The sequence below is a fragment of the Physella acuta genome, unplaced genomic scaffold (assembly GCF_028476545.2).
Source record: "Physella acuta isolate Inbredline_101_S28 unplaced genomic scaffold, ASM2847654v3 ptg001284l, whole genome shotgun sequence".
NCBI lineage: Eukaryota > Metazoa > Mollusca > Gastropoda > Physidae > Physella > Physella acuta.
The window spans coordinates 436,541-569,335 of record NW_026732799.1 but is presented as its reverse complement, the minus strand read 5'-3'; the positions used below and the strand labels follow the sequence as shown (position 1 = coordinate 569,335).

Below are 132,795 nucleotides of genomic sequence, written 5' to 3'. Positions count from 1 at the left end.
TTTTTAATCACTTCATTATTATCTCACAATTACTCCCATTGGTAGATAACCTTCGATGTTTCCATACATGTTGGTGATTACAGAGATTTTATCTGTCAAAAATAATTTTTGATCTGATGTTTAAAGTTTTGTTCTAGAGATCTATAGTCAAGTTCTAACACAAAATGTGGGGGGTGCAGGCGGCGATAATAATGACGTCATTATTTGTGTCGGGTAAGACTTATATCACACAAAAATTAATGATCGAATCTATGCAAAATATTTTTTAATCGTGTACACCATTGTAACAGAAACCAGATTTAGAAATGTCACACAGGTAAACACAGTGTGATATTGAAGAAAATAAATTGTTGGATGCTGGGCAGGGTGGTTGGGTGAACGTCTGCACTAAGGTATTTATTTGGGGGGGGGGGGAGTATCACCCAAATATCAGAAAATTGAAAAACAAATTTGCAAAAAAAAAAAAAACATTATTAAACATCCAAATGATATTTTTATCATAATATATTATCATCGCATAGCTATATAACATATAATTAAAGTTCAATGTATGAAACAAAACAAAATATTTAAAAAATTTCTTTAAAATTTTAATGTTGTTTAAATAAAATACGACAGTGGAAAAGAATTTACTTTTTATTACTTTGTTTTGGCGTTGGAAAAAAATAATTACATAATTAGCGGGGATTGATCAATTGCAAATGTTGTAGGTATTTTACGAATAAGCTTGGAGTATTATAATTGTTCATTTGGTTTGGTTTGGCACCTACGTTCGTTTAAGTGAGTGCAAAAAGTCTATGAATAAGTTGGGGTACTATAGTCGATTATTAAGCTGAAACAGGCGATTCTGCCCCGGGCTAGACTGTGAGCACTTTGCGTTTATGTTCGCGTTAGTGTTTTCTTTGTGTTTAGGTTGGGTTTGCGTTAGTGGTTGCGTTTTGATTTGGTTCGTTTTTGTTCTTTCTTTTTTCGTTTTTGTTTGTGTTTTTTTCTTTGGGTTTGTGTTTGTATTTGTGTTTGTGGTTGGTTTTGCGTTTGGATTTGGTTTGTTTTCGTTTGCTTTATCGTTTGTGTTTTTTTTCTTTGGGTTTGTGTTTGTGGTTGGTTTTGCGTTTGGATTTGGTTTGTTTTCGTTTGCTTTATCGTTTGTGTTTTTTTTCTTTGTGTTCGTATTGGTGTTTGTGGTTGTGGTTGGGTTTGTTGTTAGGTTTTTGTTTTCGTTTGCTTTTTTGTTTGTTTTTTCTTTGTGTTTGTATTGGTGGTTGTGGTTGGGTTTGTTGTTAGGTTTTTGTTTTCGTTTGTGTTTGTAATTGTGTTAGCGTTATGTTTGCGTTTTGTTGTTTTAGTTTTGGTTGGTTGTGGTTTGGGTGGGCAATGCCGGGTTTATGATGATTACTAAACACACAGGTAATGGTCTTTAACAGAAAGGTTTTTCACAGAAGACAGAGCAGGGCCTGGCTGGGACGGCTAGTATATATCTAATATATAAAGCTTAATTCTGTATGTAACCTGTAATAAGTTTGTTTGTCGTTGACATATTTCTATGGATTTAAGTGTTGGACTATTATCGTGCTCATAGTCTAAATTTATGAGTTAAAAAATTACTATTGAAAGTGTTGGGAAATAATTTTCATTTTTCAAATTGATAGTAATAATTGCCGGCATGTTCATTAAACATAATTTTTAAAAAATAACAAAAATTCTAATTATGTCTGAAAATTATTTATATTTAGTCCTTTAGCACTTACTTCCCTTTGATAAATTAGGAAAGCACAATTACTTCCCTTTATAAAACATTGCATTAGTGGAAAAGAATTTACTTTTTATTACTTTGTTTTGGTGTTGGGAAAAACATAATTACATAATTAGCGGGGATTGATCAAGTGCAAATGTTGTAGGTATTTAACGAATAAGCTTGGAGTATTATAATTGTTCATTTGGTTTGGTTTGGCACCTACGTTCGTTTAAGTGAGTGCAAAAGACTATGAATAAGTTGGGGTACTGTAGTCGATTATTAAGCTGAAACAGGAGATTCTGCCCTGGGCTAGACTGTGAGCACTTTGCGTTTATGTTCGCGTTAGTGTTTTCTTTGTGTTTAGATTGGGTTTGCGTTAGTGGTTGCGTTTTGATTTGGTTCGTTTTTGTTCTTTCTTTTTTCGTTTTCATTTGTGTTTTTTTCTTTGGGTTTGTGTTTGTATTTGTGTTTATGGTTGGTTTTGCGTTTGGATTTGGTTTGTTTTCGTTTGCTTTTGCTTTTGCTTTTTCGTTTTTGTTTTTTTCTTTGGGTTTGTGTTGGTGTTTGTGGTTGTGGTTGGGTTTGTTGTTAGGTTTTTGTTTTCGTTTGCTTTTTTGTTTGTTTTTTCTTTGTGTTTGTATTGGTGTTTGTGATTGTGGTTGGGTTTGTTGTTAGGTTTTTGTCTTCGTTTGTATTTGTAATTGTGTTAACGTTATGTTTGCGTTTTGTTGTTTTGGTTGGTTGTGGTTTGGTTGGGTAATGCCGGGTTTATGATGATTACTAAACACACAGGTAATGGTCTTTAACAGAAAGGTTTTTCACAGAAGCCAGAGCAGGGCCTGGCCGGGACGGCTAGTATATATATATATATATATATATATATATATATATATATATATATATATATGTGTGTGTGTGTGTTTATGCTTTCGTGTTTAAGTTGGTCTGTGTGCGCACATTGCTGTATGCGCTTTTTTCAGTTGCGCATCTTTCTGGTCACCTCTATCTCCATTTCTGAACGTTAACCCCCCCTCCCCTCCCCCACCTCCCTCACACACTTCCTTTCTTGGTATTTCCCTCTCGACCGGTGATCATTTGCATACATTCAGCGTAGTAAGCACCTCTTCATTTGACACTAGATTTGCAAGATAAATAAAACGTTCCTCCAACTGTCTAACTCATTACCAGGTTTGTTTTCTATGTAGGCCAAGTAATTGTCATGTATTTAACATACAAAAGAGAGATTCTGGTCAATCCGAGGTAGAGTTACCGTCAGTCCATCTCCTTGTGTAAGGTAGGGGCGGAGCTACATGGGTTAAATAAATAAGATCACGTGTCATACTCATTAAATGGGTGGTTTGAAGCCATTTTTTTATATTGTGTGTAGATTGTAATTCTAAAAAATTCCCTAAACATGACCCCCATACGCTGAGTGATATATTCCTTGTATTGTAGGATCTGACTAGTAAGTCTGCTGCAGTAGACGTACATGAGTTAGCATACATGTACAGGTTCTGAAAGTTTACAATTACAGCCTTTATTTGTTTAAACCGGCAACTTAAACCAGTTCAGAGTTGCCTTTGTTCTATGTACGTGTGTAGAGATTTGATGCCTTTGTTCTCTGTACGTGTGTGGTAGGTTTGATATATTAAATGACGTTTTACATGACCCAGAATGGGTAGCTTATCTATGCAAAAGCACTAGTGCACGTGTCTATACGTGATTTTCATTAAAATAATTTAGTTAATTAGGCCTACCCCCCCCCCCCACCCCCACGATATTTGAAATTTTTTAAAGCAATTTGTTTTTAAGCACTAACGTCCGGTTTTTAAAAAAAAAGTATATTTTAATAAAAACAATTAACATGTCAATATTATATTTGTATACATTTTATTGGTCATTTCTTACATATTATGTACATCATCAATTGGTACTGCTGTATTTCCGTTATGTTATATTACATTTTACATAATCAATCAAATATCGACCAAGGTGACCGTTGTTGTGTTGTTGACGTAACAGTTGGTCACGTGACGAGCGGTGCACGTGCAGCTTGACCCCAGCCTGGCGCGGATCTTCTGCAGGTACACCACGCTGCCCTGTGACGTCACCGTGACGGTGCCACACCGGACCGTGACGCTGGACACCGCGGGCAGAACGCCAGTGACGGAGCACGTCACCGTCACCATGCTGACGGCGGTGACATGCGCAGTGCCGCTAGAGTTGAACTTCTGGTCGTTCACATAAAGCTCTGGCGCCGACGTGGGGGGTTCTGGAACAGGATGTGAGAACCATTGGAATACTCAGACAGATAAGATGTTTGAAGCATTGGAACACTCAGACAAGACGTGAGAACCGTTGGAATACTCAGCCGAGAACGACACAGTTACACCTTAAGCAAGTAGTAACCAGCTCTATAGAAGTAAACAATGCATTACGGATAAATTACGTACCTTTCACTATAAATTATTCTTGGAGGCAAACAGTTTCAAGTTCACCCCTTCCCCACCCCATCCCATAAACTTACCTCTATACACTGAGCTTAAGATAGCTGTGTATGACATTAAACTTACCTCGAACATTGAGCTTAAGATAGCTTTGTATAACATTAAACTTACCTCGAACATTGAGCTTAAGATAGCTGTGTATAACATTAAACTTTAAACTTACCTCGGAAAATGAGCTTAATATAGCTGTGTATGATGTTAAACTTAACTCGAACATTGAGCTTAAGATAGCTGTGTATAACATTAAACTTACCTCGAACATTGAGCTTAAGATAGCTGTGTATAACATTAAACTTACCTCGGACATTGAGCTTAAGATAGCTTTGTATGACATTAAACTTTAAACTTACCTCGGAAAATGAGCTTAATATAGCTGTGTATGATGTTAAACTTAACTCGAACATTGAGCTTAAGATAGCTGTGTATAACATTAAACTTACCTCGAACATTGAGCTTAAGATAGCTGTGTATAACATTAAACTTACCTCGAACATTGAGCTTAAGATAGCTTTGTATAACATTAAACTTACCTCGAACATTGAGCTTAAGATAGCTGTGTATAACATTAAACTTTAAACTTACCTCGGAAAATGAGCTTAATATAGCTGTGTATGATGTTAAACTTAACTCGAACATTGAGCTTAAGATAGCTGTGTATAACATTAAACTTACCTCGGACATTAAGCTTAAGATAGCTGTGTATAACATTAAACTTTAAACTTACCTCGGAAAATGAGCTTAATATAGCTGTGTATGATGTTAAACTTAACTCGAACATTGAGCTTAAGATAGCTGTGTATAACATTAAACTTACCTCGAACATTGAGCTTAAGAGAGCTGTGTATGACATTAAACTTACCTCGGACATTGAGCTTAAGATAGCTGTGTATAACATTAAACTTACCTCGGACATTGAGCTTAAGATAGCTGTGTATAACATTAAACTTACCTCGAACATTGAGCTTAAGAAAGCTGTGTATAACATTAAACTTACCTCGGACATTGAGCTTAAGATAGCTGTGTATGAGATTAAACTTACCTCGGACATTGAGCTTAAGAAAGCTGTGTATAACATTAAACTTACCTCGGACATTGAGCTTAAGATAGCTGTGTATGAGATTAAACTTACCTCGGACATTGAGCTTAAGAAAGCTGTGTATAACATTAAACTTACCTCGGACATTGAGCTTAAGATAGCTGTGTATGAGATTAAACTTACCTCGGACATTGAGCTTAAGATAGCTTTGTATGACGTTAATCTTGTGGCAGCTGTTGAAAGCCATGCAGCTAAGACTGAGCTCCCCGGGGGTGGTGAGCCTAGCCTGGTGGGTCACCCTGTACGTGCCGTCACTCAGGTTGCCCAGGAACAGGTCGTAGTTGAAGAGCCGGCTCCCGTTACTCGACATGTGGAACCACGGCTCGGGGTAGATGGAGGACGCTGGGACCTCACAGTAGACCGTTGCTTCCCTCGGCTTGCCTGGGCAAAGGTCGACGTTGTTTGAAGTGGCGTTGGCCAGTCTTAAGGAGATGGAACCTGGGCCATCTGGTGACAGAGATGGCCAGTCTTTTATTGCAGTTCCAACCTAGTATCTGATATTTGAGAGCTACCCACTGGTCGATTTGGGCTACCTACTGGTCAAAAAGTGCCACCAAATGGTCAATGTGTGCTACCTACTGGTATAAACGTGCTACCTACTGGTCATTGTAGGCTATCTTTTGGTCAATGTGTGCTACCAACTGGTCAATGTGTGCTACCTACTGGTCAATGTGTGCTACCCACTGGTCAAAAAGTGCTACCTACCAGAATACTGTGTCTTGAAGACCAACTGCTCGGGCTGTCCAGTGGAGATGGCCTTACACACAAACGTCTCATTACGAACTGGGGAGAGGAAGTGTTGGTTGAATTATAGGCATGTGAGACGTCATACTAATAGGCATGTGAGACGTCATACTAATAGGCGTGTGAGACGTCATACTAATAGGCGTGTGAGACGTCATACTAATAGGCATGTGAGACGTCATACTAATAGGCATGTGAGACGTCATACTAATAGGCATGTGAGACGTCATACTAATAGGCGTGTGAGACGTCATACTTATTGCAGTGGTTTATGTAAGTAAAGTTCCCTTTCAAACGTGACGGTCTATAGGGCAAGTGAAGTAGAGTTCACTTGTTTCTGTGACCTCGGCATATGAAGAGATAGTGTAGTCAGCACTATGCCCAGCCGCCTTTACTTTCCCTAACGTGAGTTAGGTACCCATCAGAGTTGGGTGGACTCAGGGACGGTCTACTGATTTGAACCCGGATTTAAACTCGAGACTTACAGGTTAGCAGTCCAGCTCTCTACCGCTAGACCACTCCGTCCCCCTAGTGGTTAATGTGGTTTGGACAAATATGTGGAAATAGCAAATTCATAATTAGGTAATTAAAATTAACGAGCCGGCCCGCGGCAGAACATACGCCGCTATTTAGTTGTTGTTTTTTCTATTTTTCAGTAATTCATAATTTGTTAATTCGAAAGTACCAACGCTGACACTGACATTATTTCTTTAAAACACTATAAGTAGCTCGTTAAAGACCATAACCCCCCCCCTCCCCCCTCCTCCCCCCCAACGTTTAAAATCGTTTCAAACTAAATTATCTGCCCCTAATAGCCGTCACTAAACCCGACTCCACGAAGGTAAACATAGCGTGAACCATAGCTCACTAAGACCATGTAGGGGTGGGGATGGTAGGGAGCGCTTTTACAGCTTGTTTTCTGGCGTCTCCCAGAAGAGAATTATATATATAGATATACAATTGAACTAAAGAATATTAGGGCTACACAACTAGATGAATTTTTACACAACTTGATGAACTTGTTCATAACTTGATGAACATGCACATCATTAGATATGAATTTAGACCTCCTCACCTGACTTAGACGCCGGAAACTGTACAATGAGCTTGGACGTGGTCTGATTGGTCGCCATCTCCTGATTGGCCAGTTTTCCTTTGGAGGTGTACCACGTGACAGTTCCGGTAGAATTGACCAGGTGACAGGTGCAGTAGCCGTAGGCTTGTATCAGACAGGAGGAGCCTTTTTCCCAATACTGCCAGTCGAAACAGTTAAAGTCCAGTACTAGGCTCGCCTGCACTGGAGGGTGAGACAAACTTAATGATAGACAATACGGATAAAAATATTTGTTTTATTTAACACAGTTATGGGTGTCTAATAAATTCAAATAGCAGCACTGGCTGCCATGGAAACCACGAAAACACGAAAAGGCGTGAAAACTAACACCTTTTCAAACCACTATAATTTTGTTACCATAAGAGATTTTTTAAATTTGATGAAAGATTTAGATTTCTCAAACCAAACTATACATTTCTACGTTTATTCATTGCGATAGCTCGTACTTATTTTTTAATACAAATTTTTACGTACATTTATGTACACAAATTAGGGGAGGTGCTACATAAATATCAATATTTCCTAAAGTATTGTAGTAAACTTAATGTACAATCGTAGTTTGGTAGGTGGTATAGTGCTGAATGCACGTGGAATGTTTCAGTCTTGTATAACAAAGTGGTCCAAAGCGTTAGCGATTTGAATGTTGAATTTTGAGTAAAAACAAAGTTGAGAAAACGTGAAAAGAAGGGCAGAAAAAGGCACTGTGCGTTTCCTCTTATAGAACACAGAAAAAAAGTCTTGTTATGTGTGGAAGAACCATTTGACTAATTAAATACGTAGGGATTTATGTTGTAAGTTTGAGACAGATTTTTCTATGTAAGAAGAAAATATGTATACAACAGGTAATGAATTTATGACTATTAAGTATTACACATCCTATCCATCGAGTGTTATTCTCAGAACAGCTATCACCAAACCAGATTAAGTTTTGTTTGTTAGACGGTCTTCTCACTTCAATAAAATGTCTGTCCCTACTTAACAGATTGTAGCTTACACAAGTTTATTGCCTTTTAATAATAGCCTACTACACAATCCTGGGTATTGCGCTTGATGCTAGACACGCCCCCATCCCACACCTCCCCACCGCTGGATAGTGCGTTAATATCCAATTAGACATAGATTACGGATGTTTATTGAACCGTGAATAACACTTCCCTATAGATAGCACTATGTTTCCGTATAAGGCCTAAGTGAAAGCTTATCAGCTAACCCATCTAGTATTTTACATTAGTTGCTAGCAAACCCTATACAGAGCGAAGGGCATACACATTAACACGTGTCGTTTTAAGTTCCGATTTAAAGTCTGATGAACGCGTTCAAGCCTATCACAGCATGCCGTAACAAGATTATAAACTGGTCGTTGGTTGAATAGCGAAAAGGGGATGAGGGGAATGAAGAGGATTGTAGAAAAAAAAGTCACAGGAAAAAAACACAGGAAAAAAAAACACAGAAAAAAAGTTACAGGAAAAAAAAGTCACAGGAAAAAAGTCAAAGGAAAAAAAGTCACTAATATATATTTGCATGATATTTGTTAATACTTGTATGTATTAAATATTTAGAGAGTGCAAATTAACTTAGGATTAATTAAATGTAATGTAATGTGTGTAGGCTGTATACGCATAGGAATTTTTATAATTCATCTAAAAATATTTAGTATGAAGTATGTAGATTGTAAATAGCCGCAGGCTATTTTCTGGTCGGCCTCTCCTCAGTAGGCATTGTCCCAACATATTTTGTGTTGTTGACGTTATGCGTCAATGACAGCCTTTGAACCTTATCGGCTTTCTGTTTGTTATGCTTTGTTATGTAATGAGCGTGATAAATGTGGGCAGTAAAGGTGGTTGAACTAAGCATAACTATTGTTGCCATGAGTTGAGGGCAGCAAGTCAGATGAACTTACTATTTCACGGTAATTTAATGTAGGTATTTAAAAAAAACACGTTGAAAACAGTGGACTTTGGAGCATTCTATTAAGTGCTACTAATCTTAAGTTTAACATAATTACAATCTACATACTTCATACTAAATATTTTTAGATGAATTATAAAAATTACTATTCGTATACCGCCTACACACATTACATTACATTTAATTAATTCTAAGTTAATTTGCACTCTCTAAATATTTAATACACAAAAGTATTAACAAATATCATGCAAATATATATTTGTGGCTTTTTTCCTGTGACTTTTTTTCCTGTGACTTTTTTGTGGTTTTTTTCCTGTGTTTTTTTTCCTGTGACTTTTTTTCCTACCATCGGGAGGGGTACCATGTTTCACATCGCAATAGAAGGATAACCTTAGGCTGCAGAAGTCCGAAATGTTCGGGTTAGATAGGTAAAGGGTATTAGTACAGAATTAAGAAATAAAAACTTTGAAGAGCAAATTTTTCTAAAAATCGAAAACATGTGTATCTTGTATCCTTAAAACTTGTTTGTGATACAATCTTTAAAACATGTTTGTGATTCAATCTTTAAACATGTTGCGTTATTAAATGCAATCACACGGAAGGCACCTAAGTAACGTTGTACAGATCATAGCCAGTGCGGCGCCTGGCTAGGACGGCGAGTGGAATACTTAAGAAAATACAAACTTTTAAAAACGTTTATAAATCTACCATTAGCTATACACTATTTTAAATTTAAAGATCTACTATCAACTTTAGAACGTGGTGAATTTACTAGCGAGGAATTTTAATTTTGTTTCGTTTCCTGCGAAAAACTGGCGTTGATTTCAATCTGCTTTTGATTACATTAAAAAATCGTACGTTTATATGGACATGAATCCAGGAACTAGAATATTTCTATTTATAGCGGCTTTATTTAACATTTGTGTTTATACTTTTTGTTCTAGTTCTGGTTGTTTTTAAACACTACTTCTTCTTCTTTTTAATTGTAATGTGGAAGGGATTTCTAACAACACAGTTACGTATTACACGTCATCGTGTTATGCGCCATATAGGTCATTGACTCTGATTTCAGCCTGCTTTTTCTTTCAAAATAGTACTGATACATACTTTAAAAATCGAGGTGTAAAATTAAGTATAAAATATCGCGCGAATAATTCTTACCTGAAACAAACAATGACGTCATTAAGACGGCCGCTTGGAGTCTGCTCATGGTGGCAGTCTGAAGTGTGTAACACCACTGGATCTTGTAACACCAGTCAACCGTGTAACACCAGTCACCACATTGAAAGTTAAATCAAAGTTTAAAACAGGCCACCGAAGTTGGATGATTTTATAGACCCGGATCTGGCTAGGGAGTGGGTGACGTCACAGCTTGCCATAAGGCTGGTTTGTTTGCCGTGGATCCACTTCGTTCCTCCGTCATTTCCATATCTCGACAGCTACCTGTGGATGTTGACTGTAGCCCCCTCACCTGCAGGTAGACTCCGTGTTTGTCAAGGTATGACGTCAGTGGTGTGAGACGTTGTCACCATGTGACGTCACATCTCACGAGCTCAATGTATCAATAGTCACCTGACATGACCTTGACTTGGTATTCATTGACTGATTCAGTCATGATGGTGTTTTGGCCACTGGTTATGTTGGCCATTAGGTTTGTAGGCCATTGAGTTTGATGGCCACTGGGTAAGTTGGCCACCGTGGTATACCATTATAATAAATGAGTACTGATGTATCTTGCAACAATAACAAAGCAGCACTTAAAGATCATAAAAAAAACGACAACAAATCGTTATAAATATTTTATTGAACTGAGAGATCTTGCATGCAGTCTGCAAGTAGAGCATAAAGTTATCTAAAAATTTAAATGTTCGCTATCCAATCACAGACTAGCTAGTAACTATATAACCAATCACATCGTTATATGAATGTAAACAATAATGGCGGTGAATATGACGTAAGAAGTGAACATGTATGCAACAATACCAAATTGAAATGAAACTATACAGTATTTTAAACAATGAGGAACTGTATCATAAAACACACGTTTAAAAAATGGAGAATTCTATTTATAGAACGATGAAAACTTTAGATAGAGCTTTTAAATTTGTTTTGAAACTTGCGCTAATTAGAAAACTTTGAATTATATAGCAGGGCTCTAGCACGTATATTTAGCTTGAAGTAAATATGCTCTATACATAAATGATAGTATGGCGGTCGGTTGTAGCGTTGTACCATTTTAGTGATGACATGGGTACCATTTTAGTGATGACATGGGTACCCTTTCTTGTTGATGTATGTACCCAAATACTGGCGATGTGGTTACTTCTATAGTACTAGAGTGGGTACTAACTAGTGGTGGTCGAAGCCGTATCTGACCATTAAATCTTGATATACTATGTTTGTCTTCAACACATTTAATTCTGTTGTTGAAGTAAGTTTAGAAATTAGTTGTTTAAGTAACAATTTACAGTTTTTAAAAGTCTAATGACGTGAGGACCAGAGCTATGGTACAATAGATGTGGCATCAAGGTGTTGTGTACACCTGTACAAGGCTACACAGGTGGACTTGGATGGGAGTGTACAAGTGCCAAATTGTACGTGTGTCAATATGTACAGTGTTGGTAGATAGACCACACATTCCACGTTATGCATAAACAAGTCTAATTCAGATTTGGATGAGGAAACCTAATTGTTCGTTGTGCTTTTGGATAATCTTTCACATGTCACAGTCAACAAGCTTTCAATGAATGATCTACCAAAGATCATTCCATGAGTGAACTATTACAGATCACACACAGTCAATAAGTGCTCAATGAATGATCTTTCAAAGATCACATAGACTGAATAAAATCACCCTGTATCTTTCTCACACCAGAAGATCTGGGTTCTAATCCACTGTGGACTGAGAGTGTTGGGATGGGTGAACGTGGTACCTATATGTGTGTCCATTTTTAGAACTATGTCCAGTCTAAGAGATTGTCTTAGGTTTCATGTAGTGAACACATAAATTGGCGAAGACCAATCTACCAAAAACAGCGAATCATGTAGTTAGTCAGACTATGCCTCCAACGACTTTGATCTTTCTAGCGTTTGTTAAAGTAAGTTAGTTACAGGGCAATACTTGTCTGACGATTGCTATTTTTAGTACACTAGGTCACGTCCATAAAGCTATTTAAAAACAGTAATCTTTCTTAAAAGCAGAATGTAACAATTTAGTTTTGACAAGTTATTTGGGAAAAGTTGACTGTCACAAATGGACTGACGAATCAAAAATGACAGGTCAAAAATTTAACATACCAAAAGATGAAAACAGCCGGAAATTACAAATGTTTGTAAAAGAAATATCACAATATTTTTTTTGTATTGCACTTCATCCCGCTTGAATCAACAGGGCAGGGGAACAACTCTTGAGAAAAATCAAAACACCGGTGCTATATATAGATATCACGTGAGAAATGTTCAAATCACAGCAGAAATAACACGACAACAACTTTTGCTTGGAATACTTTATCAGATCTATATTCAGATGAAAAAACTTTATCAGATCTATTTTTAGATCAACACTTTATCAGATCTATATTCAGATGAATACTTATTTAGATTTCTAATTATATTAATACTTAGTTAGATTCATATTCAGATGAATACTTAATTAGATTTATAATCATATGAATACGTAATTAGATTTATATTCAGAGGAATACTTTATTAGATTTATATTCAAATCAATACTTTATCAGATCTATATTTAGATCAATACTTTATACAAGATCCAAAGTCAGCTAAAAAATTATCAAAGACGAAATTGTTGATAGAACATTTTTATCCCCCCACTACACCCCCCTCTCCATTATGTCCCAAGTCTTTACAACAGTAGGAGCCGCTTGTACAGACAGCTCCTGAGTAACAGGAGCTATTGAGCTAAACTCTTAGCTCCCTAAGTTTACAACATATAATGCTGACCAACCAAAATGTCGTTGTACTTGTCTTCAACATGTCGTCTACTAGGGGTCAGAGGTCATCAAACTAGGGGTCATAACTCCAGACTAGGGGTCAGAACTCCAGCCTAGAGGTCAGAACTCCAGACTAGGGGTCAGAACTCCAGCCTAGGGGTCAGAACTCCAGCCTAGGGGTCAGAACTCCAGCCTATGGGCATAAAGCACCGGACCAGATGTGACCAAAAAAAAAAGAATAAAAAACAATATTTTTCAAGTATTAAAAAAAATCGTTTTAAATTGTGGTTTCGTAAAAAAGTTATTAGATTTCTCTCCCTTGAACGATTTTCATCAATTACAAAAATAGTTTTATGTTGTTAATATGTCACTTACAGTTCAAGTTTACTTCGGGAATTATTTTTTTTTACTGTAGACAAGTTGAATTTTGGTGTTCAAAATTGTCTTTCTAGCGGATATATTTGTCGCTCTATTTATAGAATAGTTAACACTGCCGTTTAGTGTTGCTTGTCACATAACCCGTAGGGCAATGTGACATAGATGTCACTTTGTGGAGTGTGACGGTCAGTCGTAGGGTCATTGTGACGGTCTGATGTCACATCCGTCACTGTGACGGTCTGATGTCACATCCGTCACTGTGACGGTCTGATGTCACATCCGTCACTGTGACGGTGTGATGTCACATCCGTCACTGTGACGGTATGATGTCACATTGTTAGATGACGCTGATGGTACAACGTGATAAAGTTGAAAAATGTGGAGCAATTGAAACCGTTGTCACTGAAATCTGCATAGGACTAAACAATGGCCTGATGTCAGATTATTATGGACAGCAGCATGTACAAACAGCAGACACAGACTAATCAGTCTGACAAAACGAGACTGACCAGTCTAGGTTATAGACTGACCAGTTAACAGACCAAACTTGCCATCAACAGACTGACCAATAGACTGAACAACAGACTGACCAATTAAATTACCAATAAACTGACCAACAGACTGATCAACAGACTGCCCAATAGACTGAACAACAGACTGACCAATTAAATTACCAATAAACTGACTAACAGACTGATCAATAGACATACCAATAAACTGACCAACGGACTGACCAATAGACTAATCAACAGACTTACTAATAGATTGACCAACAGACTGACCAATAGGCTAGTCAACAGACTGACCAATAGACTGACCAACAGTTTGATCAATAAACTGACCGATAAACTTACCAATAGACTGACCACTGGACTGACAATCAAACTGACCCAACCAAGCCTACACACGGCCGAACTTAACCATTCTTTCACCACACACCACACCCACACCCACACCACACACACACACACACCGCACATCCACACCACACACCCACACCACATCACACACCGCAGTATACAACTTGACGTTATTGGACATAAATCAATGAACTAACTACATGAAGATATATGTACAGCGATAAGCCAGCCATCCGTACTAGCAATGACCAGCATTATCTACGAGATTTTCAAATACATAACTCATACTGTACAACCTGCATACTATATAACCCTACCTGGTGTATAACCCTGCATGTAATACAACACTGTATGTTATACAACACTGAATGTTATACAACACTGAGTGTTATACAACACTGAATGTTATACAACACTGAATGTTATACAACACTGAATGTTATACAACACTGAATGTTATACAGCACTGAATGTTATACAACACTGCATGTTATATAACACCGGATGTTATATAACACTAAATGTTATACAATACTGCATGTTATACAACACTTGATGTTATACAACACTGAATGTTATACAAGACTGAATGTTATAGAACACTGGATGTTATACAAGACTGAATGTTATATAACACTAAATGTTATACAACCCTGCATGTTATACAACACTGGATGTTATACAACACTGGATGTTATACAACATTGGATGTTATATAACACTAAATGTTATACAACAATGCACGTTATACAACCTAGAAGCAGCACACACATGGCGATGCTAATTTTGGCAATAATAAGGACGACTGTGTCCAAGTTGTGTACAATATTCTAGCCTCAAGATCCGTGCTCTCTGAACAAACAGCAGAAACAGTTTAACTACATCAAACACTCTCCGAATGGCGAGATTTTCAGATCTTTTAACAGCTTCAAACATAAACACTGGTCACTGTGTCGCCTCCAAACAAAATGTCATGCGTCGCTATGACGCCTTGAAATTGAACATTTTAAGCGTCACACTGACGCATTGAACCTGAACATTTAAAGCGTTGCTATGAGACCTTGAAGCTGAAGATTTCAAGCGTCACACCGACGCTATGAGACCTTGAAGCTGACTCTGTGAGGAGATTTGGTGCGCCGCTTCCTGCCCTCGCTATTGAGGCTGAGACAGGAGCGTCGCAAGATGGGGCCCTCGCGGATCATGTTGTTGCCCTGCTGGTGGCCGGCCGAGCTGACGTCATTCATTGACCTTGAGGACGAGTAGGTCATGCCGCCCTGGTCTGGCAGGGACAGCAGCGAGGTGGCGGGGGGCGTCGTCTGCTTCGTGTCCGCGGATCTTTTACTGCGGGGCTCACCGCTGTGACGCCGAAAACGCGCTTTGGCGTCAGGCCGCAGGAGAGTCACGACATCCCTGTCTTCCGACTCTGACCTTGACCTTGCGTACTCCCTCCTCTTGGCCTTGAGGTCCGGCCTTCTGCGCGCGGGGACGGGGCTGCCGTAGAACGTGTGGTGGTGGGCCCCGATGGCGGAGTAGGTCAGGGAGGAGGTGACGTCGATGTGGTCAGAGGCGGAGCGGCGCATCTCAGGGCTGGCCTTCCCCGCCCGCGACAGCAGCGGCGTGTGGGGGGTGGGGGAGTCGTGGGCGTGGCTGCTGTCGTGGTTGTTGTTGTGGTTGATGTTGTTGTTGCTGCTGGTGGTGCTGTCGTCTTTCGGCGGTGCCGGCAGGAGTATGGTGCACGGCGGGACGGTCAGGAACTGGCCGAAGTTGTGGTGGAAGGACATGTTTTTGTTGGCGTCCACCACATGCTCCACCCCCGCTCCACCGTAAGCGCCCCCTAGCGCCAGGTGAGAGAGCGAGTTATCGTTGTCCTGCAGCAGGTTCTCCTGGGAGAGGTAGTCCAGCGACGTCTGGCTCCCCACGTAGAACGCCACCGTGTTGACGTTGCCGCCCTGCAGCGTGTTGGAGCTGACGGTCAAGGTCGCAGCGGGCCCCTCCTCGGGGATGGACTCCGGCGCCTCTCTCTGCCCCACCTCCGAGCTCTCCATCTCCACGTCGCAAAACGAAAAGGTGGCGTTGTCGTCGTCGCTGGCTGGGGAGGTGACGAAGATGCTGGGGCTGGGGTTGGGCAGGTCGCCGCCGATGCTCTCAATGTCGGAGATGGAATGTGTTTTGGGCGAGCAGAACGGCACAGACATGTAGTTCTTGAGCGAGGAGAGAGTGCCGTCAGCACTGGCCGCGTCCGTCATGACGCTGTCGCGCGTGGCTATGTGGCGGATGTCGTTCTCCATGGACGAGCTGCTGATGGAGTCGTTGTCGTTGTTGTTCATGGAGGCCGTGCTCATGACCAGCTTGACCAGCGTGTAGAACTTGGAATCCTTTCTGCGGCGGGGCGCGAACTTACCTGGGGAACAGTCAATTACATTTAGTGTTGTTTGTTTACAACTATAGTTTGAAATATCTTTCGAATTTTATGGCAATTTACGAGTTTTTAACACCAAATCGAAATTTGTAAACACGATCGATTGCTTTACAATTCTGAGAACTATGTTATACTGTTTGTCTGCTAGTTGTCAGCTTCCGTCTTAAGACAATCTATTCTCCGTTTATAACTAGCTACAGATAGTTTATAACTAACAACATACTTTTATAACTATCTACAAGATAGTCGTAACTAGCTGCATAATGTATTTAACTAAATTTAACTGTGTATAACTTAGAACAAATGTATAAACTAACAACAGAATGTACATAACTCACACCATTCAGTCTATAACTAACACCATCCTATCTATAACTAACACCATCTTGTATATAACTAACACCATCCTGTATATAATAACTAACGCCAGTTTGCATATAAAATAAGATTCTACGCCAAACGTTGTTAGCTCCGCTTGGAACCTAATCACATTAGAGTTCTATCTAGGCTGGGTTCCTCAGTTTTCCCAGAGATACGCTTCTAGTAATAAGTTTAGATCTTCGAGGATGTTCGCCCCATTTCCCACAGGAAATCTCCATTCAGTGCGCCACACATAACCAATGGTTTGGATGTAACTTACCCGAACTTTCCGACCAGCGAACACGGAAATTCTCAAATACCTAATTTGTGGGGCTTTAAATCGGATATTCCAGAAACTTACCCAACTTGTCTATATGTAACTCGGACATGTGTAACTCAACTCATTTTTCCGCCTGTAACTCGGACATTCGGTAACTCACCTCATTTGTCCGACTAACTCACACATTCAGTAACTCACCTAGCATACTATCGATGTGACTCAGACATTCAGTAACTCACCTAGCATACTATCGATGTGACTCACACATTCAGTAACTCACCTAGCATACTATCGATGTGACTCACACATTCAGTAACTCACCTAGCATACTATCGATGTGACTCACACATTCAGTAACTCACCTAGCATACTATCGATGTGACTCACACATTCAGTAACTCACCTAGCATACTATCGATGTGACTGGCATCAATTCCCTCCTTGATACAGAACTGACGAATGTCTTGTAACATGCCCTGCGGTGGGAGTGGGGTAGGGGTGACAACAGGAATACAAAATTAGCCGACTTAACAAAGATGCATCACTACCACATGTGGGGGATTGGGGTGGGGGTGGGGCGGGGGTGTGACGAGATTAACCGACCTAATAAGCAGAATGTATCGCTACCACATTTGTTTGTGTGATGTGGTTGTGTGTTCTGTGTGTGATGTGGTTGTGTGTTCTGTGTTAGTGTCTGATGTGGTTGTGTGTTATGTGTTGCAATACCTCTGGTCGTATGTTGGGTGTATCTGTACTAGACGGCTTGATCAGATTTTAATTTGTTTCATTAAAGTATAGTTTTATAACAAACCCCCACACTAAGCCTATATGTGGGCCTGCATCAAGGCAATTGTAATCAACTTCATTTACAATTAGCCTTGAGCTTTTCCTGCTAGTTAACCTAGCCGAGCAATTTTATCCTTGTTTGAGTCTGTGTGTGTCTGTGTCCACATGTGTCTGTATCGTTTAACGTGTGTCTGTGTGTGTGTATGTATGTGTCTGTTTCGTTTAACGTGTGTCTGTGTGTGTGTATGTATGTGTCTGTTTCGTTTATCTCTGTGTGTCGGTGTTATCTGTGTGTGTTTTGTTTAACGTATGTGTCTGATGTGTCTGTGTGTGTATGTGTCTGTTTCGTTTACTGTGTGTCTGTGTGTGTTTTGTTTACTGTGTGTCTGTGTGTGTTTTGTTTACTGTGTGTCTGTGAGTTTTGTTTACTGTGTGTCTGTGTGTGTTTTGTTTACTGTGTGTCTGTGTGTGTTTTGTTTACTGTGTGTCTGTGTGTGTTTTGTTAACTGTGTGTCTGTGTGTGTTTTGTGTACTGTGTGTCTGTGTGTGTTTTGTTTACTGTGTGTCTGTGTGTGTTTTGTTTACTGTGTGTCTGTGTGTGTTTTGTTTACTGTGTGTCTGTGTGTGTTTTGTTTACTGTGTGTCTGTGTGTGTTTTGTTTACTGTGTGTCTGTGTGTTTTGTTTACTGTGTGTCTGTGTGTGTTTTGTTTACTGTGTGTCTGTGTGTGTTTTGTTTACTGTGTGTCGGTGTGTGTTTTGTTTACTGTGTGTCTGTGTGTGTTTTGTTTACTGTGTGTCTGTGTGTGTTTTGTTTACTGTGTGTCTGTGTGTTTTGTTTACTGTGTGCCTCTGTGTGTCTGTGTTATCTGTGTGTGTATGTGTCTGTTTCGTTTAACGAATGTCTAGGTGTGTCTGTGAACGTGTCTATTTCGTTTAACGTATGTCTGTGTGTGTTTGTCTAAAGGTTTTAGAGCACGTGAACTAAGAGATAGGGTAATAAATTTAAAAATGCGAATCATTAAAAGCGTCAGGTACAATCTTTAATGTGTGATTAATGGTGGGTGTGGGAGTGTGAGTGTTTATGTAGGTGGGGGGGGGGGGGGGAGGGTTACCTTCGTGCTGGCCTAAAACATGCCAAGAGAAGAGGGTTTTACAGGCTACCTAGCACTGGCTACCTAGCACTGGCTACCTAGCACTGGGCTACCTAAGTGATGGCATGTTAAGCTAGGCACTGTTGACTTCCAGTGGATGTAGCTGTATAATTTGGTATTTTAACTATAGCTAAACCTTTCCCCCAGCCCGACTTAATCCATCTCTAACCATCCTAAACATTCTCTAAACCTTTTATAATCCCACATCTAAATCCCCTAACACAAGCTCCCCTAATCCACTTCTAATCCCACCTCTAACCGCCCTCGCCTCCTAATTTCACCTAACCAACCTCTAACCCCCCTAACTCACCTCAACCCTCCTAAACCCACATAACCAACTTCTACATCCGACCTAACCACCTCTAACCCCCAGACCCACCTGTAATCCCCTGACCCCCTCTAATCCCCCTGACTCCCTTTAATCCACCTGACCCACCTATAATCCCCCTGACCCACCTTCAATCCCCCTGACGCACCTATAATCCCCTAACCCACCTCTAATCCCCTGACCCACCTATAATCCCCCTGACCCACCTCTAATCCCCTGACCCACCTATAATCCCCCTGACCCACCTCTAATCCCCTAACCCACCTCTAACCCCCTGACCCACCTCTAACCCCCTGACGCACCTCTAATCCCCTGTCCCACCTCTAATCCCCTGACCCACCTCTAATCCCCTGACCCACCTATAATCCCCCTAACCCACCTCTAACCCCCTGACCCACCTCTAATCCCCTGACGCACCTCTAATCCCCTGACCCACCTCTAACCCCCTGACCCACCTCTAATCCCCTAACCCACCTCTAACCCCCTGACCCACCTCTAATCCCCTGACCCACCTCTAATCCCCTGACCCACCTCTAATCCCCTGACCCACCTCTAATCCCCTGACCCACCTCTAATCCCCTGACCCACCTTCAACTCATCCGTCTCGTTCCTGAGCGTGTCCACCGTCTTGTCCAGCTTCTTCTTGCGTGAGTACAGCAGCCTCAGCTTGACATGCTCGTGGTCAATCACAGCCATCACAAGACCTGCGGACATATGGGGTTTAGCTGGTTAAACCGTTACGTGGGGCATGGTTAAACCAAGACAACACACGTTTTTTTAATATATCGACCAATGCAGTCACCCTATATCGCTTTCAGTTGACCAATGACGTCCCCCACTATCCGACAAAGCAATGACGTCACACTCGACCACTTACTGTTGACCACTCGAATGACTCTCCATGGCAACAAGAAGACCAAAACAAAGATGGAGTCGTCGACGGCAAACTCGGCCAAACCTTTGATGAAGATGACGTCAACGGCGAAGGAGGCGATGATCACAAGGGCATCGAACACCTGCAAGATGTAGCAGCATTTGTCATAAATTGTGACAGCAGAATTGTCATAAATTGTGACAGCAGAATTGTCATAAATTGTGACAGCAGAATTGTCATAAATTGTGACAGCAGAATTGTCATAAATTGTGACAGCAGAATTGTCATAAATTGTGACAGCAGAATTGTCAAAAATTGTGACAGCAGAATTGTCATAAATTGTGACAACAGAATTGTCATAAATTGTGACAGCAAAATTTGTTATAAATTGTGACAGCAGAATTTGTCATAAATTGTGACAGCACATTTGTCATAAATTGTGACAGCAGAATTGTCATAAATTGTGACAGCAGAATTGTCATAAATTGTGACAGCAGAATTGTCATAAATTGTGACAGCAGAATTGTCATAAATTGTGACAACAGAATTGTCATAAATTGTGACAGCAAAATTTGTTATAAATTGTGACAGCAGAATTTGTCATAAATTGTGACCGAAGAATTTGTCATAAATTGTGACAGCAGAATTGTCATAAATTGTGACAGCAGAATTGTCATAAATTGTGACAGCAGAATTGTCATAAATTGTGACAGCAGAATTGTCATAAATTGTGACAGCAGAATTGTCATAAATTGTGACAGCAGAATTGTCATAAATTGTGACAGCAGAATTGTCATAAATTGTGACAGCAGAATTGTCATAAATTGTGACAACAGAATTGTCATAAATTGTGACAGCAGAATTGTCATAAATTGTGACAGCAGAATTGTCATAAATTGTGACAGCAGAATTGTCATAAATTATGACAACAGAATTGTCATAAATTGTGACAGCAAAATTTGTTATAAATTGTGACAGCAGAATTTGTCATAAATTGTGACCGAAGAATTTGTCATAAATTGTGACAGCAGAATTGTCATAAATTGTGACAGCAGAATTGTCATAAATTGTGACAGCAGAATTGTCATAAATTGTGACAGCAGAATTTGTCATAAATTGTGACCGAAGAATTTGTCATAAATTGTGACAGCAGAATTGTCATAAATTGTGACAGCAGAATTGTCATAAATTGTGACAGCAGAATTGTCATAAATTGTGACAGCAGAATTGTCATAAATTGTGACAGCAGAATTGTCATAAATTGTGACAGCAGAATTGTCATGAATTGTGACAGCAGAATTTGTTAGAAATTCTGACAGCAGAATTGTCATAAATTGTGACAGCAGAATTTGTTATAAATTCTGACAGCAGAATTGTCATAAATTCTGACAGCAGAATTGTCATAAATTGTGACAGCAGAATTGTCATGAATTGTGACAGCAGAATTTGTTATAAATTCTGACAGCAGAATTGTCATAAATTGTGACAGCAGAATTTGTTATAAATTCTGACAGCAGAATTGTCATAAATTGTGACAGCAGAATTGTCATAAATTGTGACAGCAGAATTTGTTATAAATTCTGACAGCAGAATTGTTATGAATTATGACAGCAGAATTGTCATGAATTGTGACAACAGAATTGTCATAAATTGTGACAGCAGAATTGTCATAAATTGTGACAGCAGAATTTGTTATAAATTGTGACAAATAGCATAATTTGTTATAAAACTGTGACAATATATTGCAGATTGTGTCATACAAATGTGACTAAACAAGTATAATCATACAAATGCTACACACAAAAAACATGAATATCATAAAAATACTAATGTTAACACCGCTTATTTTCATAAAAAAACTATAATGTTAACAAAAAGATATTTTTTTTTTAAATGAGAAAAGATATCTTTAAAGCAGACTAAATGAACAGCAAATCTTCTGCAACCAAGTGTTGAAAAAGTTCATCATCAAGATTAAATGAAGGGTAGTACCGTAGTAGACAGTAGAATCAATTTGCTGAAATACATGGACGGTATGTGCATTAAGGTCTGGGATAGTTCATTTCTGGTTTTCCCTTGTTCCCTCTATATTACTCTATGATACACATCGATACTCTGTAATACTCTATGATACACAACGATACTCTATGCTACTCTATGATACTCTGGTACTCTATGATACTCCATGAAACACCATTGATACTCTATGAGACCCTATGCTACTCTATGCTACTCTTTGTTACTCTATGATACTCCATGAAACACCATTGATACTCTATGAGACCCTATGCTACTCTGGTACTCTATGATACTCTATGAAACACCATTGATACTCTATGATACCCTATGCTACTCTGGTACTCTATGATACTCTATGAAACACCATTGATACTCTATGATACCCTATGCTACTCTGGTACTCTATGATACTCTATGAAACACCATTGATACTCTATGATACCCTATGCTACTCTGGTACTCTATGATACTCTATGAAACACCATTGATACTCTATGAGACCCTATGCTACTCTGGTACTCTATGATACTCTATGAAACACCATTGATACTCTATGATACCCTATGCTACTCTGGTACTCTATGATACTCTATGAAACACCATTGATACTCTATGATACCCTATGCTACTCTGGTACTCTATGATACTCTATGAAACACCATTGATACTCTATGATACCCTATGCTACTCTGGTACTCTATGATACTCTATGAAACACCATTGATACTCTATGAGACCCTATGCTACTCTGGTACTCTATGATACTCTATGAAACACCATTGATACTCTATGATACCCTATGCTACTCTGGTACTCTATGATACTCTATGAAACACCATTGATACTCTATGATACCCTATGCTACTCTGGTACTCTATGATACTCTATGAAACACCATTGATACTCTATGATACCCTATGCTACTCTGGTACTCTATGATACTCTATGAAACACCATTGATACTCTATGATACCCTATGCTACTCTGGTACTCTATGATACTCTATGAAACACCATTGATACTCTATGATACCCTATGCTACTCTGGTACTCTATGATACTCTATGAAACACCATTGATACTCTATGATACCCTATGCTACTCTGGTACTCTATGATACTCTATGAAACACCATTGATACTCTATGATACCCTATGCTACTCTGGTACTCTATGATACTCTATGAAACACCATTGATACTCTATGATACCCTATGCTACTCTGGTACTCTATGATACTCTATGAAACACCATTGATACTCTATGATACCCTATGCTACTCTGGTACTCTATGATACTCTATGAAACACCATTGATACTCTATGATACCCTATGCTACTCTGGTACTCTATGATACTCTATGAAACACCATTGATACTCTATGATACCCTATGCTACTCTGGTACTCTATGATACTCTATGAAACACCATTGATACTCTATGATACCCTATGCTACTCTGGTACTCTATGATACTCTATGAAACACCATTGATACTCTATGATACCCTATGCTACTCTGGTACTCTATGATACTCTATGAAACACCATTGATACTCTATGATACCCTATGCTACTCTGGTACTCTATGATACTCTATGAAACACCATTGATCAGGACAAGACTGGAGTAATTAACTTCCTGACATCTCCTCACGTGAGGGTAGCGTGAGGGGAGTGTGAGGGGGTTGTGAGGGGAGTGTGAGGGCCGTGTGAGGGAGTTGTGAGTGTCCCTAATCACACTCCACTACACACAGACCTAGCTGGACCTTGTGTTTCCAGTAAAACTCATTTAAGGAGAGTCTTTTAAGTGCTCATCTCAACATCAGCCCGGGGCTATTCATGATGGGGGTGGGGGAGGGAGGGGATGGGATGGGATGGAGGGATGAATAGAGGGGAGGGATGGAGGGAGGGAAACCTTGATAAGGAGAACCTTGTCTCTCCAATTATATCTCTAAGACTACATTGTTGTGCGTCCGGGTCATTTGACCCCGGGTCTGAATGGGTCTACTGGGTCAAGGCCACAATGGGTGATAAATCACACTTTGTTGACCTCTCAACAGAAGGGAATATCTACAGTTTTTGGTAGGGACGGGGTCAGCATGGGTCAAGGTCACACTCTGTGTACTCAAGGTGAGGAGACATCTGTATTTTCTGTTGGGTGGGGGAGGGGGAGGGTAGAACTAAGTACAACCCTTATACGCTACTTACTGTAAAACCAACAGCATGCATAAGCTTTCATCTTTAGTGATGGTTAAAACTATTTTTAGCAAACAGTTAAAATATTTTCTTTGGATATTCGTAGAAATATTTTATGGACCGTCAGCCGATGCTAGATGTGGAAATGTATCCAATGCCATCCAACATTCAGATGTATTGAAACAGCCATCCAACATTCAGGTCTATTGAAACAGCCATCCAACATTCAGTTCTATTGAAACAGCCATCCAACATTCAGACCTATTGAAACAGCCATCCAACATTCAGATTATTGAAACAGCCATCCAACATTCAGATTATTGAAACAGCCATCCAAAATTCAGGTCTATTGAAACAGCTATCCAACATTCAGGTCTATTAAAACAACCATCCAACATTCAGACCTATTGAAACAACCATCCAACATTCAGATCTATTGAAACAGCCTACAGATCTGTTTGACTGTTTTTATCAACTCTTTGTGATAATCTTTGTGAAAGAAATAAAAATGCCGGCTATCAAATAGCTGGAGAATTGAATTTAAATACAATTAGAGGTTCTTTTTACTCTCTTTTAAATTTAAAAATGGAAGAGAAAAAAATCACTGGAAAGCCAGAAATATTGATCGACAGATAGCGTATCTGCTCCGTCCAGAGCTCAAATGCAAGGGGGATAAACCAAGATGGACAGAAAAAACACGGATTATCTGCGCTTGATTTGTAAAGCTTTTTCAGATCATGCTGAGACTAGCCATGTTTGGTTAACAAAGTATACTGGCTGCAGCAAGTAGACAAAGTATACTGGCTATACTAAGTAGACAAAGTATACTGGCTACAGCAAGTAGAAAAAGTATACTGGCTGCAGCAAGTAGACAAAGTATACTGGCTACAGCAAGTAGACAAAGTACACTGGCTACAGCAAGTAGACAAAGTATACAGGCTTAAGAAAGACAAAGTATACTCGCTAAGTAGACAGAGTGTACTGGCCAAGTAGATAAAGTGTATGTGCACGCTATGTCTCTGTCTATCTTCGTAGAGACGTGAACTCTTTAGAACGTGAAGCAACAAGAGCCACATCAACCAACCTACTGAGCTGCAGTTGTCTCTCAAGAAACAGTTTTGCTGACTAGTACAATTTTCAGGCCGAATCTAAAAAAAAATCTTTTAGAAAAAAAACATCAAGCTAAAGCATTCACCGAAAAACTCGGTAAATACAGAATGCGAAAAAATCTGGCCCCAACAAAACGCTCTTTACTGCCGCTTGTACCATAATGTCAGGGTTTGCCGACCGACTTTTGAAATCGGCCGTTTGTTTCTAGGTCAGGCCAGCGGTCAGCCGAGAAATTGGAGCACCCGTCACACCCAAGCTGATGATAAACGCGCGATCTTTGACCCCCACCCCACTTCGTCTTACTGTGTGGTGTAGGTGTGTGGGTTGAAGAAAGTGTGAGGGTGTGTACGTGTAGATGTGTGGGTTGAAGAAAGTGTGAGGGTGTGTACGTGTAGGTGTGTGGGTAGGCATGTGCGAGAACTACAGTTGCTGTACGTTTGAGTTCAGAAAAAAATGCTGGCAGAAATTAAGTGACCACCTCAATGTTGATTTCCTGACCAATGAACAATAGGGCCACATATGAGCCGCACAATATTAGGGGCCACACAACGATATACTAGCACAACATTCTCAATAGATAGGTCCTTTTAAGACAAGAGTCCATCAAATCATAGGAGCCACACAATATTAGGGGCCACACAACGATATAGTAGCCCAAGGTTCTCAATAGATAGGTTTTTTTAAGACTAGAGTCCATCAAATCATAGGAGCCACAAAATAGAAAGGGCCACATACCATAAGAGCCACACCACAGAAGGGCCACAATCCATATGTGAATCACAACAAAAGGGGCCACAATCTTTGTGTCTAACAACAAAAGGGGCCACAATCATTTGATCATCACAACAAAAGGGGCCACAATCCATATGAGCTTCACAACAAAAGGGGCCTCAATCCTTATGTGTCTCAAAACAAAAGGGGCCACAATCCATATGTCCCTGAAAACAAAAGGGGCCACACAACCCTGGGGGGTAGCGTCGAGAGCCGCAGACGTTTAGGGGCCATAAAAGAAATGGAGTTGACAAAACTCAGGGGAAGACACGACAGCCTGAGACAGCCAATGAAAGACGGATTGTTCAGCCATAATGGCGGCGTCTAGGGGCGGTAACCCCCAAACTTTTGCCAGTTTGCTCCAATCTAATTTGTTACCTCCCCGCGAGTTTTTTGTTGGGTAGAAAATGTTGCTCCCTCCACTGTAGCAGGACATCATTCACTAGTCGTGTGCTCACCCGTTAATGGAAGGCACGTGACTTCGACTACACCCGACAGTTTAGTTGGAACACTCGGCTTACAGACCGGAAGTCTTGCCATTGTTCGCTTTTAAAAGCAGTCCATTTGGATGGGCGTTAGCGGCTCTTTTGGGGGCACGGAGACTTAAGTCATGGGCGGATGATGGGGGGGGGGGGGGGTACGTGGAATGGTTGGCCCGTGTTTTGTTAGAGACGTGTGGGACTTTGGCCATCACAAGAAGTTGGTCACCACAAGAGGTTGGTCACCACACGTAAGGAGGTTGGTCACCACAAGAGGTTGGTCACCACAAGAGGTTGGTCACCACACGTCAGGAGGTTGGTCACTACAAGAGGTTGGTCACCACACGCCAGGAGGTTGGTCACCACAAGAGGTTGGTCACCACAAGAGGTTGGTCACCACAAGAGGTTGGTCACCACAGGAGGTTGGTCACCACAAGAGGTTGGTCACCACAGGAGGTTGGTCAGCACAAGAGGTTGGTCACCACACGTCAGGAGGTTGGTCACCACAGGAGGTTGGTCACCACAAGAGGTTGGTCACCACAAGAGGTTGGTCACCACACGTAAGGAGGTTGGTCACCAAAGGAGGTTGGTCACCACAGGAGGTTGGTCACCACAAGAGGTTGGTCACCACACGTAAGGAGGTTGGTCACCACAAGAGGTTGGTCACCACAGGAGGTTGGTCACCACAGGAGGTTGGTCACCACAAGAGGCTGGTCACCACAAGAGGTTGGTCACCACAAGAGGTTGGTCACCACAAGAGGTTGGTCACCACAAGAGGTTGGTCACTACAGGAGGTTGGTCACTACAGGAGGTTGGTCACCACAAGAGGTTGGTCACTACAGGAGGTTGGTCACCACACGTCATAGGTTGGTCACCACAGGAGGTTGGTCACCACAAGAGGTTGGTCACCACAAGAGGTTGGTCACCACAAGAGGTTGGTCACCACAGGAGGTTGGTCACTACAGTAGGTTGGTCACCGCAAGAGGTTGGTCACCACACGTCAGGAGGTTGGTCACCACAAGAGGTTGGTCACCACAAGAGGTTGGTCACCACAGTAGGTTGGACACCACAGTAGGTTGGTCACCACAAGAGGTTGGTCACTACAGGAGGTTGGTCACCACACGTCATAGGTTGGTCACCACAGGAGGTTGGTCACCACAAGAGGTTGGTCACCACAAGAGGTTGGTCACCACAGGAGGTTGATCACCACAAGAGGTTGGTCACTACAGGAGGTTGGTCACCACAAGAGGTTGGTCACCACAAGAGGTTGGTCACCACAAGAGGTTGGTCACCACAGGAGGTTGGTCACCACAGGAGGTTGGTCACCACAAGAGGTTGGTCACCACAAGAGGTTGGTCACCACAGGAGGTTGGTCACTACAGGAGGTTGGTCACCACAAGAGGTTGGTCACCACAAGAGGTTGGTCACCACACGTAAGGAGGTTGGTCACCACACGTCATAGGTTGGTCACTACAAGAGGTTGGTCACCACAGAAGGTTGGTCACCACACGTCATAGGTTGGTCACCACAGGAGGTTGGTCACCACAAGAGGTTGGTCACCACACGTAAGGAGGTTGGTCACCACAAGAGGTTGGTCACCACAGGAGGTTGGTCACCACAAGAGGTTGGTCACCACAAGAGGTTGGTCACCACACGTAAGGAGGTTGGTCACCACACGTCATAGGTTGGTCACCACAAGAGGTTGGTCACCACAAGAGGTTGGTCACCACAAGAGGTTGGTCACCACAGGAGGTTGGTCACTACAGTAGGTTGGTCACCGCAAGAGGTTGGTCACCACACGTCAGGAGGTTGGTCACCACAAGAGGTTGGTCACCACAAGAGGTTGGTCACCACAGTAGGTTGGACACCACAGTAGGTTGGTCACCACAAGAGGTTGGTCACTACAGGAGGTTGGTCACCACACGTCATAGGTTGGTCACCACAGGAGGTTGGTCACCACAAGAGGTTGGTCACCACAAGAGGTTGGTCACCACAGGAGGTTGATCACCACAAGAGGTTGGTCACTACAGGAGGTTGGTCACCACAAGAGGTTGATCACCACAAGAGGTTGGTCACCACAAGAGGTTGGTCACCACAGGAGGTTGGTCACCACAGGAGGTTGGTCACCACAAGAGGTTGGTCACCACAAGAGGTTGGTCACCACAGGAGGTTGGTCACTACAGGAGGTTGGTCACCACAAGAGGTTGGTCACCACAAGAGGTTGGTCACCACACGTAAGGAGGTTGGTCACCACACGTCATAGGTTGGTCACTACAAGAGGTTGGTCACCACAGAAGGTTGGTCACCACACGTCATAGGTTGGTCACCACAGGAGGTTGGTCACCACAAGAGGTTGGTCACCACACGTAAGGAGGTTGGTCACCACAAGAGGTTGGTCACCACAGGAGGTTGGTCACCACAAGAGGTTGGTCACCACAAGAGGTTGGTCACCACACGTAAGGAGGTTGGTCACCACACGTCATAGGTTGGTCACCACAAGAGGTTGGTCACCACAGGAGGTTGGTCACCACAAGAGGTTGGTCACCACACGTAAGGAGGTTGGTCACCACAAGAGGTTGGTCACCAAAAGAGGTTGGTCACCACAGGAGGTTGGTCACCACACGTCATAGGTTGGTCACCACATGAGGTTGGTCACCACAAGAGGTTGGTCACCACACGTAAGGAGGTTGGTCACCACAAGAGGTTGGTCACCACAGGAGGTTGGTCACCAAAAGAGGTTGATCACCACAAGAGGTTGGTCACCACACGTAAGGAGGTTGGTCACCACACGTCATAGGTTGGTCACCACAAGAGGTTGGTCACCACAGGAGGTTGGTCACCACACGTCATAGGTTGGTCACCACAGGAGGTTGGTCACCACAAGAGGTTGGTCACCACAAGAGGTTGGTCACCACAAGAGGTTGGTCACCACACGTCAGGAGGTTGGTCACCACAGTAGGTTGGTCACCAGAGTAGGTTGGTCACCACAAGAGGTTGGTCACCACAAGAGGTTGGTCACCATAAGAGGTTGGTCACCACACGTAAGGAGGTTGGTCACTACAAGAGGTTGGTCACCACAAGAGGTTGGTCACCACAGGAGGTTGGTCACCACAAGAGGTTGGTCACCACAAGAGGTTGGTCACCACAAGAGGTTGGTCACCACACGTAAGGAGGTTGGTCACCACAAGAGGTTGGTCACCACAAGAGGTTGGTCACCACAAGAGGTTGGTCACCACAGGAGGTTGGTCACCACAGGAGGTTGGTCACCACATGTAAGGAGGTTGGTCACCACAAGAGGTTGGTCACCACAAGAGGTTGGTCACCACAAGAGGTTGGTCACCACAAGAGGTTGGTCACCACAAGAGGTTGGTCACCACAAGAGGTTGGTCACCACAAGAGGTTGGTCACCACAAGAGTTTGGTCACCACACGCCAGGAGGTTGGTCACCACAGGAGGTTGGTCACCACACGTAAGGAGGTTGGTCACCACAAGAGGTTGGTCACCACAGGAGGTTGGTCACCACACGTAAGGAGGTTGGTCACCACAGGAGGTTGGTCACCACAGGAGGTTGGTCACAACAAGAGGTTGGTCACCACACGTAAGGAGGTTGGTCACCACAGGAGGTTGGTCACCACAGGAGGTTGGTCACCACAAGAGGTTGGTCACCACACGTAAGGAGGTTGGTCACCACAGGAGGTTGGTCAGCACACGTAAGGAGGTTGGTCACCACAAGAGGTTGGTCACCACAGGAGGTTGGTCACCACACGTAAGCAGGTTGGTCACCACAGGAGGTTGGTCACCACAGGAGGTTGGTCACCACAAGAGGTTGGTCACCACACGTAAGGAGGTTGGTCACCACAAGAGGTTGGTCACCACAGGAGGTTGGTCACCACAGGAGGTTGGTCACCACATGTAAGGAGGTTGGTCACCACAAGAGGTTGGTCACCACAGGAGGTTGGTCACCACAAGAGGTTGGTCACCACAAGAGGTTGGTCACCACAGGAGGTTGGTCACCATAGGAGGTTGGTCACCACAAGAGGTTGGTCACCACAAGAGGTTGGTCACCACAGGAGGTTGGTCACTACAGGAGGTTGGTCACCACAAGAGGTTGGTCACCACAAGAGGTTGGTCACCACACGTAAGGAGGTTGGTCACCACACGTCATAGGTTGGTCACCACAAGAGGTTGGTCACCACAGGAGGTTGGTCACCACACGTCATAGGTTGGTCACCACAGGAGGTTGGTCACCACAAGAGGTTGGTCACCACACGTAAGGAGGTTGGTCACCACAAGAGGTTGGTCACCACAGGAGGTTGGTCACCACAAGAGGTTGGTCACCACAAGAGGTTGGTCACCACACGTAAGGAGGTTGGTCACCACACGTCATAGGTTGGTCACCACAAGAGGTTGGTCACCACAGGAGGTTGGTCAGCACAAGAGGTTGGTCACCACACGTAAGGAGGTTGGTCACCACAAGAGGTTGGTCACCACAAGAGGTTGGTCACCACAGGAGGTTGGTCACCACACGTCATAGGTTGGTCACCACAGGAGGTTGGTCACCACAAGAGGTTGGTCACCACACGTAAGGAGGTTGGTCACCACACGTAAGGAGGTTGGTCACCACAAGAGGTTGGTCACCACAGGAGGTTGGTCACCACAAGAGGTTGGTCACCACAAGAGGTTGGTCACCACACGTAAGGAGGTTGGTCACCACACGTCATAGGTTGGTCACCACAAGAGGTTGGTCACCACAGGAGGTTGGTCACCACACGTCATAGGTTGGTCACCACAGGAGGTTGGTCACCACAAGAGGTTGGTCACCACAAGAGGTTGGTCACCAAACGTAAGGAGGTTGGTCACTAAAAGAGGTTGGTCACCACAAGAGGTTGGTCACCACAGGAGGTTGGTCACCACAAGAGGTTGGTCACCACAGGAGGTTGGTCACCACAAGAGGTTGGTCACCACAAGAGGTTGGTCACCACACGTAAGGAGGTTGGTCACCACAAGAGGTTGGTCACCACAGGAGGTTGGTCACCACAGGAGGTTGGTCACCACATGTAAGGAGGTTGGTCACCACAAGAGGTTGGTCACCACAGGAGGTTGGTCACCACAAGAGGTTGGTCACCACACGTAAGGAGGTTGGTCACCACAAGAGGTTGGTCACCACAAGAGGTTGGTCACCACAAGAGGTTGGTCACCACAAGAGGTTGGTCACCACACGTAAGGAGGTTGGTCACCACAAGAGGTTGGTCACCACAAGAGGTTGGTCACCACAAGAGGTTGGTCACCACACGTCAGGAGGTTGGTCACCACAAGAGGTTGGTCACCACAAGAGGTTGGTCACCACAGTAGGTTGGTCACCACAGTAGGTTGGTCACCACAAGAGGTTGGTCACCACAAGAGGTTGGTCACCATAAGAGGTTGGTCACCACACGTAAGGAGGTTGGTCACTACAAGAGGTTGGTCACCACAAGAGGTTGGTCACCACAGGAGGTTGGTCACCACAAGAGGTTGGTCACCACAAGAGGTTGGTCACCACAAGAGGTTGGTCACCACACGTAAGGAGGTTGGTCACCACAAGAGGTTGGTCACCACAAGAGGTTGGTCACCACAAGAGGTTGGTCACCACACGTCAGGAGGTTGGTCACCACAAGAGGTTGGTCACCACAAGAGGTTGGTCACCACAGTAGGTTGGTCACCACAGTAGGTTGGTCACCACAAGAGGTTGGTCACCACAAGAGGTTGGTCACCATAAGAGGTTGGTCACCACACGTAAGGAGGTTGGTCACTACAAGAGGTTGGTCACCACAAGAGGTTGGTCACCACAGGAGGTTGGTCACCACAAGAGGTTGGTCACCACAGGAGGTTGGTCAACACAGGAGGTTGGTCACCACAAGAGGTTGGTCACCACAAGAGGTTGGTCACCACAAGAGGTTGGTCACCACAAGAGGTTGGTCACCACAAGAGGTTGGTCACCACAAGAGGTTGGTCACCACAGGAGGTTGGTCACCACAAGAGGTTGGTCACCACAAGAGGTTGGTCACCACACGTCAGGAGGTTGGTCACCACAAGAGGTTGGTCACCACATGTAAGGAGGTTGGTCACCACAAGAGGTTGGTCACCACAAGAGGTTGGTCACCACAAGAGGTTGGTCACCACAAGAGGTTGGTCACCACAAGAGGTTGGTCACCACAAGAGGTTGGTCACCACAGGAGGTTGGTCACCACAAGAGGTTGGTCACCACAAGAGGTTGGTCACCACACCTAAGGAGGTTGACTTTTACATAATCTTTAGCCAACACATGTAAGGGCTAAAAACGACTGATGTCTGTAATGGGGGGAAGGGGGGGATGTCATTAGTCTCTCAGAAATTAGTAGGTTGTAGGGGCTGAACTAAATAATGATAAAACAGGCGTGTTGAAATGTTGATATATCAGATATTTTGAAATGTTTATAGACACAGATATGTTGAAATGTTGATAGTTACAGATATCTTATGAAATGTTGATAACTATTCGCATGTTGAAATGTTGATAAATATACACATGTTGAAATGTTGATAGACACCGATATGTTGAAATGTTGATAGCTACAGATATCTGATGAAATGTTGATAGTTACAGATATCTGATGAAATGTTGATAGTTACAGATATCTGATGAAATGTTGATATCTATCCACAAGTTGAAATGTTGATAGACACAGATAAACAGATCGGCTGCACGCTTCCTTGCCTGATTGAATTATCTGAAAAATCTTCTTCATTTAAGCTTGAAGTAGCAAAGGTCATCCTGACACGGTAATTTAATTCAAGTGAACCGAGCTATTTTTAGACGCGTAGCACGTGATTTCATTGATGAGATTGGAATAAAAAATACAACCGGCTCTTTTAAAAGAGAAGGTTTGTCTGACGGGTGATGTGCGCTGTCTTTGGTTGGTAGTTGTGGTGTGGGGGTTGTGGTGTGGGGGTTGTGGTGTGTGGGTTGGGGTGTGGGGGTTAAGGTGTGGGGGTTGGGGTGCGTGGGTTGTGGTGAGGGGGTCATTGTGTGGGGGTTGTGGTGTGGGGGTTGTGGTGTGGGGGTTGTGGTGTGTGGGTTGGGGTTGTGGTGTGTGGGTTGGGGTGTGTGGGTTGGGGTTGTGGTGTGTGGGTTGTGGTGTGGGGGTTGTGGTGTGGGGGTTGTGGTGTGTGGGTTGTGGTGTGTGGGTTGGGGTGTGGGGGTTGGGGTGTGGGGGTTGTGGTGTGGGGGTTGTGGTGTGTGGGTTGTGGTGAGGGGGTCATTGTGTGGGGGTTGTGGTGTGGGGGTTGTGGTGTGGGGGTTGGGGTGTGGGGGTTGGGGTGTGAGGGTTGGGGTGTGGGGGTTGTGGTGTGGGGGTTGTGGTGTGGGGGTTGTGGTGTGTGGGTTGGGGTTGTGGTGTGTGGGTTGTGGTGTGTGGGTTGGGGTTGTGGTGTGTGGGTTGTGGTGTGTGGGTTGTGGTGTGTGGGGGTTGTGGTTTGGGGGTTGGGGTGTGGGGGTTGGGGTGTGGGGGTTGGGGTGTGGGGGTCATTGTGTGGGGGTTGTGGTGTGTGGGGGTTGGGGTGTGGGGGTTGTGGTATGTGGGTTGGGGTGTGGGGTTAGGGGTGTGGGGGTTGGGGTGTGGGGGTTGGGGTGTGGGGGTTGGGGTGTGTGGGTTGTGGTGAGGGGGTCATTGTGTGGGGGTTGTGGTGTGTGGGTTGTGGTGTGTGGGTTGTGGTGTGGGGGTTGGGGTTGGGGTGTGGGGGTTGTGGTGTGTGGGTTGGGGTGTGGGGGTTGGGGTGTGGGGGTTGTGGTGTGTGGGTTGGGGTTGTGGTGTGTGGGTTGTGGTGTGTGGGTTGTGGTGTGTGGGGGTTGTGGTGTGGGGGTTGGGGTGTGGGGGTTGGGGTGTGGGGGTCATTGTGTGGGGGTTGTGGTGTGTGGGGGTTGTGGTGTGGGGGTTGTGGTGTGGGGGTTGTGGTGTGGGGGTTGTGGTGTGTGGGTTGGGGTGTGGGGGTCATTGTGTGGGGGTTGTGGTGTGTGGGTTGTGGTGTGGGGGTTGTGGTGTGGGGGTTGTGGTGTGGGGGTTGGGGTGTGTGGGTTGTGGTGTGGGGGTTGGGGTGTGGGGGTTGTTGTGTAGGGGTTGTGGTGTGTGGGTTGGGGTGTGGGGGTTGGGGTGTGGGGGTTGTGGTGTGTGGGTTGGGGTGTGGGGGTTGGGGTGTGGGGGTTGGGGTGTGGGGGTTGGGGGTTGGGGTGTGGGGGTTGGGGTGTGGGGGTTGGGGTGTGGGGGTTGGGGTTGGGGTGTGTGGGTTGGGGTGTGTGGGTTTTGGTGTGTGGGTTGGGGTGTGGGGGTCATAGTGTGGGAGATGAGGTGCGGGATCGTTGCTTTGTGCTCAGATTATCAAGTCATCTCATTGATGACAATTAACTTTTTTGCCATTCTATTAAATTGACCAAGTTTACACTCAAGGGTAAATTGACAAGCCGTGAAATTGAACAACTTTACACGAGCCATGAAAATGACCAACTTTACACCAGCCATTAATTGACCAACTTTACACCATCCATGAAATTGTCAAAACCAGCAGTAAAATCGACAAACTTTACACCAGCCATGAAATTGACCAATTTTACACCAGCCATGAAATTGACCAACTTTACACCATCCATAAAATTGACCAACTTTGCACAATCCATAAAATTGACCAAGTTTTCACCCAATCCCACCCTGGCCGTTAATCTCTGAAGCTCACAGCTGATATACAGGGATGTCAAAGGGAATTTATTGGGGTCATACTCAGGCTGTGGGGCAGGGGAGAGAATCGACATGAAGGAGTAAGGGAAATAACTGGCATGTATTCTATTGATATTGATGGGCGGTGCGACATAGTGGCTGGGACTGGAGTGTGTGTTTTGTGGCTGGGGTGGGAGTGTGTGTTTTGTGGCTGGGGTGGGAGTGGGGGTGTAGTCTGGTGGGGGTCGGTCGGTGGTGGGGTAGGGTGGGGTAGTGGGGAGGGTTAGTGTGGGGGACAATGGTTACAGGGTAAGTGGTTGTGTGGTTGTGTGGGGGGTAGTTAAGTGGTTGTGTGGTCTAGGGACAGACAAAATGAAGGCAAACATCTTTCCATAAGCAGAAAGTCTGTCGCGTAATTTTCAGTCTAATGTAAGATATACAGGTACAACAGAAAACAGATTTTGTACAGACAGACTAAAGGCAGACAGTCTGCTAGCAATGACACCCCCACACCTAAGCTAGAGTAGAGCACAGACTTGCTAAAACCTAATTTAAAAGTGTCCTCGGGTATAGAATGTTCCAGAAGGTTCCAGAGCTAAGTTTTTGATAGGGTTAGCGCTGTACGTCTGGAAGGTTCTCTGACGGCAAGCTCTAACTAGAGTTATTGGCTGATAGTGGGCCACTAACTGGGCCACAAACTGGGCCACAAACTGGGCCACAAACTGGGCCACAAACTGGGCCACAAACTGGGCCACAAACTGGGCCACAAACTGGCCCTCAACCCACACAAACACGATGGAAAGCGGCCGGCAGACGTGCATTAAGATTTTTGGGGCTGAAAGGGCCATGAGACATGCACTAAGATTTTTGGGGCCATGAGACATGCACTAAGATTTTTTGGGCCATGAGACATGCACTAAGATTTTTGGGGCCATGATATATTTGGGGCCATGAGACATGCACTAAGATTTTTGGGGCCATGAGACATGCACTAAGATTTTTTGGGCCATGAGACATGCACTAAGATTTTTGGGGCCATGATATATTTGGGGCCATGAGACATGCACTAAGATTTTTGGGGCCATGAGACATGCACTAAGATTTTTGGGGCCATGAGACATGCACTAGGATTTTTGGGGCCATGAGACATGCACTAAGATTTTTGGGGCCATGAGACATGCTCTAAGATTTTTGGGGCCATGAGACATGCACTAAGATTTTTGGGGCCATGAGACATGCACTAAGATTTTTGGGGCCATGAGACATGCACTAAGATTTTTGGGGCCATGAGACATGCACTAAGATTTTTGGGGCCATGAGACATGCACTAAGATTTTTGGGGCCATGATATATTTGGGGCCATGAGACATGCACTAAGATTTTTGGTGCCATGAGACATGCACTAAGATTTTTGGTGCCATGAGAAATGCACTAAGATTTTTGGTGCCATGAGATATTTGGGGCCATGAGACATGCACTAAGATTTTTGGGGCCATGAGATATTTGGGGCCATGAGACATGCACTAAGATTTTTGGGGCCATGAGACATGCACTAAGATTTTTGGGGCCATGGGACATGCACTAAGATTTTTGGGGCCTTGAGACATGCACTAAGATTTTTGGACCCATGAGATATTTGGGGCCATGGGATATTTGGGGCCATGGGATATTTGGGGCCATGGGATATTTGGGGCCATGGGATATTTGGGGCCATGGGATATTTGGGGCCATGGGATATTTGGGGCCATGGGATATTTGGGGCCATGGGATATTTGGGGCCATGGGATATTTGGGGCCATGAGCTGTTTGGTGCCGTGAGATATGCACTAAGATTTGTGTGTGAGAAGTAGAGACATGCCACGGTTGTAAAGAAGGTGACGTCAATTGTTGTGCTGTTGGTCACATACTGTCACTCAGTTGTTGTAACAGACGATACAGACCTTTAAAGCGTCACGTCACCTGCTCACGTCGCGTGACACTGCCACGTCTGACCCACATCGCACCATGTGACCACCCTCACCACACCACGCCACACAACCTGACCAAAAGCCACACCATACAACGCGGAATACACCCACAATCAAACGAAGTTTTCTGCCTAAGAAATGCGCCTTGTCTGGTTTTAATTAAACCCATTCAACTAACCGGAAATGAAGGTCGCGGACGGGTTGGGCGGGTTGCCATGGTGACAGTATTTAGTCTTGTAGTCGGATCGGAAGAAAGCTGATTTTAGTTAGCTTAAGAAGATAATCAGATACTTTTTACAAGATCAGATAGACACTCTGTGATGCAGTTTTCTGGAAACTTCCGGGTGCAGGCATCAAATCCTTAATCTTGCAGACGTTACACATTGAAAGGGTTAAGATAGGTTTCACTAAAAGCGTATTGATAAATGTTGAGTATTACTAAAATAAAACATATGTGTGCAACTTTTATAATAATAAACTTTATACCCACGAAAAAGATTATAAGCCGTAATTGTATTTTGTTAATTAGATTTAGTTGACGCTCTGCGTAACAAAACAAAATATGCTTGATTCTAAATGACAATTATCTGGCATTATTTCAACACTGGGTTAGGAGATTTGGCCACAAACACACCACACACTACCCACACACAAACACCCTCACACACAAACAGACAAGCCACCCACACTGGCATCCTACAGGACTAACCTGTAATCAAATACCTACATATGCACACACACACATCGACACCACACACTGACGCCACACACACACACACACATCGACACCACACACTGACGCCACACACACACTGACGCCACACACACACACACAATGACGCCACACACTGAAGCAACAAGGAGTCAGACTGGACTGACGCGACCACAGTACCAAGTCCCTGGGGCAGGCGGGGTGGGTAGGTGGGTGGGGTGGGTGGGTGGGGACTGTGAGATAGATTTGTGTAAGGACAGGGAGGAGATTAAAGATTTCCTCAGCCACGTGAGCTGGGATTAACGTCTGTGTGAGTGGAATAAGTCGGTTCTAGAACTTTCTATACCATCTATCTAGACGTCAGTGTGAGAGGAATAAGTCGGTTCTAGAACTTTCTATACCGTCTATCTAGACGTCTGTGTGAGAGGAATAAGTCGGTTCTAGAACTTTCTATACCATCTATCTAGACGTGTGTGTGAGGGGAATAAGTCGGTTCTAGAACTTTCTATACCGTCTATCTAGACGTCTGTGTGAGAGGAATAAGTCGGTTCTAGAACTTTCTATACCATCTATCTAGACGTGTGTGTGAGTGGAATAAGTCGGTTCTAGAACTTTCTATACCATCTATCTAGACGTGTATGTGAGCTGAATAAGTCGGTTCTAGAACTTTCTATACCATCTATCTAGACGTGTATGTGAGCTGAATAAGTCGGTTCTAGAACTTTCTATACCATCTATCTAGACGTCTGTGTGAGTGGAATAAGTCGGTTCTAGAACTTTCTATACCATCTATCTGGAAAGTTGCCATGTACCAGACATTAGCAGAATAAAGCTTTTCGTCCACAGTTGTAGGTTCCCACGTTTGTGGGTCACATATTGTGGGTACCTCAGTTGTGGGTACCTCAGATTATTCCTCGAGGATTTCAAATTCTGTCATTAGGCTTCAGCCATTTATTTTAAAAATATTTGACCAATTTGGTAAAACCAAAATTGTTAAAACTTAACATTGTAGAAGAATGTTGGATGAACTTGTTAAAACCAAATGTTGGATGAACTTGTTAAAACCAAATGTTGGATGAACTTGTTAAAACCAAATGTTGGGTGAACTTGTTAAAACCAAATGTTGGATGAACTTGTTAAAACCAAATGTTGGATGAACTTGTTAAAACCAAATGTTGGATGAACTTGTTAAAACCAAATGTTGGATGAACTTGTTAAAACCTAACATTGTTGAAGAATGTTGGATGAACTTGTTAAAACCAAATGTTGGATGAACTTGTTAAAACCTAACATTGTTGAAGAATGTTGGATGAACTTGTTAAAACCAAATGTTGGATGAACTTGTTAAAACCAAATGTTGGATGAACTTGTTAAAACCAAATGTTGGATGAACTTGTTAAAACCAAATGTTGGATGAACTTGTTAAAACCTAACATTGTTGAAGAATGTTAGATAAACTTGTTAAAACCAAATGTTGTAGAAGAATGTTGGATGAACTTGTTGAAACCAAATGTTGGGTGAACTTGTTAAAACCAAATGTTGGATGAACTTGTTAAAACCAAATGTTGGATGAACTTGTTAAAACCAAATGTTGGGTGAACTTGTTAAAACCAAATGTTGGGTGAACTTGTTAAAACCAAATGTTGGGTGAACTTGTTAAAACCAAATGTTGGATGAACTTGTTAAAACCAAATGTTGGATGAACTTGTTAAAACCAAATGTTGGGTGAACTTGTTAAAACCAAATGTTGGGTGAACTTGTTAAAACCAAATGTTGGATGAACTTGTTAAAACCAAATGTTGGATGAACTTGTTAAAACCAAATGTTGGATGAACTTGTTAAAACCAAATGTTGGGTGAACTTGTTAAAACCTAACATTGTTGAAGAATGTTGGAGCCGACAACTTAAAGCCTGAATGCCTGTGGCGTCACTTGTCTATTGGAGCAGTTGTTTGAAGTAATGAGGGTAATATCCCGTCCCTCCGTCCCCCCGCCCGTGGCCAGTACTTAATGAGTTACCTTTGGGGCGCTAGACGGACTTTCTTGTCGACTTTTTTAACAACCCACATACCACTCACCTCCCTACCCACGCCCCTCCCACATGCAGAAATTCAAATGACAAGACAAATAAACACACAGATGAACTTCAAGTTTTTAAGAAACCTCCCACACACGAGGCTACAGTAGACAAGAAAAATTTAAGGAGTTAGCGCTGGCACTTTTTGGCTACGGCAGGATGGTGCTACACAAGGTCAGGTGCTACACAAGGTCAGGTGCTAGACAAGGTCAGGTGCTACACAAGGTCAGGGGTCACACAAGGTCAGGTGCTACTCAAGGTCAGGTGCTGTCACAAGGTCAGGTGCTACACAAGGTCAGGGGTCACACAAGGTCAGGTGCTACACAAGGTCAAGTGCTACACAAGGTCAGGTGCTAGACAAGGTCAGGTGCTACACAAGGTCAGGGGTCACACAAGGTCAGGTGCTACTCAAGGTCAGGTGCTGTCACAAGGTCAGGTGCTACACAAGGTCAGGGGTCACACAAGGTCAGGTGCTACATAAGGTCAGGTGCTAGACAAGGTCAGGTGCTACACAAGGTCAAGTGCTACACAAGGTCAGGTGCTACACAAGGTCAGGTGCTACACAAGGTCAGGCGCTGTCCACGTGTGACCTCTACCATATACCTGTATAATCTAGCTAATAGCACCAATGCCACAACATAGTTTGTCTAAATTTATTGTAATTAATTGCAGTGATTAATTATAGTGGGTATGTATCTAATGATGGGTGGTGAATTGAAGTTGATAGGAGGTTAATTAGTAATTAAACTTGATTGCGTTTAATAACACTAGATAAATTGTTCAGTGCAATTTATAGGGGATTAATTACAACAAATGGGTGTTAATTAAAATAAACATACCAATCAACAATCAGTCAAAGAAAGGCAGTAATAAAGATGACAATTTAAAAGTCTGATTGGTTAGGTTTAGAGTTAATCGTTGTAGTAATCCAAGGACGATTGAAATAGATAATCCTATGTCTGGGACGCAATAATAGACGCTCAAAACAGTAGACATATTCAGTCGTGCATGACGGTTTGGGATAGTCAGTCATACATGACATCTAAGGTAAGTCAGTCATACATGACATCTAAGGTAAGTCAGTCATACATGACATCTAAGGTAAGTCAGTCATACATGACATCTAAGGTAAGTCAGTCATACATGACATCTAAGGTAAGTAAGTCATACATGTAATCCAAGGTAAGTCAGTCATACATGACATCTAAGGTAAGGCAGTCATACATGACATCCAAGGTAAGTCAGTCATACCTGACATTTAGTGTAGACGTTAGACGCTCCTGTGTTACAACTGAACGTAGTGCAGCAATCTAAAATACGCCTCACTGATGTAAAGAACATTCAAGAAATCCCATAAACGAACAACCCATGATAAAGCACAAACAACATACGTACCTCGATTTTACGTTTAGAGAAATGTGAACCAGCACATACAATCTTCATCGTCACCTGGAGAGGCGATAAAAAACAACATAAGAATTTTATAAAACAATTTATGGAAAAAAAAGAACAAAAAACCATGAAATATGATAAATGCAAGTTTTTGGAAAGTCCTAAGATAAAAGATGTTAACAGTTTTATAATCTATACATTACATTTTTGTATTTTATTACTATTATTATTAGTTATTATTATTTTTATAACTAAACAAGTGTAAAATACTATGGAAAAACGTCATTCTCCTTCCATTGCATTTAATTTTATTACAAAATTTTGAAAAGCTAAGCATAAAAATGCTGTCTTAGAAAGAAAATATTTTTTATGTATTCTAAAATTTTAAAGTCTCGATGTTTTGGTGATATTTTTAGATGGCGTTATTGACGGGCGACCTTGAGAGCAGGCGTCAAAGGTTAAACGAGTTCTAGCACTATCACGCAGGACAGTTTAGCTGATTTTACAGCCCCTAACGTCACAAAGTGCTACTTTTACAACTAGATCTCCCCACCCCTGTGCTACTTTTACAACCAGATCCCCTACCCCCTGTGCTACTTTTACAACTAGATCCCCCACCCCCTGTGCTACTTTTACAACTAGATCCCCCACCCCCTGTGCTACTTTTACAACCAGATCCCCACCCCCTGTGCTACTTTTACAACCAGATCCCCACCCCCGGTGCTACTTTTAAAACCAGATCCCGACCCCCTGTGCTACTTTTACAACTATATCCCCCTACCCCCTTTGCTACTTTTACAACAAATTTCACCACCCCCCTGTGCTACTTTTACAACAAATTTCAACCCACTGTGCTCCTCATGAGCCCGGCTTGGCCCGCTAGCTGTAGAACGGCCCACATAAATCTAGTCTTGTAGTGGCCCACTGGCCCGAGAACGGCCCACATAAATCTAGTCTTGTAGTGGCCCACTGGCCCGAGAACGGCCCACATAAATCTAGTCTTGTAGTGGCCCACTAGCTGTAGAACGGCCCACATAAATCTAGTCTTGTAGTGGCCCACTAGCTGTAGAACGGCCCACATAAATCTTGTCTTGTAGTGGCCCACTAGCTGTAGAACGGCCCACATAAATCTAGTCTTGTAGTGGCCCACTAGCTGTAGAACGGCCCACATAAATCTAGTCTTGTAGTGGCCCACTAGCTGTAGAACGGCCCACATAAATCTAGTCTTGTAGTGGCCCACTAGCTGTAGAACGGCCCACATAAATCTAGTCTTGTAGTGGCCCACTAGCTGTAGAACGGCCCACATAAATCTAGTCTTGTAGTGGCCCACTAGCTGTAGAACGGCCCACATAAATCTAGTCTTGTAGTGGCCCACTAGCTGTAGAACGGCCCACATAAATCTAGTCTTGTAGTGGCCCACTAGCTGTAGAACGGCCCACATAAATCTAGTCTTGTAGTGGCCCACTAGCTGTAGAACGGCCCACATAAATCTAGTCTTGTAGTGGCCCACCAGCCCGAGAACGGCCCACATAAATCTAGTCTTGTAGTGGCCCACTAGCCCTAGAACGGCCCACATAAATCTAGTCTTGTAGTGGCCCACCAGCCCTAGAACGGCCCACATAAATCTTGTCTTGTAGTGGCCCACTAGCTGTAGAACGGCCCACATAAATCTAGTCTTGTAGTGGCCCACCAGCCCTAGAACGGCCCACATAAATCTTGTCTTGTAGTGGCCCACTAGCTGTAGAACGGCCCACATAAATCTAGTCTTGTAGTGGCCCACCAGCCCGAGAACGGCCCACATAAATCTAGTCTTGGATAGGCTGTCAGGAGAGCGATGCTGGCGCCAGGAAGGTCAGATTTCTGCTATTTATTGCCCGTCACTCCACTGTCGTTCCTTAACATTTGAGCACCGTCGTGATCGATAGTTTAAACTGTAGTGATCGATAGTTTAAACTGGTGATCGATAGTTTAAGGTATAGTGATCGATAGTTTAAGGTATAGTGATCGATAGTTTAAGGTATAGTGATCGATAGTTTAAACTGGTGATCGATAGTTTAAGGTATAGTGATCGATAGTTTAAACTGGTGATCGATAGTTTAAACTGGTGATCGATAGTTTAAGGTATAGTGATCGATAGTTTAAGGTATAGTGATCGATAGTTTAAACTAGTGATCGATAGTTTAAACTAGTGATCGATAGTTTAAACTAGTGATCGATAGTTTTAACTGGTGATCGATAGTTTTAACTGTAGTGATCGATAGTTTTAACTGGTGATCGATAGTTTAAGGTATAGTGATCGATAGTTTAAGGTATAATGATCGATAGTTTAAACTGGTGATCGATAGTTTTAACTGGTGATCGATAGTTTAAACTGGTGATCGACAGTTTAAACTGGTGATCGATAGTTTAAGGTATAGTGATCGATAGTTTAAACTGGTGATCGATAGTTTAAACTGGTGATCGATAGTTTTAACTGTTGATCGATAGTTTAAACTAGTTATCGATAGTTTAAACTAGTGATCGATAGTTTAAAATGGTGATCGATAGTTTAAACTGGTGATCGATAGTTTAAACTGGTGATCGATAGATTAAACTGGTGATCGATAGTTTAAGGTATAGTGATCGATAGTTTTAACTGGTAACTGGTGAGCGATAGTTTAAGGTATAGTGATCGATAGTTTTAACTGGTGATCGATAGTTTAAGGTATAGTTATCGATAGTTTAAACTGGTGATCGATAATTTTAACTGGTGATCGATAGTTCAAACTGGTGATCGATAGTTTTAACTGTAGTGATCGATAATTTAAACTGTAGTAATCGATAGTTTAAACTGGTGATCGATAGTTTAAGGTATAGTGATCGATAGTTTAAACTGGTGATTGATAGTTTAAACTTGTGATCGATAATTTAAACTGGTGATCGATAGTTTTAACTGTAGTGATCGATAATTTAAATTGTAGTAATCGATAGTTTAAACTGGTGATCGATAGTTTAAGGTATAGTGATCGATAGTTTAAACTGGTGATTGATAGTTTAAACTTGTGATCGATAATTTCAACTGGTGATCGATAGTTTAAACTATAGTGATCGATACTTTATAGTGGTTTAAAATGTGATGGACTATATTTTATAAACTGTAAGATTAACTGGGTATTTTGTTTGTAGGTCGAGTAGTTTTGTAGGCGTTGTTAGATGGATGGCGTCCGATGAAGTAGTTCATGGGGGAGTGGTGGCAGGATGGTACTTGGTAGATTGGTGTATGGTGTGGTCTGGATGCTGAATTTTCTTGGTGTTGCTATTGATTTTGGCCTCTACGCGTGCGTTAAAAGATCTGTCACCATTCCAGATCTCAAAGGTCCACGACATCATTCATGACCCCCAATGATTAGTCCGATACTCTGACCTGTTCTATACTCCACCAAGCCTGAACTCACCCAACATTGAGCACCGCAGTAAGAAAGAAAATCCATAAGATAATTAGAGGAATTCGGTCTAATTTTATTTGAGCCCATGGATGTCTGATTGCATCAAATTTTCTCGTGCCAGAGAAGAAATTCCACGTAAATCAGGCCGGCTATCGATTGGGTGCTGAACAAGGGCACCATTAGGGGCGGCGGTTTTCAACATTTTAGTGCCCTTCTTGTGCCACCTAAGTGACGTCATCCGAATGTGTGTGGTACGTCATCAATCAAACCCGCGAAATTCTGCATTTCTATTGGTTGCTAGTGGATACAGCAGCTGCCAGATTTATACAAGTAATCATTTGGCGAATTCTCGTGTAGTTTAGGATTATAAAAGTTACGGTTTAACATTTCTGTATCAGGAAAGATTAGGATTATAAAGTTACTGTTTAAAATTTCTGTATCAGGAAAGATTAGGATTATAAAGTTATGGTTTAAAATTTCCGTATCAGGAAAGATTAGGATTATAAAGTTACGGTTTAAAATTTCTGTAACAGGAAAGATTAGGATTATAAAGTTACGGTTTAAAATTTCTGTATCAGGAAAGATTAGGATTATAAAGTTACGGTTTAAAATTTCTGTATCAGGAAAGATTAGGATTATAAAGTTACAGTTTATAATTTATTTATCAGGAAAGATTAGGATTATAGAGTTACGACAAGATTTATGCGAAGTTCTTGTAGTGAGTCACAGATCAACCTGTTTATTGAAGTCTTGTGGTATTGTATAGCACTATAGCACACCTCCACCTACACAAGTCTATGGTCCTGTTTTAACTAGCAATCAGTCGTAATCTCGCCCTAAACCCCGCCCCCTACGTAAAGCTTAACCCTAATCCTTACCACAGTTCTAACAACCGAGGTCGCCATTGTGGCGGAAGTCGGCTAATACGTAGTACAGGTCAAAGGTCATGTACATCAGCACTGAGCGAAACCATTTTCGTGAGTCGAATTTAAGATGTGGGGGGGGGGGGGGGTGAAGTGGGAGGGGGGAGGTGAAGTGGGAGGGGATGAGGGTCTTAGCTTCAAGGCCAGACATTTTATCAAGAGTTGGGGGGGGGGGAGATCTTAGCTTCAAGGCCAGACGTTTTATCAAGAGTTTTGGGGGGGGGGGGGAGATCTTAGCTTCAAGGCCAGACATTTTATCAAGAGTTTGGGGGGGGGGGGGAGATCTTAGCTTCAAGGCCAGACATTTTATCAAGAGTTTGGGGGGGGGGGGGGAGATCTTAGCTTCAAGGCCAGACATTTTTTCTGGGGGGGGGGGGAGATCTTAGCTTCAAGGCCGGAGTTTTAGTTGACACAAGCCGATGTTACATAACTTACTTAATGTCACCAGATTCCAATTAAAAGCTAACGATCAAGATAAATAAACCAAACAAAAAAGTTTAACGGTCGATGTATAAAGGTCGCTATATAATGGTCGCTGTATACAATTGTTCAAAAATGATGACTGCAATAATTATTAAGAACAACGTATAACAGTCTAGATATAACAGACAAGGCATATCATCACAAGGTGGGTCATGTTTTGTGTCAGACATGAACTGACCACAGATGTAATTTAGCCACACTGTTGTCATATAGTTCCACTAATTACGTGTGGTTTGGTGGATTGAGGTCACACACCTCCACACGTAACTTAACATTCACAATCATCTGCTTCGTGTAGATTTAGATCCGATTTAACCTAAACAACCACAAGTTTATTTTAACTACTACGTCACTACCTCATCACTATCACCTCACTACCATATCAGTACAACATCACTACCACATCAGCACATCACTATCACATTACCACATCAGTACATCATGAAGTTCTATTTTCAGTGACAAAATAAATAAACCGGGAGTGATCTCCCCTAAACTTTCTCGAATATTCTTATATGAAACAACAGGGGATGGCAACTCGGGATATAGACATGATTTTTAATCCATTATAAATACTTACACTTTTTAAAATAGAATAAAATCTCGTAGAAAAAAGAATTGCACACCAAGTGAACGCCAAATAAAATGTGCATAATAGTGCGGAATAGTATTAGTACTTTATTAATTCACATGAGTTTTTTGAGAAATCGGAAATAGCGAAAAATTACTATTTCCGGTCAGTAGAAATTACTCAAAATTGAAAAAAGGCAGAGAATTAGATCTTTTACTTACATGTGAAATTTCATTTATCTATCTGAAATAATACTCAAGTTATAGGCTTTTGAAAAATTGAAAGTAGAAAACTTTCCACTTCCGGTTATCGGAAATTGCTCAAAAGTTTATATGGAGCTACGATTTTGATAAAATACTTATATATGAAATTTCATCAACCGAGTTGTAACGGTACTCAAGTTATCGTGTTAACACACACACACAGACACAGCCACACATACACACAGACATACAAGATTGCAAAACTATGTTTTTCCGACTCATAGAGCTGTCAGTCAAACTTCGAGATTTGTAAAAAAAAAATCGTGCAAAAAGAAAAGTCTCGATTTTTTTTTTGCACGATTACAAGACTTTCTCTATACTTCGTATGCGAGAAAGTAAAAATCTAGAACCACTAGATCCCCAACATAAAGCTCACATCAATGGAACAATCTAGAACCACTAGATCTCCAACATAAAGTTTGCATCAATGCAAACGTGAGAATATATTATTATGTATGAGAGACAAAATTTATCTTGAGGAAATGTAGACATAAAAAATAAAAATTCCATTACATTCAAAAGTTAAAAAGAATGTTACATTATTTCGTCCTAATGGCTGTCATACACTATTACTTGTAACACGTTTCCCTAGTTTGTACGTCATATTTAAGGGGTTAAAGCTTATATCAGAATGAGCATGCATATATATATATATATATATATATATATATATATATATATATATATATATATATATATATATATATATATATATGTATGTATATTCATTCAATATATTGTATGGGTGGCAAGGCGATACTCGGAGCATGACCACCCCCCCATCCCACCCCCACTTTCGTGTCTATGAGGCCCCTGTAACAGATTAAAGTACCCTCCCCATGTTTGTAGAGTATTTCTGGAAGCATCTCGTGGAATCACGTGCTCTGTACGAGACGTGTACCAGATCCAAGATAATTGTCCAATAAGAGATTGACGGGCCATCGGTTTTCTTTATGACGTTGTTTATCTGGACATATCGGTGTGTTTCCCGGCCCATGGTGGGGTGGGTGGGTGGGGTTGGTGTGTGGGGGCCTGTGGGGTTGATGGGTGGGGGCCTGTGGGGTAGGTGGGTTGGTGGGTGGGTGGGGGCCTGTGGGGTTGATGTGTGGGGGCCTGTGGGGTGGGTGGGTGGGGGCCTGTGGGGTTGGTGGGTGGGAGCCTGTGGGGTTGATGGGTGGGGGCCTGTGGGGTAGGTGGGTGGGGGCCTGTGGGGTGGGTGGGTGGGGGCCTGTGGGGTGGGTGGGTGGGGGCCTGTGGGGTGGGTGGGTGGGAGCCTGTGGGGTGGGTGAGTGGGGGCCTATGGGGTTGGTGAGTGGGGTTGGTGGGGTTGGTGAGTGGGGGCCTGTGGGGTGGGTGTGTGGGGGCCTGTGGGGTGGGTGAGTGGGGGCCTGTGGGGTGGGTGTGTGGGGGCCTGTGGGGTGGGTGTGTGGGGTTGGTGAGTGGGGGCCTGTGGGGTGGGTGTGTGGGGGCCTGTGGGGTGGGTGAGTGGGGGCCTATGGGGTTGGTGAGTGGGGTTGGTGGGGTTGGTGAGTGGGGGCCTGTGGGGTGGGTGTGTGGGGGCCTGTGGGGTGGGTGAGTGAGGGCCTGTGGGGTGGGTGGGTAGGAGCCTGTGGGGTTGATGGGTGGGGGCCTGTGGGGTAGGTGGGTTGGTGGGTGGGTGGGGGCTTGTGGGGTTGGTGGGTGGGGGCCTGTGGGGTTGGTGGGTGGGAGCCTGTGGGGTGGGTGTGTGGGGGCCTGTGGGGTGGGTGTGTGGGGGCCTGTGGGGTTGGTGGGTGGGGGCCTGTGGGGTGGGTGTGTGGGCCTGTGGGGTTGGTGAGTGGGGGCCTATGGGGTGGGTGTGTGAGGGCCTGTGGGGTTGGAGGGTGGGGTTGGAATAGGTGTTTGTGTATGTGTTTTATATGTGGGTGGATGAGAGTGAGGGGCGAGAGGGAGGGAGTAGGGGGGGGGAGGGGTTGCGAATGATTTCTTTAAAACAACGTCGCCGATCAAATCAAAATGAATGCGGTCATTTTAAACTTTCAAACCTGAAGTTTCGAAGAATGAAAATCTTGTCTAACCTACTGGAGACCATTTCTAAATAAAACACCCAGCCTCGTTGTGATATTGGTGGGTTAAACCTTGTTTTACCTAAACTACAGTCAAACCTAGTCTAACCTACACAAGTCAAACCTAGTCTAACCTACACAAGTCAAACCTAGTCTAGCCTACACAAGTCAAACCTAGTCTAGCCTAGACCTCAGTCTAACATTGTTTAACCTAAACTACAGTCAAACCTAAACTACAGTCAAACCTAAACTACAGTCAAACCTTGTCAAACGTAGACTACAGTCAAACATAGACTACAGTTAAACCTAGACTACAGTTAAACCTAGACTACAGTCAAACCTAGACAACAGTCAAACCTAGACTACCGTCAAACCTTGTCTAACCTAGACTATAGTCAAACCTAGACAACAATCTAACCTAGACAACAGTCTAACCTAGACCACAGTCAAACCTAGACTACAGTCAAACCTAGACTATAGTCAAACCTAGACTACAGTGAAACCTTGTCTAACCTATACTACAGTCAAACTATCTAGCCTAGACTACAGTTAAACCTTGTCTAACCTAGAGTACAGTCAAACCTTGTCCAACCTAGACTACAGTCAAACCTAGTCTAACCTAGACAACAGTCTAACCTAGACTACAGTCAAACCTAGTCTAACCTAGACTACAGTTAAACCTAGTCTAACCTAGACTACAGTTAAACCTAGTCAAACCTAGACTACAGTTAAACCTAGTCTAACCTAGACTACAGTACACACATAGATTTAATCTACCCTCGACTCGACTGTAGCTACAGTACTCATCCTTTAGGTTCCCCAGGAAATCGATCCTTAAATTCGGCTATTTGTGTCTGCCGGCCCATCTCTACCTATTTGTGTTAACATACATCACCCTCCCCGCCCCACCCAGGGGCAGCTTGACCTGCACACCACGCCCCGCCGTTATTGTGTGACGTCATACAACCGCGGCAATATGATCTAGAACAAAAGTGTTTTCTTCGTCGGAAATTATCCAGGCGACTCGACCAATCAAATTGCCGAGTTAAAAATAGCACACAAGATGGCAGCCGAGCGTTACATCAGAAAGTTCAGGAAAGAAATGAATGGCTTTTACCCAAATGTGTGGGACGGAGCCAGACGTTTTCCCGAAAGACACTTTCCCGACGGGTATTTGTATCATTCGAGCAAGTGTCAATTTGGGCATTTGTCGCATTCGGGCAAGTGTCCATTCGGACATTTGTCGCATTCGGGCAAGTGTCCATTCGGGCAAACAGCTTTCGGGCAAACGTCTTTCGGGCAAGTGTCCATTCGGGCATTTGTCGTAGACCCGCCTATCATAAGAAGACCACCTGACTTCCTGTTTCTTGTGATGTGTCCGGAAATCGGAAAGCACCGTCTGTTTCCTGTTGTTCGTATCCGGTTGTGTGCTTCTATCTCCGGTTGTTTGTGTCCGGTTGTTTGTGTCCGGTTGTGTCCGGTTGTTTGTGCCCGGTTGTTTGTGTCCAGTTGTTTGTGTCCGGTTGTGTCAACATTTGTTACAACCCCACATATTGAAGCCACATATCAACATTTGTTACAATCCCACAAAATTTACATTTACAAACCCAGCCTATTATACCCCACTTCAAACCAATTCTACAATCAATGACGCGATCTATCATTTAACATCGACTTACGAAACCGTTGTCTGTAATCAAAAGCACTTTTTAAATTAAATTTATATGTGTCATTAAATCATTAAAAGCCTCCCTAAGATAATTACACGTTGCCTTACAATTATGGCATTTTTCTCAGTTCTTCTATGGGTTTTTCTCGCTTTGTTTTAGTCTACAAATAGCAACGGGAATTTCCAATTTCGAGCAAGCGAGCCGTTCTTTCCAATCAAGGGAGGAAACTAGCGTTTCATAATCACAAAGGGAAATTACTCCATTTTTTTCCGAATGCACCCTTGACGTCAGTGGTTTTGACATAAAAAATGTCATTACATGCAGAGGGGGGGGGGGGGGGGGGGGGGGGGAGAGCGGTGTCAGGGGCGACAGGGAGTAGGCTAGTGTGGGGTTGGGGGGGGGACGATAAGGAAGAAGGTAGCATACTTAACATTATAAAGGCCGTATGATATGGACATAATATGTTTTTCAAGAAAAGATGGTCGAGGAATTGTGGGATTAACATGTTTGATTGGGTGACCTTGACCTCGACAGAAAAAAAAACGTTCTGATGCTGTCTACTGACGTCATTGGTGAATGAGTCTTGTCCGTCCTCCATGTCACGTGGTAATGTTTCGTCTTGTGTTGACATAGTTGGATGTCATGTCTGTCATTACTGCATGTCAAGTATGCCTTTTATGTCCTGTATGTCCTGTGGGTCGACTATGTCCTGTATGTCATGTATGTCACCTATGTCCTGTATGTCATGTATGTCCTGTATGTCATGTATGTCCTGTATGTCCTGTATGTCCTGTATGTCCTGTATGTCCTGTATGTCATGTATGTCCTGTATGTCATGTATGTCCTGTATGTCATGTATGTCCTGTATGTCATGTATGTCCTGTATGTCCTGTATGTCATGTATGTCCTGTATGTCCTGTATGTCATGTATGTCCTGTATGTCATGTATGTCCTGTATGTCCTGTATGTCATGTATGTCCTGTATGTCCTGTATGTCCTGTATGTCACCTATGTCATGTATGTCCTGTATGTCATGTATGTCCTGTATGTCCTGTATGTCACCTATGTCCTGTATGTCCTGTATGTCATGTATGTCCTGTATGTCCTGTATGTCACCTATGTCCTGTATGTCACATATGTCATGTATGTCCTGTATGTCCTGTATGTCCTGTATGTCCTGTATGTCATGTATGTCCTGTATGTCATGTATGTCCTGTATGTCATGTATGTCCTGTATGTCATGTATGTCCTGTATGTCCTGTATGTCCTGTATGTCATGTATGTCCTGTATGTCCTGTATGTCATGTATGTCCTGTATGTCATGTATGTCCTGTATGTCCTGTATGTCATGTATGTCCTGTATGTCCTGTATGTCCTGTATGTCACCTATGTCATGTATGTCCTGTATGTCATGTATGTCCTGTATGTCCTGTATGTCACCTATGTCCTGTATGTCCTGTATGTCATGTATGTCCTGTATGTCCTGTATGTCACCTATGTCCTGTATGTCACATATGTCATGTATGTCCTGTATGTCACCTATGTCATGTATGTCCTGTATGTCCTGTATGTTATGTATGTCCTGTATGTCCTGTATGTCATGTATGTCCTGTATGTCCTGTATGTCCTGTATGTCACCTATGTCCTGTATGTCCTGTATGTCACCTATGTCCTGTATGTCATGTATGTCACCTATGTCCTGTATGTCATGTATGTCACCTATGTCCTGTATGTCCTGTATGTCCTGTATGTCACCTATGTCCTGTATGTCATGTATGTCACCTATGTCCTGTATGTCCTGTATGTCACCTATGTCCTGTATGTCATGTATGTCACCTATGTCCTGTATGTCCTGTATGTCCTGTATGTCCTGTATGTCCTGTATGTCCTGTATGTCACCTATGTCCTGTATGTCATGTATGTCACCTATGTCCTGTATGTCCTGTATGTCCTGTATGTCACCTATGTCCTGTATGTCCTGTATGTCCTGTATGTCCTGTATGTCCTGTATGTCACCTATGTCCTGTATGTCATGTATGTCCTGTATGTCCTGTATGTCCTGTATGTCACCTATGTCCTGTTTGTCATGTATGTCATGTATGTCTATACTTGTTTGTAATGTTTTTCTTTCAAGTTTTTTTGTCCAACATTTATAGTCAGTCTGTCAAATGTAGCTCATCCGTCATAAGTTACTGTGTATTACTTTACGTCATCAGTCAAATAATAAAATTTATCTTCTCCCCCCCCACCTTTTTGAGTTAATAAAATGTATCTTCTCCCCGCCTATGTCAGTTAATAAAATGTATCTTCTCCCCCGCCTGAGTTAATAAAATTTATCTTCTCGCCCCCCCCCCCCCCCCCCCCCCCCCCGCCTATGTCAGTTAATAAAATTTATTTTCTCTCACCTATGTGAGTTCGACTAGTGGAAAATTCCACGCACACATCGTCCTGGCCGATATTTCCGTTGTAGGGAGGGGGAGCGGGGGGGGGGGGGGGAGGGAGGGGGGAGGGAGGGAGGAGGAGTCTTGATCAAGGGAAATAACTCGTACATGATTTGATGGAATTTGTTCTGCTTGAAACGGGGAAAAATATTCACAGTGACGTTTATTTTTTTAAAATAAATTAAATAATAATAACAGAGATTACCCCCACCCTTTCGCCCCAACACACCCTCCCCCAACTCGCCATAACCTTAGATTTCCGCTGATAATGTCGGGCTATTTAAACCAATTTTTCTCGCTGATTTCGACTCAGTTGTGTAAACTTGATCGATCTGTTTGACGCTGCATCTATTGAAGACACACAGCGCTGAACCACATTTCAAGGGAGCCTACTCTCTCATGTTCCAACTGTAAACACAAATAAATCGTTAATGCCCCGCGGCCCAGGCAAAAGATGCAGGTTTGAAAATGTGCTCCCGGTAAAAGTGCATCATTAACCGCCTCAGGTGAGGCTCGGGCACATCTACCCACCACCCACGGGCTAATAAACCTGGGCTACCCCCACCCCCCACCTCCACACCCACGGGCTGATAAACCTTGACTAACCGATACACCTGTATAGAAATAGACAAAACCGCATGAGTTGAGCTTCTGCAGCAAGCTTGGCGGCTAGCACTGAGATATCAACTAGGCTTTGGGTTGGGCTTAGGGGTTTAGGGGTTCAAGACTTTTCCCAAGTCAGTGAGTCGGATTTATGTTGGGCTTTGCGTTTAAGGGGTTTAAGTCAGTGAGTCAAAGTCATTTGTGGCCAAATATGACATGAGTCATGTGGCGTTTGTTACACAATATAACATGACTTACAGATGTTACACATAACAATATGACTTACAAGTATCTCTTTAAGCCATCCTAGCATACAATTAAACAACAATTTGTTTTATAAGACAACACTTTGTTCCCAATAAAGTCATCAAAAACAAAGTCAAATGACTTGAACGTGTTCCATACGGAGTAAATCATGTATGACTGAATGTGCTACATAAGTAATCTTGACAGATACAGTCGTTAATAACGAGAGCAGCAAAACAAGGCCTAAAGTTGTTAATACAAGCAGCGAGGGAAGGGGGGGGGGGGGGCAGGGTTCTCGACAATGTTGTCTTGTTGTATCACCACACACTTCAACTCTCTAGCTTCGCTGTTCAATTTTTTGTTTTACTTTTGATACAACAATTCCCGAGTTCGAACACAAATAAAACCGTTCGATACAAAAACTCCCGAGTTCGAACACACATAAAACCGTTCGATACAAAAACTGCCGAGTTCGAACACACATAAAACCGTTCGATACAAAAACTCCCGAGTTCGAACACACATAAAACCGTTCGATACAAAAACTCCCGAGTTCGAACACAAGTAAAACCGTTCGATACAAAAACTCCCGAGTTCGAACACACATAAAACCGTTCGATACAAAAACTCCCGAGTTCGAACACACATAAAACCGTTCGATACAAAAACTCCCGAGTCCGAACACACATAAAACCGTTCGATACAAAAACTCCCGAGTCCGAACACACATAAAACCGTTCGATACAAAACCTCCCGAGTTCGAACACAAGTAAAACCAATGAGAAGATTGGCGGATCAGTGCAAGCTCACCGGATCACTTGCCTCGCCTTAATAATTAATGCCCCTGATGAGTTGCCAACGCTCAAGTAATGGCGAGTTAAGCCCCTTTTGGTGGATAAAAAAAGTCAGAGATTAGGGGAGGTAAGGCAAAAATAAACGACAAAATAGCGAGACTTAACGTGGGCTGTCCTACACCCTAACCATAACAGTAACACATACACACTCAAACTATAACAGTAACACATATACACCCTAACCATAACAGTACCACATATACACTCAAACCATAACATTACCACATATACACTCAAACCATCATTGTAATACATACACCCTAACCATAACAGTAACACATATACACCCTAAACTAAAAAAAAACCATAACAGTAACACACATACACTCTAACCATAACAGTAACACATAACGCCATGTACACACAGAGCTGTTCCATCAGCCCTATCTAGATCCTACATGTTGGTGTATCATATTTAAACGTGTCTTAAATCTATATACACTCTATACCCACAAGGGAAAATTGTGTAGTTAAATACACTAAAACAACATAAACTGGTATAAGACGGGGCTTGACATTTAAATAAGTTATCTCACAGTCAGCTCCGAAAATGGACGTCTGCTAATACACCAATTGTGGTTAAAGTGACTCATCCCAACAACAAAGATCATCCCAACAACAAAGATCATCCCCACAACAAAGATCATCCCCACATCAAAGACCATCCATACAACAGAGAGAATCCCAACAAAAAGATCATCCCTACAACGCCCAGCCCCCCCCCCCCCCCCCCAACACCACCCACCCAGAGCTTGTCCAGCTCTATCAAGCTCAGTTTCCTCCCTTTAGTTGACCATTTTGATATCACGTGACGACCGTGTGTTCCCCGGGGGCTGGGCGACGCTAATCGTGTCCGTGATGAATGTCTACCCGTGGCTGCCTCTCCAGCGGCCACTGACCACCTGATGGCTCTCAACAACTGCTTGACCGTCAGACGTTCACTTGACTTGACCACAAGACGTCCATTTGACTTGACCGTCAGACGTACATTTGACTTGACCGTCAGACGTTCGTTTGACTTGACCGTCAGACGTTCATTTGACTTGACCGTCAGACGTTCGTTTGACTTGACCGTCAGACGTTCGTTTGACTTGACCGTCAGACGTCCATTTGACGACCATCAGACGTCCATTTGACTTGACGGACAGACGTCCATTTGACTTGACCACTAGACGTCCATTTGAATTGACCGTCAGACGTCCATTTGACTTGACCGTCAGACGTCCATTTGACTTGACCGTCAGACGTCCATTTGACTTGACCGTCAGACGTCCATTTGAATTGACCGTCAGACGTCCATTTGAATTGACCGTCAGACGTCCATTTGACTTGACCGTCAGACGTCCATTTGACTTGACCGTCAGACGTCCGTTTGACTTGACCACAAGACGTCGATTTGAATTGACCACAAGACGTCCGTTTGACTTGACCACAAGACGTCGATTTGACTTGACCACAAGACGTCCATTTGACTTGACCACAAGACGTCCATTTGACTTGACCACAAGACGTCCAATTGATTTGACCACAAGACGTCCATTTGACTTGACCACAAGACGTCCAATTGATTTGACCACAAGACGTCCATTTGACTTGACCATCCTCTGAGACCATCTTGGTGTAACACTAAACATGAAATATTCCCCTCAAGTTTATACCCCGCCCCCCCCCCCTCAAGTTGACGTCCCTCCCCCACACACACTCAAGTTGATGCCCCCTAACCCACACTCATGTTGATGCTCCCCCCACTCAAGCTGATGTCACCACCCCTCCCCCACACTCAAGCTGATGTCCCCCACGGCCGCATTAAACTAAGTTACTTTAGTCCATTAGGGTCGACCAGAAGCCAAGCAAGTGCTGTAACTCTATTGTTCCTGGCAGCATAACTCTTGTTTCTAGGGACCATAACTCCCTTGTTTCTAGGGACCATAACTCCCTTGTTTCTAGGGACCATAACTCCCTTGTTTCTAGGAACCATAACTCTATTTCGCGCCCGCCGCAAGTGTTACTTTCATCCATTATGTTATCAGGAGACAGGTTTGAAAACTACCAGACTTCGTTACGGTGTCAGCACGCATCACGCTGTTGTGTGCACGTGACCCGAGACATCAAGGTCAAGGTTACCGCACGAACACGGACACACGCATCGTGAGTGAGCAAGTTCAACTTGACGTTGATACACCTGAGGTGGTCAACACACACGTACAGCTGCAGGGCTCACTGTCAACGTGCAGGTGTCGGGCTGATGAGAGCAGACTGGGGGGGGGGGGGGGGTGGGGAGGGGAGAGTTGGACGCCATATTTAATATACAGGTGGTGTTTTACATCAAGAGCAGGTACAGTAACGTGTGAGTATTTGAGTCTTTGATCAACCCCAGTGTTACGTGTGGACGTTGGGTGTGGGGCAAGTTACACAACAGCAAAACCTGGTTTACTAGAGTAAGGAGCGGAACTCTGCTCGATTTGATGGCTGTCATTGCTTTAGAAAAACTGACCAACACAAACCTGACCCACCCCACACAGACCTTAATGACCCCCACAAACCCCCCCCCCCACCCCCACACGCCCCCCACCCCCCCCCCCCCACCCCAGCAACTTACCCCGCCCCCATCAACTTACCCCTATAAGCAGGATAGAGACAACACAAACGCTGGCGTAGTGCAGCTTGTGAGCCACCTCCATACCCCCCCCTCCCACCCACACACCCTGCCCCCCTAACACCCTGCCCCCCCCAACCTCCCCCCCCCCATCAACTTACCCCCCCCCCCACCCGATCAACTAACCCCTATGAGTAGGATGGAGACGACACAGACGCTGGCGTAGTGCAGCTTGTGGGCCATTTCCATACCCCCCACCCCCTCCCCCACCCACACACCCCCGGCAACTTACCCCCCCCCACCCCATCAACTTACCCCTATGAGCAGGATAGAGACAACACACACACTGGCGTAGTGCAGCTTGTGAGCCACCTCCATACCCCCCGCCCCCCGCCCCATCAACTTACCCCCCACCCCATCAACTTACCCCTATGAGCAGGATGGAGACGACACACACACTGGCGTAGTGCAGCTTGTTGGCCACCTCCATACCCCCCGCCCCCCCCCCCCCCCGCCCCATCAACTTACCCCCCACCCCATCAACTTACCCCTATGAGCAGGATAGAGACGACACATACACTAGCGTAGTGCAGCTTGTGGGCCACCTCCATACCCTCCTCCCACCCACACACCCTGCCCCCCCCCCCCCATCAACTTACCCCTATGAGCAGGATAGAGACGACACACACACTGGCGTAGTGCAGCTTGTGGGCCACCTCCATCTCCTTGCTGTGGTGCAGCTCCCGTCGCATGTTCTTCTCCACCTCCTCATCCACGCCCGGGGGGGACGGGACCTCAGTCGTCGAGCTGTCCTCGTCCGTGGCGTCACGCCTGGCCCTGGAGCCTCTCCCCCGGGCGGACCCATGCTGCATGTCTTGCCAATGCTGATGTTCTGGAGAGTAAATATCCCCACCGTCATTTGGTGTGCGAACGTTCGTGGTGTCGTCGCTTTGTCCCGAGGTAGTGCTGGCGCTAGACTCACCCCGGGGGTGGGGAAATGTTGGCGCAGGCCGGGCCTGTGGTGCCGTAGAGTGGAGCCGTGAAGGAAGTCTTGAAGACGCCGACGTTAGGTCTGGTACGGCTGCTGGGTCAGGCGAAAAACTCTCAGCCGGTTCCGTGTCCACGGCCAATGACGTCATCTGGCCTGCCGTGACCGTCGCCTCAAGGTCTGCCGTCAACACGGCTTGTAAGTCTGGTGTCACGTGATGTAAGTCTGGTGTCACGTGATGTAAGTCTGCCGTCCACGGCTGATGGTGCGCAAGTTGAGCTAAGAAATCTTCCACCACTAGATCTGTCACAGTCGACTCCTTGGGTTGCATAGTGAGGTACTCGCTGAGGTTAAAGAAGAGGTACATCATCCCCTCAAGATGGCGGATTATGGTGAGGACCTCTCCCTGTTGGCTGTTGAAGTGGTCGGGCTGCTGTATGCTGTCAGGCTGCTGTATGCTGTCAGGCTGCTGTTTGTGCTGTTTGTCGTTGTCGTGTCGCTGTGAAAAACGAGAGTTTAGGGCGTGGACGTCCGCAACAATGACGTCACTGAGGCAATGTTTACGGACGTGTTGTAGCATGTTTTTTAATATCTTTTGAGCTTCGTTGTGGTTATCGTGTAGCGACCGGTCGCCGGCTGTAGAACTGTGATTTTCGTGCGGCGACCGGTCGCCGGGTCGGATATTGCTTTTGGAAGATCGCCGGACGCGGCTGTTGATGTAGTGAGGAGCTTGCTGCGGCGTCTGGACCTCCAGGGTCTGAACAAAACTCGGGTCTGGCATCGTCCTGAGTTCCACGACGGCAGGCGTGCTGGGGGCGCTGACTAACGAGGGTTCGGAGCTGCTGTCGGCGAGAGGGGTCAGTTGGGGGTTGAAGACTTGGGGGTTCCTGACGTAGGGGCTGTTCCATAAGATGGTGACGTTGGCAAGCCGCTCGTAGATTGACGTCACCGACTCGCTGGGCGACGTGTCGTCTGGGTAGTTGGCCTTGACCCTCTTGATGAAGTTGAACATCTGGTCCTCCGTGGCTGCTAGGGTTTCTGGAAGGATAGAGATGGGTTCAAGGTCACAGGTGATGGGTTCAAGGTCACAGGTGATGGGTCAAGGTTACATGTGATGGGTTCAAGGTTGCAGGTGATGGGTTCAAGGTTACAGGTGATGGGTTGCAGGTGATGGGTTCAATGTTATAGGTGATGGGTTCAAGGTTACATATGATGGGTTCAAGGTTATAGGTGATGGGTTCAAGGTAACAGGTGATGAGTTCAAGGTTAACGGTGATGGGTTCAAGGTTACAGGAGATGGGTTCAAGGTTACAGGTGATGGGTTTAAGGTTACAGGTGATGGGTTCAAGGTTACATGTGATGCATTCAAGGTTACAGGCAATAGATTGAGAGTTACATATGATAGGTTACAGATTAAACATTGCGAAACTAATTCAGCACTTTGCTGTTTACTGCAACAATAGGTGTGATTATATCGCAACAACGCGCAACTATAGGCATACAACGGTTATGTAATAAAAGTGCAACTACGACACAATCAAGCACGTTTACAGGAACAATTAAGTTGTCACTTTTATACGCGCCCATCAATTAAACTGACTCATTAATTAACCTTAGACGGAGCAGCGTAGGAGGACCTTTCATCGTGTGGCTAATTGGAGAGACGTGGGATTTTAGCGTGGGGTAATATTTGGTTGTTTCCCTTGCGGGGATAATACAATAATTGCTTCCCTTGTGTGAAAAATACCGAGTTATCTCCCTCGTGAGGGTAATATCGTGTTGTCAAGTGTGTAATAAAGAGGATACAATCCAACTTCGTTACACACACCATTTCACACAACACATGCTTATTTGACGTTGTGTTGTATTGTGGGTTAATAGAGACCCGTCGTCACACTACTGGGATATATCACATCTAATGGTTGGTTGAATTATATTTCACATCTAATGGTTGGGGGAATTATATTTCACATCTAATGGTTGATTGAATTATATTTCAATCTAATTGTTGGTTGAATTATATCTGAGGTTGTATGATGACGATTGTTTTAATACAATCCTGCATGATAACATGTACATCATTGGCTCCACTGATTAAGTCTACATAGTTCTCTCCCATCTCTAGCAACTGTAGGAAAGTTGTCTCCCATCTCTAGCAACTGTTGGAAAGTTGTCTCCCATCTCTAGCAACTGTTGGACAGTTCTCTCCCATCTCTAGCAACTGTTGGAAAGTTGTCTCCCATCTCTAGCAACTGTTGGAAAGTTGTCTCCCATCTCTAGCAACTGTTGGACAGTTCTCTCCCATCTCTAGCAACTGTAGGAAACTTGTCTCCCATCTCTAGCAACTGTTGGACAGTTCTCTCCCATCTCTAGCAACTGTAGGAAAGTTGTCTCCCATCTCTAGCAACTGTTGGAAAGTTGTCTCCCATCTCTAGCAACTGTTGGAAAGTTGTCTCCCATCTCTAGCAACTGTTGGACAGTTCTCTCCCATCTCTAGCAACTGTAGGAAAGTTGTCTCCCATCTCTAGCAACTGTTGGAAAGTTGTCTCCCATCTCTAGCAACTGTAGGAAACTTGTCTCCCATTCTCGTCAGCTGACTGAGATATCGATCACTTCCCGCTCAATCGTCCGTATCGCTCGTGCCGTCTAGCTGTCGTCTGACATGCGAGCCAGCAGAAACTGTTTTCATTGCTGGACGACAGACATATCGAGGGCTCCGGCACGCGGTACAGGCTGGTCACGTGTTTCCCGTAATGGCCGTCAGTAAACCAAACTGTGACAGACCAAACGACAGGGTCATCAAGGAATTACTTTAATGAGAAATGTATGAGGATGGGAAGGTATGACGTCACACAGGAGTATTTGGAAAAAGTAATATTAGAAATTTTGGTAAATTGTATTACAAAGTAGGTCATCATGACCCGCCTTGATAACCTGCTTAAGCCAATCCATCACTTTCATGTTTTATAACTCAAGTGACGTGGCAAGAAATATGCGTGTGCTACACATATCCCCACTCCCAACCAGAATTAAGTCACGTGATGAGGTTTTAGGTGTGAGCATCCTTTTGTATGCCATCACAGGCCAAGAAAAACGTTTGATTAGTGAGCAGATCAAACCACTGATGAGGTCAGTCGGTGCATGTTTAATATGAGGGGATCACACGTTGGCCAATAAAAGACTGGCCACATGGTTGTGATGGTGGCAAATATTAGCTGGGGGGGGGGGGGCAAATCGTTAGGTAAAGAGACATTAGAAAATATTAGCAGGGAGAAACAAATCGTTAGGTACAGAGACATTAGAAAATATTAGCTGGGGGGGGGGACAAATCGTTAGGTACAGAGACATTAGAAAGCTGGATGGTGAGTAATGTTTCTTTCGGTGAGTGGTTGAGGGTGGGGTGATGGTGGTATGGCTTTGCTAGTGTGTTGATGGTGTGGTGTTGATGGTGTGGTGTTGATGGTGTGGTGTTGATGGTGTGGTGTTGATGCTGTAGTGTTTATGGTGTGAGTGTGGTGTTGATGGTGTGGTATTGATGATGTGGTGCTGATGATGTGGTGTTGATGGTGTGGTGTTGATGGTGTGGTGGTGATGGTGTGGTGGTGATGGTGTAGTGATGGTGTGGTGTAGTGTTGATGGTGTGGTGTTGATGGTGTGGTGTTGATGGTGTGGTCGTGATGGTGTGGTGTTGATGGTGTGGTCTTGATGGTGTGGTGTTGATGTGGTGTTGGTGATGTGGTGTTGGTGTGGTGTAGTGTTGATGGTGTGGTGTTAATGGTGTAGTGTTGATGGTGTGGTGTTGATGGTGTGGTGTGGTGTTGATGTGGTGTTGATGGTGTGGTGTTGATGGTGTGGTGTTGATGGTGTGGTGTTGATGTGGTGTTGATGGTGTGGTGTCGATGGTGTGGTGTTGATGGTGTGGTGTTGATGGTGTGGTGTTGATGGTGTGGTGTTGATGGTGTGGTGTTGATGGTGTGGTGTTGATGGTGTGGTGTTGATGGTGTGGTGTTGATGTGGTGTTGATGGTGTGGTGTTGATGTGGTGTTGATGGTGTGGTGTTGATGGTGTGGTGTTGATGCTGTGGTGTTGATGGTGTGGTGTTGATGTGGTGTTGATGGTGTGGTGTTGATGTGATGTTGATGGTGTGGTGTTGATGGTGTGGTGTTGATGGTGTGGTGTTGATGGTGTGGTGTTGATGTGGTGTTGATGGTGTGGTGTTGATGGTGTGGTGTGTGTGTGGTGTAGTGTTGATGGTGTGGTGTTGATGGTTTGGTGTTGATGGTGTGGTGTTGATGTGGTGTTGATGGTGTGGTGTTGATGGTGTGGTGTTGATGTGGTGTTGATGGTGTGGTGTTGATGTGGTGTTGATGGTGTGGTGTTGATGGTGTGGTGTTGATGTGGTGCTGATGATGGGGTGTTGATGGTGTGGTGTAGTGTTGATGGTGTGGTGTTGATGGTGTGGTGTTGATGTTGTGTTGATGGTGTGGTGTTGATGTGGTGTTGATGTGGTGTTGATGTTGTGGTGTTGATGTTGTGGTGTTGATGTGGTGTTGATGGTGTGGTGTTGATGGTGTGGTGTTGATGGTATGGTGTTGATGGTGTGGTGTTGATGGTGTGGTGTTGATGTGGTGTTGATGGTGTGGTGTTGATGGTGTGGTGTTGATGGTGTGGTGTTGATGGTGTGGTGTTGATGGTGTGGTGTTGATGGTGTGGTGTTGATGGTGTGGTCGTGATGGTGTGGTGTTGATGGTGTGGTGTTGATGGTGTGGTGCTGATGGTGTGGTCGTGATGGTGTGGTGTTGATGATGTGGTGTTCAGGCGAATCTGAGAGACTGGATAATAATTCATCCACGGGAGAACACACGATCAAGCCACACCGCCACACGAACACACAGTCACACGACCACGCATTCACACAACCACACAACCACACAGCCACACAGCCACACGACCACACGGCCATGTAGCCCTACCATCCTTCTCTCTAAATACATCAAACACTCCACACAATAGCTCGAGGTCAACAACCTAGCATCCTTACGTCACTCAAAATACTATGACGTCATACAGTTTGATAAAAAAAACGAACTTCACATGCAGCACAAAGCGAACATTAAAAAAAACACGTCATAAGTAACATCTGCACGTCAAAGTCGGTCGTCTTTAGTTTAAAAATGCCTTAGAAAAAAAAACGAATGGAGAAAATGACGTCACAGCAGAACTGGAAAAACAAAGCGATAATTCATGGTTAAAAAATACTCGAGCCAGAAATAACTGTGATCTAATTAAACTCTCACAGATAAAGCTGTTTGCAGATAAAAAAAAATCTGCCCCCCCCCAGATAATGAAGGGGAGTGGTGTTTGTGTGGCTAATGGGCCAGTTAAATATCAGGTGCTAATTTCCTGCTGGTCTAGCTGTTTACCTTAGCACTAGTGTGGCGGGGGAAGTGCATGTTGATGCCATCAGTTGCAGGAGTGCTGGTGAAGTCTCAATGCTAGAGATGTGCTGGTGAGTGCTAAGTGCTACAGGTGTGCTGGTTAGTGCTAAATGCCACAGGTGTGCTGGTTAGTGCTAAGTGCTACAGGTGTGCTGGTTAGTGCTAAATGCCACAGGTGTGCTGGTTAGTGCTAAATGCTACAGGTGTGCTGGTGAGTGATAAATATTTAAAGTCAGCTAACTATAAAGTGAATGGTGCTAACGAGTGCTAAATATTACAGGTGTGCTAGCAACAACGGGTGTGTTAATAACGACAGGTGAATAGACCAGGTGGTAACAAAAAATAATGACGTAACTAAATATTCAACGTTTAGATGTAGGTCACAGAATGTCCAGAATCTAGAACAAGCACTACTGACGTCACAGAGAATGTCCAGAATCTAGAGCAAGCACTACTGACGTCACACAGTCGAGACGAGTGACGTAGCTCTGACACGGAGACAAAGTGCAGAAGCTTCCGTCGGACTGTAAGACGCTTATGGTTCAGACTGGGCCACTTTTGACGGACAGGTTCGATTGAATCGATACTCTCTGATCAGATCGATATGCCTGGATCACTGACCCATCTGCCAGTCTGTAGAGGTGCTGGTCAAACACCAACTGCTATGTTGCGAGATTTAGACAAACATCAACTGCTGATGTTGTAAGTTCTAGTCAAACACCAACTGTCTGATGTTGTAAGTTCTAGTCAAACACCAACTGTCTGATGTTGTAAGTTCTAGTCAAACACCAACTGTCTGATGTTGTAAGTTCTAGTCAAACACCAACTGTCTGATGTTGTTAGAACTAGTCAAACACCAACTGCTGATGTTGTGAAGACATTGGTGAACTGTCTGATATCTTGTGGCGAAGTCTCATAACGCAATAAACATCTAAGCATGAGCTATATATATATATATATATATATATATATATATATATATATATATATATATATATATATATATATATATATATATATATATATATATATATATATATATATATATATATATGTGTGTGTGTGTGTGTGCGTGTTTGTTTGTTTGTGTAATATGTGTAACCCATACAATGCACCGATAAAATAACAGGGTTAAACGGATAAATAAAACACCTCTGTTTACAATTGATAAGCTCAAGTTATGCTCTTAAAAAATCCCTTACAGAAATTCCCGTTTTAAAACTAGCCGTTAAAATTGCTTACAGGTGCGCTACATGGAGGCCTTGACAGCCTGATTCTTTTCTTGTATTCATGGTTTCAGGTGGAATAATCAGGTTATATTCTACTCGTAGGAGAGGGTCTATAAATAGCTCAAGGACTTGTAATCTTATTGTTTACTTTAGAATGCTAAGTGTAAGAAGTAAACATTCCAACGTTTGAATGGAATGTTGTCATGCTTTACATTCCCACATATCAACATCCGTTCTTACAGGCCGTTAATTAATGACCTTAAGTTTCATTAAGACTTGTCACTGTCTGTAACGGTATGTGACGAAATGTGACGATTCGTGACGTATATTTATAGCTTCTGGATCAACTGGTAACAAAAAGTGGGGATTTTTCTTTAAATAATACAATTTAAAGCAATCAAGAACAATGTTTGTTGGTGTAAAACTACAAAACAAAAGCCTAGTTAGTCAAAAACATTATTAAGTCAACACCACAGTAAAGGGTGAACACCACTGTAGACAGTGAACACCAAACACCACTCTAGATAGTGAACACCACTCTAGAAAGTGAAGTGAACACCACTCTAGACATTGAGCACCAAACACTACTCTAGACAGTGAACACCAAACACCACTCTAGACAGTGAACACCACTATAGACAGTGAACACCAAACACCACGCTAGACAGTGAACACCAAACACCACTCTAGACAGTGAACACCATTCTAGACAGTGAACACCAAACACCATGCTAGAAAGCGAACACCAAAACCACTCTAGACAGTGAACGCCAAACACCACTCTAGACAGTGAACACCAAACCCCACCCTAGACACCAAAAACCACTAAGAAGTCATCAAGAGTTATGTGCCCTGCAGGGATGGACACTTGGAAAATCTCTTATGACGAGATCGATGCCAATATTGTTTGCTGAATGGAATAATCGTGTGTTCGATTACGTGGACTAACAAGTCCTCGCTTTTATTTAACAATCTTTTTATCAGCTTTGTGTTAGTCATGGTGTGGTAACTGTGGTTTGGGGTGGTTTGGGGTGGTTTGGGGTGGTTTGGGGTGGTTTGGGGTGGTTTGGGGTGGTTTGGGGTGGTTTGGGGTGGTTTGGGATGGTTTGGTGTGGTTTGGTTTAGTTAGTATATGGTGTGATGACCCCATGACCCACCCCATGACCCACCACATGACCCACCCCATGACCACCCACATGACCCACCCCATGACCCACCCCATGACCCACCACATGACCCACCCCATGACCCACCCCATGACCCACCCCATAACCCACCCCATGACCCACCCCATGACCCACCCCATGACCCACCCCATGACCCCACCACATGAACCCACCACATGACCCACCCCATGACCCACCCCATGACCCACCCCATAACCCACCACATGACCCACCCCATGACCCACCCCATGACCCACCCCATGACCCACCCCATGACCCACCACATGACCCACCCCATGACCCACCCCATGACCCACCCCATGACCCACCCCATGACCCACCCCATAACCCACCACATGACCCACCACATGACCCCACCCCATGACCCACCCCATAACCCACCACATGACCCACCACATGACCCCCCCACATGACCCACCCCATGACCCCCGAGGATGACGTATCACTTACTTTTGACGCTGTACAGGTCGAGTATGAGCTCAGCTATGACGAGAGCACAGTCCGTCACGGTCAGGATGATGACCAGGATCACCACGTACTTGCTGTGGAGGATCTTCTCGCCGCGCTTACGTAATCTGGGGAGGGAGACACACCATCAGGACACACCATCAGGACACACCATCAGGACACACCATCAGGACACACCATCAGGACACACCATCAGGACACACCATCAGGACACACCATCAGGACACACCATCAGGACACACCATCAGGACATGGACACACCATCAGGACACACCATCAGGACATGGACACACCATCAGGACATGGACACATCGTCAGGACATAATACCCAATAAATGATGTAAGATAACATCCACCCAATAAACGATGTAAGGAAACATCCACCCAATAAATGATGTAAGGAAACATCCACCCAATAAATGATGTAAGGAAACATCCACTCAATAAATGATGTAAGGAAATATCCACCCAATAAATGATGTAAGGAAACATCCACCCAATAAATGATGTAAGGAAACATCCACCCAATAAATGATGTAAGGAAACATCCACTCAATAAATTATGTAAGGAAACATCCACTCAATAAATGATGTAAGGAAACATCAACCCAATAACATCAACCCAATAAATGATGTAAGGAAACATCCACTCAATAAATGGATTACAAGGCTGGCCAGATGACCGCCCGTTCGAGTCACGATCGATCAAGTGTGGTCACAATCTAATTACATTAGACTAATTGATCATTTGTGTCGAATGGAAGCTTTTAACTCCACTCCCACTCTACAGTCAATCTTTCCACTTGTAGCTTGTAAATTCTACCACCATTTTACGACCTTTTAACGACCTTTTTAACGACCTTTTATACGACCGTTTTACCGAAGAGCATGAATGCATCACTACATGGTACTGCCGCTGTACAGCCAGGGTCAGGGTCATTCCTCCCATCCCACCCGAGATCTGCCCTCCTACGGGTCACGGTGACCTGAGCACCGACCCAGACTGGCCATAAAACCCGACCACGGGGTTTACTGGAATCTTTTTTATGAGTCGGTTCCAGAACTCGGCATGGCACAACCTCGGAAATGTTCGTCTACATCACGGCAATGTTCGTCTACACCACGGCAATGTTCGTCTACACCACGGCAATGTTCGTCTACACCACGGCAATATTCGACTACACCACGGCAATGTTCGTCTACACCACGGCAATGTTGGTCTGCTCCAATTATAATTAGGCCGTGTGTGTATAACTAAACTATACACGTTACATTGAGGAAAAAAACAAACTATCATGAATGAAATATTTAAAACAACATTGTATCCAATCAAAAAGCCGAACACGGAACTTAAAAAAATGTTTCTCCTTAATGATCGCTGCTATCAGGTTTACTTTTTTTCATGGGAGACTGAGAGGAAAAACTGACTTGTACAATCTGATGCAATAAATCCAGACTAGGCAAGGGAACAAGGCTACACATGTCATCAAATGTCGTCAACTGTCATCTAGTTGTCATCAGAATGGTGGAGGGCTACTAGTTCTGGGGATAGGCCATATCTTAAACGATAACACACACACAACCCCTCCACCACACAACCCCTCCACCACACAACCCCTCCACCACACAACCCGTCCACCACACAACCCGTCCACCACACAACCCCTCCACCACACAACCCGTCCACCACACAACCCCTCCACCACACAACCCCTCCACCACACAACCCCTCCACCACACAAACCGTCCACCACACAAACCGTCCACCACACAACCCCTCCACCACACAAACCCTCCACCACACAAACCGTCCACCACACAACCCCTCCACCACACAACCCCTCCAACACACAACCCCTCCACCACACAACCCCTCCACCACACAACCCCTCCAACACACAACCCCTCCAACACACAACCCCTCCAACACACAAACCCTCCACCACGCATCCCCTCCACCACGCATCCCCTCCACCACACATCCCCTCCACCACGCATCCCCTCCACCACGCATCCCCTCCACCACACATCCCCTCCACCACGCATCCCCTCCACCACGCATCCCCTCCACCACGCATCCCCTCCACCACGCATCCCCTCCACCACGCATCCCCTCCACCACACAACCCGTCGCAGCCCCCACAGCTAAGTGCACAATGATCCAGTGCCCCACCTCCCCCACACACCCCCCAAATCCCCCCCCCCAAAACACCACACCCCCACACACACCCCACACAAAGCCTGGGTGTCAGCACTCACAGCTAAGTGCACAATGATCCAGCGCCCCCCACACACCCCACACACCCCACACACCCCAAACACCCCCACACAAGCCCCCACAGCTAAGTGCACAATGATCCAGCACCCCACACACCCCCACACAAGCCCCCACAGCTAAGTGCACAATGATCCAGCACCCCACGACGCCACGTGACAATTATTGATGAGAAATCGATAATAAACCAATTGATTTCCTCAGCTTGAGTTGGTAAAATACGGCTCAAGAACTCCCCAAGAGCTTATCTCTGTTTTAATTTATTTTTAATCTGTTTATGTACAGATCTCCTGACTCCATATATAGCTCTAACTATAAGACTACCTTTGCACTGGCTATGATATTTCAATTTAGCTTTAACTATAAGACTACAGTTTGAATCTAGCTATAATATTTTAATTAAGCTCTACTATAATGAAACACTAAGTGTAAGTATCGTCAGAATTAATCAGCTTTTGTCATGTAAAGTTAAAGATGTTTATTCATCAACCCCCTCCCCCCTCTTCAAAGTTAAAGATGTTTATTCATCACCCCCCCCCCCCTTCTCTAGAAAGTTAAAGGTATTCATCTGCCCCCGCCCCCATACCTGACCCACCTATCTATTTCTGCCGACTTCCCTCACTGTGGTGTGTCCCCCACCCCCATCCCCCCCCCCTACCTGACCTATCTATTTCCCCTCACTGTGGTGTCCCCCCCCCCCCACCCCCATACCCCCTACCTGACCTATCTATTTCCCCTCACTGTGGTGCCACACGTTATCTTGGAGCTGTTCAGTCACAGATATAAAGCTGATCCCTGGAACAGGTGGTATAGAGGTGATGACGGCGGGGGGGGGGGGGGGGGGGGGGGGGGGGTAGGTGAGGCGGGGGTGCCGATAGAGAGGTGGTGGGGGAAGTAGTTGGGGCGGGGGTGTCGATAGAGAGGTAGTCGGGGGCTAAGTGGGGCGGGGGTGCCAATAGGAATATGGAGGGGGGTAGGTGAGGCGGGGGTGTCGATAGAGAGGTAGTCGGGGGCTAAGTGGGGCGGGGGTGCCAATAGGAATATGGAGGGGGTAGGTGAGGCGGGGGTGCCGATAGAGAGGTGGTGGGGGAAGTAGTTGGGGCGGGGGTGTCGATAGAGAGGTAGTCGGGGGCTAAGTGGGGCGGGGGTGCCAATAGGAATATGGAGGGGGTAGGTGAGGCGGGGGTGCCGATAGAGAGGTGACGGAGGTAGCAAGAGGAATCTGAGATATGTAGAGTTTGGCTGTGATAGAATTTCAAACATTTAACTCATTCATACAGAGTTTAAATGTAGAATGTATGGTGTTTTACGTGTAATCGAGTCGGAAAAACTGGGATTTGCAATTCTGTCTGTGTGTATGTGTGTGTGTGTGCACTATTATACACATATTTTTTGCAGTTCACTTAGTGCACAATTATTTTTTCTACGAGATTCTATTTTATTTTTTAAAAGTTTAAGTATCTAAAATGGATTAAAAATCATGTCTATATCACGAGTTGCTATCCCCCGTAGTGTTATATAAGAATATTCCAGAAAAGTTTGGGGGAGATCACTCCAGCTTTATTTTACTGAATTTAAAGATTTCTAATATAAAGGTTTTTATTTTTGTTTAATTTCGCAATATTTAGCCATTCGCTCTAAAAGAAGAAGACGCTAAGCAAACTAAGTAAAAACTTGTAAAAAATAAACTTTTTTTCTTTATACATAAGGGAGCGGTTGACTCAAATATGTCAATGTTTTCATCTGAGTATAACGCTTTTTTGGTGCATTTATAAGATTTTTATTATAACGGTTTAAATACGTGTTTTATTTTCCATTTTTATATAGAGGAGATGTAATATGATCAAGAGATCTGAACGACAGTTATCTTCCCCACCATGCAACATGTAGGTCACTAACCAATGGTCAGCAATCTGGTTTGACAGTATCGAAACACAACTCACCAGTTGAACTGAATTGATCGGGGAAGTTTGGAATACATTCTTATATAATGAGTGGGGCAAATCCAATTTACCAAATATGACCACAACCTCATCCCTCACCACCCCCACCCCCACCCCCAACTACAGAAAAAACAGACGGGTAAACATAGGGACAAACATATGAGACAAAAAGGTTATGAATACAAAATATTTTATCGTCATAGACACACACACACACAAACAAATGAAGACAAATAACGGAGGCAGAGGAAAACAAACGAGAAATCAATCGGAATAGTTTCAGGGTTCGATTACGGTATCGACCCGAACATAAAACAAAAGAAATTAATCAATCACTCTGTTGCTATTTCGGGCTTATTTATTTTCAAAGCTTTTCTAGGCGAAATCTGGAGCGGTCACGTCATGCAAAGATGGGGGTCTTAAGTGTGGGTTGTGTGGTTGTATTGTGGGCGTGTCTAAAGTGTGGGTTGTGTGGTTGTAAAGGGGGCGTGTCTTAGGTGTGGGTTGTGTGGTTGTATTGTGGGTGTGTCTTAAGGGTAGGTTGTGTGGTTGTAAAGGGGGCGTGTCTTAAGGTTGTGTGGGTGTATTGTGGGTGTGTCTTAAGGGTAGGTTGTGTGGTTGTCTTGTGGGCGTGTCGTAAGGTTGTGTGGGTGTATTGTGGGCGTGTCTAAAGGGTAGATTGTGTGGTTGTATTGAGGGCGTGTCTTAAGGGTAGGTTGTGTGGTCGTAGAAAAATGGGCGTGTCTTAAGTGTAGGTTGTGTGGTTATAAAATGGGCGTGTCTTAGGTGTAGGTTGTTTTGGGATTATGAGTTGGGTGTGGCTTTAAAGAACCTGAATGTCTACGTTTAAATAGAAAATAATTGCCTCACGGGATACAACAAATACGCAAAGTACCAAACGAACTTTTTAAAATGCCATTAGGACGGCCAGTACTTTCAAACAATACTTGATAACCCGCAGAAACAATGAGAGATTGGATGATAATAGATTGAAGAAAGCATGGAGGAGGGAGAGAAGACAGGATGGAGGAGGGAGAGAAGACAACACAGAGGAGGTAGAGAATTAAAGAAGAGAGAAACGATCCCACTCCTCTCCCACAATTTCAGCCCCTCGAGTGAGACCTATCAGCTCTAGACCGGGACTTATGGAGCGCCGGACGTGACAATTAGTTTCTCTCTTCCGGAAACTATCAAGACTTGATTAACCAGGCTACGTCAATAAGTTGTCCAGGCAGTGAAGACATCGACTAGTGGGATAGGTACGTCAACAAGTTGTCCAGTTGTCCAGACAATGAAGACATCAACTGATCGGATAGGTACGTCAACAAGTAGTCAATGAAGCCATGGTTAGCTGGGATCAAATTTTCTAACTACAGATGAGACATGTCAACTTGACGAGACCCACTCGTGTCTTCAGACAAGACATCTTTAACTTTATAACGCAACATTTCCTGCCTAGGAGGACCAACCTTTAAACGTTGGATACCCTGCACGCTTGGCGTTGATTGGATCGTTGGCTGTGTACTATTGAGCCCAATGTACTTCATGTTGTACTTTCCTACAGCTGAGCATCCAAGTCATGTTGGGATTCTGGCAGCGAATCTAGTCGTTTAATGAAGCCTATTGTCCTAGGTGCCTCGCCTAATCAAACCATTTCAGTCCAATCTTTCTACCTTCACTAAGCCACACCCAACTCCACATTTTCAGCCCCGTCCAAGATTTCTTCTAGAAAAATAACCCGCGTACTCTTCTACTAAAAGATCAACTTTTAAAGACGCACAACTAAAAAAGATCAACCAGCCAAGAGCGGTAATCTTTCAAAATGTCAGAGTTATCCGTCCTTGTTTGGTTATTTCCGCTTGACTGGTTTCTCACACAAGGATGCGTTTAGTGGGATTGGACTCAGTGGTTGGGGCATCTCGGTAGAAAGCTGAACACCAGTTTCTGGTGGTGACTGGTGTCTGGGGGAGTGGTGTCTGGTGGAGTGGTGTCTACAGGTGACTGGTGTCTGGGGGAGTGGTGTCTGGTGGAGTGGTGTCTACAGGTGACTGGTGTCTGACTGGTGTCTGGTGGACTGGTGTCTGTAGGTGACTGGTGTTTGTAGTGACTGGTGTCTGACTGGTGTCTGGGGAGTGGTGTCTACAGGTGACTGGTATCTGGGGGAGTGGTGTCTACAGGTGACTGGTATCTGGGGGATTGGTGTCTACAGGTGACTGGTGTCTGCAGGTGATTGGTGTCTGACTGGTGTCTACAAGTTACTGGTGGTACCTAAAGGTGATCATTTATGTCGTGTATAGTATAATGGTGATAAGATGTTTAGAGTTAGTGTTGGTGTTTATAGAAGGCTAGTGATTGGAAGTAATTAAAAATTCATTAAAAAACGTTTTAATAACAAGCTTTGATGTAATGATGCATTAAAAAGTCTAAAGTAAATGATTTTAGTCAAATATATAAAACACTACTCTTTAAATAACTATAAAGAAAAGCGTGGGTCACTTTATTATCTATTAGATACCTTTACTAATATTTAGGAAAAAAATTATATATTTTACGAAAATCATTTATTTTCTACTTTTTAGTGCATTATTATTTTAAAGCTTGTTATTGAAAGTTTTTTTATGAAAAAAAAAATGTCCATACTTTAAATTTTTTAATACAATAGAGTTGCATAACTAAAAACCCTTGCGCACCTACTGAACATGATAATGCGCGTATAATAATGCGGAATAGTTCGATAAGACAGCCTACTAATTTTTTTGACACAATTTTAATTAATTCATACTATGAATACTTTTTTTAAATTAAAAAGTTAATTAGGCATCCAATTAAGTTAAATTTAATGTTACATTGCATTGTCATCATGTCTTGACCCACGTGCCAACTTTGAAACGAATCTGTCAGAATTTACCCAAAATTTCGCTCGAGCGTTTCGATCTATGACGACAGACTGACGACAGACAGAGGAAGCAGGTTAAGCTTGTAATAAAAAGACGACCGCTTTAGCAGATAGGCCTACTTGACTCAAACAATAATCTCGATTTAAAATTTCATTCGTTAACTACACCTTTTTGTGTTACAGTCTGAGGTAAATAAAACACGCAGCCAGCAGGTTTTTGACCTTTAAAACAATCATTTCTTGGATATGGATTGGACATCTGGATTAGGATAATTTTAGCCGTACCCAGATTACACAATACATGCACGCTGGCAAGGTAAGGAGTTTTATGGATTTTTTTCAACCATAGAGGGTAAATTTGGATTCAGTGGATGATAGTGGGTAGTTTTGTTTTGGTGGATCATAGTGGGTAGTTTTGTTTTGGTGGATCATAGTGGGTAGTTTTGTTTTGGTGGATCATAGTGGAACATAGTGGAGCAGTAGATATCTGGGTGTGGGGTGGCGTGGTAGGAATGGGATGATGTCAAGGCGATCAACAAACATAAGACCAACTTACAGAAGATGACAGCCGATCAGCTGACGAGAAAAATGCAACTTTGAGCAAAACGGTGGAGCGCATTGGTGGAGTTTATGACTACTGACCCATAAAGCCCCGAGTTCAGATCCCGTTCTTGAGTCTGTAGGACGTCACTGAGTCCACGCTGACCACACTACCGCTACACCATGTGGTCTCAGAAAAAAAAACAACAGATGAACTCTACTTCAAACTTGGCGCCTTTGACGTCAGGTTCAAAGGTTAAAGGTTAGCTGCTTACATAGGGAATTATAATTTAGATCAGAATGCTGTAGTCCGCTGAAACCACATGTAGCTGATATATCGGGGGATTTAAGATAATCCGTCTTAACGTGTGGATTAGGTGGATTGCCTGTACCAGTGTGGATAAGCTGGATAATGGCATGTGTTTCATCTAAACTCGAGAGATCAATATTAACGTAGTGGTGCATGACCAAATACCTTCCAGTCATTTGAAGTCGATCATAAATAATATCACGACGGTGAAGAAATACAAAAAGTTGCGCGGAGTCTTTTAGAATGGAGCAAAACAAATTTGCCAACATTTAGTCCAAGCCACTTTTTTTTTGGCCTAGATGGTGCTGTCAAAATGTCCAAATGAGAAAAAAATATTCGTGACATTAAATTTTTAGTGCAATGGGGGGGGGGGGGGGGGAAGGGGCGGGTATGTGGTTTAATTGATGCTTATATTTTGTAAAATAAAAAATAAACATTCTTGTAGGAATACGAGTTTATACTGACAGTGGTTATTAGCATATAGAAGCTTAAAGCATATTGTGTCGAGATATTTAAGCAGTTTAACCTTCAATGTTATAGTAGTTGAACTTTTTAAAAATATTTTTGTCGAGACCTTTAAACGCGTTATTAAAACTACTCGCATAATAAAAGCTTATAACATTTTGTGTAAAGATATTTTAATAAGCTTCAAGCATATAGCTATGCTGTGTGAAAATATTTAAATATGTTAACGTATAGCTATTCTGTGTGAAGATATTTTAATATGTTAGCATATAGTTATGCTGTGTGAAGATATTTAAATATGTTAGCATATAGCTATGCTGTGTGAAGATATTTAAATATGTTAGCATATAGCTATGCTGTGTGAAGATAATATGTTAGCATATAGCTATGCTGTGTGAAGATAATATGTTAGCATATAGCTATGCTGTGTGAAGATAATATGTTAGCATATAGTTATGCTGTGTGAAGATAATATGTTAGCATATAGCTATGCTGTGTAAAAATATTGTAACAAACTTCTGCCACCAATTTATTTAAAAAATGAAAAACCGCGTTTTTTCTTCTTTACTTTAAAATGGTAAAAACGAGGTTATTTTGTTAAAAACGGTAAAAAAATGTCAATGTAAAAACGAGATTTCGGTGACATTTGAGACAATATCGACATAAAAATAGATTTTTGGACACGTCCATGGGCGCCTTGATTGGAGGAGAAATGTATTGGACATGTCAGGGGGGAAATTGGTGTCAGTTTAGTTCTGGTCACAAGTCTGTGGGGGCGGGGCTGTGTGTGGGGGTGTGTGGGGGGAGTGGGGGGGGGGGGGTGGAGGGCTTGTGTTTGTTTGTTTGATGCTCTCACTGTGGGTGTGTGTGTGGTGACAGGGGGGAAGCCTGTGTTTATTTGCTTGATGCTCTCAGTGTTGGGGTGTTATATAATAGCAGGACACGTTGATCCATTTCTTATCTCTCCTGTGGTCCTAATGTCCTGTGGTCCTAATGTCTTGTGGTCCTAATGTCCTGTGGTCTTAATGTCCTGTGGTCATAATATCCTGTGGTCCTAATGTCCTGTGGTCATAATGTCCTGTTGTCATAATGTCCTGTGGTCATAATGTCCTGTGGCCCCAATGTCCTGTGGTCCTAATGTCCTGTGGTCTTAATGTCCTGTGGTCATAATGTCCTGTGGTGATAATATCCTGTGGTCATAATATCCTGTGGCCCTAATGTCCTGTGGTCCTAATGTCCTGTGGCTCCAATGCCCTATGGCCATCCAATGTCCAATGGCCACAATGTCCTGTGGTCATAATGTCCTGTGGCCCCAATGTCCTGTGGTCCTAATGTCCTGTGGCTCCAATGTCCTATGGCCATCCAATGTCCAATGGCCACAATGTCCTGTGGCCCAAATGTCCTGTGGTCCCAATGTCCTATGGCCACAATGTACTATGGCCACAATGTCCTATGGTCCTAATGTCCTGTGGTCCTAATGTCCTGTGGTCCCAATGTCCTGTGGTCCCAGTGTCCTGTTGCCCCAATGTCCTGTGGTCCCCTTTCTTCTGCAGCTTTTAGTAATTCTTCAACAGGCAGCCCAACCAATTATTTGATCTCATCCATCCAATGTCTTCTCCTCCCCACTTCAGTTCTCTTTCGAACCTGACGGCCGACAAGACGCACGTAGTGATCACCTGTTTCTGTGACCTCGGCATATGGAGGGATAGTGTGGTCAGCACTACACCCTCTCTCCGCACTGGTTGTCTTAATAACGTGTTATTAGCACAAGATAAAACAACTATTTTAACAGAGGAGAACAATCGCAGCCTTTAAAAATTAATCAAATATTTTCTTAATTATAACGTTGGACGACTTTGTTTAAAAATAGTTTCATATTTTATTTCAACTTGTCAGTTTTGTCTTTTAAAAAAAATGTAACCCGAGAGCTTTAGGTGTAGCTGAAAACTTTATCGCTGATTTATATTTCAACGCTGCTCGTCGGCTGTCCGACTCCAGCGAGACAAACTCGCTACTCGCCGTCAGTTCAGCTCCGAAGAGACGGACGTCATGTCCGGAGAGACAAGTGGGCGATAATTTAGACATCCACGCCAACCGTCAGCCATCCACGCCAACCGTCAGACCACGGGGTGTTGTTGCTGAGGTTTCTGGCTGGCGTCTGCTGGTTCACACGGTCTTAAGAGCAGCTCATTTAGTGCTCATCAAGTATTGGCTAGCTAATTATAGCCCATTTAGTGCTCATCGAGTATTGGCTAGCTAATTAGAGCCCATTTAGTGCTCATCAAGTTTTGGCTAATTAATTAGATCTCATTTAGTGCTCATCAAGTATTGGATAGCTAATTATAGCCCATTTAGTACTCATCGAGTATTGGCTAGCTAATTATAGCCCAGTTAGTGCTCATCAAGTATTGGCCAATTAATTAGATCTCATTTAGTGCTCATCAAGTATTGGTTAGCTAATTAGAGCTCATTTAGTGCTCATCAAGTATTGGTTAGCTAATTAGATCTCATTTAGTGCTCATCAAGTATTGGATAGCTAATTATAGCCCATTTAGTACTCATCGAGTATTGGCTAGCTAATTATAGCCCAGTTAGTGCTCATCAAGTATTGGCCAATTAATTAGATCTCATTTAGTGCTCATCAAGTATTGGTTAGCTAATTAGAGCTCATTTAGTGCTCATCAAGTATTGGCTAGCTAATTATAGCTCATTAGTGACAAACTTAAGTTAGTTAGTGCCGGCTTTGAGTTAGTTAGTGCCGGCTTTGATTTTGTAAGTGCCGGCCATACTTTGTTACGATCGGATCTATAACTCTCAGAATGAAATGTTTAAAACAAAGATTTTAAGCTTTAATTAAATTAATAACTTTTTGTTTGAGCAACAATTGTAAGTTGTTTTCCTTTGGCATGGGTGCTAGAACAGGAAATGAAATCTTTGCTTGTTAGCTCCCCTGTCTCATAGCAACCAGTGTCTAGGACTAGAATAGAAACCATCAAATCGGGAGTTTATTGATTCCGGTGGCTTGGGTGTTGATATTTGAGGGCTGTAAGTTGAATGGGAAGAGGCATAGATTAAGGGTGTCTTGATATTTGAGGGCTGTAAGTTGAATGGGAAGAGGCAGAGATTAAGGGTGTTGATATTTGAGGGCTGTAAGTTGAATGAGAAGAGGCAGAGATTAAGGGTGTTGATATTTGAGGGCTGTAAGTTGAATGAGAAGAGGCAGAGATTAAGGGTGTCTTGATATTTGAGGGCTGTAAGTTGAATGAGAAGAGGCAGAGATTAAGGGTGTTGATATTTGAGGGCTGTAAGTTGAATGGGAAGAGGCAGAGATTAAGGGTGTCTTGATATTTGAGGGCTGTAAGTTGAATGGGAAGAGGCAGAGATTAAGGGTGTCTTGATATTTGAGGGCTGTAAGTTGAATGGGAAGAGGCAAAGATTAAGGGTGTTGATATTTGAGGGCTGTAAGTTGAATGGGAAGAGGCAGAGATTAAGGGTGTCTTGATATTTGAGGGCTGTAAGTTGAATGGGAAGTGGCAGAGATTAAGGGTGTTGATATTTGAAGGCTGTTAGTTGAATGAGAAGATGCAGAGATTAAGGGTGTCTTGATATTTGAGGGCTGTAAGTTGAATGGGAAGAGGCAGAGATTAAGGGTGTCTTGATATTTGAGGGTTGTAAGTTGAATGGGAAGAGGCAAAGATTAAGGGAGTTGATATTTGAGGGCTGTAAGTTGAATGAGAAGAGGCAAAGATTAAGGGTGTTGATATTTGAGGGCTGTAAGTTGAATGGGAAGAGGCAGAGATTAAGGGTGTTGATATTTGAGGGCTGTAAGTTGAATGGGAAGAGACAGAGATTAAGGGTGTCTTGATATTTTAGGGCTGTAAGTTGAATGGGAAGAGGCAGAGATTAAGGGTGTCTTGATATTTGAGGGCTGTAAGTTGAATGGGAAGAGGCATAGATTAAGGGTGTTGATATTTGAGGGTTGTAAGTTGAATGAGAAGAGGCAGAGATTAAGGGTGTTGATATTTGAGGGTTGTAAGTTGAATGGGAAGAGGCAAAGATTAAGGGTCTTGATATTTGAGGGCTGTAAGTTGAATGGGAAGAGGCAGAGATTAAGGGTGTCTTGATATTTGAGGGCTGTAAGTTGAATGGGAAGAGGCAAAGATTAAGGGTGTTGATATTTGAGGGCTGTAAGTTGAATGGGAAGAGGCAGAGATTAAGGGTGTCTTGATATTTGAGGGCTGTAAGTTGAATGGGAAGAGGCAGAGATTAAGGGTGTTGATATTTGAGGGCTGTAAGTTGAATGAGAAGAGGAGGAGATTAAGGGTGTTGATATTTGAGGGCTGTAAGTTGAATGGGAAGAGGCAGAGATTAAGGGTGTCTTGATATTTGAGGGCTGTAAGTTGAATGGGAAGAGGCAAAGATTAAGGGAGTTGATATTTGAGGGCTGTAAGTTGAATGAGAAGAGGCAGAGATTAAGGGTGTTGATATTTGAGGGCTGTAAGTTGAATGGGAAGAGGCAGAGATTAAGGGTGTCTTGATATTTGAGGGCTGTAAGTTGAATGGGAAGAGGCAGAGATTAAGGGTGTCTTGATATTTGAGGGCTGTAAGTTGAATGGGAAGAAGCAGAGATTAAGGGTGTCTTGATATTTGAGGGCTGTAAGTTGAATGAGAAGAGGCAGAGATTAAGGATGTTGATATTTGAGGGCTGTAAGTTGAATGGGAAGAGGCAGAGATTAAGGGTGTTGATATTTGAGGGCTGTAAGTTGAATGGGAAGAGGCATAGATTAAGGGTGTTGATATTTGAGGGCTGTAAGTTGAATGAGAACAGTCATAGATTAAGGGTGTTGATATTTGAGGGCTGTAAGTTGAATGAGAACAGGCAGAGATTAAGGAGCTATCACTGAGGCCCCCTTCAAACCAATACCGATTGTTGGGAAAAGTCACGGGAAAAAAGTCACAGAAAAAAGTCAATGGAAAAAACTCCCGAAAAAAATCCCAAATGTATATTTGCAAGGAAGTTGTTTATAATTTTATGTACTAAATATTCAAAAAGTGCAAATCTACTTACGATTAATTAAATATAATTTAAACATTTTAGACATAGGTTGTATTTGTTGGTAATATTTATGACACATGTAAACATGCTTAGTCTGAGGTATGTAGGTTTCAATTCCATAGCACGTATAATATTTAAATACTATTTAATAGAATGTTCCAACCTAGTCAGTTTTCATCTTGTTTTTTTAAAACATTAGCTTTGAACTTGCGTGCCATGGGAAAAATATATAGTTAGTATGATTGGCTGTCTCCAACTCACCATAACAGTAGCTCAACCACCTTTACCACCCACACTTTTCACGTTTATTACAAAGCATAGGAACAAGCAAAGAGACTGTCATTGACACAATCAACAACATACAACATGGACAGACAAAGTCGATGGCAACCCCCCCCCCTCCCCCCACAAAATACAAGTATGCGCCTTAATTTATTTTTTAATTAATTTTTATTAGAAGAAGAAGAAAGTCTACCGCACCCCGAACGAAATGAAATTTATGTAGAAAACATATACTTTTACCAGTGTCCGCCCCACCCCCTCCCGAAAATATTAAATGCCCCCCCCCCCCCCTCCGGAGAAAAAAGTCTGGAAGAAACACTGTCAATACTTTCATTGTTGGAGGCACAGCCCCTAATACACTCAATACTTTCACACAATGTTGGAGACACACACACATATCACGCACAATGTTGGAGACACACACATATCACGCACAATGATGGAGACACACACATATTACACACAATGTTGGAGACACACACACATATTACACACAATGTTGGAGACACACACACATATTACACACAGTGTTGGAGACACACACACATATTACACACAATGTTGGAGACACACACACACACATATTACACACAGTGTTGGAGACACACACACATATCACACACAATGTTGGAGACACACACACATATCACACACAATGTTGGAGACACACACACATATCACACACAATGTTGGAGACACACACACATATTACACACAATGTTGGAGACACACACACATATTACACACACAATGTTGGAGACACACACACATATTACACACAATGTTGGAGACAATCACACATATTACACACAATGTTGGAGACACACACACACACATATTACACACAATGTTGGAGACACACACACATATTACACACAATGTTGGAGACACACACACACACATATCACACACAATGTTGGAGACACACACACATATTACACACAATGTTGGAGACACACACACATATTACACACAATGTTGGAGACACACACACATATTACACACAATGTTGGAGACACACACACATATTACACACAATGTTGGAGACACACACACACACATATTACACACAATGTTGGAGACACACACACATATTACACACAATGTTGGACACACACACACACATATCACACACAATGTTGGACACACACACACACATATTACACACAATGTTGGAGGCACACACACATATTACACACAATGTTGGAGACACACACACATATTACACACAATGTTGGACACACACACACACATATCACACACAATGTTGGACACACACACACACATATTACACACAATGTTGGAGACACACACACACATATTACACACAATGTTGGAGACACACACACATATTACACGCAATGTTGGAGACACACACACATATTACACACAATGTTGGAGACACACACACATATTACACACAATGTTGGAGACACACACACACATCACACACAATGTTGGAGACAATCACACATATTACACACAATGTTGGAGACACACACACATATTACACACACAATGTTGGAGACACACACACATATTACACACACAATGTTGGAGACACACACACATATTACACACGATGCTGATTGGATTACAGGTGTCGCCTAAAGCCTATCCTCTGCTCAATTGGCGAAACGTAATCTCAGTTCTAAAAAAAGAAACCATGGGGGGTGGGGGTGGGGGGGGGTGGGGGGAATAACTAGGTTTGTGTAATGCCCATCTCTATTCATTGAATGAAGGCCGATTCTATTCATCAGCCGAAGGCCGACTGTGCTCACTAAAGGCCTAGATGGAGGCTCATTCTGTTTTTGCCTTTAAAAGTTTGACTTGACCTAAACCACCTTATGTCTGGCCATCTTTCCATGGGTCACCTTCTCTCTATGGGTTTCATGTGTCAGCTCAATTGTAAAGTGTCAGCTGTTAGTTCAGTTGTCATTTCTGATGTCTGTTCTAATGTTAGTTCTAAGTTTACTTGTCCTGCTGACCGGTCTACTCCTGTTTTAGGTCAATCGTGAAACGTCTAACCACACAATAATTGTTTGTTCAGCGCTAAACACACACATATTTTTAAAAAAATACGTTCTATTTATTTATTCTAAATATCTGTAGGCATAGATTTCAGGATGCATGTTTGTATAGATTTGTATGTATGTATATATATATATATATATATATATATATATATATATATATATATATATATATATATATATATATATATATATATATATATATATATATATATATATATTTATACCAAACATGGGAGCCGTGACACCCAGGCCGTGTATCACCTGACCTAGTGACGTCATTGGCATTCCAAACGATACACGATGACAATATACATTGATATACATTAGTTCAAGCAATTAGTTGAACCCTTTAGAAAAAGTTTATGACATAAAACAATTGATTAAAAAATGTAATCAAAGGTTGTATTTTGAGCAATTAAAGTAAACACGTTTGATCTTTTGATTAAAAGGAAATTATGAAGTTTGACCTTTTGATGAAGGGAATTTTTCAAGATAAAAAAAACTTTATGAGAAATTTGATTCGCTTAAAGTTGAAGCCAGTTTTTTTTTTTTTAGAGCAGGTAAATTGAGTGAACTGAGAACTACAAGGTAGCAGCGACTCAGGTGAGTGTTAAATGATAAAGAATGTCTGAAATGTGAATTGAATCTTGTTCGTAGCATTGTTCACAAACTTCCAGACGGTCTCGCTGTTGGCATACTTTAGCAGGTGAAGATCTGGCACCAACCATCATACCAGGCTCAGGGATAAGCCACCCCCCACCCCACCACACACACACGCAGAAGATAAAGTTAATAGACTGCCCCATTAACTTATCGGTAGAGATATTTCTAGCCGAAACTTTTGCCTACCTGTAATATGTAGTTAGCGCAAAATTGGGGCATCAATCGTACATTCACACATGGCCTTTAAAGATCGGCCATCACTTGCACTTTCTCACTTGGCAAGCAATCAATGGCCATCACTTGTATATTTACAAAGGGCCATCTAAGCATGGCCATCATTTGTTCATACTAAGTCTTACATATTTTCCAGCTACTTCTAAATTGCTAAACAGTTAACTATTAAATAAACATCAGTAACTAATGGTACCCACCAGTTACCAATCATCTTATCACGTGATTGCTACAAGCCACCCAACGCCCCGTTACGATATGTTCCAGTTCGTGAAGAACAAACACACGGACTTACAAGCCGTGTTTTAACGGGTTTTATCTCCAGGGGCGTTAACCCTCCAGGGGCGTTAACCCTCCAGGGGCGTTAACCCTGCAGGGGCGTTAACCCGGGAGGGGCGTTAACCCTGGAGGGGCGTTAACCCTGTCCCATCACTGGAATACCGGCCCGTGTGTGAACGGACATGTTCCAGTCAGCTAACCACTCGACCAGCCCACTCCTGCATAATGTTTCACAAATGGCGGTCTCTTCTATCGCGATATTCTGCTCAACAGTCGCCTGTGTTGTTGTTGTTGCACACGTGTTATATGGATCTTGTTAACATCATAGCTCCATGTTTTGTTAACTTCATAGCTCCATGTTTTGTTAACTTCATAGCTCCATGTTTTGTTAACTTCATAGCTCCATGTTTTGTTAACTTCATAGCTCCATGTTTTGTTAACTTCATAGCTCCATGTTTTGTTAACTTCAAAGCTTCATGTTTTTTTAAGTTCATGGCTCCATGTTACGATGTGCTTGTGAGGTGGTCAAAAGTCTAACATGTACACGTAAACAATGACTCAGGTGTAAAGGTAGAAAGGTGTTAAGATAGGCACAGGTTTAGAGATAAATTCAGTTGTAAATATAGACACAGGTGAGAAAATATACTGTGGTGTAAAGATAGATACAGGTGTAAATATAGACTGGTATAAAAATAGACACAGATGTAAATATAGACTGGTGTAAAGATAGATTACTGTGTAAAGATCTATGAACGCGCAGGTAGAAAACACTTCAGCTCCCAAATAGACAGCTTTACACGTACCTTAAACTCTTGGAATTGACAAGTTCACAATACACGTGGAGACATGGTTATGCCATGGTTATGACATGGTTATGGCATGGTTATGGCATGGTTATGACACGGTTATGGCATGGTTATGGCATGGTTATGGCATGGTTATGGCATGGTTATGGCATGGTTATGGCATGGTTATGGCATGGTTATGCCATGGTTATGACATGGTTATGCCATGGTTATGACATTGTTACGACATAGTTATAACTGACATGGTTATGCCAATAGCCCGCCCGCGAGCCTAATTAGCAGGTTAAATGAAACATATTTTAATTAAAACTTATAAATGATTTAATATCATTACTTCATTTTAATAAGATAGACATTTTTTATGACGCTGGGATGTAATTAAGGGGGTAGGCTCCAGAAAAAACCAACTTCTTAATTAAAAGCTTTTATTGATTCATTTGTGTATATCTAAGTTAGGGTACTTGTAGGGAAATATTTTCATGCATCAGGGACTCTTTTGAAAATATGGTTGCCATGGCAACGGCGGCCATCTTGAAAAAAACATCCTTTTCTGGAGTTCTAAAATTTCATAAACTAACATAAATATCGGCTATATAATCATTGATCCTTCTTGTACTAACGCTAATAGAGTCAGCTGGCTAGTTTTTGTAACAGAAATCACTCTAGAAATATTTTTTTTTAATTTTCAAAATTTGGTGTGACGAAATTCCAATGAAAATAATGCTAAATTCAATGAAATTTCACCAAAATTATTTTTGAAAATTTGAAAAAAATATGTCTAGTTGTTTTTCGGTTATAAAAATTAGCCAGCTGGCTCTATTGGTGTTAGTACAATAAAGATCAATGATTATATGGGCGATTTATATGTTACTTTAGGAAATTTTAGAACTCCACATGGGTAGTTTTTTCCAAGATGGCCGCCGTTTCCATGGCAACCATATTTTCAGAAGAGTCCCTGGTACATGCAAATATTTTTCCTTAAGTACCCTAACTTATACATACACAAATAAATGTAAAATGCTTTTTAATTAAAAAGTTTTTTTCCCCGTTTTTTTCGGGAGCCTATCCCCTTAACTTCAGTCGATTCATGTAATATGTGGTATTGGCAAGCGCTAAAAGATCTTTTGGAGGCAGAAAAAAGATCTCTTAGAGGCAAGATAAAAGGTCGTTCAGGATCAACATGATAGATCCTTCCGAGGCTAAATAAAAGATCTTTTATAGACAGGATAAAAGATCGTTTAAAGGCGAGATAAAGATCTTTTATAGACAGGATAAAAGATCGTTTAAAGGCGAGATAAAGATCTTTTATAGACAGGATAAAAGATCGTTTAAAGGCGAGATAAAGATCTTTGGGACGAGCTCAGAGATCTAACGATGCTAGAACGGCGGCACGTGCGTGATGTGATCCATCACACGCACGCCGTAGGCCCGGGGTGGGGGGGGGGGGGGGCGTCATCCCAGGGCATCGGCTAACAGAGACCGTCATGCGAACATTTAGCCAGGCTATCCTGGCTATCTGCTCCCTAGTCTGGCATACTTGGCTATCTGCTCTCTACAGTCTGGCTAACCTGGCTATCTGCTCCTGGCTAACCTGGCTATCTGCAAACCTTTATGGCTAGACCAGTGTCAGTCGGACAACAGGTGAGACAGTGGCAGTGACAAGACATGACAGACAGGTGTCAGTGACAAGACATGACAGACAGGTGTCAGTGGTGTCGAAAACACAGGTTGTGGTGATAGATTCGGTGGTGGCGGTGGGTGTGGTGGTGGTAGTTTTGGTAGATGTGGTGCTGGTGGTGGAAGTAGTAGATGTAGTGAAGGTAGATGTGGTGGTGGTAGTTTTGGTAGATGTGGTGCTGGTGGTGGAAGTAGTAGATGTAGTGGAGGTAGATGTGGTGGTGGTGGTAGTTTTGGTAGATGTGGTGCTGGTGGTGGAAGTAGTAGATGTAGTGAAGGTAGATGTGGTGGTGGTAGTTTTGGTAGATGTGGTGCTGGTGGTCGAAGTAGTAGATGTGGTGGAGGTAGATGTGGTGGTGCTATGTGTTGAAGGTGGTGGAGGAGGCGGGGTTTAATTGTGTAACCTTCTTTCTAGGTCACGTCCAGGGTTATAAAACGTATTATGCAATGCTCCATTTGATCCGAGTTCTTGACCACATTCACTTCTCCGTGTGTAAGGAACCCTCGACCTTATGTGTAAGGAAACCTGGACCTCATGTGTAAGGAAACCTGGACCTCATGTGTAAGGAAACCACGACGTCATGTGTAAGGAAACCTGGACCTCATGTGTAAGGAAACCACGACCTCATGTGTAAGGAAACCTGGACCTCATGTGTAAGTAAACCTGGACCTCATGTGTAAGGAAACCTGGACCTCATGTGTAAGTAAACCTGGACCTCATGTGTAAGGAAACCTGGACCTCATGTGTAAGGAAACCTGGACCTCATGTGTAAGGAAACCACGACCTCATGTGTAAGGAACCCTGGACCTCATGTGTAAGGAAACCTGGACTTCATGTGTAAGGAAACCTGGACTTCATGTGTAAGGAAACCTGGACCTCATGTGTCCTCATGTGTAAGGAAACCTGGACCTCATGTGTAAGTAAACCACGACGTCATGTGTAAGTAAACCACGACGTCATGTGTAAGTAAACCACGACCTCATGTGTAAGTAAACCACGACCTCATGTGTAAGGAAACCTGGACCTCATGTGTAAGTAAACCTGGACCTCATGTGTAAGGAAACCTGGACCTCATGTGTAAGGAAACCACGACGTCATGTGTAAGTAAACCACGACCTCATGTGTAAGGAAACCACGACCTCATGTGTAAGTAAACCTGGACCTCATGTGTAAGGAAACCTGGACTTCATGTGTAAGGAAACCTGGACCTTATGTGTAAGGAAACCTGGACCTCATGTGTAAGGAAACCTGGACCTTATGTGTAAGGAAACCTGGACCTCATGTGTAAGGAAACCTGGACCTCATGTGTAAGGAAACCTGGACCTCATGTGTAAGTAAACCACGACCTCATGTGTAAGGAAACCTGGACCTCATGTGTAAGGAAACCTGGACCTCATGTGTAAGGAAACCTGGACCTCATGTGTAAGTAAACCACGACCTTCTGTGTAAGGAAACCTGGACCTTATGTGTAAGGAAACCTGGACCTTATGTGTAAGGAAACCTGGACCTCATGTGTAAGGAAACCTGGACTTCATGTGTAAGGAAACCTGGACCTCATGTGTAAGGAAACCTGGACCTCATGTGTAAGGAAACCTGGACCTCATGTGTAAGGAAACCTGGACCTCATGTGTAAGTAAACCACGACCTTCTGTGTAAGGAAACCTGGACCTTATGTGTAAGGAAACCTGGACCTTATGTGTAAGGAAACCTGGACCTCATGTTTAAGGAAACCTGGACCTCATGTGTAAGGAAACCTGGACCTTATGTGTAAGGAAACCACGACGTCATGTGTAAGTAAACCACGACCTCATGTGTAAGGAAACCACGACCTTATGTGTAAGGAAACCTGGACCTCATGTGTAAGTAAACCACGACCTCATGTGTAAGGAAACCTGGACTTCATGTGTAAGGAAACCACGACCTCATGTGTAAGGAAACCTGGACCTTCTGTGTAAGGAAACCTGGACCTCATGCGTAAGGAAACCTGGACCTCATGTGTAAGGAAACCTGGACCTCATGTGTAAGGAAACCACGACCTCATGTGTAAGGAAACCTGGACCTCATGTGTAAGTAAACCACGACCTTCTGTGTAAGGAAACCTGGACCTCATGTGTAAGGAAACCTGGACTTCATGTGTAAGGAAACCTGGACCTCATGTGTAAGGAAACCTGGACCTCATGTGTAAGGAAACCTGGACCTCATGTGTAAGGAAACCTGGACCTCATGTGTAAGGAAACCTGGACCTCATGTGTAAGTAAACCTGGACCTCATGTGTAAGGAAACCACGACCTCATGTGTAAGGAAACCTGGACCTCATGTGTAAGGAAACCTGGACCTCATGTGTAAGGAAACCTGGACCTTCTGTGTAAGGAAACCTGGACCTCATGTGTAAGGAAACCTGGACCTCATGTGTAAGGAAACCTGGACCTCATGTGTAAGGAAACCACGACCTCATGTGTAAGTAAACCTGGACCTCATGTGTAAGTAAACCTGGACCTCATGTGTAAGGAAACCTGGACCTCATGTGTAAGGAAACCTGGACCTCATGTGTAAGGAAACCTGGACCTCATGTGTAAGGAAACCTGGACCTCATGTGTAAGGAAACCACGACCTCATGCGTAAGGAAACCTGGACCTCATGTGTAAGGAAACCTGGACCTCATGTGTAAGGAAACCACGACCTCATGTGTAAGGAAACCTCGACCTCATGTGTAAGGAAACCTGGACCTCATGTGTAAGTAAACCTGGACCTCATGTGTAAGGAAACCTGGACCTCATGTGTAAGGAAACCTGGACCTCATGTGTAAGGAAACCTGGACCTCATGTGTAAGGAAACCTGGACCTCATGTGTAAGGAAACCTGGACCTCATGTGTAAGTAAACCACGACCTCATGTGTAAGGAAACCTGGACCTCATGTGTAAGTAAACCTGGACCTCATGTGTAAGTAAACCTGGACCTCATGTGTAAGGAAACCACGACCTCATGTGTAAGGAAACCTGGACCTCATGTGTAAGGAAACCTGGACCTCATGTGTAAGGAAACCTGGACCTCATGTGTAAGTAAACCTGGACCTCATGTGTAAGTAAACCTGGACCTCATGTGTAAGGAAACCACGACCTCATGCGTAAGGAAACCTGGACCTCATGTGTAAGTAAACCACGATCTCATGTGTAAGTAAACCTGGACCTCATGTGTAAGGAAACCACGACCTCATGTGTAAGTAAACCACGACCTCATGTGTAAGGAAACCTGGACCTCATGTGTAAGGAAACCTGGATCTCATGTGTAAGGAAACCTGGATCTCATGTGTAAGGAAACCTGGACCTCATGTGTAAGGAAACCACGACCTCATGTGTAAGTAAACCACGACCTCATGTGTAAGTAAACCACGACCTCATGTGTAAGGAAACCTGGATCTCATGTGTAAGGAAACCTGGACCTTATGTGTAAGGAAACCTGGACCTCATGTGTAAGGAAACCTGGACCTCATGTGTAAGGAAACCTGGACCTCATGTGTAAGGAAACCTGGACCTCATGTGTAAGGAAACCTGGACCTCATGTGTAAGGAAACCTGGACCTTATGTGTAAGGAACCCTCGACCTTATGTGTAAGTAAACCTGGACCTCATGTGTAAGTAAACCTGGACCTCATGTGTAAGGAAACCACGACCTCATGTGTAAGGAAACCTGGATCTCATGTGTAAGGAAACCTGGATCTCATGTGTAAGGAAACCTGGATCTCATGTGTAAGGAAACCTGGACCTCATGTGTAAGGAAACCTGGACCTTATGTGTAAGGAAACCACGACGTCATGTGTAAGTAAACCTGGACCTCATGTGTAAGGAAACCTGGACCTCATGTGTAAGGAAACCTGGACCTCATGTGTAAGGAAACCTGGACCTCATGTGTAAGGAAACCTGGACCTCATGTGTAAGGAAACCTGGACCTCATGTGTAAGTAAACCTGGACTTCATGTGTAAGGAAACCTGGACCTCATGTGTAAGGAAACCTGGACCTCATGTGTAAGTAAACCACGACCTTGTGTGTAAGGAAACCACGACCTCATGTGTAAGGAAACCACGACCTCATGTGTAAGGAAACCTGGACCTCATGTGTAAGGAAACCTGGACCTCATGTGTAAGGAAACCTGGACCTCATGTGTAAGTAAACCTGGACCTCATGTGTAAGGAAACCTGGACTTCATGTGTAAGGAAACCTGGACCTCATGTGTAAGGAAACCTGGACCTCATGTGTAAGGAAATCTGGACCTCATGTGTAAGAAACCCTCGACCGAATACCTCTACCCGCACCAAGAATCCCTACATAGTCGAGAATAGCGCTAATCGAATAGACGTTCTATTTTTAGAAACAGTTCAATTTAAATTATATTATGGCAATAGATCGGCTAGGAATAGCCTCACAGAACTGGAATAAATCTAACGCCAGATAAGCGGTTCTGGATTTGGAAAATCTGGCCACACTGCGCGCGCACATCCACATACAGGAAGTTAGCGTTGGTTGGCGTCGCGAGATTCGTATCTGACGCCAGCCAATCGGCGCTTAGATCGCTTGAATGCACGCGATTACCGCGGTCCATTGAACGACTTCCCCTCGGCGGTCAAGGTTTGAATTCCGTCAGCTTAATCAGTCGATCAGATCTATTGAGGTCTCATTTGTAGACTTTCAATCATTAGTGGACCCTTCAATCATTAGTGGACCTTTCAATCAGTAGTTGACTTTTCAATCATTAGTTGACTTTTCGATCATTAGTTGACATTTCAATCATTAGTTGACTTTTCAATCATTAGTTGACTTTTCAATCATTAGTTGACTTTTCAATCATTAGTTGACTTTTCAATCATTAGTTGACTTTTCGATCATTAGTTGACATTTCAATCATTAGTTGACTTTTCAATCATTAGTTGACTTCTCAATCATTACTAAAACCATCATATGGATTAAATAGCTAGTCTAATAAAATGTTACATTGGCCAGGTGTGATTCACATAGCCCACTTCATACTTTCTTAGACGATTAACACTTGACTAATGAAGGCATTAGAAACCCATTAAAGTCGCTGAACTAAATTACTTTATACTTGGCAGAACACACAAAAACTGGAGAAATTTCATTCCTTCAAGTCTATCGCCCAATCACTCCTTGCTACACATGTTTTAGACTATAACTTGGTGGTCGACTACCATCTAGAGACAAGGGCATTAGTTTGAAGCTGGTACCCACACAAAAGTAGCTGTTGCTTCTTGTATTAATCTTATATTTTTTGTGTACCAGATGGAATATAGAAATGGTAAAATTCAGAATTTTATCAGACGTCAAGACAGGGGATGAGTGACGTCAAGACAGGGAATGAGTGACGTCAAGACGGGGATGAGTGACGTCAAGACAGGGGATGAGTGACGTCAAGACAGGGAATGAGTGACGTCAAGACGGGGGATGAGTGACGTTAAGACGGGGATGAGTGACGTCAAGACAGGGAATGAGTGACGTCAAGACAGGGAATGAGTGACGTCAAGACGGGGATGAGTGACGTCAAGACGGGGATGAGTGACGTCAAGACAGGGGATGAGTGACGTCAAGACAGGGAATGAGTGACGTCAAGACGGGGATGAGTGACGTCAAGACAAGGGATGAGTGACGTGACGTCAAGACAGGGGATGAGTGACTTCAAGACAGGGGATGAGTGACGTCAAGACAGGGGATGAGTGACGTCAAGACAGGGGATGAGTGACGTCAAGACAGGGAATGAGTGACGTCAAGACGGGGATGAGTGACGTCAAGACAGGGGATGAGTGACGTCAAGACAAGGGATGAGTGACGTGACGTCAAGACAGGGGATGAGTGACTTCAAGACAGGGGATGAGTGACGTGACGTCAAGACAGGGGATGAGTGACGTCAAGACAGGCGGGTGGGTGACGTGACGTCAAGACAGGGGATGAGTGACGTCAAGACAGGGGATAAGTGACGTCAAGACAGGCAGGTGAATGACGTGACGTGAATGAGACACATCTTGCAACAGACCATCATTTTGCAACAGCTTCCGACACAGCCAACAGTGAATATCGATCTATCGATTACATAATTGATTGATGGTGCTTGACACGCTGACCGCTTGACTCTCCTTAAGAATGTTCACTTTTCTGTCTTAATTCTCACTTTTCTGTCTTAATTATCATTTTTCTGTAATTCAATGTTCATGTAAGGTCTAATTTTTGTCAAGCGTCTAATTTTCTGGTAACATCTTACTTGTACTTGGGTGTTATTTTTACGCCAAAGGTCTAATTTTGGTCTAGGGTCTTGTTTTTATTTTAATTTAAGGTCTTATATTTACGATCTAATTTTTGTCTGAAACTGAAGCTGTGTTAGTCTCGCAAATTCTGGCATATCAAAACCCACAGACCATACACCATCACAAACCTAACAGACCAGTCAGAGTGGGACTCGCCAAGACAAACTACCAAAAGACATCCATTCCACTAATTGCTGTCGTAGGCTGATGGTCCGTGACAAAATGGCCCGATAAAAGAGTTAGAAACATATTAGGCAGCTAATGAAGGGTAGGGTAAGTGATGGACCCACACACATCACCACACACATAACCATACACACCACCACACACACCACCACACACATCAGTAACATACAGACTTCAAGCATGGTTTACATGGTGGGTGGGGGGGGGGGGGATCAAATCACATGGAAATTTTCAGGCACTCAGTCGGCACAAGGTCAACTAGGTCGTCACGTGATTGCTGGTTAAACCCAAGTGATATACGCACAGTCTATCACGTGATACACGCACAGTCTATCACACGATGCACGCACAGTCTTCAAGAAAATCAGTATGCACATTGTATGTAAAATAGTACATCTCTTGTCAGAAACGACAGACAGACAGACAGACAGACAGACAGACAGACAGACAGACAGACAGACAGACAGACAGACAGACAGACAGACAGACAGACAGACAGACAGACAGACAGACAGACAGACAGACAGACAGACAGACAGACAGACAGACAGACAGACAGACAGACAGACAGACAGACAGACAGACAGACAGACAGACAGACAGACAGACAGACAGACAGACAGACAGACAGACAGACAGACAGACAGACAGACAGACAGACAGACAGACAGACAGACAGACAGACAGACAGACAGACAGACAGACAGACAGACAGACAGACAGACAGACAGACAGACAGACAGACAGACAGACAGACAGACAGACAGACAGACAGACAGACAGACAGACAGACAGACAGACAGACAGACAGACAGACAGACAGACAGACAGACAGACAGACAGACAGACAGACAGACAGACAGACAGACAGACAGACAGACAGACAGACAGACAGACAGACAGACAGACAGACAGACAGACAGACAGACAGACAGACAGACAGACAGACAGACAGACAGACAGACAGACAGACAGACAGACAGACAGACAGACAGACAGACTGTCACTTATACAAATCGTGTGGGTCATCTTGACCTCTCTGCTTTGATAACCTTTCTATGCACGTGATGATGCCACTAAGTTCATCATGTGATGACGCCACTAAGTTCATCATGTTATGACGCCGAGTCACATGACTGACGCCACCAATCAATGCATGTGATGACGCCACCAACCACAGCATGTGATGACGCCACCAACCACTGCATGTGATGACGCCACCAACCACAGCATGTGATGACGCCACCAACCACTGCATGTGATGACGCCGCTAAGCTCAGCATGTCATGACGCCGAGTCACAAGACTGACGCCACCAACCACAGCATGTGATGACGCCACTACGCTCAGCATGCCGATAGAAACGAATCAATACCCTCCAATGAAGAACAAATTATGATTCCCGGACTAATACATGTGTCCTTACAGCAAGGGAAAAAACTCGCGTCACCCCAGCGTCTAGTTTTTATTGTTTCATTATCTTCTCGTGTGGGCTTGGGGTAATTGAGTTCTAATTACGGCAAGGAGAAAATAAAATAATTGAAATATTAATAATCCGTAATTGAAAATATTTTTTAAATAATTTATTTGATGAGATTAAGTGTGGCTATGTTATGGCTGGGAGGTGGTTGTATGTGTGGCTGAGTGTGGTTGTGTATGTGGTTGTATTTGTGGCTGAGTGTGGTTGTATGTGCGGCTGAATGGGGTGGTTGTATGTGTGGCTGAGTGAGGTTGTGTATGTGGTTGTATGTGTGGCTGAGTGTGGTTGTGTATGTGGTTGTATGTGTGGCTGAATGGGGTTGTGTATGTGGTTGTATGTGTGGCTGAATGGGGTTGTGTATGTGGTTGTATGTGTGGCTGAATGTGGTTGTGTATGTGGTTGTATGTGTCGCTAAATGTGGTTGTGTATGGGGTTATATGTGTGGCTGAGTGTGGTTGGGTATGTGGTTGTATGTGTGGCTGAGTGTGGTTGTATGTGTGGCTGAGTGTGGTTGTGTATGTGGTTGTATGTGTGGCTGAATGGGATGGTTGTATGTGTGGCTGAGTGTGGTTGTATGTGTGGCTGAGTGTGGTTGTGTATGTGGTTGTATGTGTGGCTGAGTGTGGTTGTATGTGTAGCTGAGTGTGGTTGTGTATGTGGTTGTATGTGTGGCTGAGTGTGGTTGTATGTGTGGCTGAGTGTGGTTGTGTATGTGGTTGTATGTGTGGCTGAGTGTGGTTGTATGTGTGGCTGAATGGATGGCGTTGTGTATGTGGTTGTATGTGGGGTTGTGTGGGGTTGTGTATGTGGTTGTATGTGTGGCTGAGTGTGGTTGTGTATTTATATGTGTGGCTGAGTGTGGTTGGGTATGTGGTTGTATGTGCGACTGAGTAGGGTTGTGTATGTGGTTATGTATGTTATACATTGGACTATCTTTATATGTTATTTATTTAGAGAGTGGACAACCACATTATCCATTAACCAGCTGGACAACCACTTCTTTGGTCAAAGTTGGACAACCACATCATTAGTCAAAAAGACAACTTCACCCGCTACCTCAATCATTGCCACATGATTGTGTAGCATATTGAGACAGTACCACAATCATTGCCAAATGATTGTGTGGCATATTGAGACAGTACCTCAATCATCACCCCATGATTGTGTAACATATTGAGAAAGTTACACGCTGCATCTCAATCACCCCCCCCCCTCTCGCCCCTCTTGCCCTTAGAGCACCGAACCGATTTCTTGCAACTTTTCTGACCCAGTCAAGAGGAGACAACTGTTCCCTGAGGAGTTCCCTCCCTTTGGTGAAATCAATTCACCAAATCAGCTGGTTTATCGGCTGGAGTTGAGAAGATCAAGAAAATAACCAACACCCCATATCAAAATAAAAGAAAGTAAGATTGAAGACAAATTAGTCTGCGACGATACATTATCAAATAAATATAATTTATATAATTTTCTGCTAAGAATGTGAGATAAATTACATCTTGTGTAATGGGGCTAGAGATGTGTAAGCAAAGGGCTGGTCAGTGATCACGTGATGACCGTCGTGCCAGATTTATGACACGTTTTGATACCAAAGCACGTGTCTCGGAACAGACGCATAAATAAAGACGTTTGGAACTGGTTACGACCGGTTACGTCGGTCGTTCTCTGATTAGCTGACTGCACTGGTCGGAGATGTTTTTTTTTATTATTGGAGATTCTCTGATTAGCTGCGTGTAGTAGGCGGACATGTTTGTTTTTTATTGGAGGTTCTCTGATTAGCTTTGTGTACTGGTCGGAGATGTTCTTTATTGAAGGTTCTCTGAATAACTGAGTGTAGTAGGCGGACAATTTTTATTGGTGGCTCTCGGATTAGCTGTTTGTACTGGGTGGACACTTTTTTAAATAGTTTAAATACGATGTTTTAGTTGATGTTATGTGTGATGTTTTAGTTGATGTCATGTGTGATGTGTTAGGACCTAACAATTATGTAATACATTGAGTTGATGTTATGTGTGATGTGTTAGTTGATGTCATGTGTGATGTGTTAGGACCTAACAATTATGTAATACATTGAGTGATGAGTTGGGTTATTTGGTTTTATTCCCGCCAGTTGGCGTCCTATAGTTTTGAACCCTTGTCTGCAAGTCTCCACAACTACGTCTACCTTTTATCACAGCCAAACTGATCTGTTCCATGAAGAGAAATCGATAGATCGATCGATGCTTTAAAAATTACAAAAAAATTGTGACTGCTACTTCCGCTGGAAGTCAAAATGTCCATTTCTCCATTCCTCGCATTTCTCTTTCCCTTGTCAAAATGTCCATTTCTCCATTCCTCGCATTTCCCTTTCCCTCGTCAAATGTCCATTTCTCCATTCCTCTCATTTATCTTTCCCTTGTCAAAATGTCCATTTCTCCATTCCTCGCATTTCCCTTTCCCTCGTCAAATTTGTCCATTTCTCCATTCCTCTCATTTATCTTTCCCTCGTCAAATGTCCATTTCTCCATTCCTCGCATTTCTCTTTCCTTTGTCAAAATGTCAATTTCTCCATTCCTCGCATTTCCCTTTCCCTCGTCAAATGTCCATTTCTCCATTCCTCGCATTTCCCTTTCCTTTGTCAAAATGTCCATTTCTCCATTCCTCGCATTTCTCTTTCCCTTGTCAAAATGTCCATTTCTCCATTCCTCGCATTTCCCTTTCCCTCGTCAAATGTCCATTTCTCCATTCCTCTCATTTATCTTTCCCTCGTCAAATGTCCATTTCTCCATTCCTCGCATTTCTCTTTCCCTTGTCAAAATGTCCATTTCTCCATTCCTCGCATTTCCCTTTCCTTTGTCAAAATGTCCATTTCTCCATTCCTCGCATTTCTCTTTCCCTTGTCAAAATGTCCATTTCTCCATTCCTCGCATTTCTCTTTCCCTCGTCAAATTTGTCCATTTCTCCATTCCTCGCATTTCTCTTTCCCTTGTCAAAATGTCCATTTCTCCATTCCTCGCATTTCTCTTTCCCTTGTCAAAATGTCCATTTCTCCATTCCTCGCATTTCCCTTTCCCTCGTCAAATTTGTCCATTTCTCCATTCCTCGCATTTCTCTTTCCCTTGTCAAAATGTTCATTTCTCTATTCCTCGCATTTCCTTCGGAATGAAATACAAAACCAAACACTTTCGTGTGATCAAGTAATCGATCGGATATTGATTCTGGCATCGATTTTGGTTGGGACGTGATTTGGATGGCACTAAATTGTTGGTTTAGATCTAATCTTGCACGTGTGTGGGTGTGTGATGTGTGGATGTGTGGAAGTGTTGTATGTGTTTGTGTGGCACTGTATTGTGTGGATGTGTGGAAGTGTTGTATGTGGTTGTGTGGCACTGTAGGTGTGTGGATGTGTGGAAGTGTTGAATATGGTTGAAACCACTGTATGCTGTATGCTGTGTGGATGCCACTGTGTACGTGGCTCTGTGGGACAGCATAATTGTGAGGGTGTACACATATTAAACACAGCTACACATAAACTGTACCTATGGTCTCAATATCAACGTCACGGCTACATCCGGCGTCAAATGATTGATACCATGAAGCAAACAGATAAGCCACAGATAATCCCTAGAAAATCCCATTTATTTATTTATTTTAGTTTTTACCAAACATTTCACAAATGTTGGAGGCGCCAGAAATATGTGGAGCAGAAAAAATGATTGCATTGATTGCGGTTTTAGATAATAGCTCGCGACAGGTGACGTCAGCAATACAGGTGAAACATGGCGGCACGTAATGGTTTATGTACTCACAGCTGGGCTAGTCTCACAGCTGGGCTAGTCTCACAGCTGGGCTAGTCTCACAGCTGGGCTAGTCTCACAGCTGGGCTAGTCTCACAGCTGGGCTAGACATAACTGGGCTAATCACTGCTCGGCTAGTCTCACAGCTGGGCTAGTCTCACAGCTGGGCTAGACATAGCTGGGCTAATCACTGCTCGGCTAGTCTCACAGCTGGGCTAATCTCACAGCTGGGCTAATCTCACAGCTGGGCTAATCTCACAGCTGGGCTAATCTCACAGCTGGGCTAGTCTCACAGCTGGGCTAGTCTCACAGCTGGGCTTGACATAGCTGGGCTAATCTTACAGCTGGGCTCTCACAGATGGGCTAGTCTCACAGCTGGGCTAGTCTCACAGCTGGGCTAGTCTCACAGCTGGGCTAATCTCACAGCTGGGCTAATCTCACAGCTGGGCTAATCTCACAGCTGGGCTAGTCTCACAGCTGATCTAGTCTCACAGCTGGGCTAGTCTCACAGCTAGGCTAGTCTCACAGCTAGGCTAGTCTTACAGCTGGGCTAGTCTCACAGCTAGGCTAGACGATGCTGGGCTAGTCTCACAGCTAGGCTAGTCTCACAGCTGGGCTAGTCTCACAGCTAGGCTAGACGATGCTGGGCTAGTCTCACAGCTAGGCTAGTCTCACAGCTGGGCTAGTCTCACAGCTAGGCTAGACATAGCTGGGCTAATCTCACAGCTGGTGTATTCACAGCTGGACTAGACTCACAGCTGGGCTAGTCTCACAGCTGGGCTAGTGTCACAGCTGGGCTAGTTTCACAGCTGGGCTAATCACAACTAGTCTCACAGCTGGGCTAATCACAGCTGGGCTAGTCTCACAGCTGGGCAAGTCTCATGGCTGGGCTCTCACAGCTGGGCTAGTCTCACAGCTGGGCTTGTTCCACAGCTGGGCTAGTCTCACAGCTGGGCTAGTTTCACAGCTGGGCTAGTTTCACAGCTGGGCTAATCACAGCTGGGCTAGTCTTACAGCTGGGCTAGTCTCACAGCTGGGCTAGTCTCACAGCTGGGCTAGTCTCACAGCTGGGCTAGTTTCACAGCTGGGCTAGTTTCACAGCTGGGCTAATCACAGCTGGGCTAGTCTCACAGCTGGGCTAGTCTCACAGCTGGGCTAGTCTCACAGCTGGGCTAGTCTCACAGCTGGGCTAGTCTCACAGCTGGGCTAGTCTCACAGCTGGGCTAGTCTCACAGCTGGGCTAGTCTCACAGCTGGGCTAGTCTCACAGCTGGGCTAGTCTCACAGCTGGGCTAGTCTCACAGCTGGGCTAGTCTCACAGCTGGGCTAGTCTCACAGCTGGGCTAGTCTCACAGCTGCGCTAATCACAGCTGGGCTAGTCTCACAGCTGGGCTAATCACAGCTGGGCTAGTCTTACAGCTGGGCTAGTTTCACAGCTGGGCTAATCACAGCTGGGCTAGTCTTACAGCTGGGCTAGTCTCACAGCTGGGCTAATCTCACAGCTGGGCTAGTCTCACAGCTGGGCTAGTCTTACAGCTGGGCTAGTCTCACAGCTGGGCTAGTCTCACAGCTGGGCTAGTCTCACAGCTGGGCTAGTCTCACAGCTGGGCTAGTCTCACAGCTGGGCTAGTCTCACAGCTGGGCTAGTTTCACAGCTGGGCTAGTTTCACAGCTGGGCTAATCACAGCTGGGCTAGTCTTACAGCTGGGCTAGTCTCACAGCTGGGCTAGTCTCACAGCTGGGCTAGTCTCACAGCTGGGCTAGTCTCACAGCTGGGCTAGTCTCACAGCTGGGCTAGTCTCACAGCTGGGCTAGTCTCACAGCTGCGCTAATCACAGCTGGGCTAGTCTCACAGCTGGGCTAATCACAGCTGGGCTAGTCTTACAGCTAGGCTAGTTTCACAGCTGGGCTAATCACAGCTGGGCTAGTCTTACAGCTGGGCTAGTCTCACAGCTGGGCTAATCTCACAGCTGGGCTAGTCTCACAGCTGGGCTAGTCTTACAGCTGGGCTAGTCTCACAGCTGGGCTAGTCTCACAGCTGGGCTAGTCTCACAGCTGGGCTAGTCTCACAGCTGGGCTAGTCTCACAGCTGGGCTAGTCTCACAGCTGGGCTAATCACAGCTGGGCTAGTCTCACAGCTGGGCTAATCACAGCTGGGCTAGTCTCACAGCTGGGCTAGTCTCACAGCTGGGCTAGTCTCACAGCTGGGCTAGTCTCACAGCTGGGCTAGTCTCACAGCTGGGCTAGTCTCACAGCTGGGCTAGTCTCACAGCTGGGCTAGTCTCACAGCTGCGCTAATCACAGCTGGGCTAGTCTCACAGCTGGGCTAATCACAGCTGGGCTAGTCTTACAGCTGGGCTAGTTTCACAGCTGGGCTAATCACAGCTGGGCTAGTCTTACAGCTGGGCTAGTCTCACAGCTGGGCTAATCTCACAGCTGGGCTAGTCTCACAGCTGGGCTAGTCTTACAGCTGGGCTAGTCTCACAGCTGGGCTAGTCTCACAGCTGGGCTAGTCTCACAGCTGGGCTAGTCTCACAGCTGGGCTAGTCTCACAGCTGGGCTAGTCTCACAGCTGGGCTAATCACAGCTGGGCTAGTCTCACAGCTGGGCTAATCACAGCTGGGCTAGTCTTACAGCTGGGCTAGTTTCACAGCTGGGCTAATCACAGCTGGGCTAGTCTCACAGCTGGGCTAGTCTCACAGCTGGGCTAATCTCACAGCTGGGCTAGTCTCACAGTTGGGCTAGTCTTACAGCTGGGCTAGTCTCACAGCTGGGCTAGTCTCACAGCTGGGCTAGTCTCACAGCTGGGCTAGTCTCACAGCTGGGCTAGTCTCACAGCTGGGCTAGTCTCACAGCTGGGCTAATCACAGCTGGGCTAGTCTCACAGCTGCGCTAATCACAGCTGGGCTAGTCTCACAGCTGCGCTAATCACAGCTGGGCTAGTCTCACAGCTGGGCTAGTCTTACAGCTGGGCTAATCACAGCTGGGCTAGTCTCACAGCTAAGGTAGTCTCACAGCTGGGCTAGTCTCACAGCTGAGGTAGTCACACAACCAGAATAATTACTCTGTCACATAGAATAAACACTTGAGGTTTGAGTAATAAGCGAGCGCCATTTAACGACAATTATTGCTGCTTTTATAACTGCAGCTATTGAATACCTCAAATAATAATTACTACACCAGTTAATTAATGCACTGAACTAAAGATTACATTTATGACCCATTAATTACTTCTAAAAGCTATCGTCCAAGTCAAGTGACATCATTTACGCTACTTTTAATGTTTGGCTCATAGCACTTGTGGTATACTGCCCCATGTGTGCTGGTTACTGAAGGGAAACAGAACTCTAGACAGAAATCTTAAGCCATCTAGGCCAAAATCATGGGTCAGCTAGACCAAAATCATGGGTCAGCTAGACCAAAATCATGGGTCAGCTAGACCAAAATCATGGGTCATCTAGACCAAAATCATGGGTCAGCTAGACCAAAATCATGGGTCAGCTAGACCAAAATCATGGGTCATCTAGACCAAAATCATGGGTCAGCTAGACCAAAATCATGGGTCATCTAGACCAAAATCATGGGTCATCTGGATCAAAATCATGGGTCATCTATACCAAAAATCATGGGTCATCTAGACCAGGGGTTTCCAAACTACGGCTCGCGAGGTCCTGTCATCCGGCCCGCGGAGATCTTTTTGTTCACGGAAAAAAATTATTTTATAAGTGGCTGAGGAAATTTCCTCAGAAAATTGAAAACAATTTGAATATGTAGCTTTGGGCACAGGCGTAGCGAAGGGGGGGGGGGGGCGGCAGAGGGGTACATATGTTCCCGGGCGCCAACCTTAGGGGGCGCCAAAATGGGTTGGAAAAACAAATTAAAATCTCATTTTAGCTGCATTTTTGCTTTATAATTGTAAAAAAATTATGGGGGGGGGGTGCAAGTCGAAAGTTCGAGGAGGGGGGTGCAAAGCTAAAATTAATTGAAATGTTGATCCCGAGTGGGGCGCCAAATTTAAAGTTTGTCCCCGGGCGCCGGGAAGGGTCGCTACGCCTCTGGGTGCAAATACCATTGCCCTCCGTGTGGCAGACATTGTGACTCGAATAGTGAAAACTGCTAAAAAGTGTCACAATGTTTCAATTGCAATGGATGAGTCGCTGAACAGTTGTTCCATGTTTTTGGAACAAGTACAGGGCAACAACTTGACACACTTTCAGCAGTGCAACGCCTTCATGGCTGAAGCAACACCTGAGTTCCCTACATCATTTGCATGCGAGATCATCAAGGAGCTCCAGCTGCAGTTTCAGTAGCGGTTTTCAAAGGCAGATGAAGTGATACTGTTTCAATACCCATTTTAAGCAAATGTAACCAGTTGCCCAGATGAACTGCAGATGGAGATCATTGAATTGCAAACAAATGACTTCCTTAGAGACAAGTTCAAAAATGGCGGGTGGGTTTTTGTGTTTGCCCAAGGTGAACAAACTTAGGCCACGAGTGTGTTGTCGGCCCTCGAAAGTGTTTCTTTCAGACATTTTCTCCTTGAGGGGGGGGGGGGGGTGCATTTAAAATGTGTATATATTTCTATATAAGTTATATTCCTTTGAGGAGGGAGGGGGGCACGGGGCACACCGCCACCCCAAAGAGATGCATGGAAGAAACTCTGGCCCCTGAACTAATATTTGATTGTTAATGCGACCCTCGGGCTGAAAAGTTTGGAGACCCCTGATCTAGACCAAAATCATGGGTCATCTAGACCAAAATCATGGGTCATCTAGACCAAAATCATGGGTCATCTAGACCAAAATCATGGGTCATCTAGACCAAAACACGGGTCATCTAGACCAAAATCATGGGTCATCTAGACCAAAAATCATGGGTCATCTAATTTTCTAGACCAATAAAGTAACTAGGAACATGATCATGGTCTTAAATCCAATAAGGAACAGGAACATGACCTAAAGCCCAACAGGAACATGACCTAAAGCCCAACAGGAACATGACCTAAAACCCACCAGGAACATGACCTAAAACCCAACAGGAACATCACCTCAAGCCCAACAGGAACATGACCTAAAACCCAACAGGAACATGACCTAAATCCCAAAAGCGACCAGTAAGAAATGGTCACAGAAAGTGTATGCCAGCTGCCTGGTCTACTTGTGACCCACGTGACCTCTGCTCGTGACGTTTGAGTACTCCCCGACAGACAACCCTGTGCCATTGGTTTTATTGGTACCATTTGGTCCGGACTTCAAGACGTGCGTGATCACGTGATGCCCGTCTCCCGGCGGTCACTCTTTAACTAGGTACCAGACACGCCCCGCCCCCCGCCTGTGATGTCTGTTTCTTCAACCACACGGTACAGAAGTCAAAAGTTACACACCATTCAAAAAGAGAGGGACACTTGTAAGAAACACAACACTACATTAATCTTCTGCTATCAGCAGACGGCAATCTATCGTCTGCTGTTGTCAGGCCGTGTGCTGTGTGCACGTCAGACGTGGTGGTGAGGTAGAGCACACGGTAGCTGTCTCAAGTACCGGGTTCGGACCTCGAAGGGCATCCGTGAGTCAGCACGTCAACTATTGGCGTCTGACGGAGGGGAGTCACGGCAGACGGGTGGGCTTAGGTCTGACGTCACAGGCCGCCCACAGAGGAGTCATGGGAGGCGGGTGGGCTTAGGTCTGACGTCAAAGGCCGCCCACAGAGGGGAGTCACAGGAGGCGGGTGGGCTTAGGTCTGACGTCATAGGCCGCCCACAGAGGGGAGTCAAGGGAGGCGGGTGGGCTTAGGTCTGACGTCACAGGCCGCCCCCACAGGTCACGAAAAATTGACTCCACTAGTTCTGAAAGGGGAATTTTGCTAATAGAAGCTATTTGGTCCACCATTGAGTGTGGCCAGCTTTATATTGGTAACTTGTCCAGCAATCCTCTGTTGGTGTTGTGTGTTGTACACACTACCCCAGGTCGTGTTGTGTGTTGTACACACTACCCCAGGTCGTGTTGTGTGTTGTACACACTACCCCAGGTCGTGTTGTGTGTTGTACACACTACCCCAGGTCGTGTTGTGTGTTGTACACACTACCCCAGGTCGTGTTGTGTGTTGTACACACTACCCCAGGTCGTGTTGTGTGTTGTACACACTACCCCAGGTCGTGTTGTGTGTTGTACACACTACCCCAGGTCGTGTTGTGTGTTGTACACACTACCCCAGGTCGTGTTGTGTGTTGTACACACTACCCCAGGTCGTGTTGTGTGTTGTACACACTACCCCAGGTCGTGTTGTGTGTTGTACACACTACCCCAGGTCGTGTTGTGTGTTGTACACACTACCCCAGGTCGTGTTGTGTGTTGTACACACTACCCCAGGTCGTGTTGTGTGTTGTACACACTACCCCAGGTCGTGTTGTGTGTTGTACACACTACCCCAGGTCGTGTTGTGTGTTGTACACACTACCCCAGGTCGTGTTGTGTGTTGTACACACTACCCCAGGTCGTGTTGTGTGTTGTACACACTACCCCAGGTCGTGTTGTGTGTTGTACACACTACCCCAGGTCGTGTTGTGTGTTGTACACACTACCCCAGGTCGTGTTGTGTGTTGTACACACTACCCCAGGTCGTGTTGTGTGTTGTACACACTACCCCAGGTCGTGTCCCTATAAAACTTCAACCGGCGGCAGCTCGACGTAGTTTCGCTTTCAACAAGAAACACTTCCTGTCTCAGCTCAGGGCTAGCGGCATCTTTCGTTTCTGGACGTGATTACACTTTTTACTTTCGGGCTCGTGATGGTAGGGGCGGGTGCATGGGGTGGGGGGTGTTAAGGGGGTGGGGCAGACGGCTTCAGCAGACTACCCGGCTGGGGGTACAGTCGTGATGGTAGGGGCGGGTGGCTGCGGGTGGGGGGTTTAGGGGGTGGGGCAGACAGCTAGGGGTACAGTCATGATGAATACCCAGGCGGAGATTTTGTCAGAAAGTTTGATGCTAAATACAAGGTCCGGTTTGTAACAGATCGGTAGGTTGGGGTGCGGGGAGATGGGGGGAGGGCGTATGGAGGGAGGGGGTTACACATTTTGACGGAGTTGACTCTTTCATATTTAAATGTCTATTGTGAGGGGTGGGGTGCTACATACTATCAGACATACAATGTATTTTACTTTCTGATAATTACACGTCTGTTGTTTGACAACATTATGTCCCAAATATATTGTGTAATGGTGATCAAGGCTAGACTAGCTGACATGATCTAAGCTAGACTAGTTGACATGATCTAAGCTAGACTAGCTGACATGAGCTAAGCTAAACCACAGCAGACGAGCTAAGCTAGACTAGCTTACATGAGCTAAGCTAAACCACAGCAGACGAGCTAAGCTAGACTAGCTTACATGAGCTAAGCTAAACCACAGCAGACGAGCTAAGCTAGACTAGCTTACATGAGCTAAGCTAAACTAGCTTACATGAGCTAAGCTAGACTAGCTGACATGAGCTAAGCTAGACTAGCTGACATGAGCTAAGCTAGACTAGCTGACATGAGCTAAGCTAGACTAGCTGACATGAGCTAAGCTAGACTAGCTGACATGAGCTAAGCTAGACTAGCTGACATGAGCTAAGCTAGACCACAGGTGACGGGCTAATCTAGACTAGCTGACTTAGCTTGGCTAGACCAAAGAACATAAAGCAATACACCAACATTTAATCTCATTATTTCCATAGCACATTAAAGATCGACATTTTTATATGTGAGTTTTGTCAAGTCTCTCTAATTAATTTCTTCTGACACCTACATCTAATGCACACCTAACTATTTCTAATTAGGCTACATATGTCTCATCAAAAAATATCGCAACTAATTATACTTGTTTTACAACATTTGATTAATTGCAGTTTACTATTTTACGTAAATCTTAGAGACTTTAAATTTAGAAAAGACGTTCTGGAAATTTTGAAAAATATTGAAAGTGAATATCATCGACATCTCAATATTAATCGAACGATATTTGTCAAACTGTATTTAAACTTTTAATGTGTTTCTCTCAATGTTTTTTTACATTTGTCAAACTGTACATCAACTCTAAAACTGTTTCTCAACATTTTCACGAGATTGTTAAAACTGCTTGTAAACTCTAAAGAAGTTGGATCAATGTGGCTCTAACATTGACTGGCACCACTGAGACCAGTTTGTTAAAACTGCTTGTAAACTCTAAAGAAGTTGGATCAGTGTGGCTCTAACATGTCAGGCACCACTGAGGCCAAATTGTTAAAACTGCTTGTAAACTCTAAAGATGTTGGATCATTGTGGCTCTAACATGTCAGGCACCACTGAGGCCAAATTGTTAAAACTGCTTGTAAACTCTAAAGAAGTTGGATCAATGTGGCTCTAACATGTCTGGCACCACTGAGGCCAAAACTGAATGTTGGTTCCACCAATAACAGAGGCCATTAAACTGGCCGTTTCACTTCAAGACAGGCCATTCATCTGGCTGCTGGCCATTTTGCCACGAGTGGCCATTAACGTAGGTTGTTGGCCGTTTCCCCATACGAGCGGCCATTAGCGATGCGCCGCTAGTCTCGTGGCCACTTGTCTCATGGCCACTTGTCTCATGGCCATTTGTCTCATGGCCACTTGTCTCATGGCCATTTGTCTCATGGCCACTTGTCTCATGACCCCTTGTCTCATGGCCATTTGTCTCATGACCATTGGTCTTGTGGCCACTTGTCTCATGGCCCCTTGTCTCATGGCCATTTGTCTCATGACCATTGGTCTTGTGGCCACTTGTCTCATGGCCCCTTGTCTCATGGCCATTTGTCTCATGGCCCCTTGTCTCATGGCCCCTTTTCTCATGACCACTTGTCTCATGGCCACTTGTCTCGTGGCCATTTGTCTCGTGGCCACTTGTCTCATGGCCACTTGTCTCATGGCCACTTGTCTCATGGCCAGTTGTCTCATGGCCATTTGTCTCATGGCCACTTGTCTCATGGCCACTTGTCTCATGGCCACTTGTCTCATGGCCACTTGTCTCATGGCCATTTGTCTCGTGGCCACTTGTCTCATGGCCACTTGTCTTATGGCCACTTGTCTCATGGCCACTTGTCTCATGGCCATTTGTCTCGTGGCCACTTGTCTCATGGCCACTTGTCTAATGGCCACTTGTCTCATGGCCACTTGTCTCATGGCCACTTGTCTCATGGCCACTTGTCTCATGGCCACTTGTCGTGGCCATTGGTCTCGTATGAAAAGTTTTTAAAATATTCGCGAATTTAAACGTTCTGCATATTCGGGTGTAAGGGTCAGACAATCGTTGAGTCGAGAGTAAGGGGCAGACATTTCGGTGTTGGAGTTAAGTGTAAGGGGTAGATAATACGTTGTTTGAGTCGGGTGTAAGGGGCTGATAATTCGTTGTTTGAGTCGGGTGTAAGGGGCAGATAATTCGTTGTTTGAGGCGGGTGTAAGGGGCAGGCAATTTCAAGGCAGACAATTTGAGGCTTTCTGGACGTGGATAATCAATACGCCAATGTGTGCGAATATGTGCTTAAGACGAGTGTGTATGGGTCAACACATACAAGAAGTTATGGGAGCAAGAATTTCTGAGCTAAGTGTAACTTATGTACGTCTTTTGAACTGATATGAGAATGGGTGTGTATTTTGATGCTTTATACACAGGTGTAACAAAATATAATCAAAATAATATACCCGGGTGTATAGGTGTGAATGTTTTTGTGATATATGCAGGTATAACTGTGTGCTTGAACAATTCAGGTGTAACAAGTTGACCTGGTGCTAATTCCGATATTGGCCACAAGCTGACCTGGTGCTGATTCCGATATTGGCCAAAAGCTGACCTGGTGCTGATTCCGATATTGGCCACAACTTGACCTGGTGCTGATTCCGATATTGGCCACAAGCTGACCTGGTGCTGATTCCGATATTGGCCACAAGCTGACCTGGTGCTGATTACGATATTGGCCACAAGCTGACCTGGTGCTGATTCCGATATTGGCCACAAGCTGACCTGGTGCTGATTCCGATATTGGCCACAACTTGACCTGGTGCTGATTCCGATATTGGCCACAAGCTGACCTGGTGCTGATTACGATATTGGCCACAAGCTGACCTGGTGCTGATTCCGATATTGGCCACAAGCTGACCTGGTGCTGATTCCGATATTGGCCACAACTTGACCTGGTGCTGATTCCGATATTGGGCGCCAGTTCCCCAGACAAACGGCCAGACATTCAGGCGCGACAAAGTTGAATATAACGTGGTGGGGCGGGTAGGGGAGAGGGAGAATGGTGGAAAAAGGGAGGGGAGGGGGTGGGGGGGGGGGTTGTGTTTCTTCTTTTAGCAAGACACCCTCCAACAATGCCAGTGCGATGACGTCATCGTAAAAAGTCGTGTCGAGTTAACGACATTTCGGTGTTCGCTGAAGACGTTCTGTTTTTGGGTGTAGAAGACTCCAGAAGTTAAGTGAGGCGATTTGAGCAGTTTAGTTAGATGACCCGTGTTTTGGTCTAGATGACCCGTGTTTTGGTCTAGATGACCCGTGTTTTGGTCTAGATGACCCATGTTTTGGTCTAGATGACCCGTGTTTTGGTCTAGATGACCCGTGTTTTGGTCTAGATGACCCATGTTAGATGTATAAGACCCTAGTAGTTTGGTGTAAATATCCCGCCACATGGCTTAAACGACCCACTTTATCAAATGACCAAATTCTAGCTGATGGGACGGAGTGGTCTAGCGGTAGAGAGCTGGACTGTAAACCCGTAAGTCTCGAGTTCGAATCCGGGTTCAAGTCAGTAGATCGTCCCTTAGTCCACCCAACTCTGATGGGTACCTAACTCACGTTAGGGAGAGTAAAGGCGGCTGGGCATAGTGCTGACCACACTATCTCTTCATATGCCGAGGTCACAGAAACAAGTGAACACTACTTTCACTTTTGAAAGGGAAACTACTTTTTTACTTTAAATTCTAGCTGACTTTACCAAATGACCAAGTTGCAGTTTACATTACAAAATGACCAGTTTCTAGCTGAGTTGACAAAATGACCAGGTTCTAGCTGAGTTGACAAAATGACCAGGTTCTAGCTGAGTTGACAAAATGACCAGGTTCTAGCTGAGTTGACAAAATGACCAGGTTCTAGCTGAGTTGACAAAATGACCAGGTTCTAGCTGAGTTGACAAAATGACCAGGTTCTAGCTGAGTTGACAAAATGACCAGGTTCTAGCTGAGTTGTCAAAATGACCAGGTTCTAGCTGAGTTGACAAAATGACCAGGTTCTAGGTGAGTTGACAAAATGACCAGGTTCTAGCTGAGTTGACAAAATGACCAGGTTCTAGGTGAGTTGACAAAATGACCAGGTTCTAACTGAGTTGACAAAATGACCAAGTTCTAGCTGAGTTGACAAAATGACCAAGTTCTAGCTGAGTTGACCAGTCCTACAAACTACGTCCCCGAATGCTCTGTTTACTCACGGGCGGTAATTCTTTCTGCTCGAACAAGGGACGCAACCACTACACGAAACTCATCTTGGCTTTTCCAGTTGGGTGAAATCAGGCGTAAAGCCTGCCAGCATCGATCTGACGTCACAACAAGCGTCACGTTTCTCGCTCAGCCAAACACGCATACAGAGCATGCGCAACCGGAAGTTATAAAAACATGAGCAGTGGGTGCAGTAGAGTTGGCGATAAACGGTGGTGTGCATCAGACTTTGTGCTGTGAGTTTCCCGACACACCCAGCCGTTTATTTTTGTATCATTAGCGGAGCTAACACCTTCGTACAATCAGAGCTACTTGATCGATTTATATATGCTTGGGCTTCATTCGTTGGCTTTATTTATTCACGCTCTCTGCATCAATACTTTAGTTCACACATGTTCTATGCTATTTAAAGTTGCATAGATATAATACATATATATATATATGTATATATATGTATATGTATATATATATATATATATATATATATATATATATATATATATATATATATATATATATATATATAGAGAGAGAGAGAGAGAGAGAGAGAGAGAGAGAGAGAAAGCGAGAGAGAGAAAGCGAGAGAGAGAAAGCGAGAGAGAGAAAGCGAGAGAGAGAAAGCGAGAGAGAGAAAGCGAGAGAGAGAAAGCGAGAGAGAGAGAAAGCGAGAGAGAGAGAGAAAGGGAGAGAGAGAGAGAGAGAGAGAGAGAGAGAGAGAGAGAGACAGTCATACAGTCTCATCTGACACAAGAACCACCTCTCACCTACCCTACAACCACTGACCTAGACTCTGAACGACTATCAATACATTCTATCAAACGCTAGAATATTTTCAAACCAAGCCACGTGTTATTTGCTATCAATGAAACCTGTAGTTTGATTACAGAAAAATTGACAGGTAGCTTGCTTTGGGCTACCTGTCGTTGGCCAACCGTGGGTGGCCACATTCCAGCTAAATTTATTGGTATAACTAAAGAAGTGGCCAAATTATTTTTTGCCCAGGAAAAAAGATGACGCGGCAAGTCTTACTTGAACATTTTTTTTTTCTGTCTTTGATAAATTCTGGGCAAAATTGCCCGTAGTTAAATCTCCCAAATTGTTTTTTTTTTACCGTTTATTACAGAGCAAGAAACGAACAGTTGGCCATCAACCAACAGTTGGCCATCAACCAACAGCTGGCCATCAACCAACAGTTGGCCATCAACCAACATCTGGCCATCAACCAACAGTTGGCCATCAACCAACAGTTGGCCATCAACCAACATCTGGCCATCAACCAACAGTTGGCCATCAACCAACAGTTGGCCATCAACCAACAGTTGGCCATCAACCAACCTCTGGCCATCAACCAACAGTTGGCCATCAACCAACAGTTGGCCATCAACCAACAGTTGGCCATCAACCAACAGTTGGCCATCAACCAACAGTTGGCCATCAACCAACCTCTGGCCATCAACCAACAGTTGGCCATCAACCAACAGTTGGCCATCAACCAACAGTTGGCCATCAACCAACAGTTGGCCATCAACCAACAGCTGGCCATCAACCAACATCTGGCCATCAACCAACAGTTGGCCATCAACCAACAGTTGGCCATCAACCAACATCTGGCCATCAAACAACAGTGGGCCATCAACCAACATTTGGCCATCAACCAACAGTTGGCCATCAACCAACAGTTGGCCATCAACCAAAAGTTGGCCATCATCCAACATTTGGCCATCAACCAACATTTGGCCATCAACCAACAGTTGGCCATCAACCAACATCTGGCCATCAACCAACATTTGGCCATCAACCAACATTTGGCCATCAACCAACAGTTGGCCATCAACCAATAGTTGGCCATCAAGAAGACAAACTTGTATCAGACTATGAAAACAAACAACAAACTCGTCTTACTATAGAGTTCACAAAGGTGAATGACCTGGAATTTAGCCAGAAAGTTTTTTGTTGAAGACAAAATGACAGGGTTTGAAGATGTTTACCGTGCTCAAAGTTACCTTGACATTTGTCAGGGAAGCGACATGTCACCGTGACCTTGATCAGGTGACTCAGTTGTCTCAGTCTGTAAGTTTTGTGCATGGGATGTCATAGTCAGTCAGATGTCATCGTCAGCCAGATGTCATCGTCAGCAAGATGTCATAGTCAATCAGATGTCATAGCCAGATGTCATAGTCAGACAGATGTCATCGTCAGCCAAATGTCATAGTCAGCTCTGCATGCTATTTCAGATGTCATAGTTTTCAAATGTCATCTTGAGATTAGCAAAGTATTTCAGATTCTACAAATGTCATCGTCAGCTCAGCTTACTATTTCAGATGTCACAGTTTTAAAATGTCATCGTTCGTTTAGCCTAGCTTACAAATGTTAGTAGAAGCACATGGATGTTATCCAGCACAGTGGATAGAGTTTGTTATCCTGGGCAGGTTGTATCGGATTGTGGATGTTTACTTGTACGGTTACTCTCGGCTGACTGTTTACCTAGGAAAGTAGTTAGGGTTAACGGTAGTTAGGTGGTAGTTAGGTGGTAGTTAGGTTGTCAGTGAACGAGCGGCAGGAAAACTTTCAGCGTCCTCCTGGCACTACAAAAACCTGGCTTGTTTTTGTTTTGATTGGACGAGGTCTCGCCATTAGACTTTTGGCCAATAGCTGCATTGTATCTGCCCGGCTCGTTCACATTACTGCGTGCTTCAATCATGGCCCGTTCACATTCTTACAGGTTTTACGTAACAGTAAGTCGACTGTGTCGAAAACCATTTTGATGAGTCATCTGTTTTCGAGTTTATTGTAAACTTAATGCTGGATAACCATGCTATACTTCTACTGAGGAAATTTGGTAAAGAACTATTCAAATGCTTCTAACACTAAAACGATTAACCAAAGCTAACAGTTACAAGGAAAAATCTTCCAATTTACTGGGTCTATACTTGGAGGGTCACGAAGACAAATACTAATAAGCTACAGGCGTTCGTAAACAAATGCTTACGGCATATATTTAAATAAGATGGCCAGACAAAATATCAAACAAAGACCTGTGGCAAACTTTAAAGCAACAGCCAATAGAGACAGATGTTAAGGCCCGAAAATGGGGATGGATCGGACACACATTAAGAAAGGAAAAAGGAAACATCGCAAGGCATGCTTTAGAATAGAATCCCCAGTGAAAAAGGAGGGTGGGCCGGCCAAGGAAGAAATGGAGAAGAAAGGTTGAAGAAGAGGCGAAAACAGCTGGGCTCACATGGGCATAGATAAAGGGGGCAGCCCTTTTGCTCCCCAGGGGCCACAAAGGAATGATGATGATGATGATAGATAAAGCCAACGATTAACAGACTATAGCTGCAGTCAACAACTGCCAGGGCTAGCTGCAGCTAACAACTGTCTAGCTGCAGCTAAACCAGCTAACAGAAGAGACCCTGCCGAGAAAGTTGAGACCGCTTCACGTCAATCAATGAGACGATTAACATGTCGCTAAAGCCGGCAGTCCGACCAGTGTTGAAGGTTAGGGTTACTGTCTATACTCGCCATTGATTAGGGTCTCCTCCCCTGGTGGCCAGGGGCGTGCGCTTAATTGTGTGGGGTGGGGGGTGTCAGCCCGGGGGTCGATCGATGACAGGGCTAAAGAGCACCTGGGGCGGTCAGATGACCAGACCTGGTCCATACCACGTGACCATTCATATGCAGACGTGTATGGGAGCCCTCGTAGGTTGGTTCTTTGGGTATACCGTAATGTATAACTTTGGGTATACCTTAATGTATACCTTTGGGTATACCTTAATGTATACCTTGGGTACACCTTAATATATACATTTGGGTATACATTAATATATAGCATTGGGTATAACTTAATATATACACTTGTGTATACCTTAATATATAACTTTTGGTATACCTTAATATATACCTTTGGATATACCTTAATATATACCTTTGGATATACCTCAATGTATACCTTTAGGGAAGCCCTATACCTTAATGTACACCTTTATCGTTAATGTTGTGTAGCAAAGGAGAAGACGTGAGAAACAGGAACAATGTAGCAGGTAGCCACAGTGTAGCATGTAGCCACAATGTAGCAGGTAGCCACCGTATAGCAGGTAGCCACCGTGTAGCAGGTAGCCACAGTGTGTCAGTTAGCCAAAGTGTGTCAGGTAGCCACAGTGTAGCAGGTAGCCACAGTGTGTCAGGTAGCCACAGTGTATCGGGTAGCCACAGTGTAGCAGATAACCACAGTGTGCCAGGTAGCTACAGTGTAGCGGGTAGCCACCGTGTAGCAGGTAGCCACCGTGTAGCAGGTAGCCACAGTGTGTCAGGTAGCCACAGTGTAGCAGGTAGCCACAGTGTAGCAGGTAGCCACAGTGTAGCATGTAGCCACAGTGTAGCATGTAGCCACAGTGTAGCATGTAGCCAAAGACCTACCTTGGTATCCAGGGCGAGGTGGTAGCCCGTGCTCGAGGGCTCGGCCCAGCATCGCCCATCAATATGCTCCTCCGACAGCCACGTGACCTGATCGTCAAAACTCAGGGTCAAGGTCAGGAGTAGCCGCTGGTCACGGACACGCGGGCCTGGCTAAAAATATCCATCGTGTGTATCCATCCTTAGTGTATCCATCGCTAGTGTATCCACAAAGCGGAAGTAGTGTCGGTGTATTGTGTAATCCAGTTTCTCGGGGTGGGCAGGATTCGATCCTGCATATTTCCTGGCGTACTGACAGGGTGGCGCTGCTGGTACCGTGGTGGTCGGGTCTTATGGCAGACCTGGGGAAACAAAATCAAACAAGTTCAGGCAAAATCACACACACACACACACACACACACACACACACACACACACACACACACACACACACACACAAACACACACATACACGGCATTCATGCAGCACCACTCGGTACAACAACACTCGGTACAACAACACTCGGTACAACAACACTCGGTATAACAACACTCGGTACAACAACCCTCGGTACAACAACACTCGGTACAACTACACTCGGTACAACAACACGCGGTATAACAACCGGTACAACACTCGGTACAACAACACTCGGTACAACAACACTCGGTACAACAACACTCGGTACAACAGACGCCATGACATGCAGGATTAGACAGGTGATTACACAACACCTGTCCAAGAGAGCGATGAGTGCAGGCTCTACTCACCCCTAACGGACAGGTACACGCGGACTAGAGAAATTTGATCTTAGCTCTTGTTCACATCTTTCAAACTTTCTCAAGTGCAACATAGAATAGCGCTGTAAGGCAAACTTAACACAAGACATGCATAGTTTTAAGATAAAACAAGTGCAACACAGAACAGCACTGTGAGGAAAACATAACACAAGACATGCATAGTTTTAAGATAAAACAAGTAGCAGTTGAACGTCAACCGAAAATAGTTTAACACAAAACAAAACAAATATTCACATAACAAGAACAAAAATTAATATAAAACAAATATAGTTTAACATAAACGTAGCTAATCATAAAACATCTAGAGTTCAACATATGATTTTATCTGACTTGACATAAGATTATCATACATCACACAAACATATAGTAATACATCACATGAGAAATACACGCTAATTAAGACACTAAGGTAAAATACATCACACAAATACACACTGTTGAAAACAACACACGGATACACAGTGTTGAAAACATCACACAGATACACACTGTTGAAAACATCACACACGTTTCGGTTAAACCTCAGCAATGCTCTCAACTGGGAGAATGGAAATTTAGCAAAAACACAATTACAAAAATTAACTGACAAGTTGAATCAAATAACAAACAAATAATTGTTCCCAAGACGACATAGCAAGCAAGTAGAAGATGATGATGATGGTGCGTGGTGTGTTCTAGAAAGATTGGTTGGGCCAACTTTCAAAATAACAATCGTTTATAACAGGAGTCTCTAAACTAAGGCCCGCGGGCTGAAAAGTTTGGAGATTCCTGGTTTATAAGATAGAAGAAAAATTGCAAGCATATAATTGAATGATATCGTGACTGAGATCTAGACGCACTGTACAGTCACAAAAAACTGTGTACATAGTCACGTGAAACCATAAGACTGTAGGGATCAACTGTAGACTGGGGTCGCCATAAGGCTGTAGGGATCAATACACCCGCCCTTTGCGTACTGGCTGCCCCGAATCATCGGGTCAATTAAGTTCCAGCTTGTCTGGCACTGGCTGATGTCTGACTGTCTTAGATGTAGCGTCGTGATGTATGTCTTAGATGTAGCGTCGTGATGTCTGTCTTAGATGTAGCGTCGTGATGTCTGTCTTAGATGTAGGGTCGTGATGTCTGTCTTAGATGTAGCGTCGTGATGTCTGTCTTAGATGTAGCGTCGTGATGTATGTCTTAGATGTAGCGTCGTGATGTCTGTCTTAGATGTAGCGTCGTGATGTATGTCTTAGATGTAGCGTCGTGATGTCTGACTGTCTTAGATGTAGCGTCGTGATGTCTGACCGTCTTAGATGTAGCGTCGTGATGTCTGACTGTCTTAGATGTAGCGTCGTGATGTCTGACTGTCTTAAATGTAGCGTCGTGATGTCTGTCTGTCTTAGATGTAGCGTCGTGATGTCTGTCTTAGATGTAGCGTCGTGATGTCTGACCGTCTTAGATGTAGCGTCGTGATGTCTGACTGTCTTAGATGTAGCGTCGTGGTGTGTCTTAGATGTAGCGTCGTGATGTCTGTCTTAGATGTAGCGTCGTGATGTCTGTCTTAGATGTAGGGTCGTGATGTCTGTCTTAGATGTAGCGTCGTGATGTCTGACTTAGATGTAGCGTCGTGATGTCTGTCTTAGATGTAGCGTCGTGATGTCTGTCTTAGATGTAGCGTCGTGATGTCTGTCTTAGATGTAGCGTCGTGATGTTTGTCTTAGATGTAGCGTCGTGATGTCTGTCTTAGATGTAGCGTCGTGATGTCTGTCTTAGATGTAGCGTCGTGATGTCTGACTGTCTTAGATGTAGCGTCGTGATGTCTGACTTTCTTAGATTTAGCGTCGTGATGTCTGTCTTAGATGTAGCGTCGTGATGTCTGTCTTAGATGTAGCGTCGTGATGTCTGTCTTAGATGTAGCGTCGTGATGTCTGTCTTAGATGTAGCGTCGTGGTGTCTGACCGTCTTAGATGTAGCGTCGTGATGTCTGTCTTAGATGTAGCGTCGTGATGTCTGTCTTAGATGTAGCGTCGTGATGTCTGACTGTCTTAGATGTAGCGTCGTGATGTCTGTCTTAGATGTAGCGTCGTGATGTCTGTCTTAGATGTAGCGTCGTGGTGTCTGACCGTCTTAGATGTAGCGTCGTGGTGTCTGACCGTCTTAGATGTAGCGTCGTGATGTCTGTCTTAGATGTAGCGTCGTGATGTCTGTCTTAGATGTAGCGTCGTGATGTCTGTCTTAGATGTAGCGTCGTGATGTCTGTCTTAGATGTAGCGTCGTGATGTCTGTCTTAGATGTAGCGTCGTGATGTCTGTCTTAGATGTAGCGTCGTGATGTCTGACTGTCTTAGATGTAGCGTCGTGATGTCTGACTGTCTTAGATGTAGCGTCGTGGTGTGTCTTAGATGTAGCGTCGTGATGTCTGTCTTAGATGTAGGGTCGTGATGTCTGTCTTAGATGTAGCGTCGTGATGTCTGACTTAGATGTAGCGTCGTGATGTCTGTCTTAGATGTAGCGTCGTGATGTCTGTCTTAGATGTAGCGTCGTGATGTCTGTCTTAGATGTAGCGTCGTGATGTTTGTCTTAGATGTAGCGTCGTGATGTCTGTCTTAGATGTAGCGTCGTGATGTCTGTCTTAGATGTAGCGTCGTGATGTCTGTCTTAGATGTAGCGTCGTGATGTCTGTCTTAGATGTAGCGTCGTGGTGTCTGACCGTCTTAGATGTAGCGTCGTGATGTCTGTCTTAGATGTAGCGTCGTGATGTCTGTCTTAGATGTAGCGTCGTGATGTCTGACTGTCTTAGATGTAGCGTCGTGATGTCTGTCTTAGATGTAGCGTCGTGATGTCTGTCTTAGATGTAGCGTCGTGGTGTCTGACCGTCTTAGATGTAGCGTCGTGGTGTCTGACCGTCTTAGATGTAGCGTCGTGATGTCTGTCTTAGATGTAGCGTCGTGATGTCTGTCTTAGATGTAGCGTCGTGATGTCTGTCTTAGATGTAGCGTCGTGATGTCTGTCTTAGATGTAGCGTCGTGATGTCTGTCTTAGATGTAGCGTCGTGATGTCTGTCTTAGATGTAGCGTCGTGATGTCTGACTGTCTTAGATGTAGCGTCGTGATGTCTGACTGTCTTAGATGTAGCGTCGTGATGTCTGTCTTAGATGTAGCGTCGTGATGTCTGTCTTAGATGTAGCGTCGTGATGACTGTCTTAGATGTAGCGTCGTGATGTCTGTCTTAGATGTAGCGTCGTGATGTCTGACTGTCTTAGATGTAGCGTCGTGATGTCTGACTGTCTTAGATGTAGCGTCGTGATGTCTGACTGTCTTAGATGTAGCGTCGTGATATCTGACTGTCTTAGATGTAGCGTCGTGATGTCTGACCGTCTTAGATGTAGCGTCGTGATGTCTGTCTTAGATGTAGCGTCGTGATGACTGTCTTAGATGTAGCGTCGTGATGTCTGTCTTAGATGTAGCGTCGTGATGTCTGACTGTCTTAGATGTAGCGTCGTGATGTCTGACTGTCTTAGATGTAGCGTCGTGATGTCTGACTGTCTTAGATGTAGCGTCGTGATATCTGACTGTCTTAGATGTAGCGTCGTGATGTCTGACCGTCTTAGATGTAGCGTCGTGATGTCTGTCTTAGATGTAGCGTCGTGATGACTCTCTTAGATGTAGCGTCGTGATGTCTGTCTTAGATGTAGCGTCGTGATGTCTGACCGTCTCAGATGTAGCGTCGTGATGTCTGACTGTCTTAGATGTAGCGTCGTGATGTCTGTCTTAGATCTAGCGTCGTGATGTCTGACTTTCTTAGATGTAGCGTCGTGATGTCTGACTGTCTTAGATTTAGCGTCGTGATGTCTGTCTTAGATGTAGCGTCGTGATGTCTGTCTTAGATGTAGCGTCGTGATGTCTGACCGTCTTATAGGTAGCGTCGTGATGTCTGACTGTCTTAGATGTAGCGTCATGATGTCTGTCTTAGATGTAGCGTCGTGATGTCTGACTTAGATGTAGCGTCGTGATGTCTGACTGTCCTAGATGTAGCGTCGTGATGTCTGACTGTCTTAGATGTAGCGTCGTGATGTCTGTCTTAGATGTAGCGTCGTGATGTCTGACTGTCTTAGTTGTAGCGTCGTGATGTCTGTCTTAGATGTAGCGTCGTGATGTCTGTCTTACGTGTAGCGTCGTGATGTCTGACTGTCTTAGATGTAGCGTCGTGATGTCTGACTGTCTTAGATGTAGCGTCGTGATGTCTGTCTTAGATGTAGCGTCGTGATGTCTGTCTTAGATGTAGCGTCGTGATGTCTGTCTTAGGTGTAGCGTCGTGATGTCTGACTGATTTAGATGTAGCGTCGTGATGTCTGACTGTCTTAGATGTAGCGTCGTGATGTCTGACCGTCTTAGATTTAGCGTCGTGATGTCTGACTTAGATGTAGCGTCGTGATGTCTGACTGTCCTAGATGTAGCGTCGTGATGTCTGACTGTCTTAGATGTAGCGTCGTGATGTCTGTCTTAGATGTAGCGTCGTGATGTCTGACTGTCTTAGTTGTAGCGTCGTGATGTCTGTCTTAGATGTAGCGTCGTGATGTCTGTCTTACGTGTAGCGTCGTGATGTCTGACTGTCTTAGATGTAGCGTCGTGATGTCTGACTGTCTTAGATGTAGCGTCGTGATGTCTGTCTTAGATGTAGCGTCGTGATGTCTGTCTTAGATGTAGCGTCGTGATGTCTGTCTTAGGTGTAGCGTCGTGATGTCTGACTGTCTTAGATGTAGCGTCGTGATGTCTGACTGTCTTAGATGTAGCGTCGTGATGTCTGACCGTCTTAGATTTAGCGTCGTGATGTCTGTCTTAGATGTAGCGTCGTGATGTCTGTCTTAGATGTAGCGTCGTGGTGTCTGACCGTCTTAGATGTAGCGTCGTGATGTCTGTCTTAGATGTAGCGTCGTGATGTCTGTCTTAGATGTAGCGTCGTGATGTCTGTCTTAGATGTAGCGTCGTGATGTCTGTCTTAGATGTAGCGTCGTGATGTCTGTCTTAGATGTAGCGTCGTGATGTCTGTCTTAGATGTAGCGTCGTGATGTCTGACTGTCTTAGATGTAGCGTCGTGATGTCTGACTGTCTTAGATGTAGCGTCGTGATGTCTGTCTTAGATGTAGCGTCGTGATGTCTGTCTTAGATGTAGCGTCGTGATGTCTGAACGTCTTAGATGTAGCGTCGTGATGTCTGTCTTAGATGTAGCGTCGTGATGTCTGTCTTAGATGTAGCGTCGTGATGTCTGTCTTAGATGTAGCGTCGTGATGTCTGTCTTAGATGTAGCGTCGTGGTGTCTGTCTTAGATGTAGCGTCGTGATGTCTGTCTTAGATGTAGCGTCGTGATGTCTGTCTTAGATGTAGCGTCGTGATGTCTGTCTTAGATGTAGCGTCGTGATGTCTGTCTTAGATGTAGCGTCGTGATGTCTGACTGTCTTAGATGTAGCGTCGTGATGTCTGACTGTCTTAGATGTAGCGTCGTGATGTCTGTCTTAGATGTAGCGTCGTGATGTCTGACTGTCTTAGATGTAGCGTCGTGATGTCTGTCTTAGATGTAGTGTCGTGATGTCTGTCTTAGATGTAGCGTCGTGATGTCTGACTGTCTTAGATGTAGCGTCGTGATGTCTGTCTTAGATGTAGCGTCGTGATGTCTGACTGTCTTAGATGTAGCGTCGTGATGTCTGTCTCAGATGTAGTGTCGTGATGTCTGTCTTAGATGTAGCGTCGTGATGTCTGACTGTCTTAGATGTAGCGTCGTGATGTCTGTCTTAGATGTAGCGTCGTGGTGTGTCTTAGATGTAGCGTCGTGATGTCTGTCTTAGATGTAGCGTCGTGATGTTTGTCTTAGATGTAGCGTCGTGATGTCTGCATTAGATGTAGCGTCGTGATGTCTGACTGTCTTAGATGTAGCGTCGTGATGTCTGTCTTAGATGTAGTGTCGTGATGTCTGTCTTAGATGTAGCGTCGTGATGACTGTCTTAGATGTAGCGTCGTGATGTCTGACCGTCTTAGATGTAGCGTAGTGATGTCTGTCTTAGATGTAGCGTCGTGATGTCTGTCTGTATATGATGTATATGATGTATATGATGTATATGATGTATATGATGTATATGATGTATATGATGTATATGATAAATATGATAAATATGATAAATATGATAAATATGATAAATATGATAAATATGATAAATATGATAAATATGATAAATATGATAAATATGATAAATATGATATATATGATGTATATGATGTATATGATGTATATGATGTTTATGATGTATATGATGTATATGATGTATATTAGTCATATGATCATCAAGTGGAATATTGACTGTCTGTCTAGGAAAATAACAAATCAAGCATGACTAATTAGCGCCAATCAATCCCCGCCATATTCCACAACTCCACCATAAATTGATCTGTCAACGTCACTCTAGCCAATCTCCGGTTAGCGGAAATGTTTCTTTGTTTTCCGTGTGAGTTGTCGGAAATGTTTGTTTGTTTTCGGTGTGAGCTGTCGGAAATGTTCCTTTGTTTTAGGTGTGATGGAATTTGCTAGGTCCTACAATGTTTTTCAGGACTTAGAACTAAATTAAACTAAAACTCAGATTTTAAGGTGCCATTCAGCGGACCCAATGGAATCTGAACATTCCACAAAAATACGTTGAACCAATGGACACGGCATTTGACACACGCTAGAAAGCCATACATTATAAAAAGAATATCTCGAGAAAAAAGCGAGTTGCGAATTCCATAAGACGAACAGAATGTTCTAGTGCCTTTCATATATCAGCCATCTTGTGTTTGCTTGTGTTGTTGTCACAAAAATGACACATTCCTTTAATTGCTTTTTTTGTGAACTGAAGTAACGCAGCCATCTAATGCTATACACATCTGCGATCAACATTCATTGAGATGACTCGAGTTTCAGGGTTGGTTGGAGGCGGAGATTTAAATTTAAATAAATAATTCGTTTCTGTCTAAGGATAAGCAAGCACTGTATTAAATAGATCAGCGAAACAAGGTTAGCCAACAAAGCTAGCCATAAGTTGATCAACCCAAATAGCCAACAAACCTAGCCATAGATTGGTCCGGCCAACTAGCCAACAAAGCTAGCCATAGATTGGTCCGGCCAACTAGCCATCAAAGCTAGCCATACATTGATCCACCCAACTAGCCAACAAAGCTAGCCATAGATTGATCCAGCCAACAAAGCTAGCCATAGATTGATCCAGCCAACAAAGCTAGCCATAGATTGATCCAGCCAACAAAGCTAGCCATACATTGATCCAGCCAACAAAGCTAGCCATAGATTGATCCATCTAACTAGCCAACAAAGCTAGCCATAGATTGCTCCACAAAGACGTGGACCCAATATCTTAGCGTTCTATTGTACTCGATAATGACGGTACTGGACGGTAGAAACTGTAGGCTTACAAGCTCCGTCCTTCTAACAGAGAACCAATCGATACTGATAGTGATATCACATGACCCCGGGGGAGGGGGAGGCTTGTATAAACATACGATTATTTCTGCTGACTAGTCAAAGGAATTTGCTAGTGGTGATATATAACAGTTGTTTTGTGAGGGTGTATTGTGTGGGAGGGTGTAGAAAGATTGTGTGGGCGGGTGTAGAAAGATTGTGTGGAGTGTGGGGCGGGTGTTGAAAGGTGGTGTGTAGGTTGGTCGATGTGTTTACAACGTATTAAGGACTGGTGGTTGTCGGTGTATTAATGTAAGAACAGAGTTTCTTTGAGTAGGTTGTCATGGGTTGTCATGGTTTGTCAGTGTGTTTGTTGTGAAGGGGATGAGGTGGTTGGTATGATGTTGCTGTTAGGTTGGTGTCTTGACAAAACTCTTACCAAATCAACAAGATCCAAGACTCCATCGTGTTTGTGTGTGTGTGTGTGTGTTTGGGTGTGTGTGTGTGTGTTCACATAACATTGTCTAAACCAACAAGTAAGTCTTGTTAGGGTTAAATGAAATGTTAACCTGGGACATGTTTGTTTACTGCGCCAGTTAGGGTTAAATAAAATGTTAACCTGGGACATGTTTGTTTACTGCGCCAGTTAGGGTTAAATAAAATGTTAACCTGGGACGTGTTTGTCTAAACCTAACCAGAACCTGCGCAGGTAGAAGACAGGTGAGTGACAGTCAAGTCGTGTACCTGTCAGGTGTTGTGGTGTTTCAGCTTACATCAGCAGTCAACAAACTCTAGGTGTTTCAGCTTACATCAGCAGTCAACAAACTCAAGTGAAATTGTAGAGGCTCTTCACAGAAGTTTTTTTTTCTTTTATACATATGTGTATATACTTATATGTATATATATATATATATATATATATATATATATATATATATATATATATATATATATATATATATATATATATATATCTAATATATAAAGCTCAGTTCTGTAACGTGTGGCAAAAAAAAAAGTTTGTCGTTGACACTTCTACGGATTTAAGTGTTAGATTTTTTATCGCGCTCAAAGTCTAAATTTACGAGTCAAAAAATTACCATTGAAAGTCTTTAAAAACAATTTTCATTCTATTTACTTAGAAGAATAATTTTCAATTATGAACACGACATAAAATTTTTAAAAAGTGTATCGACGTTTATAAAATTTCTAAAATTGTGTCGGAAATGTATTGACTGCAAAATTACTTCCCTTTAATGAAAAATAAATCCTTAAGAAGAGAGAATTAACATTTTATTACTTTGTTTTTGGTGTTAAGAAAAAAAAAATAATTACACAATTAGCGGGGATTGATTAAGTGCAATGTCGTTAGGTATTTTTAACACTGCCTTTTATTTATTCTATACACTGAACATACTGTTCAATAATTATTTATTTTTTTAAAATCAACAACATTTAATAAGCCAGGTCCTACAAATCATATACGTTTATTTCTTTCCATTTACGGATAAGCTTGGAGTATTATCATTGTTGTTCACTAAATTGAAACAGGCGCGTCCGCCGGCGCCCCTGCACGGTTTGATTTGGCACCCTGGGCTATCATGTGAGCGCTATGCTGCATAATTTTGTTTTAAACAGTGCGATAGACTATGGATAAGAAAGGTTACTATAGTCTTTAAGTGAATCAAATCCGGGCGTCCTCCGGCACCCCGACAGGGTGCTATTTGGCGCCCCGGGCCTTCCGGTGTACGCTATGGTATCTACGTTCGCGTGAGTTCAAAAGACTATAAATAAGTTATGCACTATAGGCGTTTACTAAGTTCAATCAGGCGGTGACGTCATGGTGCGTCCTCTGGCGCCCAGACAGGGTGCTTTTTGGGGTCCCGGGCCTCCCGTGTTCGGTTTCGCGCCTACGTTCATTAAAGTGAGTGCAAAAGACTATGAATAAGTTGGGGTACTATAGTCGTTTATTAAGTTGAAGTAGGCGATTCAGCCCCGTGAGCACTTTGCGTTTATATTCGCGTTAGTGTTTTCTTTGTGTTTAGGTTGGGTTTGCGTTAGTGGTTGCGTTTTGATTTGGTTCGTTTTTGTTCTTTCTTTTTTCGTTTTCGTTTGTGTTTTATTTTCATTGGGTTTGTGTTTGTATTTGTGTTTGAGGTTGGTTTTGCGTTTGGATTTGGTTTGTTTTCGTTTGTTTTTTCTTTTGTGTTTTTTTTCTTTGGGTTTGTGGTTGGTTTTGCGTTTGTATTTGGTTTGTTTTCGTTTGCTTTTTCGTTTTTTTTTTTTCTTTGGGTTTGTGTTTGTGGTTGGTTTTGTGTTTGGATTTGGTTTGTTTTCGTTTGCTTTTTTCTTTGTGTTCGTATTGGTGTTTGTGGTTGTGGTTGGTTTGTTGTAAGTTTTTGTTTTCGTTTGTATTTGTAATTGTGTTAGCGTTATGTTTGCGTTTTGTTGTTTTGGTTTTGGTTGGTTGTGGTTTGGGTGGGCAATGCCGGGTTTATGATGATTACTAAACACACAGGTGATGGTCTTTAACAGAAGGGTTTTTCACAGAAGCCAGAGCAGGGCCTGGCCGGGACGGCTAGTATATATATATATGAAAAAAATTGAGTAGCAGTAGAAACGATGACATTGAAAACAACTAACTACGCCACCACCACCGCAGTTAACATAAACATCATCACAAAGCCCCCGTCAAACAAGAAATCCGTTTCTTCGGCTGAAATCCAAGCTACAAATCAATGCTCCAAGCGAGGTGTTACATTATCTTTAAAAAAAGCTCTTGCTTTTCAAACTGTCTTAATCTCTTAATAGAATTTTGTTTTTGGCAAAAGGAAAAATTAATTGCTGACTAAGAAATGCCGTTTGGAAATGGGGAATGTCCCCACCCCCTCTTTATGTTTCGTCTCAAACACCAAAGAGAAATATTTGCCTTCGGCTAAACCTCGGCCTAATTAAATTCTAATCAATACACATTTCATTTTTACTAATGAGACGACAATAATGTTTGTAAAATCTTAGATCAGCGCGGAAAAATCGATGTCAGATTAAAAGCTTTAAAAGCTGCAGTCGTTGCTACAGTACCTGCAGTCGTTGCTACATTACCTGCATTAGTTGCTACAGTACCCGCATTAGTTGCTACAGTACCTGCATTAGTTGCTACAGTACCTGCATTAGTTGCTACAGTACCTGCAGTCGTTGCTACACATTAGTTGCTACAGTATCTGCAGTCGTTGATACAGTACCTGCATTAGTTGCTACAGTACCTGCAGTCGCTGCTACACTACCTACACACTACCTTCAATAATTGATTCCCCACCTAGTCCAAGTTTGATAAAACACTGAAATCAATTCGTTTTTTCAAGATGGGCGACGTTGTTTGTAATTTAACGAAGTTACTATAATAGAACTTACTAGAACTCACTAGAGCACAACAGAACTCTCTAGAACATAATTCACTAGAACAGAACACAACTTACAAGAACAAAACAAAACTCACTATATGAGAACTTACTAGAACAAAATATGTAAACAAACAGTGACATTGCAACCGACCAATCATGTTATGATTAGTTTTATTCTTTCTAATATAACGGGAATTTTATAACAGTATACGTTCATAGATGGGCTGCATTCTAAAAAAATGTAACAAGTGAATTATAGCTACAAACATAATTAATTCCCTGATTTTATAGCTAATCAATAAGTTGCATTTTCATTTTTTCATTACGTTAAAAATGCTGCCTTATTAGTTACAAGTTTTAGCTTTTTAGTTTTATGGTATCCAATTTCCCAATCGTTAAAAGCTTTCGTTTTTAAAGTTGGCATCTACTCACAAAACGAATATATTCAACTCGCGAACATATGAGCAGATCTTGTCTTTTGTTTTGGTTTGAGTGTGTAAATATGTGTTAAAGTAAGCTAGATTATAAACAGGAGCGTGTGTGTGTGTGTTTGCAGGAGATAATACATTGCGTTATGAACCTATGATTAGGTGTGTTGCTTATGTTTTAATGTCTCTCTAATTTCATGTCTCCAATAGTTTCATGCTGGTCTGTTTTTCTTCTTTTTCGTACTTAATTTTTAGTGTTGGAAGGGATCGAGCCTTATCTTTCAGAGGGTTTGAACTCGAGACTTTTTTGAATTTATCAACCATGAGCTTTTGCCGACTCGACCACGCCTCCAACACAATTAAGGATTACGTGTCAACTGGTTATGTGCCATTGAGGCCATTGACTCCGATTTCAGCCTGCTTTTCTTTTTGGATTTCCTTCCATAGCCTTTGTCCAGCCAAGAACAAACTACAAGGCAGCAGGTGTTTGATTTTGGAATTGTATCACCTAGAAGAGTTGGCTGCCCCCAGCTAACGAGCCTCATCTGCCCGAGGGTTCGAACTCGAGACTTTTCGGTTTAGCAAACATGAGCTTTACCGACTTGCTGGTCTGTTTGATTTACTGTGCTTCCCAAGCTCTACTTTGCCCACCCGATTCCGTCAGTTCCCCAAATGTTAGTGCCCAAATGCCTGTTCTATTCCCTCCAACTATTGCCTTAACAAATCTTTGTTAAACTTTCAAGAAAGAGAGTGCATCTTATCATTAAATGTCTCAAATAACCAAACGTATCGCTTTACAAAGGTACATTAAAACAAGTTTTTTTTAAAACATGAAATAAAAGTGCACGATGGCTATTTTTAAATGTACTTGATTACACTTTTCATTATCATTTGTGAGTAAATTACAATCGACATAAATCAGGCCAAGAAAAATGTGCCGCCTACCTGTTGGTACCAAGGTACAGGAGTTGTGAGCCACCATTTAAATCCGCTCACGCGCCACACACGTGCACGCTGATGATGACGTCACTAATCGTCCCGCGCTACTTTGACAAGACCGCAATCATGATTCTAAAAATAGCCGTCGTTCTCCTCCAAAAATATCAGCCGAGCAGCATGAGCCTGCGATGAGAAGGGTTCGACCTGCGATCAGAAGGGTTCGACCTGTGATCAGAAGGGTTCGACCTGCGATCAGAAGGGTTCGACCTGTGATCAGAAGGGTTCGACCTGCGATCAGAAGGGTTCGACCTGTGCCAATCTGTGAATCATCCCAAGCACCCAGACTTCAACTTGTGAATTATCCCAAACACCCAGTCTCCGACTTGTGAATTATCCCAAGCGCCCAGACGTCAACTTGTGAATTATCCCAAGCGCCCAGACGTCGCCGTGCTTCCCCCCTGACGACGGTTAGCGAGGCATGGCGCCATTTCTGCTGGGGACTAGGACATCGTATACAACGGCGCCAGACAAACTGTGACTGGTAAGGGAGATAAATCGTCTTCGATTGCTGAGGGGGTGCGAGAATCACAGTTGTACTCGTATCTTTGGATGGTGAGGGGGGTGCGACAATCACAGTTGTCCTGGTATCTTTGGATGGTGAGGGGGGTGCAAAGTAGCCCTGTGGAGGATAGAAGCAAGAATTGTGATTCAAATATGCATGGCTTCGTACTTCCGCCCCTATATTTACTTTATCATTTAACCCCAACCACTGATGTGTATCATGACTGTATACCACCACCCCCTATTTGCAATGAATTATAAAACCCGACCCCTGTATTGTAAAATACAACCCCCCACCCCGGTGGTGTAGCATATAATCCCATCCCCAGTGTATCATACTGTGTAGCAAACACCCCAGCATAGCATGCTTTGACACCCCAGTGTAGCATGCTTTGACACCCCAGTGTAGCATGGTTTAACACCCCAGTGTAGCATGGTTTAACACCCCAGTGTAGCATGGTTTAACATTCCAGCAATTAACATTGGTCAAGTTTGTTACAAACCCATCTGTGGATTCAGTGACAGGGTTCAAGTACAGAAAGCTGAGACAGTGACAGGGTTCAATTATAGAAAGCTGAGACACTGACAGGGTTCAGGTAAAGAAGTCGAGAGAGCCTAGGTTAATGGATTCTTACTACAAGTTTGGGCTAATATGGCTGAACTCCATGGAGAAATAAAGAAACTCCTAAAGGAGCGGCACCATGTGTAAAATATTTGCTCCCTTTAACTGGCATTTCGTTCCATCCAAACATTTGTAGCCCAAAATCTATTTCTATATTGGTAAGTCCCTTATGTCTAGCTCTACAAGATAGTTTGTCCCTTGTGACTCCCTCTGTTTGACCGTGTTATATTGTCGTGTTGTGTTGTGTTTAAGTCGAGCTCCCAATATCTGCTATAGCAAACGATAAACGCTTGAGTACGGCTGACGGAACAATGAACATCAATAAAATCAAGTGGTTGGTCTGGAAGAGTGCCTACACAGAGGTGTCGATAAATCGATGGACAATAACTCGACACAACAGCAACTTTATATCTTATCAAAGCTTTTATTTTCCGCCCGCCTCAATATCGCTGCTGGCATCAATCGAAGTCAGCTGTCTCGAGAACTTCAACTTTAAACCAAAAGTTTTCAATCGAAGTCCGCAGTCTCGAGAACTTCAACTTTAAACCAAAAGTTTTCAATCAAAGTCAGCAGTCTCGAGAACTTCAACTTTAAACCAAAAGTTTTCAATCAAAGTCAGCAGTCTCGAGAACTTCAACTTTAAACCAAAAGTTTTCAATCGAAGTCCGCAGTCTCGAGAACTTCAACTTTAAACCAAAAGTTTTCAGTCAGTTTTTTAGAATCCAATGGTTCCGACACCTTCAATGTTTGACTCACAAACCCATTCAACTTTTGACTGACTAGTTTCGAACCCCAACCCTAGATTACATTAATGTCTCTCTCTACTCTCCAAACCATGCCTAAATGGAGGCTGAGAGCTGAGCCATCCCATCATTAGACATCAGACAGGGAGGGGGGGGGTTCAACATCACGTCAACCATGTCTAGAGAGGTCATCGTGACGTCATCCAGGTTTAGAGGGGTCATCAAGACGTAAACCATGTCTATAAATAAGACGTGTGGAATCTCATGTATGTGTGTATGTTGTGGGGCAGGGGAAGGGATTGTGTGACATGTGATATGATTTAACATAACGTGTAGTGGTTGGGGGGGGGGGGTGCTACAATGTGAGGACTGTGACACAGAAGAAGACGAACTTGCCATAACGTGAACGTGCTAATATCAAAACGCCCTAACGCCATTACTCTGGGTACATAAGCCTGACGTTGTGAGGCTTCCAAAGATCCCAATTGTAAGGTCTCGCCGCTAATGATTTCAGGGGGAGGGCGGCGCCAATAGAATTACATAACACACTTTTATTCGGTGAGAAAATAATCACATAACACACTTTTAGTGAGACACTAATCACATAACACACTTTTTCTTCAGTGAGAAAATAATCACATAACACACTTTATCTGGACGTAAAGGTGACGTCATGCTAGCATCCACAGCACGTCTGTGTGTGAGTGTGTTTGTGTGTGAGTGTGTATTTGTGTGGGTGTGTGTGGGTGTGTGGGTGTGTGTGTCTAATGATCGCTATAGATCAGATTAGGTTATAGAAACCCCACACCTCACTCTCACACACACACACAACACACACACACACACCACACACGGGTAACAAAAGTGAGATCCACACACTCGCACAATGAACTGGGGGTCAGCTCCAAGGTCACGTGACCGGCCCCTGTGACAGACAGGTTGACACGAGCTGTTGACAGATGTGGATCACAGCGGAAAACGATAGAACAGTGACGTCATAGACAGATGGAACAGATACTAGGACGGGAGATTTGTCAGACTGTCCTTCAGGGGCAGTAAGTCTGTCGCCATCAAGATTTCAGGGGCAGTAAGTCTGTAGACATCAAGATTTCAGGGGCACTAAGTCTGTCACAAGATTTCAGGGGCAGTAAGTCTGTCACCATCAAGATTTCAGGGGCACTAAGTCTGTCACAAGATTTCAGGGGCAGTAAGTCTGTCACCATCAAGATTTCAGGGGCAGTAAGTCTGTAGACATCAAGATATCAGGGGCAGTAAGTCTGTAGACATCAAGATTTCAGGGGCAGTAAGTCTGTAGATATCAAGATTTCAGGGGCAGTAAGTCTGTAGACATCAAGATATCAGGGGCAGTAAGTCTGTCGCCATCAAGATTTCAGGGGCAGTAAGTCTGTAGACATCAAGATTTCAGGGGCAGTAAATCTGTCTGTAGACATCAAGATTTCAGGGGCAGTAAGTCTGTCGACATCAAGATTTCAGGGGCAGTAAGTCTGTCGACATCAAGATATCAGGGGCAGTAAGTCTGTCGCCATCAAGATTTCAGGGGCAGTAAGTCTGTAGACATCAAGATTTCAGGGGCAGTAAGTCTGTCTGTAGACATCAAGATTTCAGGGGCAGTAAGTCTGTCGACATCAAGATTTCAGGGGCAGTAAGTCTGTCGACATCAACATTTCAGGGGCAGTAAGTCTGTCGCCATCAACATTTCAGGGGCAGTAAGTCTTTCGCCATCAAGATTTCAGGGGCAGTAAGTCTGTAGACATCAAGATTTCAGGGGCAGTAAGTCTGTAGACATCAAGATTTCAGGGGCAGTAAGTCTATAGACATCAAGATTTCAGGGGCAGTAAGTCTGTAGACATCAAGATTTCAGGGGCAGTAAGTCTATAGAAATCAAGATTTCAGGGGCAGTAAGTCTGTAGTCATCAAGATTTCAAGGGTAGTAAGTTTGTCGCCATCAAGATTCCAGGGGCAGTAAGTCTGTAGTCATCAAGATTTCAGGGGCAATTAATCTGTAGACATCAAGATTTCAAGGGTAGTAAGTCTGTCAACATCAAGATTCAGGGGCAGTGAGTCTGTAGACATCAAGATTTCAGGGGCTAATATTTCAGGGGCACTGAGTCTGTTTGCGCCTCGTGTAGTTTCTGTGATGTGATTGTTGGCATCAAATAACAGATACACCAACAAGAAACGAATCGAGTAAATACAGTTGCTCACCTGCTTTGATAATAAGACGCTCTTTGACAATGTTTACAGCACGATATGTTAACCATACGGCATGGCTTTTTACCTGGGACAACTGGTAGTCAAATACATGTTTTACCTGGAACAACTGGTAGTCAAATACATGTTTTACCTGGGTCAATTGGTAGTCAAATACATGTTTTACCTGGGTCAATTGGTAGTCAAATACATGTTTTACCTGGAATAACTGGTAGTCAAATACTGGTTTTACCTGGGTCAACTGGTAGTCAACTACATGTTTTACCTGGGTCAATTGGTAATCAAATACATGTTTTACCTGGGTCAATTGGTAGTCAAATACAGGTTTTATGGTCAGCGCATTTGAAAACTATCTTATCAAAGCTCTTAAACAATGACACCTCTAGCGTTCAAAGCGTAATTTAAGAAACCATGTTTCTCTTGAATGGGTCGACTATCTACCGGACAATGACTTACGGATTTGCTAATTAAGAAACAGTATAGATCTAGATTTTTCTGCAGGTCAACAAGGTAATTACATAATACATGCCCGAACGCAAGAACTGTACTCACTACACATACTATGCTAGCCACGTCTTAGATAGTAGGACAATCTACTGAGGACAATATAATGTCCTGAAGAATGTCCCCGTGCTCAGTAGGACCTGCGCTCGTGTCCCGGGGGACATTAGGACAACAGATGAAGTGGAGAGTGTCTCAGACAGGGGACCTAGAACGTGGGTGCCACTCATGGTCTGCTTCTAGTCTACAATCAGCCCGTCCCCCCGGGTTATTCCTCCTTTCTAGTAGTTGCCTCCCCTCCCTGGAGTTACTCCTCCTTTTTTTCCTTCAAGTGATCTCCCCTTGTGCATGAGGGAGTCATGAATAAAGATAGACAAATTTCTGGCCGGTGACGTCAGCATCTTGACGTTCTCACCAACGTTTAAAATTGCTCGATCAGATTCGGCGGGGGGGGGGGGGGGGGTTGTTGCACGGGTTGGCGAGTGGATTGGTTGTTCTACGAGTTGGTGAGTGGGTAGGTTAGATATTCTAAGGGTTGTTGCAGAAAGAAGAGAGTAGCGGCGCTAATCAATAATCAAGTCAAAAGTTGTTTGAATCACATCTAAAAATAATAAGAAAAACCGTTGCCTCTTTCTCGCCGACAACTTCAAATACCAGTGCCTTGTTTGGACTATAGCTGAATACATCACCTTTCTCGCTCGCA

The 132,795-nt window shown here is 43.8% G+C and overlaps 2 protein-coding genes across 2 annotated transcripts; both read right to left on the bottom strand.

The window, feature by feature from the left end:
* Positions 1 to 3,637: 3,637 nt before the first annotated feature.
* On the bottom strand, positions 3,638 to 10,398 carry LOC131958032 (uncharacterized). The gene is made up of 5 exons (XM_059322933.1): positions 10,266 to 10,398; positions 7,158 to 7,379; positions 6,044 to 6,121; positions 5,462 to 5,785; positions 3,638 to 4,007 (listed from the first exon to the last, which is right to left on the bottom strand). Exons 1-5 carry the CDS (start codon positions 10,312 to 10,314, stop codon positions 3,712 to 3,714), a joined length of 969 nt encoding a protein of 322 aa, XP_059178916.1. The 5' UTR covers positions 10,315 to 10,398; the 3' UTR covers positions 3,638 to 3,711.
* Positions 10,399 to 14,997: 4,599 nt separating this feature from the next.
* LOC131958026 (uncharacterized) lies at positions 14,998 to 114,630 on the bottom strand. Its single transcript, XM_059322911.1, has 8 exons — positions 114,465 to 114,630; positions 67,350 to 67,474; positions 58,717 to 60,083; positions 41,941 to 41,994; positions 20,498 to 20,636; positions 20,209 to 20,324; positions 17,758 to 17,830; positions 14,998 to 16,696 (listed from the first exon to the last, which is right to left on the bottom strand). Exons 1-8 carry the CDS (start codon positions 114,521 to 114,523, stop codon positions 15,390 to 15,392), a joined length of 3,240 nt encoding a protein of 1,079 aa, XP_059178894.1. The 5' UTR covers positions 114,524 to 114,630; the 3' UTR covers positions 14,998 to 15,389.
* Positions 114,631 to 132,795: the final 18,165 nt, after the last annotated feature.

Coding starts and splice junctions, on each gene's coding strand:
- LOC131958032 (XM_059322933.1), bottom strand. CDS start 10,314: ATGAGCAGACTCCAAGCGGCCGTCTTAATGACGTCATTGTTTGTTTCA. Junction 5,786..6,043: donor CTTCAAGACACAGTATTCTG/GTAGGTAGCACT, acceptor CTCTGTCACCAG/ATGGCCCAGGTTCCATCTCC. Junction 4,008..5,461: donor TCTTAAGCTCAATGTCCGAG/GTAAGTTTAATC, acceptor ATCCTGTTCCAG/AACCCCCCACGTCGGCGCCA.
- LOC131958026 (XM_059322911.1), bottom strand. CDS start 114,523: ATGGGCGATGCTGGGCCGAGCCCTCGAGCACGGGCTACCACCTCGCCC. Junction 20,637..41,940: donor TCTCTAAACGTAAAATCGAG/GTACGTATGTTG, acceptor TACATCTTGCAG/GTGTTCGATGCCCTTGTGAT. Junction 20,325..20,497: donor AGTCATTCGAGTGGTCAACA/GTAAGTGGTCGA, acceptor ATATGTCCGCAG/GTCTTGTGATGGCTGTGATT.